Source organism: Leptodactylus fuscus, chromosome 8 (genome assembly GCF_031893055.1).
Source record: "Leptodactylus fuscus isolate aLepFus1 chromosome 8, aLepFus1.hap2, whole genome shotgun sequence".
In the NCBI taxonomy this organism is placed as follows: domain Eukaryota; kingdom Metazoa; phylum Chordata; class Amphibia; order Anura; family Leptodactylidae; genus Leptodactylus; species Leptodactylus fuscus.
The window spans coordinates 11785871-11930049 of NC_134272.1; the positions used below are offsets into that span (position 1 = coordinate 11785871).

General features: G+C 44.4%; 1 protein-coding gene across 2 annotated transcripts; it reads right to left on the reverse strand.

Annotated features, from left to right (window-relative positions):
• Window positions 1-7077: 7077 nt before the first annotated feature.
• Window positions 7078-115740, reverse strand: PRKCB (protein kinase C beta). Of its 2 annotated transcripts, none has more exons than XM_075284087.1 (17): window positions 115483-115740; window positions 108105-108136; window positions 64866-64948; window positions 47634-47745; window positions 44707-44835; window positions 43131-43287; window positions 42914-43048; window positions 39227-39323; window positions 33531-33677; window positions 27829-28002; window positions 26248-26339; window positions 24545-24607; window positions 22101-22239; window positions 20487-20567; window positions 20303-20410; window positions 18439-18579; window positions 7078-7580 (listed from the first exon to the last, which is right to left on the reverse strand). In XM_075284087.1, the coding sequence occupies exons 1-17, from the start codon at window positions 115644-115646 to the stop codon at window positions 7428-7430; spliced, it is 2007 nt and encodes a 668-aa protein (XP_075140188.1). In that variant the 5' UTR covers window positions 115647-115740; the 3' UTR covers window positions 7078-7427. The 2 variants fall into 2 exon arrangements, with proteins under 2 accessions (XP_075140188.1, XP_075140187.1); XM_075284086.1 differs by lacking the exon at window positions 7078-7580 and adding an exon at window positions 12644-14245.
• Window positions 115741-144179: the final 28439 nt, after the last annotated feature.

Consider the following 144179-nt stretch of genomic DNA (forward strand, 5'->3'; position numbering starts at 1 on the left):
ATCTTCTGTAGCAAAGCTCACTCAGAAGCCACATGTGCCTCACACACAGGCTGCAACCTGCTACAACTGTGGAGGTCCTTATCCTCATCAGAAACCCTGCCCAGCAAAGGGAGTAACTTGTCATAACTGTGGGAAACAAAATCACTTTGCAAAAGTCTGCAGATCAAAATCACAATCTTCTCTCTCTGCTAAACAAGTGATGCCACAGAAAGTCCAGGCAGTGCAGTCAGTGTCCCCTGCTGATGAGCCCTGCAGCACCTACTTATTCTCAGTGACTGAGGGGTCTCACAATGTGCATGCAATGTCTAATCCCAAACAAGTCATCTTAATACATGGCAATCCGGTGGAGACACTGGTAGATACAGGGGCGTCTGTCAATGTTATTAGTCATGCCACTTATAGCCAGCTAAAGAACAAACCTGCTTTGCAATGTACTAACCTGCAGATATATCCTTATGGTTCAGCTACTGCATTACCCCTATGTGGCAAATTTCAGGCATTACTAACGGCTGAAGGGAAATCCATCACGGACACTTTCTATGTAGTGGAGTGTTCTGCAGACACTCTTCTCAGCTGCAATAGTGCGGTATCTCTGGGCCTAGTGAAACTGGCAAACAGCGTAACACACTCTTCTGTCCAAGCTATTATGCAGAAATATCCTCAACTCTTTCAAGGCATAGGAAAGCTGACAGACTTTCAAGTGAAATTACACATTGACCAGTCAGTCCAGCCGTCAGTTCAACCTCACAGGCGCATCCCATTCCATGTCCGCAAGCTAGTGGAGAAAGAGCTACAAGACCTGGAGACAGATGGTGTTATTGAACGTGTGGAGGGCCCAACTCCCTGGGTCTCACCAATTGTTGTTGCGCCTAAACCTAAGCAGCCTGGTAAAATCAGGTTATGTGTGGATATGCGACATGCCAATCGAGCCATTCAAAGAGAAAGGCACATTACGCCTACCATTGATGATATTCTCACAGATCTAAATGGTGCAAAAGTATTCTCAAAAATTGATCTAAAATCTGGTTATCATCAGCTTGAATTGCATCCAGACTCCAGATATATCACAACTTTTAGCACTCATGTCGGTCTAAGGAGGTTCAAGAGGCTGAATTTTGGCATTTCATCGGCTGCAGAAATCTTTCAGAATGTTATCAGGCAGGTTCTTTCAGGAATACCTGGAGTCCTCAATGTTAGTGATGACATCCTTATCTTTGGCACAACCCAAGAGGAACATGACAATCACCTAGAACAAGTTTTTCAGAGACTGCAAACCTGCAATTTAACTGTTAATCCATCAAAATGCGAGTTCAACAAGACGTCATTGAATTTTTTTGGCTACATTTTTTCTGAAAATGGTGTTTCTGCAGACCCTGAGAAAGTAGCTGCCATAACCTCTGCTAGCCAGCCACAAAATGTCTCAGATGTTCGAAGTTTTCTTGGTCTGGTCACATACTGTGGACGATTCATACCTGATCTGGCTACTGTTTCTGAACCCCTACGACAACTCACTAAAAAGGATACTCCTTGGTCATGGACAGTTGAACATCAATCAGCTTTTGATACACTTAAGTCCAGTCTTTCTAGTGACACGGTCATGGCCTATTTTGACCCACTAAAGTCTACTGAGCTCACTGTGGATGCCAGTCCTGTAGGCCTTGGTGCAATTTTAACTCAGGTGTCTAAAACTGGCAGTATCTCTACAGTCTCCTATGCAAGCAAGGCTTTAACAGAAACGGAACAGCGCTATTCTCAAACTGAGAGGGAAGCTCTCGCAGTTGTATGGGGATGCCTTCATTTTCATCTTTACCTCTTTGGTTGTCCATTCACAGTGGTCAGTGATCATAAACCACTCATTCCAATCTTCAATAAACATTCATTAAAGCCACCCCCACGACTTGAACGCTGGCTACTCCGCCTGCAGAACTATCGCTTTCACTTGAGATATGAGGCAGGAGCTGGGAACCCTGCAGACTATTTTTCAAGACACCCTTCACCACAGTCTACCAAAGATGACTTGCCTGCCACTGTCTTAGCTGAGGAGCATGTAAATTTCATTGTTACTCACTCTGTGCCAAGAGCAATGACCCTCGAAGAAATTAAACATGCGGTGGATTCTGATCCCCAACTTCAGTTGGTAATTGACACTGTTCGGTCTAAGAACTGGAACTCTTTTCTAGCTGAGACTCGTCTTCAACCGCAGGGCCAAACAGCATATTTGCAGGCCTTCTTTAATGCAAGACACTCTCTTTCTGTATCTGACTCAAACATACTACTACGTGACAACCGCCTGGTCATTCCTCAGAAACTTCAGAGTAGAGTGATCGATCTGGCCCATGAGGCCCATCAAGGTATAGTTAAAACAAAGCAATTACTTAGGGAGAAAGTATGGTTTCCTGGACTAGATAAACAAGTGGAAGCACTTATTGCCACATGTATACCTTGCCAAGCAACTACGGTGGACCATAGCCGAGCACCAGTACAAATGACACCTCTGCCAGACAATCCATGGACTGCTGTGAGTGTTGATTTCTGCACTTTGCCAGATCATTCCTATTTACTGGTTGTCATAGATGATTTTTCTAGGTTTCCAGTCATTGAACCCGTTTCCACCACCTCTGCAAGAGCTGTCATACCAAAACTGGACAAAATCTTTTCTGCATATGGCATACCTGAAACAGTGAAGACTGACAATGGGCCACCTTTCAATAGTGCAGATTTTCAGTCTTTTGCAACTTATCTTGGTTTTAACCACAGAAAAATAACTCCTTACTGGCCTCAAGCCAATGGTGAAGTGGAGCGCTTCATGCAATCAATCAACAAAACTCTTCGGATTGCTACCATGGAACACAAGGATTTGCAGCAAGAATTGTACAGATTCCTTAGACAGTACAGAGCCACCCCACACTCTACTACAGGAACTCCGCCAGCGACTGCGCTTTTCGGCAGGCCTTTGCGCATTAAGCTTCCAAACATCCCAGTAGTTCACGTCCAGACTCCATTGGTCCTCAATGATTCCCTTGCCAAAGGCAGGATGAAAAGATATGCAGATAAGAGAAGTTGTCGCTTCAAACAGCTGGATGTGGGAGACTGGGTCCTTGTTAAAAGGCCGAGACCCAGTGACAAGTTATCATCCCCTTATCATCCAGAACCCTTTCAAGTCACACATGTCAAAGGTACCATGGTTACTGCTCAACGCCAGGGTCATCAAGTGACACGAAATGTCTCCCATTTTAAAAAGCTTCGTGACTACAATCCAGGAGCAAGTACAGAGGAGACAGATGATGAGGAAGTTTCACCAGGTACAACTGGTTCAGCAACACCAACAAGAGATACCGAAAATTCACAGACTGTTTCTGATAACGAGATGTCTCAACGCTACCCGACAAGGATAAATCGAAGGCCACCAACGCACCTCAGGGACTATGTTCTGCAGTAAAATTTTCTTTTCAGTTCGGACCTTTTTATTTATTGTCCATTCATAATGTTTGCATTTTATTTTATTTTTTTTTATAAGAAGGGGAGAGATGTGATGTTGTTATAAGTAAGTTCTGTATGTTCTGTTCTGCTTACTTATTCTGCTTTGTCTGCCTAGCAACAGTGAGGTAGAAAGGGAGGAGGAGCTGAGCTTAGGGGGAGGAGTGGTTATACAGGGAGCCATGATGGAGCATGGAATAAAGTGTTCTGATCTACAAGAGTAACCATCTCATAGTGGACTTATTCCAGAAGACCTGCATCCTCACTACAACACTACACCCAGTGTACGATGTGCCAGTCTTAGTAAATCCCCCCAGTGTGTTAGCGTTAAGTAAGCTGGGTATGATAGTGCGTCCGTCCATGAAGAATGGGACACACTAGGGGAATCACTTTGTAGTACTCGGCCTCCTGAACACAATGGTCGCCCTCTCCCTCTCCCTAAATGGCTGACAACAGAGAACATTGTCCCTTTAAACTTAGAGAAAAACCCCCAAACCCTTGCTGCAGAGAATTTCCAACTTTGCACACAGCAGGACTGAGATGTCGGATGTAAGTCACATCGCAGGAATCACTTAAAGCCTTGTAAAAGTAATGTCACGTTTCCAGCGAGTACGAGCGCCTGCACGGCCGGGCTGAGATTTCTACTTGCATAATTAATGGCGCGGTGCCAAGTAATATTCATCATTAATACCGGCCTGTAAAGTATTACTGAGGTGTTAAAGGCACAGAACACACAGAGCCCCCCCACCTATAACGTCCGGAGGACACCCCCAGCCCTAGGCAGGAGTCAGTCTGCAGAACAGAGTCATGATATTGCTTTGTATAAGACAGCAGGCAGCCAGGTATACAGGGAGGACATCACAGCCACAGCTGACATGTCTGGGGGTCAAAGCTATAGGGAGAAAGTGCGGGGTCCTTCAGCTACACCCCATCTATGATAGTAAAGCTGAGCTGCAATACCAGGCCCACGTTTCTGCAATGTGGGCCTCAGCCTAGAGGCATACCTCCCAACTTTCAAAGGACAGAAACGGGCAAATTGAGCTCTGCCCACTTCAACATTGACCCCACCCATTTTTCTTTGTACCCCCACACAGTATAATGCTCCTATAGCCACCCTAACATGACATGACTCCACAAAATAACGTTCCCCTCCAATTTCACCACAATATGAAGTCCCTCTCCTCGTGCCCCAGTTTAAACTAGGGGAAAATAAAAGGGAACATTAAACTGGGGGAAACTAGAGACAAACGTTCCTCTCCAGATACCCCCACAGTATAATGTCACCTCCATCTGCCCCTCAGTTTAATGCCTCCTCCAACTATTCCCAATTTAATGTCCCCCTTCATCTGACACCAGCGTAATGTTCCCCTTTATCTCTCCCAGTCTGAGCCCCCCCCCTCTCCAAAGCTCACTCACCTCTCCTTGCTCCTGTCTCTTCTCCTGGACTGTTCAGGGAGCTGCAGGCGTGAGTTGGAGCATAGGGAGGGGAACAGTGGTGAAGCAAGAGTTGTCCGTGGATGGCTCCTGCCTCACCATTGTATTCAACTCATCTGCATCCTCTCTGGACGCAGATGAGTTGAATCCGGGACATACCTCCCACCGACCAAGACTTACCCCCAATTTGTGATGGTCCCACAGAATCTGGGACCGTTGGGAGGTATGTTAGAGGGAGTGTCACCAAACCCCAGCATATCACCCCAGCCCTGCAGATAGATAGGTTACTGTCACCAGAACCAGCATATCACCCCAGCCCTGCAGATAGATAGGTTACTGTCACCAGAATCAGTATATCACCCCAGCCCTGCAGATAGATAGGTTACTGTCACCAGAACCAGCATATCACCCCAGCCCTGCAGATAGATAGGTTACTGTCACCAGACCCAGCATATCACCCCAGCCCTGCAGATAGGTTACTGTCACCAGAACCAGCATATCACCCCAGCCCTGCAGATAGATAGGTTACTGTCACCAGAACCAGCGTATCACCCCAGCCCTGCAGATAGATAGGTTACTGTCACCAGAACCAGCGTATCACCCCAGCCCTGCAGATAGATAGGTTACTGTCACCAGAACCAGCATATCACCCCAGTCCTGCAGATAGATAGGTTACTGTCACCAGAACCAGCGTATCACCCCAGCCCTGCAGATAGATAGGTTACTGTCACCAGAGCCAGCATATCACCCCAGTCCTGCAGATAGATAGGTTACTGTCACCAGAACCAGCATATCACCTCAGTCCTGCAGATATAGGTTACCGTCACCAGAACCAGCATATCACCCCAGTCCTGCAGATAGATAGGTTACTGTCACCGGAACCAGCATATCACCCCAGTCCTGCAGATAGATAGGTTACTGTCACCAGACCCAGCATATCACCCCAGCCCTGCAGATAGATAGGTTACTGTCACTAGAACCAGCATATCACCCCAGCCCTGCAGATAGATAGGTTACTGTCACCAGACCCAGCATATAACCCCAGCCCTGCAGATAGATAGGACATTGTGATTCCCCTTGTGCATCGCTGCCTCCGTTGCTGAGACATCGTTTTTTTTTGTCAATATGCTAATGGCTCTTTGAGCAATGAGGGTCTTGCTTCTTATGTCTTTACCTATCTGCAGGGCTGGACAAAACTTCCATAAAGTAAACATATACCACTTGGCTGAGCAGAGCATGCGTGTGTGTATATAGGACGTCGGGTGAGGTAGCCACTGACCAAATGAGATTTTGGCCATCAGTTATCTAATGTGTATGGTCACCTTAAAGCGGTTATCCAGTTTCTGATATCAATGGGTTGGTAGGTCATCAATATTCGATCTATGAGGGTTTGATGGCTGAGGCCTCCACAGATCAGCAGTTCGGGGACAGCGCCGTACAGCTCACTCACCGTGCGACTGGTAGTGGCGAGTTCTGGTACTACTACAGTGTCCCATAGACATTACTGGGACATGCCCTGTTCCCGAGTAGCAAGTCTACAGGGGGTTCTCAGCTGTCCAATTCTCGTAGATCTAATATTCGGTGACCACCATCAATATATATGCACAGGAGGAGTCTGAGGAGGTTGTAGACTGGCGCTAAATGTTATAGGTCCCATCCACCCGGCAACAAGTGATAAGACAATAGCCTCGGGGTACAAATATAAAACAAGGGGCAATAGGGGTACAGAGGGCAGGAAGACATTATACAGCAAACAGGTCAGACATTCTGTGCAGAGCTCTAAATCCCCTTCATAGATATGGTCTAATTCACATCTGTGCTCTGTTGTCCACTGCTCTGATCTGTTGTAAGACCAGAACAACGGACACAGACAGTTAAAACAGTGGATACCAATAGTGCCTGACAAACCCTATTGGCTAGAATGGGACCCGCCAGGTGTCCAAAGCATTGATCGCCCCCTCGGTCATGTGCATGTACTTATATAATGCTTCTGTCTGAAATCACCACTAGGGGGAGCTCACTGCATAATGTCTTATTATTGAGCTTTGTGTATAAGGAGTAGCTCCCCCTAGTGGTGGCAGATTTTTTTTTAAATTTACGTCCATGCAGAAGATTTGGAGCTCTGAACACGATTATATATATTGAAATGAATCTTAGTGTAGACGTTCCCGCAGTCCCATGTAAAACTGCAACATAACACACTCATTTTACAATGAGTAGTGCCGAACAAACTCAGCTCTGCTACATTCGTGTTTGGAATGATGAAGCGACTTTCATGACGGTACAGCTTTGGTTTTCAGGATCCGCAGTGTGTATACATATGTTTCGGACATCATAGCTGCCTGTTTTTTGGGGGGCTGGTCCAGGGCTACCTTAGTTGCATATAGAGTGATTACCGTTAGCCCAAGTAAATTCTTGAGGGCCCTGTACCACAACCCTACTGACGTCAAAGGTGAGGCCCTACCCACCAGATCAGAGCGGGGTCTGAAGTTTCCCGTCAGATGTTTCTCCTCCTGCTACACATTGATAACAAACTCCGGGTTTGTGTACGAAAATCCGGCAAACTCATTCTGATCCAGGTTCATGATAAAGAGTTTGTCCGTGGGGGTGAGCTCTACGGGCTGACGGGTGAACTCCTTGTCAAAGTTAGAGGTGTCCCTCTTGTCCTTCTGCAGAAGTAAGAAGTGAACAAACTCTTTGTTATCGGAGACATGGTGGGACAGAATAAAGATGGATGGCATGGCGAAATGTGGCCGTCTTGCAATAACCGTTTTTGGTTTATTGCAACTTTGACTCTGATTTTTTATTTTTTTTTCCAACCTTGCGGAAACTTTTTGATGTTTGTGAAGATGATGGGAACCGACCCACGCAGTCACACCGGCTTCCACCATCACGTCACACCCTCCACCACATCCACACACTTCTAATACCTCATACACAACAGACACGTTAAGCGCGGCTTTAGAGAGGGTCAGGAATCTTACCAAACAAAAATTCAAAAAGTTGATCTGAGAATTTAAATTTTATTTGAAAATTTCTCTTCTTTCCCTAAAAAGTTGTATAAAAAAAAAAAAGATTTTTTTTTCCTGATCTATGAGGGTTGCAATGTACTTTTGTGACAGAAAATAGGGTACCAAGGGACATCACCTGCAAACCATCACAGGCTCCGGCCTGGTCACAGATCATGGCAGAGATTAACATATGGAATCGATTTCCAAAAAGACAATCTAGAGGGGTGCCTGTACATATTGAAATGAGACAAACCTGATGATTTTGGGTTCTGGTGACTGCATTCTGCATTTTGGGACAGTGTAGGATTGGTCTAGTTGGATAGAACTGTGCCCTTCATTCTTAATGAAATAATCCACAGCCGGGGGTGCATGTCATTGGCTTATTCCCCCTCTTTCAAATATAAGCACATGCAAGCTCAGCCAAGCCAGGAGAAAGAGCTGTCGGCTGTCCCATGATCATGTCTTGTATGGCAGAAAACTTGTACAACCATGTAAAAAAAAAATTGAGAAAATTTCTGTGCAAAAATTGTGATCTTTGGAGTTCTGTGCATCACAAGCCACTTCCTACAGCGGGACATCACCCCAGTTTTTGGACATTAATGAGGCCAGGAATCTACCCCAGAATGACCTGATTAGATACAAGGACCCCGGAGGATGTGACTCACTTATGAAATGGTGTGAACATTGGCATATATTAGGTGCAAACTCACGAAGGGATTCGAAAAACCAGCATGGAAAACTCTGGTCGCGGGTAACCAGTCCCCGAGCGACATCATGGATAAACGCACCTATATATGGCCCAGAAACCCCCAACCTAGCTGATCATTAAAAAATAGTAGAAAAACATGGCTGAATTTTCCCAAAAACTGCATTTGGTCAATGAAGTGAACAGGGCTGAACTGCAGTACCGCACACAACCTGCATAGAAGTGTGGCGCTGTGTTTAAAAGAAAGCAGCCAAGTTCTACAAATCCCATACAACGCCTTTCAATCCTGGAAGGATCTGTCTGAGATCTTTGAGTAGCTTTTGGTAACCTCCAGGGTAAGATTCTGTCAGGGAGCCATTTTGAGGTCATTGCAATCTGAGCCCCGACACTGAGGTCCTGAGGGTCATTGTTGACCCCTTTTCCCGTCCTACCAGATCACCAGGTCTTTCTTCCCGCGGACTTGAGGAATATACGGAACATCTTCACGTTTATAAACCGCTCGTGTCTTATTACAAGCTCGTCTTGTATCCGAGCAGAAGGACGTCCCCCCCCCCCCCCCGCCATGAATCGCCTCCACGCGCACGAAGGGTTAAATCCCTGCAGCAAAAGCAGATCTTCACCCATCTCTCTGCAAGATGCCCAGAGCTCACGTGTTCTGACAGTTACCATGACAACCGTTCTGCCATGCTACACGGAGCACGCCGCACCAACGCAGGCCGCGCTCATCTCTTTCACGATATAAGGATGTCACAGAGCGGGCGCTCCTCTCGCTGCGCCCTCAGGGTTACTACTACAACTCCCGGCCAAGATGGCGGAGCTTATTGTAGGCTCTCCCCCGCCCAGCCCAACCCAACTCCATTAACTGGTCCGTCCTTCATGGAGACGACAAAGAACCCCAATGTGAGAAAATTCTGCCGCACGCCATGACGTTTATCCTGTCACGAAATCCCCCCCCCCCGCCCCACCTCCCCACAAGAAGAGATTATAATATTCTTACTATAACAATTCTTGGTTTCTCCCGGTATGACTAGGCCTCAGTAAAAATGGAGGGAAATATATCAAATTTGGAGCAGTTGCCCATAACAGCCAATCGGGTTGCAGCTTTCATTTTCAAAATGGCCTCTGAAGAATGAGAGCTGGCTTCTGATAGGGTTTCTAGGGTCGACGGCTCCATGTTATCTTTGATGTCTCTCCCACACCAGTAGAAGGCACGAATACGTCGCAAATTTTGGTTTCTGTTCAAAAATTGGTGACTTTTTCTGTTTTACTCCGCCTTTCCTGAAAGGGGCGTGGTGAGAGGAATGGCATGGGCGGAGCCCCCGATCCCTGAGAGCAGTAAAAACTGCCCCATTGTGTTCACAGTGACGTAACATCACATGACCACGTCACCCAATCGTGGCACTAGACCACTATGACTGTAATGTATTGTCTGACTCCATGGCGGGGATTCGCCTACCAGGTTATTACTCTCTGTCCCCCTTGCTTTACCCTGCAGCTCTGCTTGTTCGCATGGAGAGCTGGTTGTCACTGTAGTAAGAATCGCCAAATCGGATATTGCAATAGATACGTCCTGAGCACGGGAAACAAATTTCGGCATAAATTCAATTTTTATTAGTACGAAAAGTTAAACTGGCACAAGACATTTATACAGAGGATGAATACAGTCGCCCAACAGGATGTCCCAAAAAACATCATGTGCTGAAAATAGTCTGTACTAAAGAAATCAGATACAAAATAATGGTAAAAAAAAAAGGAGACGTCCCTTATACTGGAAGATCAGACCCCATGAGAAGATTCTTACTCTGCCATACTACTCACACACCAGTCACCGCAATCTCATGTACTAAATGAAGCATACCTGCAGCCACCACTAGAGGGAGCCCCCATGTACACCTATAGCCATTAAACTCAATGCTAACACAGTCAGCGCCCTCTAGTGGTGGCTGCGGGCACACAGATTTTTAGCATTTCTCTCTCTATGCAGGGGATTTGGAGTTCTGTATCAGGACTACACAACTCCAACCACCGTAAAGACGTAGTACAAAATTAATTTTGACCTCACAAATGACAGGATGATAAAAGTTCCACTTCTTAAGACACAATAGCAATTCCTTAGGAAACCATTATCCTGCAGGTTGTTATAAGGCAGTCTGGGGACAGATATAGGCTGCAATGAACACAACGGCTCCACAGCGCCCCCATGACTAGTCTGGCATTTTCTTAAGGAATTGCCACTTAAAGGGATTTTTTCAGCAGAACCCAACATACCAACCAACTCTGCAGATAGACAGATTTGTGTCACCGGACTCGGGCGCTGTTTTTCCCTTGCGAATAGCGCCCGCTGTTGCCAAGATATTGCTACTTTCTCAATATACAAATGAACTTTTTGGAGCAATGGCGGCGCCCTCGCACAAGGACAAAACGGCGATATCTCCGCAATGGAAGCACCGATTCATAAGGGGAAAACACTGTTGTATTCAGGTGACCCTAACCTATCTACCTGCAGGGCCGGGGTGACAGGCCAGGTTTGGTGAGAAATCCCTTTAAGTAATTGACCTTTCCATTTTAAAGTGGAATTTTTTCCTCCATGTCTTCAGCCATGTAAACATCAGGCAGTATGTGGTTGTTTTTTTTTGCTTTTCCTATATAGCCACTACCATGCATTGCTCCGACAACCTTACAAAGCATCCATCTCGTACAAACTTTCACTCTGCTGTGTCAGATCCTGTATAAAAACCAAACCCATCTACTGGGATAACCAGTGACAGGAGCTCGAATACAAGGAGGTGTCCAATAGCAGAGCACATGTCATGGCCACAGATAGTAATATGCACTGGGGGCCCCCGAGCATTGATGGCAGGGTCTGTGACTCCAAGGGGGGGGGGGGGGGGGGGGGAATGTAATTGTATATTATATACTATATAAAGGGGACCCTCCACAGATTCCATGTTTTTACATCCGCTTCACTGATACCGGAGCAGTTGGAATCTTTTCTCTAGCCCTTACCATTCCTGAGCAATTGGCGATGCTAATTTGAGCCCACAATATGCTAATTAGGTTCTCTACTATCATGTGGGCGGTCCTGAGTTGGAGCAGTATAGTCTAAGACCGCCTACTTAACAGGAGAGAGTCTCAATATCACATTGGGTGCTGAAACTAGCAATGCTGATTACTCAGAAATGGTGGGGGCTAGAGAAAGAATTCCAACTGTGATGGGATCAGTGATAGAGCAACTATTAAAGGGTGCAAAGAGTTAAGAGTTGGTGAGCCAGTAAAAGATTCCCTTTAAGACACTCTGACTTGTTACCAACAGCATTCTTACTGGACAAGTGACACCCTAGGGTATGGCCAGGGGCTAGAGGACTACTTTAAATGACCCCTATGACACCATTTTCAATGTCACATAACAGTTCCAGCATTAGGATGTCCCCGATTAAATGTTTTTTGGAAACAGCACCGCTCTTGTCCACAGTCTGTGCCTGGTATTGCAGCTAGTAAATGGTGCAATACCAGAACCACAGCCAGCTAAGCCTGAGCTTTACATGCACTCTACTAGGTGACCACTGATGGGGGCCATGACTGCAAATATAGAACATGTCACTATTGGAAATAATTATTGCTATGATTGACTTTCAGCACAAAAATACCGCAATCTGCATCTTCCTTATAAAAATAAATAGGATTGCTGCATTCTGTGACCCCCTAATAACCGCACTGGGGTGTAACCTGAAGAGCTAAAGTGACCTGTAACGTGGTCTGCAGCATGTGGCACTACAACTCCCAGCCCCGATGGCTGCACAAGGTGGGAGTTGTAGTTCTGCGACAGTTGGAGTGCCGCACAAGGCCGACCATTGCTGGGGAATACAGTGATACACAACAGACATGAGAGCAGCGCTCGGTGCTCCCCTCTTACAGAGATTCTGGAGGGTCTCTTATGGATTTGAGGGGCTTCAGCCGACACTCCGTCTATATGGAGGAGACCTCTGACGTGAAGCACCACAGGGTGGAGTCATTATTAGGCCTCTTGTGGTTCCAATAGGCTTCACCATGCTTAACATTTTAGAATAATCTGTTTCAAAATTGGATCTGTCACCTGACCTAGGGCAGAGTAAAGCAGGCCTCCGACCCCAGCAGCCACTTTTCGTTTCATCCCCCATGACTGCGACTCTCCAGACCTGTATTGCTCACGAGGAAGGTTGAACCCTCAAATATCTCCGGAGTTCCTATAATACTGATGTGTAGAGCAGAGCAGCGGGCGGGCAGTGCGGGGGCCCCCTGCTCTAGGACAGCAATGTGAGGAGGGTAAGGAGTTAATGGTTGGCTAAGGCTGCATGCCGACTGGCCAATTTGTAGAGGAGCCCGGGGCATTCGCTGTGCTAGTGCATTATCTTCTTCACTCATGCGGAAATGATGATGATGATGGGGGTCTCGCACACACAGGAACATCTGCTGAATTTTTGTCATCGATAGGCTTTGGCCCCTTTGGAAATATACCGTGTAACGCGGGCGCACGGCTCGGGAAAACATGGGGCTTAGGAGATAAGGGAAGAAACAAAAGACCACAAGAGATTTGGCAAAACCCAGGCCAGCGGGACTGAAGACCTCCGAGACTGGCCTGGGATATGGAAGATTAGAAACAAAAACTAAGGCTTTCCGATAGACTTGACCTCTCCAGCAATGACATAGTTAATGCAGCGGGGCCATGTCTACATCTAGGCCCTCCTCTAGGTTATTCAGGAGGGGCCTGGGTGACGTTCTTGAAAGCAAGAACATCACAGGCTACAGGAACTAGAATTTTTGGGCTAGGATGCCGATCCAGGGATTTAGTGCAATATTAGGAGTTGGGAAGGACGGGGCAAAGGTTTAGCCTTGTGAGGTTTTTGCCTTCCTCTGGATCAACTTGATGGACTTGTCTTTATCCAGTAAAACATGGCGACCTTCTCCCCAAAACAGCACAGGTGTTGTATGACAGTGCAGCCCCTTCAATGGAGCTGAGCTGCAATACCTGACAACCCTTGCACAAGTGTGGCGCTGTTCCTAAAAGAAAGCAGCCATGTTTTACTCCTCCTGGGTAAATTGGACCCTTATGTCCTGTATACTTGGAGCCGGACAAGAAAACCAGGGCCACGTGGATGTTATCAGATTCGGAGAGAGTCTACATAGTCCTCTTGTCCCACGGAGATATTTGGCTTATGTCTTCACGGTCTACCTAGCCAATGCGTCGTCTTGGTCACGTGACTTAACACATTGCCTCTTTCTTCACATCCTAAGGGGTACACAAGGAATCGACAACAGGGCTCTGTACACACAGCGAGGCTGTGCCAGACATACTCAGCAAGATGGCATGGTTATGAATACTCAACAATTCTGGGGCGAGCATGCCACCCCGGGACGGATTACACATGTACTGCCCCCTGCGGGTGACTCGGAGGGGGGAGGGGGGATAACTCAAACCGTTTTAGTCTTTCACCTCCTCTTTTTCATATTCAGAGTTAACAAAGGAAAATCCTTCAAATTCTGACTGGTCGAGGTTCCTGATGACCTCCTGGTCGGGTGGCGTTAGCACTGGTGGATGGCGGGTGAAAAATCGGTCGAAGTTCTCAGCGTTTCGGCCGCACTATGGGAGGAGGGGGGAGAAAAACAAACTATGGGAAATGTAAAAATAAAACCAAAGAAAAATGTCAACGTGAAGGAGAAAGGGACATTGTATCTGCAAGAAAGAAGTCTCAGGAGAAGGTAGAAAGAGGCAAGAACATCACAGTAATGGCTTCAGATAGGGCCCCGAGGGGTCAACATGGAAGCTTCACAGGTTGGGGGACAGTGATGCAAGTCAGCCATCAGACCACTCTTTGGTCTGCACTAGACCCCCAACAGTCCAGGCACAGCGCCACTATTGATCATAGGCCATACCTGGTACTGCAGCTCAGCTTTATTCTAGTAAATGAGACTCAACTGCAATACCAGACACAATCTGTAGACAAGGATGGCGCTGTTTCTCATCCAACAGTATATGCAGCTTTATTTCCCCCTGTCCTGACCATTTGGTGCAGTGTCAGGGTCTAAGGACAGGAAGAAGTTCTAAGCATTTGCAATATACAGTACCTTCCATGTACAGCAGACTTAAAGGGGGTTTCCAGGCTAAAACTATTGATGACCTATTATCAGGATTGGTCAGTAATATCAGATTGGTGGGGTCTGACGCCAGTGATCCCCATGAATCAGCAATTCTCTGCAGAGAATAGATCAGGAATCAGACAGCGCTGTACTTTGTGTAGTGGCCAGACCAGGTACTGCAGATCAGCCCCCTTTCCATTTCAATGGGAGTTAAACTGCAGTACCTCAGTTCTGCCACTACACAGAGATCGTCGCTGTCTGCTTCCTGCTCCATTCACTGCTGACTGGTGGGGGGTCCTGGTTTGTCAGAACCCCCATTGATCTGACAATGATGACCTACCCTAAGGATCAAGAATTTTATCCTAAAAAGCCCTTTAATAAATAATAATACGGGGCACCAAGCACAGAGAATACAGACAGATCTAAAGCCATTAAGACTTCTTTACACAGAAAGCAACACAGATACAAAATGGAGAGACAACACAAAAGCGACACATGGGAATTGGCAAAGGGTGCGATCGATCAGACTTGTCACAGGGGAGCAGGTACTTGTTCACTAACTGGGAAGGGGTAGACACAAAAATAATACAGGACTTTACTGTCAGGAAATCCGACCTGAGACAAACAATGTGCAAGTCTGAAGGCACGGAATATGCAGATAAAGGGCCACTCCGTCCTACACATATTTATATAGGCTGCGTACAGACCCCGCATATAAATATGGCACAGAGGGCACTTTAATAGAAATAAAAAATACAAGAAAAGGTGATAGAAGTTTCTAAATGACATTTTCACAGTCCTCAAGGCTCCTCGTGGGCGGGACTTCAATCTAGACTAGGACAATTTACTCTCTTTACTGCTGTGGGTGAAGGGATGTGACAGCCCCAAAGCTCACCCCATGGTAGTGGTCACATCTAGGCGACCCCTCTTAAGTCATTGCACCTAATTTATGGTCGGGGTTGCCCTTTAAGGTGATACGGTTAGTGTTACGGTCCAGGAAGTCGGCAATCTTCGCTAATGTCGCCTTGAAGAAAATGAACACTTCTGAGTTCTTGGAAAGAGGCAGCCGGTTCCCGAAACTTGCGATGTCGGCAATGCGCTACTTACTATTCTCGGGTTCTGCCAACCTTAATTGTTTGCCACGTTAAGACAATTAGATCTGAGATCATCTTCACACCAGAGGTGTAAACTGAAGCTCCTGGGGCCAAGCGCACAATCTGTAACGGGGTCCCTATGACCGACCTTGTGCCATTCAGAATACTGGTAGGTTTTATGTGACCTTTGGGGCCCGGGGGTGACTGTTACCTCTTTGCCCCCTATAGCGACACCCTCAGGTTCTAGAGGTTATAGGCTCTGACTATGGACTACAGTGACCTGTCTCCATACGTGAAGACCACCCACCTCGTTCTTACGTGTATTTCTATTGAGCGCACAGACCGCCATGTTTATGCCTCTTTTTTTTTTTTGGCCAAAATATGGATCATCATCGTTGTCCTCGGTGGGGGCCACAGCCATGAGCACGCCCGCCGTAGTCTAGAGGGGACCTGGAGGAGGTGACAATACCGTTTGGGTTTGTGCCAGTGAGGGTGTCGCACATGCAGAGACGTCTCCATTTAGCGGCCGCTCCTCCCCTCCCTCTTATTTACACTTTTACCTTCATGTTTGCCTGACTGTGACAACTGTCCCCGACACCCCGGGCGTACGAGAAGGTGTTAAATGGGACAAGATGAGATTTGCCATTAGATAACTTGTAATTAGAGCACAGGTGAGAGAGGGGAGGTGGGGCGACAACTCCAAGACGTATTCATCTAGAACATTGCCGCACCGTGCACATACAACTAACCTACAGAAGAAGGGATGATATTCATTGTATCATCACCAGACATTCAATATGCCTAAGACCCCCTGTCCCCCTCTCGTCTGAATGGAAGGACCTGACGTGTCCATGTATTACACAAGATTTCACTGGCCAGTGTGTAATACTTAATTTGCCCAGTGGTGGCGCTGCAGAGAAACTAAACCCTTTCTGCCAGGCTCGATCCCTCAGATCACAGCTGATCGTGGGGGGGTCCCTGCAGCAGGACGCCATGTGACCAGTATAATATGGGGATTGTTAGAGGACGGACATCTATAGTGGTCCCCGGCCAGGCCAGATATAGCAGTAGATGAGGCCGGGCCCATATTGTGCAGGGGCGCTCTAGAACAGGACGGAGCTGGTAATCTTGGCTTGTCAGGCTGTAAGCGTGGCGATTCTCTTACCGCAGTCATTTGTGTGATTATGGCGGTGGGTCGCATGCGGCGGTGTTATGTAATCGGCGCGCCGCATTATATACCTTTCAGAAAGAAGCAACAAAACAGATGGTACATTTTTAATAAATGTAACTGCAAACTACAAAGATTAAATTATTCAGACGCTGCTGTCTTGTAAACTGTCAGGAAGCCTCAGCTTCTTCTGCTCACGCTAAAATAGGTCACAGAAAGGCAAACAGGAGCCGGGGAGGGGAACGTCACATGACCCCATCACCGCCGCCTCCTCGCTCTCAGCTCACTGTCCCATGGCTGTCCATATAGATCATGCGGGTACACGTAACACGGGTGGGATGGGCTAGGAAAGGAGGCCACGGCTGTAGTAGAATAGAGAGTAAGCTCCCGTGTCGAGTGCAGAGCCTATAACCTCTAGACGGTCAGTCTGGCCCCGCTGCCGATAACATGGAGTCTCTGCATACACCAAAGGCACCTCATAGACACTACTGACTTACAATGGCGTCCATCGTGGCTCGCAGAGCTATTCTGATGCAAATGTGAACAGGGTCTACTGCATTCAGTCACAAGGAGCGGGTCATTTTCAGGTGGGGCCAAGAGGGTGGAAAGACATCCCAAAGAATGGGAGATGACTAGAAGATTATTGTATGGTGGTTATGTGGGGTTAACTATCCTTAATGGAGGTTTCCGGCAGTGCGATTTGGAGCTCTACTTCTCCTTCTTCTCAGTCCAGTGACATCAGATCCATTGGTCACATGGTCATGCTGAAATTTAGTCCCAATCAAATGAATGGGGTTGAGCTGCAATACCAAGCATAGCCACTATACAATGTATGGCGCTGTGCTAGGTAAGTAATAAAGAGGCTGCAACAATCAATGTCACAGTCACGGACAATCCCTTTAAGTGTCCCCAAAGCCTAAACACTTTGTTGATGGAACCAAATATGGAAATGCAAGTGGCTGAGTATCACGTAGGGAAGTGATGGCTCTGGGGCAAAATCTGTGACTGGTTTCCAAGAAAAGGATTGACCGAAATTCCTATCTACAAAATGGCAGTGGAGGAGTCCGCCATAAGACCTGGTCTTGGGTTCTGTCTTGGCTCCAGGATCACATAGGATTAGGTTTCTAGGCTATACAATTGCAACGATCCAAGTGGGGGGAAGAAAATTAGGAAGGTGTGAAGCTACTAAGGGCTTTCCCTTTACGTCGGCACCACGGCTCCAACACTAGACACCAAGCATGGCACAACGTAAACATACTGAGCACAGACATACACAAAACTGGTCACCAACACACACAGCGCGGTCGAGTGAAGAAACGCACACAAATGCGGAGTGTTGAAGAGACACGAAACGTACACGCGCACACACCCACAGTGTCCACAAAGGCACAAACGCACAAGACTCGGCACATGGACGCCCTGCGCACAACTTACCGCCTTTGGCTTATATGGAGGTTGCACCTCTTTTCTTTCCAGTTTCTCCCAATCTATGTATCGGAAGAAAGCGTGGTCTTTGATGTCTCGCTCGCCCTCCGGGCCACAGCCCAGCCGCTTCCCTGGGTGCTTGGTCATGAGCTGCAAAAATTGTTAAAAAGAGAAGAAAAAATGGTGAAGCTTTAGGACAAATGGAAAGATGATCAGATGGATCTCATCATGGCAGCCATGTAAGATCAGACAACGGAGAGGACACGGACAAGTCATCGCCACCAGCTTGGAAGATCTGTCACAGAGGGCGCTATTGTAAAAAGAGGAAGCCTGTCATGTGACCACAAGTGGGCCTTCATGGGTCACCGCTATGGCCAGGCCAATACATAGACCTACTGCAAGGTGTAACAAGAAGGTCCTGGGCCCTTAAGTAGCAGGGCCACCAATACATCACAGGTCTGGGAAGATAGGAATACCCCTTTAAGAGTAGCAACCTCCACTCCGATGGGGCAGAGGAAACTTTCGGGTCCTCCTTATGCTGGAGTGTAAGTGAATGGAGTCTAGTTTTGCTCCAGGTATACACTATATGAAGCTGTTGTCTATAGTAACACAATTGCCGCCCCTCGGGTACCTATAGGTATAAGTCACACTTTGCTAGGTGCCTGCCGTATATTTACTACACAAATTACAGTTTTCTGCCAATTTCGTTTTGCTTAGCAACCGATGCGGCGGCGGCATGGAAAGTATAAGGCTGGCATAGGAGGAGTGCGGGAGAGGAGCAGATGTGCGGCGGGCACAGGAACAGACGCCACTTTGTGCCACTGCAGAGACGGGAGATTACACAGCTGTGTGTCATTACAAGGAGCGGGCGCAGGTACCGAAACGTAAGACCGATCTGCAGCAAGCGCCTGTCAATATCCGATCATCACTTAAAGGGGCACAACAAGTTAAAAGCACCAGTCACAGACAAGGTGGGCGAGACAGATCTGCACCCGCAGCATAAACCAGAAGACATTACACTTGGCAGAAAGGGTATGAGTCAGTGCCCCGTGGCACCGCGCCGCTCACCAGCCCTACCCCTTCCTATTAGGTCTCTCTGAGCGTCGGAGGAGCAGATCGATTGTAATCAGCCTCCACGCGCCCTTCTGCTGGGAGCCCTTTTCAGCGCATTGATCCATGAGAGACTGTACACTGCCAGTATGTGCCAGCTCATGTGCGCCCAACATGTGTGCTGTGCTTTTTGGCTCCACACCCTTCACACGGAAGAGGTATAAAGCCTAAGGCAGAAGTCATGGCAGAATACAAGCACTATACACCACAAGCACCAGGATGGAGATGTAATCCAGGGTCTGTGTTTTGGCAGCGCAGGATGTCAGCGTTCTATCCATCACCTCCTCACCAATCCCAATGCCCCTCCTGCCAGGAGGCCGCCGAGCGCCAGCACAGGGACACCCCAAGCAGATGTCTGGATCCTCGTCACTTCACTTTACGCAGCATTAAGCAGACGTGACACACACATAAACCATTATAGACAAGGCCCGCGCTCCCCCCTCCTCCTCAGAGGGGCCCTGCGTGTGCGGAGGTGAGAGTCAGGTGTAAGATAAGGAGGGCACAACATGGTCTATAGAGAGATCATAGGAAATAGAACAGCGAGGTCTGGACTGTGCCCAGCTCGTAGGAAATACCCCCGAGAAGAGGAGTCTGGGATATGTAGTGCGCATCACTAGGCATGGCGGTAAGAGGAGGACAGCAAAGACTGTAGAGAAAAATAGATTGTATGTATATGGGGAGGGGGAGAGGAAGGGAGGAAAGAAGGAAGCAAGCATGCACTGTATATAGATGCACTGTATATAGATGGACTGCATATAGATACCCCTTTGCATATCGCCACAGCTTCCTTGGACATAGACTTGGGATAGGCTACATTGTGCTCCATGATGGACTGGAATAACTCATCCTCATCTTCACCTTCGAATGGAGCCTGCAATAGAGAGAGGGTTCAGGATCGGGACTACACTACGGGCAGGGCAGAGCGTAGACTATAAAGTAGTGCGGACCTGTCCGGCCAGCATCTCGTACAGCAGGATACCGAAGGCCCACCAGTCCACAGATTTCCCGTACGGTTGGTAAGCAATGATCTGTAACCCAAACACAAAAGCTGTGACAACCAATATCTCATGAGACAGAAAGATCGGCAGAGAACTATCAGGTTATTGAGGGATTACATATATGCGGCTGCTTTACTCCAGACGTATGGGGTTGAGCTGAATACCAGACACAGTTCATGGAGCGCCTTGTAAATCTGCACACATAAGGTCATGGTATACAGAGTGGGTTTGTATCTGGCACTTTCTCCATTAGCCGTGTCCATGTGCGCCTCTTATGCTGGAGGTCGCTATCACACTGTGATCCGGGTCAATAGACCTCTATCGATTCACCATGGATGGACTATTATGCATTTTGTTCCCTGCAGGGAAAATACACTTAAAACATGGCAGGGAGCGCTGCTGGTTTGCACGCGATGTCCTCCCCACCGAGAAAACTACAAGTGGCTGACACCTCTGAGTCACCTTCATGTAATTCTGTATGAAGAACAACAAAGTTGTCAATGGGTTCCTCGCTGCACAAACCTCTTCCCACCCCCATGAATTTAGTATGGGGACATAGGTAGAGACCACTAGATTATTTGTTACTGAATTAATCCTAACAAGGGTCTTCTGCATCAGATATTGAGGGCATATTTTAAAGGGAGTGTTCCCAGACCCCAGAATGTCACCCCAGCCCCTCAGGTGCAGGTTAGGGACACCAAAATCAAACAGGTTGGGAATTGGCCATTTGCACAAATCAGGCAGCCCTTTGTCCATGTGTCAAGATGCCATTTGTGTGTCTTAGGACGGGCCATTAATATCAGATTGGTGAGGGTCAGACAGAGAATGGATCAGGAAGAAGACAGCACTGTTCTCTGTGTAGTGGCCAGATCAGGTACTGCAGATCAGCTCTCATTCACTTGAATAGTATCTAAGCTGCAGTGACTCTGTTCAGCCACTACACAGAGAACAGCGCTGTCTGCTTCCTGCTCCATCCTCTGTGTATGTGCTGGGAACAGCTGATCGGTGAGGGTGCCTGTTGTTAGATCTCCTCTGATCTGAATTAGAAAAAAAAAACATCAATATTTTTCACCCAGAAAACAACCCCTTTAAGCTTCCCTTTATTCGCAGGGTATGCAAACTGAAAAACTCAACGGACCTGATCCACACAGTACCAACTACCAGTCCACATAACATATAAGTGCCCATAATACACCTCATTGTGGCCCTGCCCTACCCCAAGCTGTGTCCTTACCGGTCTGCACAGTGATATATCTATATACTTCACCATGGTGTATACGACTATATAACTACTGGGGAGAATGGAGAAATAAACGCCGCACTTTATTCTCCCACATCCAGCGATCTAAGCAAAAACATGCAGTGTGAGATCATGTGTGACAATTCAGTCACCAGGACCGGCCTCGGGGGACAGCGGGCTGGAACGTACTTCTTAAAGGTACAGAGGCCATTTTCCAGGAAGGCGTCTGATGGGGTCAATGTTAAGATGACACTTTTACATAAGGCTCAGCATCGTACTGTAGATAGAAGTATATATCTTTGGCCAGAATTTCCGGTATATACCTCTGGTGCGATGTAGTCCGGGGTGCCGCAGAAGGTCTTTGTTGTGACCCCATCCCATATATTCTCTTTACACATGCCAAAGTCTGCAATCTTGATGTGTCCTTCCGAGTCGAGCATGACATTGTCCAGCTTCAGGTCCCTGTAAAGAGAAGATATTATATGGCAGCACATCCTGGGGGGGAACGGAGGGGGCAACAAGGAGCGAACATTTCAGGATTGCCCCTCATGTCTGGATGTCTTGGCGGATGATGTAGATTTCCTTCCTCCTCTATGTGATCATCTATGGCAGCAAACAATCAGAACACATGCGCTTGTGTGTATACCTTTACAAAATCCAAGCCCCCTGCTGTTATGTACAGAGCTCCTATGCAAACCTGTACGTCTCCATGGTTCAGCCCCATGTGACCTTGACCTAAAATGACAGATGACCTGAAGAAACGTAACTCTTAATGGATTGCAGGCGGCCCAGAGAGCGAGCTAGTGTCACACATCCACCCACACCGCGTATCCCCACAACACTACGAGGTACCACGGGTGACTTGTAGGAATGGGTCAGATATAAACCCATCAGGCCACCATGTACTGAGCACAGGGATATCATGTGGGAAATCAAGTCCAATGCAACATTATGTAATCTCTCAAGTGACCAACTCAGCTCTGCTACATGTACAGGAGAACCCGTAGACAACACCATGTAATGTTTCATCAGATGTATGGATACTTGTCTGTCAGGCATTGTGAAGTAATGGATTGTGTGGGTGTGAGTGGGAGTGTAGTCTGCAGATATCTCATCCCCACCAACTCTCAACGCTGTGCAGATGGGACCCTGAAACACAGCAAGGCTGTATCACCGATTTATTAATGAGCTGGAGCAGACCTGGAAGTGCTGACATGACCTTATCTACAAGGAAACCTGCCTACATTTACTAGGGCATAAGGAGCCGAAGGTGGGGGGAGAATACTGGAGGAGCACAGACATAAAACGAAAATGACAATGGAGGTCCTGCAATGATGTATTAGAGAAAGACAACATACTCCAGAGCTGCGCCCACTATTCTGCTGGTGCAGTCACTGTGTACATACATTACATTACTTATCCTGTATTATACTCCAGAGCTGCGCTCGCTATTCTGCTGGTACAGTCACTGTGTACATACATTACATTACTTATCCTGTATTATACTCCAGAGCTGCACTCACTATTCTGCTGGTGCAGTCCCTGTGTACATACATTACATTACTTATCCTGTATTATACTCCAGAGCTGCGCCCACTATTCTGCTGGTGCAGTCACTGTGTACATACATTACATTACTTATCCTGTATTATACTCCAGAGCTGCGCTCACTATTCTGCTGGTACAGTCACTGTGTACATACATTACTTATCCTGTATTATACTCCAGAGCTGCGCTCACTATTCTGCTGGTACAGTCACTGTGTACATACATTACATTACTTATCCTGTATTATACTCCAGAGCTGCGCCCACTATTCTACTGGTACAGTCACTGTGTACATACATTACATTACTTATCCTGTATTATACTCCAGAGCTGCGCTCACTATTCTGCTGGTACAGTCACTGTGTACATACATACATTACTTATCCTGTATTATAATCCAGAGCTGCGCTCACTATTCTGCTGGTACAGTCACTGTGTACATACATACATTACTTATCCTGTATTATAATCCAGATCTGCGTTCACTATTCTGCTGGTACAGTCACTGTGTACATACATTACATTACTTATCCTGTATTATACTCCAGAGCTGCGCTCACTATTCTGCTGGTGCAGTCACTGTGTACATACATTACGTTACTTATCCTGTATTATACTCCAGAGCTGCGCTCACTATTCTGCTGGTACAGTCACTGTGTACATACATTACATTACTTATCCTGTATTATACTCCAGAGCTGCGCTCACTATTCTGCTGGTGCAGTCACTGTGTACATACATTACGTTACTTATCCTGTATTATACTCCAGAGCTGCGCTCACTATTCTGCTGGTACAGTCACTGTGTACATACATTACATTACTTATCCTGTATTATACTCCAGAGCTGCGCTCACTATTCTGCTGGTGCAGTCACTGTGTACATACATTACATTACTTATCCTGTATTATACTCCAGAGCTGCACTCACTATTCTGCTGGTACAGTCACTGTGTACATACATTACATTACTTATCCTGAGTTACATCCTGTATTATACTTCAGAGCTGCGCTCACTATTCTGCTGGTGTAGTCACTGTGTACATACATTACATTACTTATCCTGTATTATACTCCAGAGCTGCGCTCACTATTCTGCTGGTACAGTCACTGTGTACATACATTACATTACTTATCCTGAGTTACATCCTGTATTATACTTCAGAGCTGCGCTCACTATTCTGCTGGCGCAGTCAGACCAGGGATAATACCGTACATACCTGTATACAATGCCTTTAGTGTGCAGAAACAGTAGCCCGACGGCAATCTCTGCTGCATAGAATCTGGGAGAAGGAAAACAGAGTCACACATTGCAACCAAAGCCCCCCAAATACATCTCGATGTCAGTTACCCAAGAAGTATTAAAAAATGTTGTTAGATTTCTTTGTGGGAAAGCTGGATGAGAAGAAGAGTCGTCCACCATAGATGTCGCCTACCAGCCCCGTCCTCCCTATAACGACCCTGCCCGGCTATACTATCCTATAGAGCAGGGGGTGTACTATGGTATAGCTAAGGAGGTAGCCCCTGTGTCTTGCCCCGCCCCTCAGACCCTGCACAATTCCTTTAAGACGACGCATTTCTTTATAAGCTGCTCCAGCGATACATCTATAACATGAAAAATAAAAAACGAGACAAAATCGCAGTAGAATGTCGGTAACGCGCGGCGGCCGCACAATCCGTAAATCAGCATAAAATATTCCAGACTTAAAAAGAAAACCCTTCCATATATCTTACAAGTTTCCCAATGACTTCTGTATTCTCAATTCCCACGTCTCGCTTCCCCCTTATAGCAATTACTTCGCCTTTCTTCTTCTTGCGCATATTCCCTGGTGGGATCCTCAGCCCTTCACTAGAGCGAGGCGGAGAGGAGTCTAATTTTTAAGAACAGTCTTAAAGTCTTTAGTCGACAAATCTGATTAAAGTCGTCTCTGCTTACAGCTCAGACAATAGATCTGGATGGGATCAGCAGACTTAAAGGGGTTGGACAGGATTGGAAACAGCACCACCACACTCCATGGTTGGGTCTGGTATTGCAGCCTGGCTCCATTAATGTGAGTGGCGTTAACTGCAATACCAGACACAACCTGAGGGCTATTTTGGAAGAAAGTGGCCATATTGTTTTCATCTTGTACAAAACCTAAGGCGACGTTCACATCTACACAAGTGTCCGCCCTGCGCAGAGTCTGTCCAATATCTGGCAGAAAACAATGGATACCCAACAGGCCTCATTACAGCTAATGGGGTCCCTCGGGATCAGTTGTTGTCAGTCTTTAAGACGGGTTCTCTGGTCCTAAGACAGACCAGAAGAGCGGAAAAAAGGATGCAGATGTAAACAGACCCTTACAGGGGTTTTACGTAAACTTAGCTCCATCTTACCAATCAAGTGCCACTCCTGTCCATGGGTTGTGTCTGGTATCACAACTCTGTCCCATTCAATCCAACAAAACTGAGCTGCACTACCAGGCACAGCCCATGGACAAGTGTGGCGCTGTGGAATTGCAATACCTAGCACAGCCCATGGACAAGTGTGGCGCTGTGGAATTGCAATACCTGGCACAGCCCATGGACAGGAGTGGCGCTGTGGAATTGCAATACCTGGCACAGCCCATGGACAGGAGTGGCGCTGTTGGGCTGATGAAAGTGTAATTGTGGGGCTGAGCTTTAACACCAGACTAGGCACATGGACAAGAATAGCACCACAGAACTGAGCTGCAGTACTAAACACTGCCTTAGCACAAGAGGGGCACTGTGGAGCTGAACTGCTCATGGGCAAAGGTGACACAATGGGCTGAGCGTTAATGCCAGGCACAAACCAAGGACACAAGGGGCATTACAGGGCGGCCTTGCCAAACCAGACCCAGCCCATGGATGTGACACAGCCTCCTCCATATCCTCAATTGGACCCCAGAACATCAATACTTACACTGCGTGTGGTTCCTTAAATCTCCCAACCTGCTGGATCTGGTACATGAGGTCGCCTCCATTGACATATTCCATCACAAAATAGAGGCGGTCCTGCAAAAAGTCACAGAAATAGTAAAAAAAATACAGGCAAAGTAGTGGAGGACGAGAACCTCCAGAGCTGAACTCATAGTCAATATACAGTGACATGTGGCATCAGTGGGGCCCGTGAGGCGTCAAATATTCTGGATTATTGGAGTCCGGATAAAAGGAAGGTCACTTTATGTGCAAAGTTATTTCATTACAAAGCTGAGGTAAGACGGAATGATTTAGTCACTGACCAAACGTCATACATTTATAATACTAAAGAAATATTGAACAGGCGGTGAGCCCTCCTACTGAAGAGCCTTCTTAAAGTCATGGAGACCCTTGAATGAGACTGAGCTGCAGGACCAGACATGGCCACATGGGCGGCGACATGTTGAGGGACTGTAGTGAAGGGCCTATAGCAAACACTATGACAACTTTATTCAGCCAATTGGTGGGAAGGTCAGACCTTCACCAATCACATACTGACAAGTCATCAAGGCCATATCATAGAAAAATCCTCTAAATATTTCAACACTAAGGTAGGTAGAGAGGTAGCTCATGTAGGCACCAAGGGCCCAACGTAGAGGGAACACCCCAAGGTCTAATTTGCCAAATGGAAATAGGACACTCCAAGGTCTTGTTTGCCCAGTAAACAGGTGCCATCCCAAGGTTGTTCTTCCAATGGAGAGAACACCAAGGTCTAGTCTGCCCAATGAGGTAGAGACATCCCAAGATCTACTCTGCCCAATGAGGTGGAGACATCCCAAGGTCTAGTCTGTCCAATGACGTAGCGACATCCCAAGGTCTAGTCTGCCCAATGAGGTGGAGACATCCCAAGGTCTTGTCTGCCCAATGAGGTGGAGACATCCCAAGTTCTAGTCTGCCCAATGAGGTAGAGACATCTCAAGGTCTAGTCTGCCCAATGAGGTGGAGACATCCCAAGGTCTAGTCTGCCCAATGAGGTGGAGACATCCCAAGGTCTAGTCTGCCCAACAATGTAGAGACATCCCAAGGTCTAGTCTGCCCAACGAGGTGGAGACATCCCAAGGTCTAGTCTGCCCAATGAGTTAGAGACATCCCAAGGACTAGTCTGCCCAAAGAGGTGGAGACATCCCAAGGTCTAGTCTGCCCAATGAGGTGGAGACATTCCAAGGTCTAGGCTGCCCACTGGGGAGGGGACATCTCACAGACAGACTAGTTTTCCCAGTGGTGAGAAGACATTGAAAGGTCTAGTTTGTTTAATGTAGATTGGAAACCTCAAGGTCTAGTTTGCCCAGTGGACAGATGCCAACCCAAGGTTGTTCCTCCAATGGAGAGATGACACCAAGGTCTAGTTAGCCCCATTCTCCTTAGCCAATGGTCAATGTACACATGAGCAGGTTCATCTCCGCATACTCTTCAATGTTGAGTACAAGTACTGGCCTATCAGTTTTACAAGGACTCCTCTCGGCCCTGATGTTACCATACCCATCAGTCTCCTGTCAGAGGTCGGCACCAGCCATTCATCTCTTACCATTGTCTGGAAGCACGAGTGCAGCTGTGTGAGGAACGGAGGCTTCCCGGGGAGGGCCAACACTCTCTTCTCCACCATTGTGCATTCCACATCATCATCCTGAATCACCACATCTTTCTTCAGGATCTTTATTGCATACAGCTCGTCGGTCCCCTTCCTTTCTGCCAATATCACCTGTGATTGGAGATGGAGACGCTATCAGCACAGAGACTTCATTTCAGGTATAAACACAGTTGGTTTTGCATCTGTGTGCGGGAAGGTGACGGTAAAGCTGTTAGAAATGCATTGAGCTTTTATAGGATCATTAAACCAGAAAATTGAAATGTTTTGATAGGAGTCCGGGAGTTGCGATACATTGTTCATCTCATCATTCCGAGAACAGCACCATAACAGACAGAAAAACGGAAGCTACAAATACAAGAAGGCTAAAAACCTGAAAGCAGCCACTGACTTTAAAGAGTACCCCACTTTATGATCTAACTAGCTCCTCAGGGGTGTGACCACTGAAACAGAGGGGGTGGGGCTATGCAGCTCCTGCTATGTGAGCACGGTAGAAAGAAGTGTTTGAACAATAGGGGAGAAATCTGATAGATTAGAAAGAACCTGCAAGTGGAATTTAGGCCTCCAAACCACCGCTGTTATCCGGGAGGGTGAGGGGTTTACAATGAGGATCCACCATGTGGCAGAGAAAAAGGAGTAAGCGGTGGTGGTGATGAAGTTGTTCCTATGGCCATATCTGTCATCACAAGCCGTGGCCAGTGGTATCTAGCACATTGTCGTTGGATTAAGGTGCACCAGCTCCGGCTTCACCTGGGCACTCCACCAGCTCCACTGCTTTACATACTTAAATATGTTCCACTGATTCTGGCTCATTTGGAATTCTTTTCTCTAGAACTCACCGTTCCTGAACAATCAATGAAGTTACTTTCATCCCCCAATATGCTAAATTAGGCCTCTGCTGTCAGGTGGGCATCCCCTAGTGGAAGCAAGTTAACAAGGACTGCCCATTTGACAGTAGAGAGACTAATTACCATATTGGGTATAGAAAATAAAAGCATTGATTGCTCAGGAATAGTAGGGGCTAGAGAAAAAAATATTGCAACAGTGCTGGAATCAGTGGAGCGGAGGCTATTAAGAGGTTCTAAAAGTTGAGAGATGGTGGAGGTCCTCCTTAAAGGGGTTGCCCAGGATACAGTTTTTTGCAAGAAGGCAGAGTCGATGAAAATAAAAACACATTAACCAGTCCACGGTGCTCCAGAGTCCCCTGCCGCTCCCGTGCTTTTTCTGGTGTTGGTTCTCATCACACGTGACCGCTAATGCCAAACAGTGGCCTAAGGCAAGGAAGCGGGACGTCACCTGTGACCTAAGTGATCAGGTGCAGCAAGGACTTCTGCTGGAGCAAGTCCCCCGGAGCAGCAGGACCAAACCCTGGAGGGAGACCCCGAAGCAGCAGGACCAAACCCTGGAGGGAGACCCTGAAGCAGAAGGACCAAACCCTGGAGAGAGACCCCGAAGCAGCAGGACCAGACCCTGGAGACACTGGAGCAGCAGGACCAAACCCTGGAGGGAGACGTCGGACCAGCAGGACCAAACCCTGGAGGGAGACGTCGGAGCAGCAGGACCAAACCCTGGAGGGAGACACCGAAGCAGCAGGACCAAACCCTGGAGGGAGACACCGAAGCAGCAGGACCAAACCCTGGAGGGAGACCCCGGAGCAGCAGAGACAGAAGAGCATAGGTTTTTGTTTTTCCTTTCTTGCAAAAAACTGTATTTCCTGGACAACCCCTTTGATGTCATACATTAAATACATCACACAAAAAAAAAAACCCTCAAGGAGAACCTGGAGACAAATATAACAGGGAAAATTTCACTTTCAAAATGACAAATTTACTACAGAAAATCTCTGGCCAACAAAAAAATTGCATCGGATGTGTAGAACGCGACGTGCGCTATTGGTGATCAAGGTCATCTGAGAATAAGAGGGGGATAATAGAGCGTCTGCCAGCGCGCTACCTGCTCGCTCTCATATAACAAGACAATGAGCCCATCTTGTGCAGGTGAGAAGCAGCAGCTAATCGCGCCTCGCAGCCCGTATCCCTCCAAACGCTCATTAGCATATTTATAATGTTCTGTCACCCGCTCCTCGCGCATCAGACGAGCTTTTTAATAATGTTTTCCTTTATGTTTGCTCAATTAAAGAAGAGAATCTGGGAAAGTGTCGCCATTCTTCCCCCAGCTGCCGCTCGCCTCCCCCAGGCTGGCAGATTAGGTGCTCGCCGGCTGCAATAAACAGGACAAGCTCCGCTGATGAATGCCATCGCCCGCTTTGTTTTCCACATTAAAGTGCTCCAATTCCAGAAACCAGCCCGCAGCGGATCCTTTATGGTCTCTTTAACCCTTTGCAGATGGGAATCGTCAGTCTGGTTGATGTACCATGGCTGAGGGAAGGAGGAAGGTGTGTGTGTGGGGGGGAGGGGCGACGGGGGACGGTGTCATTTTTCCATTTTTTTTTTTAAATAAAAATTTTCATTGGACCTGAAATCGTTGTTCCAAAATGAACAGATGTGGGTTCATCGGAGAACACAATTAACATATGTAAATGTATACACCTCATTAGAGAAACTTTTTTTTCCCATACATCAAGAGGGAACGTGACAATAAAAATGAGGATTTTCTTCAAAAAACAGGTGGAGTGGACTCAATAAGTGGAGAACAAACTGTACTGTTATTTGTTTGGTATGTGCCTGGTAGGGGCGTCTATGACCACAGTTGTTGAGGTCTACTGTTTCCACGATCACATCTCAGTATATAAAGACCAGCAAAACCTCTGTAGATAGAAGCAGCTGTGGTCAAAAGTCAAAGCTTGACATGAGGGACAGAAGAGCACTGCATCATATTTTAGCCAAAGAACACAGAACTACAACCTCTCAAATTGCTGCAGAGATGAATTTATAGGCACCAATACCAAAGAAAAAATTCACTACACAAAGAGGATATGGAGGATGGTGCTGCAATGGCCAATCCAAAGTCAAGCTTTGATTTTCGACCACAGCTGTATCCGTCGGCAGATATTTTACTGGTTTTTGCATATGGAGATGTGATCATGGAAGTAGTAGACCCCAACATACCCATCAACTTGGGTCACAGCAGCTTCTACCAGGTACATACCAACAGTCGGGGACTGTCAGGTCTGACATATCACATATAGGCAGGTTTTTTTTTTGTTTTTATTTTTAGAACAGTGTGAATAATAAAGTTTATCAACAGGGATATAAGATACGTGAGTGTGGGGGATGGTGGCAAGGGCAGGTGTGATGGGAAGAGATCCACATGTCTAACAAATAACAGTGGGTGTCTGTGATATTTTGGCCAGCCCCTGTAGATACTCAGTAAAACCATTATACAAATCTCCACCGCCCACGAGACACCGTCATGGGGGACTCCTCTATAGTCAGGCCATTTTCTGGTGACACCTTCCCATTCACAGCATCTATTCCAGTAGTCACTCAGCTTTCCAGAAGAGTTTATTAGGATTTAAGGGGTTACATTCTCCACCTAGGACACGGCTGACTATAGGGGCTTGTCCCGACAATCTGGCAGGGGATTCTGGATTAGCAGGGCTGTACTGTAGGAGTATAGCCCCCATCCTCCGGACCCCCGTGTACTTGTGTTAGTCAGGCAGCCGCACACAAAGCTTTCCTTCACTGATTTGTTTCCATACAATAGACGCAGGAGCCGCGCTGGAAACCATTTAGATTCATCACCTCGGAGGATTTCTATGGATTGTGTTTCCAGGCCCCGTGTGTGTTCAGGGCTCATGTGAGCAGCAAAATCTAAAGAGAGTATTGATATTTATTTCCTGAGCTGTCGCCCCCTTCCCCTCTCACAGGACTGGCGCTGAGAAACGCTTTCAGATAGGAAGACGCCAAAGATATTAAATATATTTACTGGAGCTGCCGACAGACACGGGGGAAGAATGGCCGCAAAGTATGGGAAGAGACAGAAGATCAGAGACGACAGGAGAGGGAAGAATGGCCGCAATATATGGGAAGAGACAGAAGATCAGAGACTACAGGAGAGGGAAGAATGGCCGCAATATATGGGAAGAGACAGAAGAGCAGAGACTACAGGAGAGGGAAGAATGGCCGCAATATATGGGAAGAGACAGAAGACCAGAGACTACAGGAGAGGGAAGAATGGCTGCAATATATGGGAAGAGACAGAAGATCAGAGACTACAGGAGAGGGCAGACGAGAGGGAAGAATGGCCGCAAAGTATGGGAAGAGACAGAAGATCAGAGACAGCAGGAGAGGGAAGACAAGAGGGAAGAATGGCTGCAAAATATGGGAAGAGACAGAAGACCAGAGACGACAGGAGAGGGAAGAAGAGAGGGAAGAACAGCCATAATATATAAGAAGAGACAGAAGATCAGAGACTATAGGAGAGGGAAGTATGGCCGCAAAGTATGGGAAGAGACAGAAGACCAGAGACGGCAGGAGAGGGAAGAATGGCCGCAATAAACAAGAAGAGACAGAAGAGCAGAGATTACAGGAGAGGGAAGACGAGAAGGTAAAATGGCTGAAATATATAGGAAGAGACAGAAGACCAGAGACTAAAGGAAAAGGAAGAGGAGAGGGAAGAATGGCCACAATATATACAGGAGGAGGAGAAGATCAGAGACTACAGGAGAGGGAAGACCAGAAGAAAGGATGGCTGCAATATACAGTATAGGAGGAGAGGAAGAGACAGAAAACCGGAGACTACAGGAGATGGAAGAACGGCCAAAATATACTCAAAGAGACAGAAGACTAGAGACTGCAGGAGAGGGAAGAAGAGATGGAAGAATGGCTGCAAGATATAAGAATGGACAGAAGACCAGAGACTACAGGAAAGGAAGAGACAGAAGGAAGATGGGAGGAAGAGAAGACAAGCACAAGGACGATAGCAAGAAAGAACGCAAGAGAGAAAGTGAGAGAAAGCAAGAGCGAGAGCAAGAAAGCAAGTGTGAGTGAGAGCAAAAATGAAAGAGAGTGAGCTGCAACAGGATACAGCAAAGCATGAGAGACCCCATGACTGGAGGGGAAAAAAAAAAAAAAAGAGCGCACATGCTCAGAGACAGGGATGGGAGGGAGAGCACCTGCTCAGAGGTGGACGAGAGAGCGCACAATCATAGAAGACCGTGACCGCGCACGCTCTGAAAAGAAATAGGCAATGGAGCGGATTTACTAACACTGTGCAAACTTACACTGGAGCCTTATACTGCAGCAGATATATGGACGTGTCTGATACAGTTTGATGGATCTGCTATAACTTTACACCGCTTATTAGTGGGTTTAGATTAGGACAAAAAAAATGCACAAAAATTTTGGCACATTTTCCGGCGCACGCTGTCACTTTCTCATAATCCGCACTTGTTTGCTGCACAAGCCGTAAATGTGCGTAAAACACTTAATCAATGTGCAAATTACACCTGAAATCTGGTTTTACTTGGTAAATCTCCCCTGGTGCTTTCAGATTAGAGAGACAGAGAGTGAGAATGTGTCAAGGAGAGAGCGGAGAAGATGTAAGAGAAAGTGCGAGAATGCTCGGGGAGGAGAGAGCGAGGACGTTAGACAGCCAGAGCTCAGCGGAGAGGGGAGGGGGAGCACGGACACAGACATCTCTTAAATGAACGGAGAAGAATTCTGTCACATGTCACTCACCTTCCCGAAGCTTCCTTTGCCCAGCACCTTCAGGAAGTTGAAGTCAGACACTTTCACTCGGTCTCGGTTTCCATTGCTGTCAATCTTGGCCACTGGATTTAACACTTTCTCTTCCGCTGCTTTGTTGCTGGGACCGATTTTGGCTCTCTACAAGAAACAACACACGTGTGTGACTATCGTAGAACAGACACGGGAACCTTCTGAGATTTTTTTCATCCTACCTTGAGAAACTCTCCTTCTGGTTTCTGTATACAGCTCTTAGAACAAACTATGTGTCTCCATGTACTAGAAGTACACGGATAGTCACTATTCCAGGTACCTGCACAGTCCGCCATCGACTATATTGTCACAACTACAAACGTCTCCATATCTGTTGCTTCCCATGTCATCCCCTTCGGGCTGGAAAGCCGTCCAGGCATGCTGGGAGTTGTAGTTGTGCAACAGCCGGCTGCAGGAAGATCCTCCGAGCGAGGAGATGACATTTCTCCGGCTCCACGTGCAGATCACTGTCCCGTTACAAAGTTGCGGAGCCCCTGCTGTGCCTCTCTAATTGCCTCTATGGCGCTGTAATTGGCAGGCCCGGGCTTTTGGACATGGCGCGCTCCTGCTTATTTCTCTTTTAATTTCTGGAGAAGCTGCCATATTGAGACGGCAGCAGAGAGTTCAGTCTGCCATGAAATTCCATTAGCCTGATTCCGAGCTCTTCAATTTGTCTGTTGCTCACAGCTCCCGCAGATAACAGGCTCCTGAGCAATCTCTCAGTCACAGCCCCAGCTAATTTGTTATGGCAAGGCTGTTTGCACCCCTCTCAAGGTCACCTGCAGACTCGGCTTCAGGCCACGGCGCCATTACACAGCACGCAAACAATATCCCGCGCCTAATTCCCCAAAAAATAGATAAATAAAGGAAGGTTTAGATGGAGGAGACAATTCCACTTCCCTTCTCATCCTGCACGGGCAGCCATATCCTACAGGAGACGCCCTCGCTTGCTTGCTTATTCCTATTTGTCCAGCGGTAGGCGCCCTCCGTCAGTTTATAGTCAGAACGTCTATTCATTGATCTATAATCTCCTAGTATACAGCTCTACAGAACTATGTGTCTCCATACAAACCCCATATAGTCTGATCTTGAAGTCTCTCTCTTCCATAGTAGCCATTAGGGCCGGGCGATTACGACCTAAATCAAAATCGCAATAAATCGAGCATTTTACCTCAATTACGTTTCATGGCGATTACTTAGGCCACGCCCCTTTTACTGTATGACTAAATGTTGGGCGGAACTTGCGAAATTCATTTCACGAGGTTCGCCTGGTGGTTTCGTTCAGACCAAACATGGCCGAACCGAAACTGTGAATATAGTCAGGGGTCAGAAGAGTCTCCCCAATATAATGAACGGAGACCAGGAGAGTTGAGGAAACATAATAAAGAGCGTCCTGGGTTCCGGCGCTTCTGACTGATGGGATTGGACCTTGGCATCACATGGCGCCTTGTCACATAGTGGTCATGCAGCGTCACTACACTTGAATCTGAGGCCCAATCATAGGCCTCAGCAGTCCCTGACAACAGGCAAAAGTGACCAAGAGAACGGGGAGCCGCGCCGGACCCCATGAAAAGATTCTGCCTGTACTCACCACTAGGGGGAGATTATCACATACTGGTTTATTAGATGAACCGTATGCAGAATACCCATAGGCTCCCTCTAGTGGTGGCCCCAGGTAGGCACAATTTTATTTTGCTATGAAGGAGATTTGAAGCTCTGAGCTCCAATCACTATAAAGATACAATAAGAAATTAATTTTTGACTTAATTAATTTTTCAATAAAACAAGGTGTCCAAGGCTTGGTATTAGTGGGAGGTTCTTCACACAAGGCATTGGTGACAAAGTAATCAACAGGGGGCGCATTGTAGTGTTCATAGCAATGAGCACTACAGTCAGCCCCTCCAAGGTGAAGCGGCTGATAACAGGGAGATAATGCATTACTTGAAATTTCCCCAATGTGGGACTATTAAAGGATTATCTTATCTTATCTACATGTGGCCACATGTGGCCTGATCACTTGGAACTTGCACCCACTGACCGGGTCAGGTCTTTTTTCAGTGCTGCTCTATACAACTATTTTTGTTGATAACAGGGAGCCCTAGATGACAGCCATCAGTAAAGACTTAATAGCCCCCCTTTATCATCGTCGCATCCAATGTCCCACATAGCTACAAGAAAGCCGCTCCGTCCTCATCTGCCGAATATCAAAAGCGGGAAACTTTCACGTCTCATAAAATGCTCCAGTATCCTAGTTCCCTTTTTTCATGTAAGTTTGGGGTGGAAGCGATCCCCGGCCCCGTCCTCTTTGATATCTGCTATCAAAAGACACATCTAGCTTTTATAGCAAGCGAGTAATAAGCCGCCGCACGGTTTTATCAAGACAAATTGCTTCGGATGCCCGGAATGTGCCGGCGAGCCCTTCAACACCGGCCGCCTCTGGATCTGCTTAACAAGGGTTCGGGGAAGGGGGGTTCACTTTTTTTTTTTTTTTTTTATATTATTTATCAAGACCAGAGCAAGAACTTCAAACACCCATCGCCTGCCGCTGCCGGGAGCGGCGGCTGCTTAAATAATGTTCCTGGGGATTAGAGACAGAGGAAAAACCGAGAACTGAGCCTGATCTGACAAGCTGCAGAGCGGAGTCCCTAGCTGCACTTTCCCCACAATGAAATATTCATCTGTGATGACTTCTGACAGCCAGTCGGAAACCCGCAACAAAAATACCCGCCGCTGTGGAAGGTCGGAGATTCCAGGGTTCCCACTCTACAACCGGGAGGCAATGGTGCCCATAAGAATGCCATCTAGCCGGCTGTGCACAATACGATTAGGAATGGCTTGAACAGATGTAGCAGAGCTGGATTTGGGTTTCAGATCTTTTGTACCTTGGACATTAAATAGGCTGTTCCAGTTTTTCTTAAATAAAGCTAGAAATTAAAAAAAAAATAAAAATAAAAATCACTTTTGCATTTGCATTAACAGCGCCACTCTTGTGGCTAAGTCAGGTATTGCAATGGAATGAGCTAAAATACCAGGCTCAGCCCCTTTTCTACTCGTCTCATGCAATGAAGCTTCTTGTGGTCAATGGCCGAAAATCGTTGCAAGGCGAACAGGTTCTCGAGGGGGGTTTCAGTACTTGGGTTCTATTATAGACAGACCAAGGATTTCCGGGCCGGTTCTGGGTCTTGTGACTAGAAGCAGAACCCGGCCCCGGAGTTGCACCACCCGAGCTGAATACATCATTACAATAGTAAGGGCAGTGACTGTTGGGGTTGGTTCTGATCATATAACCCGGGTCAGAACTAACCCAGAAAACCATGGGTTTGTTCACAATAGAACCCAACTGCAGCACGGACTGGACGAGAATCCCTTTAAGGGTTTTTAAAGGCCTAATATAAGCCATCCAGAGATCTGTGCTGTGGATATTTAGCTCACGCGGGCCGTCACGGACCCAGACACAAAGTGCGCTCATGGGCGTGCAGCCTTAGAGTCAGGAGTGTCTGCAAAGAGCCTCTCTTACTCTGGAGGACCCAATAAGTCCATTTGTTGCACAGAAAACCAATTGCCATTGGTGTAATTCTTCATTTCTCCTGTGGCGGCGCTGCAGGAGAACTACACACTTGTTGCCAAGCCCCTTGCAGATTACCACAGACGGCATTATCATAGGGGGACCCCCAAACAATGGGATGAAATATTTCTTCCATGTTCAAGCCCCGATTTTTGTGAACGTAAAGGTAAAAAAAAAAAAAAAAGTTACCGCGGGAAGATTTCTATGGTATTTCCATTTTCTGAATGGCGCAGCGAATGCCAGCCGTGTACGAAAATAGCCCTTTGATCGCGGAATACGAGCCGCTTGGCCCGCCACGCTCTCTACTAACAATGGGCGACGCACAATACTTTGTGTAAAATTTCCAAAGCATCTGGTTACCATGGAAACGCCTCACAATTTCCTAAAACGCGCTCCGATGCTTCAGAATAAAAACTTCGCCGTTCAGGCTGAACTTATTAAACATTCCTGTGCCCTCAAACGACTTCTCCGGCGAATACGCGGCCGCCATATTGCCGCCGCTCTTGCAAAACTACAAATTCGATCATGCTGGGGGTCGTAGTTATACCACAGCGGGCAGGCCAGGGGTCGTCCCGTTAGTCACACGGTTGTCGATTTACTGTTTCAGCTGCGATACTCTCTTCTTAAAGTCAAGCAGTCGACTTAAAGGGCATCTCCGTCCATAACAAAACGGACATGGGGAAGGGTTAAAATAAAATAATCCCGAATGACCAAATCCTTTAGTCATGTTACGTTACTAAACTATATAATAGTTGTTGTTTAGAAGACCAATGAGGGTCATCCCTATTATCAAAGGAAATTTCAGGCCTTAACCAGTACGCTAGGCCTCAAAACTCAGTGATGCCATCTGTTGCCCACAGCAACCAATTAGAGCTCAGCTTTCATTTTTCCAAAGCAGTTTATGAAATGTAAGCTGAGTTCTGATTGGCTGCTATCAGCAACAAAGATGGCCTTCCTATTAGAGAAAGCAATCACCTTGGTCATTATGGTGAGTCAATCACAAAAAAATGCACAATGACCTGGTGAACCCTATTTGTGTCACCAATGCCAATAGGAGGCAGATTCAGGCGGGGTTTTGGAGATAATTTTGAGGCGCCTCAAATTCTACAGCTGTGCACCCTTGTGTCCATCACATGACCATACATTAGACATGTGGCAAGTGTGAAGTCTCCTGAATAACGTCACAGCTACCTGTTTATAGTATCAGGCCTCACAATAGGTTCTCTCTAATGGGAATGATGCCTTTAGGATGTTGCTTCCAATCAGAATAGCCATACCATATGATACATGTATAGTGCCACGTGCACAGTACCCTGACCAGATAATGAACTTTGGTTCCTATTATTTCACACCATGTGCAGAGATGGTGACATGTTGCAGATCCGCAGAGCAGGTCAAGTTATCCTGCAGATTTGCAGCCAATGAAATGTTGGCTCCATAGACAATGCACAGTCCCTGCACACAAGGGTAACATTATCTACAGAGGAGATCGTGGTGGTCCGGTCAGTGTCAGACCCTCGCTCGGGTGGGTGAGCGGCTGCCTGGTCACGGTGGACACAGCTGGGAGACTCGGCCCGTCTGATGAGCAGGTCCCGGCAGCAGCAGATGATAAATGAATGGAAAATGAACTCATCAAGGAGAGGAGATTGACGGCTACCTCCAGCTGCACCCCGGCTACCGGCCTGTGACCTCTAGGAGAGGAGGCCGAGAGAGAGGCGAGCTGTAATCAAATATTAATGTCAATCCAGCGCCGTTCCGCTCGTTGCGAGCAGGCGCTACCGATAAGGCGATGCATGGTTATATATATGTAAATGCACCGACATGGGGCTGAGTGATCACTCCAACATGCACCAAGGCTAGTGAGTGGCGGCAATAATCGCCCCTGCACAGGGAAGACTCATTTTTAACAAGATGGAGTTGATATGTATTCCTCTATTCACATCCAGAGCTGCATTTACAATCATACTGGCTCCCAGACTGCAGCTTATCATGTTCCATGCTGGGAGTTGTAGTTCTGCTCAGGTTGGAGACCATTACAATGCAGAATTTATAGCATTTTAGGGTCCCGGAAGGTTCTGATAATTCCACACACCTCAAACTTCTGCCGAAGCTCCTCATTTCCTTCCTCTCCCTCGGGTGGCACAGGCACATTGAAATACTCGCCCTCTTCTTGGCTGAGCAGCTTGAACCTGGGAAGAGAAGAAACCGATAAGGAACTTTTTGGACTCTCGGAGGGAACTGCAAAGGGAAGGCCTGAAGAAACTCTCTGCAGATACTGACCTAACCAGTACACGTGGCCATAGGAGATAGCGCCATCTAGAAAGATCTCTAGTACCCAGCGCTGTGCCTACAGCCACCACTAGAGGGAGCTTTCCATATATGCTCTGTGCTCCCACTAGTGGTGAGTGCAGGTAGACATCATTTTATGTCTTCACGTCTTCTTCCAGCGGTGGCTTCAAACTTCTAGGCCTCGGGCAGCCGACTGCGCATGCTCGCCAGCCACAAGAAAATGGCCGCTTACAATACTGTGTGGCCGGCGGGCATGCACAGTCGGCTTTGCCCTAAGCTCGAGGCCTAGAAGTTTGAAGAAGCCGTGAAGAAGACCCGTTCCTGAAGAAGATGGAGGTGGCGCTGGAGAGTTCTCTCGCAGCATTGGGGACGCCCCCAGTGCTGTTTGAGCGCTGCGGCCTGCCCACATTGCTGCGAGAGAACTCATTTGCATACCAACATAAACTGGGATTTCTACGGAACGGCAGCGTGGAGAAGACATCTAAAAGGCAGGAGAAGAATAGACTTTCTTAAAGCTATACCTATGTGTTAGGGACAAAAAAAATTGAGTTTTAATGATAGGATCCCTTTAAAGGGGCTTTCCAGGATTTCAATATTGATGACTGATATTTATGAGATTTCAAGGTCTAATATCCAACACCACCACTGATCAGCAGATAGTAGGAGCCGAGGAAAGCAATATACGGAGCAAGAAGTACACAGTATACGGAGCTGGAAGTACACAGTATACGGAGCTGGAAGTACACAGTATACGGAGCTGGAAGTACACAGTATACGGAGCTGGAAGTACACAGTATACGGAGCTGGAAGTACACAGTATACTGAGCTAGAAGTACACAGTATACGGAGCTAGAAGTAAACAGTATACAGAGCTAGAAGTACACAGTATACAGAGCTAGAAGTACACAGTATACAGAGCTGGAAGTACACAGTATACGGAGCTGGAAGTACACAGTATACTGAGCTAGAAGTACACAGTATACTGAGCTAGAAGTACACAGTATACAGAGCTAGAAGTAAACAGTATACAGAGCTAGAAGTAAACAGTATACAGAGCTAGAAGTAAACAGTATACAGAGCTAGAAGTACACAGTATACAGAGCTGGAAGTACACAGTATACGGAGCTGGAAGTACACAGTATACGGAGCTGGAAGTACACAGTATACGGAGCTGGAAGTACACAGTATACGGAGCTGGAAGTACACAGTATACGGAGCTGGAAGTACACAGTATACGGAGCTGGAAGTACACAGTATACGGAGCTGGAAGTACACAGTATACGGAGCTGGAAGTACACAGTATACGGAGCTGGAAGTACACAGTATACGGAACTGGAAGTACACAGTATACGGAACTGGAAGTACACAGTATACAGAGCTGGAAGTACACAGTATACAGAGTTGGAAATACACGGTATAAAGAGTTGGAAATACACAGTATACAGAGCTGGAAGCACACAGCTCCATACACTGTGTAGTGGTCAAGTTGGGTTACTGCAGCTAGGCTCCAACTAAGTCCTATTGAAGGGAGTCAGGATAGGTCATCCATTGAAGATCTGTGTGGGTCCTACACCTGCGACCCCCACAAAACAGCAATTTGAAGATGCAACACTGCTTCCCGAGTGCCGTTTCTTCTTCACTTCATGTGAAATCACATTCATTGATCAAATGGTCCATTCACAGCTCAGTCTCATTCAAGTTATTGGGCTGAGCTACAATACCAAGCACAGCCACTAGAGAATGTACGACGCTGTGCTTGGTAAGTACTGAAGAGACTGCAGAGCGCACCTGAACACTGCGGCCTCTTCAGCTGGGTGCTGGGTCCCTGATGATCTTGATCCTTAATTGACAACTTAGTCTTAGGATAGGTCATCAATTACTAAGCCTGGCAAACCCCTTTAACTCTATGTCTGTGTGAAGGTGAGCAGGGGACTTGGAGCTCTGTGTCAGTGAAGTGTTAACCCCTAGAAAGATCTAACATGGGTGAGCGCAGATTTTGGACCTATAGTGACATATTAACCCTTTTTATGGGATGTAACCATTAACCCCTTTAATGCTCGAGACCACCACACTAGCCGTATACTCTGCAGGCACGTGAAGGGCTTTGACCACGGATGGCTACCAGCCAGAACAAAAACAACTTATCCTAAACTGAACCCCCCGGCGCCTCTCCCCAGCGATAATGTGCGGCAGGCGGCAGATCGGAGTCCATCACCTCCACATTATGAAGGCGTTCGCTCTTCTCATTGTCTGCCCATTCTATATTGTCATTTGTGTACGGTGATGATGATGATGATGGCTGCCTGCGCCGATTAGACTGTGGTAGTAATAATGATAGGAGTCGGGCAGAGAGATGCCAGGTACGTGCACCCCCTCCCCCGCAGCAACGCGGTTACGGCGAATAGCAGAGAACAGACTGAACTTCTCGTACGATGTAAGTCAGGAGGACAATGGAGTAAAAATGATTTCCTGGAGATGAGGAGAGATAAGCGTCTTCATGCTCCGCCGAACCCGAGAGGAAATGAGAATTTAGAGGACGGAGCCGGGGGAAGATTAATGGAGGAAGGCAAAGAACCTACAGGGCCGAGACTCCAGCTGTTAAAGGGGGGTTCCAAAATGCACAATGTATTGTATGAATCACATCCTGCAACTCTATCACATACTTTGTGCTTCAGTCCTATTGGATGGCAGGCTAGGATTGACCCACCCCCGAGGAGCTCAAGGTTATGTCCTGGTGGGTCCATGACCCATTACTGGGCCAGCAGTGACCACAGCTACAAATAACTATCACACCGAATACTTTTATGCTTTACATAGGTCATATGATGTCACGTATATTGGTCACATGCCCTGATCGTAGCTCAGTCCCATTCAAGTGAATGAGACTGAGCTGCAATACCAAGCACAGCCACTATACAATGTACAGCGCTCTGCTTGGTATTCTGTGAAGAGGCCGCAGTGTTCACGCAAACGTTGCAACCTCTTCAAACAGCTGAACGGCCAGAGGCCTCAGAAGTGGGACCCCTGCCTAAGGATAGGTCATCAATTACTAACTCCTGGAAAACCCGGGAGTCTGATTACATTTAGGGGGATGGATCTGGGGTCCCATTGGTGGGACATAGACAACCCTGCATACCTATATATTTTCTTACAGAACACAGGTGTAGGTTTCGTTACAGTGTATCAGAGCAGTGCCGGATACGGTTATTTTACATGTCACTCAATCACTATTTCCAGGATTGGCACTTGCTGTCAGTGAATGGAAACTACATAAAGCTGAAGGATTTTGTATAAGGACTGAAGGAATATTCCAGGCAAAACCTACAAAACCCAGCGGCCGCTCCTCACTGCTCCCCCTTGTTCTACACCCCAGGCCATGCTAGTAGTCATATATGGTGCTCTGGGGTGTCGGGTCCACTTGCACACCTCTTGTCCTGTTGTCTATACATACATACATACATACATACATGACACACAATGGTGACCCTACCAGCCGTCCACACTGGCCTTCTGCAGCTCTGAAATGCCAAATGACAGCGAGCCCATGAAGTCGTTCCTGCTGGTGAGGTCCCAGTCCCAAATCTCCACCGATAACCTGCGGTCCTTGTCCGACTCCTTCAAGTTACTATCAAAGAAAAAAAAAAGACAGGGGCAGGTCAGACAGAGCGGGGGCCACAGACAAGAGATACCACCAGGGGGCCACTCACAATTTAAAGGTCTCGTTGAATGTGGGGTTGAGGGAACATTTGATGGTTTTGGTCTTCTGCTTGCTTTCTCCCTTGGGGTCGGGGATGAGCTTCAATTTCACATATGGATCAGAGAGTCCATTAGGGTCCATAGGAACCAGATTTTTTGCTTCTCCCACTAGAGGCGACATGAAGAAAACAAGAGGAGGATTTGTACAGAGGAGGGGAAAGAGGTTTATAATGGGGTATCGTATAATGGGACAATCCCTGTCCAAATGTCCTATTACCACACATGGATGTCATAGCAGGGGATCCTCTGCTCAGAGGCGCCCCCTATTAGTCAAGGTGAACATCTGATACAAAGAGCAACCATGCAGAACAGTATGTATGTATATACCTGCACTATATATACACATGTGCAACATACATGTATGTGCAATATTATTGTATGTATGACCAATATGTATGTATGTGTAATATTTATCTATGCAAGACTAATATGTATGTATGCACGTGCAATATGTACGAATGTGCAATATATACATATATGGAATATGTATGTATGTACACTATATATGAAGGTATGCATGTGCAATATATATGTATGTATGTATGTATGTATGTATAAGCAATATGTATGTATGTATGCACACACACACTCCAAATACATACTGATAGGGAATGTAGATTGTGAGCCCTATATGGGACAGTGACTGACATTGTACAGCGCTGCGGAATATGATGGCGCTATATAAGTAAGCAAAATAATAATACAATATACATAGGTATGTATGCATTTATGTATGTACGCATGTGTGATATCTATCTATATAGTAATAGTGAGGGTCATCAGCAATGTAAGCATTTTTAGCATCTTTCCCTGACTATCGCACTGATCATAGAGGGAGCCACTGAGCAGCCCTTCGATCCTACAAGACAATTCACCAGAATATGACTTACCATCCCCCACCTTGATAAAGACACTAAGCCCCCTACCGATTTAGGACTGGTAGATGGTGGGATGTCACCATGTAAGCAGGCAATGTGCAATGGTGAACATCTGACAACCTTCACCTTCTTCACTTACAGACGCAGCAGAGCTGACTTTGACATTTGGCACCACTCACTATAATACTAACATAAGCTACATCAGATCTTACATGGGACTGCAAGGACGCTCATGCAATGTTTTGTGTCACTATTGTACAGGTGAATACAGGATTCTCCGTGACTACAGATGTGCAGTCACAACTGAACACCCAGACAGCAATCTGCACCGACATGACGGCTTACTCAGCCATGCCGAGCGTGAAATCCTGCAGCACACACAGAGCGGACATCAGCGCTTGCTGCCAAGATCATGGCTGGGAATGTGCGACTTATAGACAGTAGTATAGCACCATCTAGTGGAGAAGTGCAGGTAGTGCAGATGAGAGAGCTCACACTGACTGCAGCATTGACCTGTGAGACTGTATGCGTGCTGATCTCATGTTAGCCAGGAGGGGTTGGAGACCCTACATATGGATATGATCAAGGGGTTCACATACTTTGCCCATATGCAGCATATTTCCCATAATCCTTCAGTTATCTGACTCACCCACAACCGTCAGCACGTCCTGACTGATCTCGGCTTTGATGTGTATCCTGCCGCGGCGTTCGGTGTGGTCGGTGCCGCAGAGGCTGGGAACGTTCATTACACAGCGCTTGTGTACGTTCATCATACATGCTGGAAACATAGAAGCACACGGATTATAGTCAGTAGGGGGCGGTACAAGCGTAGTCAGGGTGGGAAAGGGGTCTTTAATTGGGGACGCCACTAAATTTTTGGCTAGTCTTAAAGGGGATGTGATACAAAAGAAACTTCGCAGAGGCAAGTCCAGTGATCATTGACCTTGTAATACAGGGACCCCTGACTCCATGATGGATAAGTGCAGAGATGATCCAAAGGATCAGAAATCTTTAATAAAACTTAAAAGGGGCTACAAATATTGAAACCCTATACTAATTTAGGCCATCAGTACCAAATGAGTGGGGGGTCCGACACCTGTTCTCTATGTAGTGATCATACTGCGGATCAGCTCCTAGCCATATGAATAGAGGCTAAGCTGCAGTGACTCAGTTCCACCACTACATCGAGAAGGGCGCCGTCTGCTTCATTGCAGAGTGATTGAGCCTTATGGACAGAAGGCTGGAAAGTTTATTTAAGGTCACCTGACCTAATTAAGAATTACGCTTGTGCCGTTCCTCTGTTACTCCTCTTGGAAATTTCTGAATAAATTGACAACCAGGTATTACCAGTTGGGAGCAAGGTGACCGTGTCCTATCAGACTGTGCAGGGGCGGCCCCCAAAATAGTAATAGCTCATTGTTAATGTATTCAGAAATATCCAGGAGGAATAACAGAGGAACAACACTGGGCAGAATTTTCAGAAAAGACGCTCCAGATTTGTTAGGGGGATTCACTAAAACAGGTATCAGCAGAGGGAGGTGACGGATGCTTTTTAACATGTCATTCCAGTTGTATCCAGCAGAGGGCTCCACAGACTAACATATACAGAAGAGTTGCAGCTCGCCAAGGTCATGACCAGCGTATTGCACATTGGATGTCAGACACAGATTTGTCTATCTGTGAATTTCATAGTCACAAAAGGGGGGGGGGAATGTGCAAAAACAGAATGGTGGACAAGTGAAAGGGGAAGAAGATTTGTAAATGTTGGGTAAAGTTCCATGAGAACCTCTAACACTGCGGTAACTGGAGACGGCGCCCCTGGCTGGACAGTCATGTGAAGGGAAGAAAATAGACCACAGTGTTGGAGGAATAGACAAGTGACCTCTCTCATTGTAATTTTCTGTGATCTTCCTATCATTGTGTGGCCGTAGAGTCTGTGCAGCTCCTGCACATAGCTGGCTGCACTGCCGAGTCTAATACAGATTAGAAGGTTGCGCCTCCTCGTCCAGAATAAGGGCCCTTACACATAATTGTGCGGTCCGAGGTATTTTTAGCATTGACCAATAGACACTTAGAAAATAATCAATGCAAGTTTTATTTAGCACAGCATTCAGACAGAAAAATCTTTACTGTGAAAAGGCCCTTAGGGATAGCAACAGGGGGTGGGAAGAGGATGTACATGGTAGACCACAGGGAGGAGGGAAGGGAAAGAAGCCAAGTTATCGGCTAGGGCAGATCACACAGGTGGAAGATAGGGAAGAAAGCACAGACTGTGCGATCTGCGGGGAAGAGAGAAATCACACAGGCTGTGTATGGGCGTAGAGAGAAAGTAGAGCACATGCAGGAGACTATGCAGGAGGAGGGACGGGGAATCACACAGGCTGTGTATGGGTGTAGGGAGAAAGGAGAGCACACAGACTCTGCAGAGAGAGCAAGGGGGAATCACATAGGCTGTGTATGGACATAGAGAGAAAGGAGAGCACATGCAGGAGACTATGCAGGGGAGGGAGGGGGAAATCACACAGGCTGTGTATGGACATAGAGAGAAAGGAGAGCACATGCAGGAGACTATGCAGGGGAGGGAGGGGGAAATCACACAGGCTGTGTATGGACATAGAGAGAAAGGAGAGCACATGCAGGAGACTATGCAGGGGAGGGAGGGGGAAATCACACAGGCTGTGTATGGGCATAGAGATAAAGGAGAACACACAGAGCAGAATCTACTTAGGTAGGGAGTTGGAAACACACAGGCTGTGTATGGGTGTAGAGATAAAGGAGAGCATACATGGCAGCCTCTGCAGAGAGAATCACATAGGCTGTGTATGGGCGTACAGATAAAGGAGAGCACACACAGACTCTGCAGAGAGAGGAAGGGGGAATCACATAGGCTGTGTATGGGCACAGAGATGAAGGAGAACACACACAGACTCTGCAGAGAGAGGAAGGGGAATCACATAGGCTGTGTATGAGTGTAAAGCAAAAGGAGGGCACATACAGTAGGCTATGCAAGGGGAGGGAAGGGGAAATCACACAGGCTGTGTATATGTGCAGAGCGAAAGGAGAGCACACAGACTCTGCAGAGAGAAAAAGGGGGAATCACATAGGCTGTGTATGGGCACAGAGATGAAGGAGAACACACAGAGCAGAATCCACTGGGGTAGGGAGGAGGAATCACACAGGCTGTGTATGGGCGTAGAGATATAGGAGAGCACACAGAGCAGACTTTACAGAGAGAATCACACAGGCTATGTATGGGTGTAGGGAGAAAGGAGAGAACACACAGACTCTACAGAGAGAGGAAGGGGAAAATCACACAGGCTGTGTAGGGCATAGAGAGAAAAGAGAGCACACACAGTCTCTGTAGAGGGAGACAAGGGAAATCCACACTGCTCGGTACAGAGAATGTGTCTTGTTGTAACATGGGCCACTATTTAGTCATCACATAACACACACGTGTTCACTCTCTTATGACAGACGGGACGACACAGGAGAAGCCACAGGGACAGCGCAGTACACGAGACGGCTGACATCACAAGGACAGCGACACATGGCTGACTTTACTAGAAGTCGTCTTACTTTCACACTTCATCCCCTGGTGAATGAGGCCGTACAGCAGCGAGCCGCAGTGGTCGCAGAACGTCGGGCTGGAATACGTGTGGATTTTGAACTTGTGCTTACTTCTGGGGTCCTGGATATAAAAGAGAGGACATCATCATTGCAGGAGATATAACGGTCACTATTAGTCACTATTATTCCACTGTCATGGAGAACTTCCCCTTTAAGTCAACCTGTAATGTGTAGTCTGCCATCTCCCAAAACAGTTGGGTGATGATCAATATGGCTGCCATCGGGGGGAAGAGAGTTGGTCACCTAGCTTTGCCAGGCTACTGAATGGCTGGGAACCATGTACAGTTTCTTCCACTTACTTTTCAGGAGTCTAGAAAAGCGAACTGACAACTCTACAAGCAACCATATGGATTCTCACCCAGCTTTTCAAGAATGTGATATAATGGAATAGAGGATGGATCAAAAACCGGAGACATTTTAGGGTTAAACGCCCTTTGGCGTTGTTCCGCTCACTGAAGGCTCCTCCATCTGTACTTGAAGAGGTAAATGTGATCATTGACAAAGTCACTTTGGGATCAGACCTCAACCGCATCCGTCACAAAGCAGCTGGCAGGAAGAGCGGCGACAGCATCTGCCAGGAGCCGGGCACCACTACACGGGCACTTAACGTATCGGATTCTCAATTACACGGGAGAGGCTTCACAAAAAGCCGGGTCCTGGCAATCTCCCAGCCCCCTGCACATCCCTCCATGGCGGCCAGCACTTCATTAAAAACTCTTTCATGGCTTTAATTGGAAGATATTTCAATTTCATTCTCATCTGGCGGAGGAGCGGAGGTGAGGGCCGGGGAGAGATGGCGGTGGTGTGACAACCGGCGCTCTGAATATCATATCCGCCTCTTATCTTACAGCACAGATGCTAGCCACAAAGACAGCCTTCAAATAACTTCACTTTCTATGCCAGGCTCAGGCAGCTTTTGACTTGCTGGGGAACTACAAGTCCCATAGTGGCCTACTAGACGGCTGACTAAATCCTGGAGTGCCCTAGATAACGGGCCGTTCATGCTATAACACTGTCATAGCAGCTACCTGCATCCACCACCAGATGGCGCTCAGTGCATACAGATTTATACAGCTCCATTGGCAGTAAATGAATGAGCTCCCTCTAGTGGAGACTGCAGGTAGTCCCAATTATAATCAGAACCCCCTATACCGATATATCATGGGACAGGGCAGAATTTTGGACCTGGACATTAACTTTAATTAAGTAACATAGTGGTACATCAGGCAGAGCACCAAATGGAACCCCCCCAGTATGTACCCCAAGATTGACATCTATGGAAGCCACACAGGACCTGGCGACAGACATGGGGGGGCAGTGGTCAGGGAGAACATCCCAAAAATATCTTACCAGAAACTGTACTATGCTATAGAAATGTAGGTACAAATAATACCGCCACCCTCATAGCATCCTAATAGGATGTCACTCAGCTTTCCTAGGGTCCTGAATGGTAAAGAAGGCAGATGTCTAAATGGGAACCCACCATGTACCCCTAAGATTGACATCTATGGAAGTCATGTAGGAGCCAGCTGGGATTAGAGGGGGCAGTTTCCAGCACACTGCCCAAAATATAGCATAGTACATGTTCAGATGAGATGTTTTTGGGGTATACACAATATGGCCAACTGTATAGCATCCTAATTTGCTGTCACCCAGCTTTCCGAGAGTGCTGACCAGTAAAATTGAAGATCAAGGCGATGCATCATCGCACAGTTTAGGTAAAATGGTGACTGAAAAGTCTGGGAAAGTTGGATGACAACCGACAAGGCAATTGTATAGACACCCATATTAAGTGTCACTCAGCTTTCCCTGAGCCAGACATGGCAGACTTTACGTAGTGCACTGTAAGCGGCTGCTGCTGGTCAATCCTGCAGTAACGTCGTGGTCCACCAGGGGTCATCAATCTCCGTTCGCCATTTATAAGGCCATAAAGCGTCCACTGCTGAAGTTCCCCCGATCCATCACCTGGTTAAAGATCCCACTGGGCCCACAAGACGCTGTATACAGACAGGGATAGGAGCGGGTATACGGGGAGATTAACAGCCTCGGAGCGACCACTAGGAGCGCAACACCGGGGCTATAAACCACAACTCACCGCCACGGTCACTGCTACATAGAGCAATGGATCGAAAGCAGCTTCTTATGGCATAAAAAGCAGGTTTGTCATTCAGAGCTCTGGGGAAGCTGTGTTTAACATGTTGTCACCCAGCTTTCCCCGTAACAGATAAGCCACGCAGCTCTATTTCTAATAGAAGGGGACAGCCATTTTTCCCCCCAGTGTGAATATCAACCTAAACCTCATTAAAAGGTGAAATTATGAGATAAAGATCCTCGCGCTCCGATCACCCCCCAAGTAAATCCGCAGCTTTGGATTCCACGACTGTCCAAGATTATACCAAAGCCACAGGAACCAGAGAAGAAAGCAGAGATGGGGCAGAGTGAGCGGCAGGTATCAACGGGGCGTCTGCGGCACAAAGGACTCACGGGCAGTATCAGAAGTCGGTATCGCACAACGAGAAAATTAAATTATTTCACCCGGAATAGAAAACAAAGCCTTGATAGGGAAGCGAATGGAGAATCAATACGGCTGGTAATGAGATGCTGGAGCGCAGAGGCGAAGGCCGGGAGACGGATGATTACATTCCAGCACAGGCAGACTGGAAAGAAACGGCTGTATAACCAATATACAGTGAGGAGGCGCCTGACAATCCCTTTAAGGAGGCCAGCAACATGTACATAGCATAATACACCCTTTAACATAGATTACAAATATGAAAACGGCAGGTTAATATCTTACTCCTAGCCTGAGATATGATCTCTTGAAGTTACAGGCCCAAAACCTGAGGCTGCACTACTGATGTACTGAGCTATCATGGAGACCAAAGTCATCCAACACAATATGAACGTGAATGGTGACTATTACGTGAATAAATGTAAGGACGTGGACGTATTTAGACAAGACAGCAACTGGCAGTGACATGTTGGCGGAGTTTCTTTTAGTAGTGCAGCCTCAGGTTAAGGGCCTGTAACTTCAAAGGATCATATCTCTGCATAGGAATAAGATATTTGCGAACGGTTTTCACATTCTTAACACACAGAGTGTGGACAAGTGCTACGTTTGTGTAAATAATGAGGCACTGTGGCCCCTTCCTTGTGCTACCTGGTGGGGGCCATAGCTCAGATGAAACCTTCATGGCCTATCCTAAGCAGTTCCTAAATTACAGGGCAGTATCTAAAATAGGATTTGTTTTAAGGAATTCCATATATAAGCACAGCTCAGGACAGAGAGAATAGAGAGATACCGAGCACACTTATAGTGTAGATGGTCTATTATAAATATATAGATGAATTATCTGGTGTTTATGAAAAGAACTCAGGACCTGGTGGCCTCTCACCTGATCGGGTTGTGACTCCGTTCACAACTCCGTTTTCAGCAATATTAGGCTTCGTCAGAGTGAGAGTGGCAGCACGTCTCTATAACACTGGTCAAAAACCAGGAGGATGCACCAATGGAAGAACAAAAGGACGGCGCTCTCAGGTCCAAAGGAATTTATTCAAAAAGAAGAGTGCAATCTTCTTTTTGAATAAATTCCTTTGGACCTGAGAGCGCCGTCCTTTTGTTCTTCCATCAGCTCAGGACAGAGGCATTTCAGCTCCAACAGAAGACACCACCCAGCTTTCTCAGACTCCTGAACAGCATATGCACCTAGTTATACAGTAAGCCCTAAGCTAGCAGATCTATTGATCATGACACTGGCTAGGATGGGGATATTGGTTGCCACCCAGCTTTCCAAGACACAGACATAACCAGAATGAAAAAAATTGAATGACATCACTAATCTGCTGACATCATCATAGTATCACTTCCAGCTGGAGATATAACCGGACACCGTGTCGTACAGAGCCAGCGCAGCGCCGTCAGTTTGTCAGCGACACGTGTCTGCAGTGTGTGGCTGTCATCATGTGTCACCCAGGGCTGTCTGCACTACACAAGGCCTGGATCAGGCTGCTGTCCATGGTGCTGCCTGCCGGGCACAGTCACAAGTGAGCGGCAATGAATTCAGACAAGCTGGAAAGGACTCGCACTTCTCCTCGCCAATGGGGTGTGTATGAAAACAAGCACCCACGGGCCCGGTCCATGACAATCCATCACTTTGTAACCTTCATTATCACAGTGAAGGGGTTGTAGAGACATTTTAATTTCAGAAATAGTGCCACACTTGTCTACAGGCGGTGTCTGGTATTACAGCTCATCCTCCAAGTCAATACTGTAATAACAGTCCAAGGACTCGGGTGACGCTAACCTCATACAGCACCGGCAAATAGTCTACATTACATTCAGCTACAATAGGGGGGCTCAGCTGTGACCCTACTAAACCCGCCGCATCCCAAATGGGGGTTCAGATGCTATTTAACCAGGATAAAAGCTGTAACTGCTCCTGACTAAAAGTAGTCATTTCATATGGATAACCTTGTCCATATGGAAGGTTTACAGACATCATAGTAAGTACATGACCTTACAAGCGCTGTACTTGGGGGGGCCAAAGCTTTGGGGGGTTCCCAAAAAACACTATGTAAATGAATAGAATGGATGAGGATACAAACTGTAATCTATCTTATCAGAGGAAAATGCTTCTTTCTCCTCTTCTCTGGCTTTTCCCTACTTCACTTTCTTTGCTAAACTGACTTTCACTCTGAAAATTCAGCTCTGGACATGTAAATGGATGGACTGCCGGTCACAGGATTCAGATGAGAATGAACTGAGGAAGAGAGACGGCAGCAAAAAAAACACAGCTTTAATGTAATGCTGGAGCTAAACAGGAGCTTTATATCCCAACCAAAGTGCTTAAAGGAGTTGTCTGACCCCCAAATCAAATGTTTCATACTGATGGCAGGCGAGGTCACTACTGCTATCTGTCAGGGACCCCGCACCAGACACTGGAGGCCACTAGTGTTCAGGGTGCTCCAATACAAGAACCACCACTATGCAGTGTATGGAGCTGCTGTGCCCTCTACATACGTAGTACTGCTCACTATACACACTATGAGACGACTCCTAATTTTTTTTAAGGTATCTGGTATAAAAGAAGTGACTCTAAAGACCAAGACTGCACCAAACACGCACCTAGGTCAGTCAGAAGTGACCCCAATAGACAAAGACTGATCCTACAAATAAACTGACTTGGGTAATCTACTGTAAGTTGCTGTTAAACATGTGGCCACCAGATGTCGCTGTTCTACAAGTGACTGTGAGGGACGCTTCAGTCCTACCTGCACAATCGGGAGGCGGCCATTAATGGACGGAAATCCTGCCAGGTCTCACCTGGTTCGCTATTAGACATATTAAAGTCCACAAAGCCAATTTTATCACCGATTTACATTTCTTTGAATAATAATAATAAAAAATAATAATAATAATAATAATAATAATAATAATAATAATAAATAATAATAGTAAATAATAAATAAAACAAACAATAATAATAATAATAATAATAATAATAATAGTAAATAAAAAAATATAATAATAATAATAATAATAATAATAATAATAATAATTCACCTATCTTTTTTTCTGCCATATGAATTATAGATCTGGCCATTATAAAACCTGAGCTGTGAGAACTACAATGTGCAATAAGTGGAACGGACACGGATTCCATGACAAAATACAAAACGAAATCCTCGTCATGTGAATATACACTAAGGTGATGAAAGGGTGTTCTGCTACAGTACCTCTGCTGTAACCTAAAGTGTCTCCTACAGCGCCACCAGAGGTGAAGTGAAGCATTACACGGTTCTCAATTACATCAATGGGCTGTCTGTGTAATGGATGGACATGCTGGGTCCTCCACAGTAGGTGGCGCTCTTTTGTAGCTGCTCTCTGATTTGGTTAAGTGTCCTAAATAGGGAACCCTGCCCAATAATAAATGAATAATAAAGACAGTACAATATGGAGCACGCCTTTGAAACTGAAATGTTTATCATGTTTAACCTCTTTAATCCCATTAAACTCATCCCTGGCAGAGATCAGTGATGTCCGGGCAGAGATGAGCCGCCTTTATCCCTCCTTACAAGGCACAAGGGTCAACAAGCGAGGAGTCACCGCTGCAAAGCTTCATTAGAGACTCTCCTAAAGCCGTTGTCGTCTGGCACTGAGCTTGGCAACTCCAGACTGGTATCATGGTAATGGGTAGAGCAACAAGAGGTGCAATAAGAGGGATGTGATAAGAAGGTCCTGCTCATAGGAGGAGGAGAAAGTATAGGGTTAACAAGAAGGATATAAGGTGGTCTGAGAGGTATAAGGATGGGATGATGGGTTAGGATGAAGGGAAGAGCATTCCAGAAGGCAGGTGCAGCACAAGAGAAGTCCTATAGTCAAAGACTTGGTAGAGCCCTAGATGACTCAACTAGGGTCAAATATACACATACTGTACAAAGTAAGAACCTGGAAGGATTCTGCAGCAGACCAGGATATCACAGAACCCCAGCAGGTCAGGTCATACAAGTCTTTGGCACAGATTTTCTGGCCAGGACGAAATAAGTCCTGGGGTGTCAGGGTAATTCGCAGGGCAGAAATCTTCGAGGTTTTCCAGTTCTTCCATAACCACAGGCTTTCAGGGCATACTGGGATTTGTAGTCTTGAAAGAGCTAGAGAGGGACAGCATCGAAAATCCCCGTCTTAGGGTGTGAATCTGTACACTAAAGTCATTCCTGCCCCCTCCTGAAATACTCTGTGCTGCTCACTTCAGGCCACTTTGAACTGAGGGCAGGAAAAGGCTTCCGATATTGAAAAGCTGCTTGAAAATTTAAGGTTCTTGAAAACTTTAAGCCTCCAAACAGAAGGAATTTGGATAAAATAAAAAAAGAGAACTGGATTTTCTTCACTTCTTCAAAACGCGTTTCCCATGCTGAGAAGAGAAAATCGTCAGTGATTGTAACCGAGCAGAAATTTTTCTTCTTTTCCTCAAGATATTATTTCTGCATACATTTACAGGAATCTAAAAATACACCTAGCACAATGAAATATTTGCCACGAGCGCGTTACATCTGCTGGTATCAACAGCGCGCCGGAGCATATGATAGGATAGTAACAAAATAGGGAGCTCCAAATCCCCTGCATAGACCGGGTTAGCCGATAACATTCAGGCCGCCTGACACCACCACTAGGGGGAGCTCAGGAGTTTACAACTTCTATCATTGGACGGGGAACCCCTACTGATCTCTAATGCAAGGGTAGCAGGCCCCCATTTGAAGCAGTGGTCAGGTATGGAACCTGTCGCCGAGTGCAGTCCCTTTGACATCCAATGAAGTGGCAGGACGCATGTGTGACCATCTCCGCTCTATTCAACAGGGGCGGTGGAGCCTCGATTTCAGTGGTGGGTGGGGGTCCCAGCAATCCTATTAATCATGTTTATCATGGGAACCTTCCTTCAATATGCCATACCTCAGCATGTAGACAGGAGCTGTCATGGCTGACAGGAAGTACATAGACAGCTACTTCCTGTGGAGCCATCACTAAGTGACATCATCGCAGCTGGTGCAGTGACATCACTAGTTGCAGGATCTCTGTGTATTTGGGCAGAGAGACATGAGCAGGCAGCAGATGGGTTAAACAGACTATAAGACAAGGTGCAGGGTTTGCGGTCGGCCGTGGCGCAGGACGTCTTATCAACTTTAACGGTTGCGTTGAGAAATTAATCTCAGGAAATTAAGTCACAAGTGCAATGAGATTTGCACAAGCAGCAGCGCGAACCCTGGAGATGTCACAATCCAGAGAGGACCTAGAGGTTCAGGAAGACGTCCCAATCACCTTAACCCTTTTATTACTGAATATAAGGCATATAACTTACTAAACAAAAGTCCAGTAGCTAAAATGGCTGAAGACAGGGATGACGCAGAGGTTTACAAGATGGCGAACGGAAAATGGCTCCCTCTAGGGGTCCTAGGGTATAAGCGCAGAGGGCCAGGCCTGGGCTTACACAACTAGACTCCCTAATGTCAAGTAAGTGGTGTCAGGCAGGAGTAGGCAAGGGGGTGGAGCTGACCTCTGACACTAGGCGCCTCTGATTGGACCTTTGTGTTACGCCTCCTTGCCTAACACCACCCACTTGACATTAGGGAGTCTAGTTAACCTATCAGGCACCAAAACTTACAGCACTGATTGCTCAGGAATGGTGGGGGCTACAAGAAAAAGTCCAAAAGTGTTGGGATCATATTAATCACCACAATTCGCCTGCAATTAACCAGGTGGGGCGTCCTCACATGGTGACCTACTGCCAGGCAGAACGGGAAGCGTATAGGGTCAGACTTCTAGAGGACAGATTTAGTCCTACGACAATGAACGACGACTATCACATCCTCTGACTTTTTGCGTTTCACGTATCAATGTCCAACACGCCAACAAACTAACCCCCCTTTTCATCATCAACACGCCGTAACACAGAATACAGACAGGAGCTGTCATGGCTGACAGGAAGTAGATAACAGACAGCTACTTCCTGTGGAGCCATAACTAATCTTACAAGACGACTCCTACATGACTAGAACTTTCCTATAGTCCGTCTATTGCAGACAACGGGACTTTGCTCACTATTTTCTAAAATTGGGAACAGAGCTGCGGTCTCTGGTGTGACGCCCCGGTCGCCCTGAGAAATCCGTCCGCCCTGCCTTCTCTCCTCTGCTTAATCCAAATTCTTCCACATCTTCAGCGGTTCGCCGTGTTCTTCGGAGGGATGATCCGCAGCTGTTCCCGCTCCCTTCTCATCTGCCGTCTTTGCGCTTTGTACAATTAATTACTCTCTTTGGTCGGGGGAACAAATTACAAGAGACAGCGCCGCCGCCCGCAGCTTGTGCCTCCCCCGATAAGAGCCCGTCTCCATGTCCCCATCCAACCCCCCTAAAACAAATAGACAAGCGACACTGTTATCACCAAAACACAGGAGAGGACCCGGCACAATTCTCATTAGATTTGACTCAATTGAAAGCCCCCAGCCCCGCAGCCGCCGGATCTCCATAATCCCAGACTCCAAAGCTGCTATTTTTATTCCCGAATAGCCTGCTGGTAATTACAATGTGCGGCGAGGAAACCCCCCTCCAAGACCCCCGCGACCCCACTGACCCCTGAGGATCGCTCATCAATTCATGTAGATTAGAATGGCTCCTTCAGAGATTGCAATAGAAGCAGCTATTTAATCAGACCCCAACCCAAAAAGCTACAAGTATAGAAAATCCGGTGACCCCACTGAACCCCTCCGTACCGAAAAACACTCATCAATTCATATGTTTTATAATTGCTCCAGCCGCAAAGATCTTAATGTAGGCCCCTATTTAAAAAGCCCCCTCCCCAAATCAAAGTCACATGTAAATCTAGTACTGTACCCTAGGCAGCCTGGGCACCTGGGATTCGTCATTTCCACACTATTCTATTACCCTATGTATAGGACAGTTTTATGACCGCTATACATTGGTATTATGTGAGCACTATAGGACGGCATTTATTTGTGCGATATCTTGTAGGATACTGACAAAGTGTACAAAATACTGAAAACACTCATGAGGAAGACATTAGCAGATATAAAAGACCGGTCCAGGAATTACATACTGGGGATCTATACTTAGGATTGGCCATTGGGGTCTGACACTTAGGGCCCGCACAGATCAGCTGGTTAAAAAGGCTGCAGTGTGGAGTGTTGTGGCCTCTTTACTGAATACCAAGCCCAGTACTGTATATTGTATAGTGGTTGTGCTTGGTATTAGAGCTCAGTCCCATTCACGTCTACAGTATAGGCCCACGCCGTATATCTGTATACCTGAGGCAGCACAAGGGTTCCTCTCATACAGACCATCGCCATACTGGGCAGCCATATTAACTCAACAGTATAGGCCGACCCCGTACATCTGTATACCCGAGGCAGGCTGAGGGATCCTCTCATACAAACCATCGCCATATTGGGCAGCCATATTACATCTATGGTATTGGTTCGCCCCATACTTCTGTATACATGAGGCAGGCTGAGGGATCCTCTCATACAAACCATCACCATACTGGGCAGCCATATTACATCTATGGTATAGGCCCACAATATACATCCGTATACCTGAGGCACGCAGACTGTTTCTCTCATAGAGACCATCACCATACTGGGCAGCCATATTACATCTACAGTATAGGCCCACACTGTACATCTGTATACCCGAGGCAGGCCGAGGGATCCTCTCATACAGAACATCGCCATATCGGGAAGCCATATTACATCCACAGTATATGCCCACACCGTACATCCATATACTTGAGGCAGGCCAACGGTTTCTCTCATACAGACCATCGCCATACTGGGCAGCCAGCTTAATTCTACAGTACAGGCCCCACATTGCACATCTGTATACCCGAGGCAGGCCGAGGGATCCTCTCATACAGACCATCGCCATACTGGGCAGCCATATTACATGCACAGTATACGCCCACACCGTACACCTATATACCCGAGGCAGGCCGAGGGATCCTCTCATACAGACCATCGCCATATTGGGCAGCCATTTTGAATGCTACAGTATAGGCCCACCCCATGCATCCATATACCTGGGGCAAGCCGAGGGATCCTCTCATACATGAAACATGCCGTGTCTAGTCACACGCCGTACTGCGGAGGTATTCTTTACCACTGGAGGAGAACGCAGGATCTACAGGCCGCCTAAGGCGCCATAATCCTGGCAAATATAGAAAATCACCTATCTACATCTTCATCTGACAGTCATAAAAAGCTCATGTTAAACATTTACACAGACGGTTTGGGCTCAGGGGAATCCATGATAATATCTGGAGACGTCTGGGAGGGCTGACCATGAAATCCTCCTGCAGCCGTTTACATACCTGTCACGTCATATAACATAACACACCATAATAATAGAACTGGATTACAGCAGGAGCCGGGTTGTACAGGATTAGAGGAGTGCAGAAACAGTTCCATTAATGTAAATGGACTTGAGGTGCAATACCAGATGCAACCTGCAGACATGTGTGGTGCTGTGTTGTACAGAAAGCAGCCATGAATTTCTAATAATCATTCACTATGCAACGTTAGAACAGCAATTGGTCACGTTGTCTATACACTATCATGGCAGTCGTGAAATGCTATATGGGGGCGTCATGACTTTTGCAATTGTCTTCCTGGAGGATGCATGGCACGGAGTAGGCACAGCTGGCAGAGAGGGATGCGATAGAAGGGTTAATGCAATAGGATGTCAGAATCCAGCGACTCGAGAGCTGCGTATACTCCGCTGTGCCGCAGCCTTCAAAGCTCCTTAGCGCTTAAACTCCTTTAAGAGGCTTCCGAGCTCACAGAGCACATTAAGTATGAATGGCACCAGATTGCACCAGAGTGAGCGGGACAGCGGCAGACAGGACTAGGCTGCACTGCATCAGACTCCTCTGCATGGCGGCGCCACCGAGGGATACCATGATGGGCTGACATCAGGAGAGTGTACAGAGAGAGGTCATTGCACATGTGGAATCTATAACAATGGGTTTTGTGGTGTAGCCAGGGGAATAATAGACAGGGGCTGATGCCTTTGCTCATGTTTATTCCCCTTTTAGGGCCATCATAAAGGGACTATAGGAGGACTCAGGGGCCCATCAACTAAGTCGTGCATGCCATCCGAGCACCAAATCTCTTGCCACTAAAGCGGTCTCAAAGTGCAGCAATATTAACTCAAAATGGCCATTTCCGGGATGTTTTGTGGCCATTCCTGGATCAGTCGCCCACCAGTATATTACCAGAACGGTAATTTCATATTTATAAATGGTTATTCCAGTAAATATTTTGCAAGCAGCTCATAGGGGTTGTCCAGGACTGTAATATGGAGATTCACTTCCTCTCCGTGACATCACATCCATCAGTCACGTGTTCAGGCTGCTCTCAGTCCCATTCACATTAATAGGGCTGACCTGCAATACCAAGCGCAGCCACTATACAATATATGGCGCTGTGGTTGGTAAGCAGTGAAGAGACTGCAGTGCTTGTCTGAACGCTTCACAAAGTTGATCTGTTGGGGTCCCGGGGGAAGGGGGTCAGACGCCACCGATCTGATACTGCTGACCTATCCTAAGGACAGGCCTCCAAGAACTGCAAAAACCTCCTCGCCCTTGTGCCCTCCACAATGGGGATAGTAAACAAAGGGCCCTGTCTGTAGATTGTAAAGGGCCCAGACAGGACAGACTGCAGCCAGCTCTTTAACTTTCTATGATAAAGACTTCCTAAAATACAGCAGGCCCCTCTTACACTAGTAAAGTCCCCCCGTCACTCGCCCTCTGCCGCTCTATGTGAAGTGCTGAGATTACTCCTCCAGTTACACCCGATTTGCCCTCGCACTGTAATCCAAGTGGTGTTTGGTGGAAGAGCTGCGATCGCGTTACGTCTTCAGCGCTCCCCTGTGTCAGACAATGCTCACCACAGGTCTCCATTAAATAAATGACCTTGCAGCAGAGATTAAGATGACAATCCGCGTGACTATAGACATGTCTGAACACCGCCATGACAAAACAAAACAAAAAAAAAAAACCTCATTGCAAGCTATAGAAGGTTTACAACAAAGAAACTGACATAGGCAGGTAAATATTCCAGCTGTGATTGTAAACAACTATGTGCTCAGTGACAGCAAGTAGAGATCTAGAAAAGATCTAATGATGTAATATAGCAAAATAAGAGTTACATTCTGTATTATACTCCAGAGCTGCGCTCACTATTCTGCTGGTACAGTCACTGTGTACATACATTACATTACTTATCCTGTATTATACTCCAGAGCTGCGCTCACTATTCTGCTGGTGCAGAATATGGTGCGTCTCCATCTTGCAGCACTGCCTCACCAGCATACAGACTGTAGTACCCGATTCCTACCTACAGAGGGCAGCATTTAAAGGCACAAGACATGGCTTTAGCTCTGTATAGTGGAGAAGATGGGGAGGATTTTACACAATTTTGTGGCTTAAATCATAGATGTTCAGCTGCGTCTTAATATTGTTGGGGCCTGAGGTCACAACCATCTACAAGACTCAATTAAGATGCTACTCTATCTGTACGATGTAGTCCCGGCCGTTTCATTAAGTCAATAGCTAGACACAGACATAGAACATCTGTAGAATCGCTACCGGCTGCCAATCCAAAAATAAAAGAAGCAGCGATGTGAAAATATAAGCCGACACGTGCTGGCCGCGTATAATCTGCAACATCGCAGCTTACCAGACGCCCCCCACTGCAACAACCAAAGCCAAAAAATGAATAGTCCTAGACTGCAAAGCATCAGAATACACAGGGCCAAATCTACACTGACCCCCTATCGATGCATAGGGTGCACAAACTTTTTTGAAAGCAAAATTTCATTATAAGAATGAACTCGGCAGTGGGATTAAAGCATTCCTGTTATCAATGACCTCAGATCCTCTGCATGCAGTCCATGCATTTGGTAAATGTGTTGGTTGTAATGTGTGGTTCATGCGTTGTTCGGTTGATCTTATATAATGTAGGCCTAGTGAAATGTACAATTGACAGCAGTACTTAAAAGGGGTTAATAAATAAAAAAAATAAAATAAAAAAATGCTTCCCAAAACAGCGCCACATTTGTTTACAGGCTGTGTGTGGTACTGCAGGTTAGCCCAGTTCAGTACCAGACACACTCAATGGATAAGTGCGGAACTGTTTGGGGAAGGCTGACATTTTCTTCTAATCACATACAATTCCTTTAAAAGAGGACCTGTCACCAAATCTGGAAAGCCCAACGACCGCCCTCATCTGATCGGCGCTGTAATTCTGAGCATTTTGGTGTTTTGTTTATCAAAATTCTTTCAGCCGTTCCAAAGATATAAGCGCTTTTAGCTAAGTGGGCGGTGACACTGTGGTTCCTCTGGGGCGGGGTCTCTGATGTCGTAGGTCATGCAGCGTTACTGCCCACCAAGCTAGTAGACCCAAATTTACATTAACACTAACAGGGCTTATATCTTTGGAACAGCTGAACGGATCTGGATAAACAAAACACCAAAATTCTCAGGGTGACAGCGCCGATCAGATGATGGATGTCACTGGGTCTTTAAGGCCTGGTGACATCCTGTCTTTGAGTAATATTTCATCCATAGATGTAAGGGAACAGGCGCCTTTAAATTAGGCCACAGATAAGATGCCCTATACGTTGGTGGGTGCCCTGGCCCTCTGCACAACCCATTGAAATATTTTCCTGGTTGTCAAGAAAATTTGGTGGTTTAATGATCGCCACATTTGGATGATTTCCTGTCAAAGAATCATCTTTTTTTAGAAGGACCTCCCAATAAAAAAGCTGCTCACGGGGTGCCTCCCCACTGGGACCTCCATCGATCAGTTCTAATCTGCTTGTGAACTACATAGCAAGTGTTTACGGTCTCTATAGCACTACCACAGGTGACATGAGGTATTACACAATGTCCACTGAAATCAAAGGAGGTCTATGTAATACAGTAGTGACATCATTGGTCCTCCATGGAGGCAGATAATGATCCTGAGACTAAAGGGGCTACACTGCCGATCCCTACTGATCATAAAGTGATGGGATTCTTAGCTTCAAAAAAGTCTTAGCCCACCCGCCATAACTCACTGCCCAAGAGGGTCCCCCAAGCGGATACATCAGGGTAATTATTCCAAAAAAAATCTTATTAGGGCAACTTAACCATGGCCAAATTTAATAGGGACTTACCTATTGAAAAATTTGCTTTAATTACCAAAAAGGAAGGCCATCACATGACAACACACCAAAATCAGGGTAGTCCACACCCCAATTCACTAAAGTCTAGAATTAGTCACCGGTAACCCTGGGATGACAACGTCCATGATCATGATCAACATTCCGGATGCCAAGGAAAGCCATCCAGGCAATTAAAGCAACACTCCAAGCCGAACTGGTGCACTGTGTTAAGCCTAGTACAAGGCCTGAAGGGTCAGAGCAGTTCTAGCAAAACTGACACCATCTAATGCCTAGAGCTGGCACTCAGGGGCGGAGCATGTAAAGAAGCACCCAGGGTCATGCTCCGCCCCCGAGGTTCTGCTCTAGACATAATACAGTTGTTTTAGCTTTGGTAGGACTGCAGCATTAAGAGTCACTTCTCGGTTATGTACAGTAGCTGTAAACTGGTGCAAATATTGCATGGCTTGATGGCTAGTGTTGGAGGCCTACTACAAGGCGCCCAGTGTGACGATGCAGAAATGTACCATGCATCTGAAAGAACCATCATTGTACAGTCATGCAGCAGCAGAGAAATCTCACGTGTCCATCGCTCCACTGACCTTGCAAGCCTAATAAGAATGAGCGACACCAGTGGGTAAGTAATGTATATATAATATATCACAATGGTAAAATATGCAAAGTACAAGGTGATCATTTGCCGTCCGCTGTAAGTATCGCGCTGACTGCACGTTAATCCCATTACCACAATAGGCATATACAGATTTTTTCCTTGAGAATGTCTTACCTCGGCGTCTATAATCCACTGCATTGCTGCTGAGTATAATTCAGTCATTTCAATAACCTTCTATACAAGGCGTGCAATTACGCTGCTCAAGCATAGCCTGCATGTGACTTATCCCAGGGTTCACCATGAGGCAGCATATGATATAAAGGTCTGTCCGCACTTCATACACAATACAGATTTCATGCATCTCATTCATTTTAACTTTCGACACCTTCTTCTATAGGTCCTTTATGGAAACCCTAGAGGTGTTCTCCATTGAGGACCTTCCTCTAAGCCGAAGATGCAAAAGGTATACACAGAGTGGTACTTGCTTTGAGGGAGCCAATCCACATATGTATTACATGGTCGTGTATTACATGGTCATCTCAATGTGTGCCATGTAATACTACATTCCGCCTGTAGTGGCCGCTGCAGGGGAAATGCTTGGTTAGATAGGATGATCACCTGCAATCACTACTGATCAATGGAAGTTAGAGAAGCCAAAACCAAGCCTGGCTTGCAACTACTCAAAAAAGAGGTAATCTCCTGACTTTAATGCTTAAAAAAAAAAAAAGAAAAAAAAAAAAGTTGGTTTTCCACATCTCAATCAGTTTTAAGCCATTCAAGTTTAATCAATATGCAAATATTTCCAGAATTTTCTATACACCTTGCATTTTTGCTGCAGCACACTTGTAGGCATTGCTGCAAAGCCATGGGTGAAGACTGCAGAGATAATAGATATGCGGTGGGCTTAATCCCACAGTGCAGGTCAATTTGTGCTCCAGAATTAAGTCACAGCATTAAAGAGAACCTTTCACCACCTCCAACAGCTCGACCGTTTTTCATCCTGTCATAGCTTCCCAATCGCTGATCCAAGAACAGTTGGAATTTTATTTCTAGCCCTCACCATTCCTGAGAAATCAGTGTTGCCTGATAACCTAACTAGACTCCCCAATATCAAGCGGGTGGTGTTAGGCAGGAGCAGGCAAGGGGAGCAGGAATCAGAGCTCTTACTCTGTCTGTTTCTGATTGGTGCTCTGAGTCACACCTCCTTGCCTGCTCCTGCCTAGCACCACCCACTTGATATTAGGGAGTCTAGTTGACATATCAGGCACCAAAACAAACTTCACTGATTGCTCGGGAACAGTGGGGGCTAGAGAAAAAATTCCAACTGCGCTGGAAACATTGCAGGGGCGCCTACTAAAGGATGAAAAGAGCTGGAGGAGTTAGAGGTGGTGAAAGGCCTCTTTAAGCTCAGAAATCCTGGTACTGTGAGTTTGGTCTATAGTATGAGAACTGTTGGGGGTCTAAGTAGATTTCATGCAAAATTTAATTTTCTTATGATCCAAAAAAAAAGCCCCTGCCACTGTTAAGCACCCTCACATCAATCATCCCCTGGCTGTAGTTGTGCAATATGCAATTTTCTGGCTTAATATAGAAATGTAATCATCACTGTGTAAGCATATGCTGGAGCGTCTGTCTATCAGGATGTTTTCCATCTCTCTGACTACTCGCAGTTTGGAATCGGTTCAATTTGGACTATTTTCATGCAATACATTTGAATACTATGATGATCCGTTTCAGAAACAATGGCCCTCAGAATGTAACATCCGATAATCCAGATAGTCTGATAATCCGGCCTTGGTTGCTACCGCCCGCTGCACCATTGTAGCAGTATGAGGGGTCCCTGTTATTAGTACGTTACTCACATCAGATGCAGGTCCCTTGTCGGCACCAGGGCAGGAGAACGTGACAAATTCATGGCAGCGTTTGTGTACCACGAAACAGCAGACTGTGGAAAGAGAAAGAAAATTCAGTTACCAAATTCTATCATTGTTTTAGTGACACAAAACATAAATTCTCTCTTATTCCTAACAAATGTATTAACAGTTTTCCCCTGTATAGCCTCTATCTCCGATTCGCAGTTTTCCCTGAGCTGCTTTCAGGTCTCCCATACACTGCACACAGAAAGTAGAGGAGACTCTGCTCCATAACTCTCACTCTTGGAAGCATCAGCAGAATAATACAAGACTTTTGGAGAAGCACTGACCCTTACTGATGTGAATAAAGCCCTTTATGGGACAGAAAACCTAATATTATCTGCTGCTGCAACACTCAGCTCCCGCTCATTTATCCCTCTCACCCATCTCCATAGACTTCTATAACCTCACTGAAATTGCTGGGTTTATCTGACATGTGTAATGTACAAGTATATGGCTTGATTTAGGCTGCCCCTTAGATCGTCATCACACGCATGCCCGGTCAGCCATCCCTCTTGACCCCTAACACCACACATACAATCTGAGGATGCAGGTGTTCTTAATGGGGTCCCATTGAGATCCTCACTTTTGGCCGACATGGATCTAAAGGTGCTTTCAGGTGGATCAGAAAGATCATTGTCCCTACTTAGGTGTGACCGGTCTCCGCCGATTCTCTTATAATGCGCCTGCACTTTTAGGATCACTTTAGTTTCCCCAATTTCAGTCACTGGTTTTATGGAGAGATCAAAACTGGAAATACATCCCAGCTCATCATGATAGCCAAGGCACGCTCAAATGGTCTGCCAGAGACCCCCCATAAACAGTGCCAGCCACAGACAAGGAGGGCGCCACCTGGCATTGAGCTCTATCAGAAAGGAGCCAAGAAAAGACTTACAAAGCACTTTGGTGCTGAACATGAAAAGCTGCAGAACTCCGCCATGTCACATACAAGAGGGAGGGAAGGAAGGGAAGAAGGAAGGACGGAAAGGAAGGAAAGAAAGGGAGGAAGGAAGGAAAGGAGGAAGGAAAAAAATAAGAAAAAAGGACAGAGGAAGGAAGGAAAGGAAAGGAAAGGCAGAAAATTATTGTCTGACTTTATTATCCATTGATTGAACTTTATTTGCGGAATCCAGAATACCCCTTTAAGAAGCAGCGGCCCCCAGATTACAATAGCCAGACACACACAATAGATGTCTGCCAGGCAGGTCACAGCAGGAAATGCCATCCCATTGTATGCCAAGTGCCCTGTGTAGCTGACCCTCCGTCGCCGCTCACCTGCGTCCTGAATTCATTACCATTTTGTCGATTTTTTCAGGCTGACTGGCACTGAAGGGACCTCTTAGAAGTCGCTGCCCCCCGCCACAGTCTTATGTTACACCCTTCCTTGCAACCCTTTGAGGTTCCATTTCAGACTTAATAATTGAAGACAACATTAAATATACATCTCCTTGTCACCTCCCAGCCTCTGCGGGCACCTGGCACAGTCCTCAGCCGCGCCGCCGCATCCCCAGCCGCATGGGGAGATTAATAATTGCATGCTTACAGGAGACTCCAGCTTTATCACATGCCGCTGGCACTGGCAGCCTGCAGCGGTGAAAAACCTCATCAGGGATTTTGGGATGTGCGGCACTAAACAGCCGTCTGCCAATGCCAAACATTAGCCCAATGACTTAGATTTATCTACAAGCAAGCAAAGAATATGTATCTAGGTCCCGGGAAAGCTGGGTGACTACCAATTTGGCCATAAACACTTGTGATCTTATATTGCTGCAGGGAGATGGCCAAGTGCCGTACTTCGCATATCTCCAGCGCTCCCTGATCTGTGATCAGTTTTAAGGTGGAGAACAAGAAAGGTTCTTCTCACTTCACTTCGTGGGACAACCTATACTGATGACCTATTACATCAATAAGAGTCCAACATTGCAACTGCAAGCGCCGGCACTGCACAATAGGCAGAAACAGAAGCAAGTAGCGCCATCTAGTCTTATAGTGCTCCTAAAAAATGAAAGGTACACTGTGATTGGTTGTGATGGGCAACAAGAACTCTATCATCCCAATAAAAGAGGTTGTATAAAATGGTGCCAGTTTTGAGAAGAGCGCTTACATTCAATCACCTGTGATCATCCATATATAAGCCAGTATACGACATATGGACCTGACTGGACATATGGACCAAAATTTAGAGAAAAACCCCACAAGTGCGATTGCTTGTGATACACAAGAATGGTAGCGCCCCTTTAAAATATTCAGCACTATACCCTGTATTCTAGGAGCGGGGGCTCTCTAGGGGCCTCATCTATATTTAAAGACATCTGCGAACGAAATAATGGAAAGTAAAGAGAAGATGTCAGACACAAGGGCAGTCATACAGACATGACGGAGATCCCTTCAGGGTATAATACAAGTCAGCAAGTGCAAAGCACAGATGAATGCCAGTGCCAGGCCATGCCGTGAGGGGCCCGACGTCCTCGCCGCCTTACAGGGCATTTGTATTCCTCCAGCACAGATGTTCGCCAGAGTAACATTTGTCTGACTATTACCATTCCAGTCACAGCGCCGTCCCCATTCCCAGAATTTTTCTTTTCTGAAACACTGAATCTCTCTAAAGTGATGTTATCAGTGAAGTTGCAGGTATAGAATAGAAACAGCGATCTCCGCAGCTTTACAACTTTTCGGAAAACAAGAATTTATTGGCGTGGTGTGCTGGCACGTATACGGGCAATGCAGTCGTATAACATGTATAAGGGATGCCTTGGCGCGGATCTACACCTTGGTATAGTCACATGGTATAGCCCAGTCTGGTGCCAGGCCCATAGCAAAATGCTGTATACCGGTGATGGCGAACCTTTTAGAGACTGAGTGCCCAAACTGTAACCCAAAACCCACTATCACAAAGTGCCAACACGGAAATTTAACCTTAATAATCTGCGGATCCACAATTACAGACCTGCAAAACATCGTCATACGAATGGGGCTCTATAGAGCTTTCTGCTCCACTGTGACCCCCCACACAGTATAATCTGCTGCACAGTGGCCCCCACACAGTACAATCTGCTGCACAGTGGCCCCACACAGTATAATCTGCTACATAGTGGCCCCCACACACTATAATCTGCTGCACAGTGGCCCCCACGCAGTATAATCTGCTGCACAGTGGCCCCCACACACTATAATCTGCTGCACAGTGGCCCCCACGCAGTATAATCTGCTGCACAGTAGCCCCCACACAGTACAATCTGCTACACAGTGGTCCCCACACAGTATAATCTGTTCCACGGTAGGGTGCCCAAAGAGAGGGCTCTGAGTGCCACCTCTAGCACCCGTGCCACAGGTTCGCCATCACGGCTCTATACATATCAAGCCAAAGTTAAAGAGGTAGAAGGAGCCCAGGATGGCATTTACCAGAATCCAGCCCAGAATATACATACATCTACAGCCCATGCCAAGGTTCTTATGATGTGGCCCATCCTTTTCATCCTATTGAATTAAACATGAACGACCTGCCAATCTGAGCATGCACATTTTTAGGAGAGGTAAAAGCTGGGGCATAGCTAGAAGTTGGTTCCGTGCCCTCTACAATATAGTACATGGTAAGTGGGGGGACCATTATCAATTTTGTTTTGGGGCTCGGGAGCTTCAAGTTACGCCTCTGGATGGATGCAAGTGAAAAGTTGGCCTAGCTCAACAATTTCAGAACATATGGGCAAAGCTATAGAGGTAGGAGCCTTTACCAGGCCCTGGACTCTGGCGGCGCCCTAAAAATCCCTACTATTCTAAATGAATCAAGGTAAATATACACCCCATTAAAAATTTTGCATTGAGGTCCAGGTCGGTAGGCCTCTATATGTTCATGGGGCCTACCAACTCTTCTCTGACAGATGGAATTGGGGGAAGGAAGGATCAGACATGTGGAACTGCAATGCCCAATCGTCATGTCTCTTCCAATGGCTTCCTCACCCCTGCCCATGGATAACATTGAAAGTCGATGGACAAATGGGAACCATAACACAGATTGGGGTTAGCAGGAGAATTTCGGCAACTTTATCTAATGAAGTAAGTGTTCCGGGAAGGAGGAGGGGGGGGGGTCACAAACATTTATGTGCTTTACACCTTCCCTGCAGTCCTAATGGAAATGACAGTGCAGAAGTCAGTCTGTTACAAAGCAATCCTCCCCACATAATTGGAACGAGAGAGTCAGTCCCGGCACGTGAAGAATTCTCCGCTCCCTTAGTATACCGCAGCCCTGGAACGAACCTGATCGAAATTCTAGAGGCAGCCTTGAACTCTGCGTAATGCGGAGACATTGGGGACGTGTAAAAAGCGACGCTTCCAATTATAAGCGGAGACGCCGGGCCCCACCGCTGCAGATTTTGTTGCCCAATTAGACGGTTAATTTGTAATTCCTATTATTATTTGGATAATAAACTTATCAGACACACGAGGGGGGGGTGCGGGCAGCCAGGCACCCACAGGAGACGATGACGGCAGGGCACAAGAGGCCTGTTATTTACAAGAAACACGAGAAATGGCCACCTGGCACGTCGAGCAGATTGGCTAATTGGATTAAGTGGGCATCAACTGCCAAGACGACGATAAGAGACGTGATGCGAGGTCTTCAAGACGTCTCACCGGGGACCGAGCTACGAAATTATCATTTAATAAAGCAGACTGCTCCTCGAGGCCAATATGGAAATCAGAGAGTCGCTCTATTTCTTCAAGCTGTAGAAAGATATAATTGGACGCTATTCAGAGGTTATCTGTATCGGAGAAAGCTGGGTGACAACCAATAGGGCCACCATTACAAAAATTTGTTGAATCGTGGCGATTTTTGTCTGTGTTACCTGGAGGGAGCAAGGATTACGCGCCATGGGTTTGATCAACTGTGGCAAGCAGATTTCAGTGCAGGTTCTGTTGCACAATTTGCAAATTCCACATCAAATTTGCACCGGCCAGGCTATACTTTTCCGCCTACCATTCATATAATGGGAGTTTCCTAGCAGAATCCGCCTGAAGATGGAGTATGCAGAGTTCTTTGCCTTTCCATTGAAATGGAGGACGATTTCAGACGGAATCTACCTCAAAATCAGCTCCAAATTCCTCTTTGAGAATGAACCTTAAGAATCTGATCTATCTTACCACTGACCGTCGATATTAAATTTTCATGCGAAATTTAAAAAATTAGATTTGTCACATTTCCTTTCTTCTTCTGAGAACAAGCTACTGGGCGTTTTGGTGCAGGGATCCTCAATGATCAAAAGTGTGAGAACAAAGCACCTTCTCCGACTCCTCGAGTTGTCCATAGTCAGACACGTGCTCTGCAGCCCTACTAGTGATCAGATGTAACTCGTCTACGAGTGTTCAATTTTCCTACAGTGCCTCCTCAGGCGAGTTCAAGCATTACACATTTCTCATAGACTATCCATGTAGAGCACAGAAAACTAGGTCCACCAGACCAAGAGACACTCTTTGTATAGTCCCCAATCTGACTAATAGATCCCCGAACGAGGACCCCTCTATCCCCAAATAGAGGGGAGGGAGGGTCATGAGTAAGCTGTAGTAGCCTAGCAGGTAAATACCAGATCCTTAATGGGTTAACAGCGACATAATCTGCTCTTATCCCGTCACTACCCACACAATAAACCTCATCCACCTCCACCTTATAGCAGCGCTAGATCTAATGTCAGCAGCGCTATAACATGAGGTGTGATATCAGTCACACCTACTAATGGATATATTTATCATCCCATAGTTCACATTGCCTCTTCCTGGCCTGAAATGGCAGATAACAGGGAGCGATAGACTGCACGTGACCAGAAAGTAAAGAGAGTGAAGAATTTGGGTATCATACTGGAAGGAAGACTGGGGTGGCCCTCTTTTCAGGAATGTCTTCAGCCCATATTTAGTTACCATTGGGTTGTGTTCACACTGTGATTTTTGTACACCTATAAAGCTCCTGACATACAGTACATGCTAAATGAGTTTACACGGGTTCCATTAGCCAGGGCACAATATGGACGTCCATCTAATGCCAAGAGTGGGCTGTAGTGGAGTAAAGAACATCGCCGTCCGGCTCTGGGGGGCTGGGAACTCTTGAAAGGTTTCATCTCTTCCAATATATAGTGGGTCCAATATGGCAACTATCCATATACTATAACGTAATGACATCACTAGTGGGTGTCGGACCACCAGTAGGACTAAAATAACAGACTACACAAGAGTTGTCACCCTATTATGGCTGAATATAGGCACCCAATATGGCAACCATCCACATACTACCACCACTAGGAGTACAATGACAACCTACGCAAGAGTGGTCACCCTGCTACAGTCTAGTATATGGAACCAATATGGCAACCATCCATATGCCATAAGGCAATGACATCACTAGTGGGTGGCGGAACACCACTAGGACTACTACAGTCTCGTATGTGGATCCAATATGGCAACCATTCATATGCCATAAGGCAATGACATCACTAGTGGGTGGCGGACCACCACTAGGACTACTACAGTCCAGTATATGGATCCAATATGGCAACCATCCATATGCCATAAGGCAATGACATCACTAGTGGGTGGCGGAACACCACTAGGACTACTACAGTCTAGTATGTGGATCCAATATGGCAACCATTCATATGCCATAAGGCAATGACATCACTAGTGGGTGGCGGACCACCACTAGGACTACTACAGTCCAGTATATGGATCCAATATGGCAACCATCCATATGCCATAAGGCAATGACATCACTAGTGGGCGGCGGACCACCACTAGGACTACTACAGTCTAGTATATGGAACCAATATGGCAACCATCCATCACTGGTGGGTGGTAGGACTACAATCACAACTTACATAAGAGTCGTCACCCAAGTGCAGTTGAGTATAAAGATCCAATATGGCACCCGCCCATCTAACAGAAAGTAGTGACATCACAGGTGTGCACGGTAACTCGTCAGGTGCACTTTAAGAGGGCCATCCATTTTTGGTTCCTTGCTTTCCACTTGATCTGTGAAGACTTTGCCCACAATTTCCCTTCTCGTTTCGGGCCTGGTTAACACATAATGCGGTATGACAGCAGGTAAGGAGGCGCAGATGACACGGGTAATGGACAGCTCGGATTTGACGCGGGAGCACTTGAGAGGTTTTCTCCCCGCACAGACTTGTGCCGTGTCATCTCTAAGTGCTTCTGTCAGAGAATAATCTGCTTGTCTCCTGCTTTATTCGAGTAAAATAACCAAACCATTATTACAAGGCGCTGCGTTTACTGGTAGGTGGTGAATAAAGAACATGTCTTTACGCACCATCTCATTCAACACTGTGTGGGACGCATTTAAGAATAAAGAAAGTGTCACTTTCTGTTTCTTAAAATATCTGCGGAGAAGACATTCTGCTTATTCTCTGCGGGTTTTACTTGAGTTGCATCTACGGCTTCCATCACAAAATTATAGGATGAAGACTTGAAGGGGGGGATCCCGTCATAATGATCTCCTGATGAGGTCACAAATACGTGCAAGAGGATCACATTGGATCTGTGACCACCACCAGGGCTCTATAGGAGGATTAAACCCCTTTGATATCACTTACTAAAAATATGCCAATATTCAAGGGGTACTCCGGGTTTATTGTGATGCAAAAAACACTACGAATTTTATGGTTTTGCTGCATTCTGAGGAACGGGCCTGGCACATAGGTCTCATAGAGGGGTCCAATGGAATAGCAGCAAGAAATTGAACCCCGCAATCTTCTAATGTACAGGGCACCCTAAGATGATGCATAACGGCTTTCCCGTGTGGTCGATTGGATATGGTTAGTTTATTCTGTGTACAATCCCTGAGATGTGATCAGATCACTGGGTTCAGACATGTCATCTTATCCATTTATCCAGGGTCTCATACCCAGGACCAGCTACTAGGGTGTCTGCCTCCTACTTGTGCCACTGAGAACATTGAAGCCTGTGGCTCAGCTACTAGGGCAGTGATGGCAAACCTTTTAGAGACAGAGTGCCCAAACTTCAACCCAAAACCCTCTAATTTATCACAAAGTGTCAACACGGCAATTTAACCTTAACAATGTGCGGATCCACAATTGCACCACAATTACAGACCTGCAAAATATGGTCATACGAATACGGCTTTATAGAGCTTTCTGCTCCACAGTGGTCCCCACACAGTATAATCTGCAGCACAGTGGTCCCCACACAGTATAATCTACTCCACAGTGGTCCCCACACAGTACAATCTGCTCCACAGTGGTCCCCACACAGTACAATCTGCTCCATGTGGCCCCCCACACAGTACAATCTGCTGCACAGTGGTCCCCACACAGTATAGTCTGCTGCACAGTGGTCCCCACACAGTACAATTTGCTCCACGGTGGCCCCCACACAGTATAATGTGTTTCATGGATTGGTGCCCAAAGACAGGGCGCTGAGTGCCACCTCTGGCACCTGTGCCATAGGTTTGCCATCATGGTACTAGGGTGTTTGCCTCCTACCTGTGCCATTGAGAACATTTATGTCTGTGGCTCAGCTACAACAGTGTCAGCCTCCTACCTGTGTCATTGAGGTCTGTGGCTCAGCTTACAAGGGTGTCAGCCTCAAGCTTGTGCCATAGAGAACAATGAGGGCTGTGGCTCAGCTCCTAGGGTCTCAACCCCAAGCTTGTGACAGTGAGAACATTGAGGCCTGTGGCTCAGCTACAAGGGTGTCAGCCCCAAGCTTGTGCCATGGAGAACATTGAGGCCTGTGGCTCAGTTACTAGGGTCTCAGCCTCCTCCTTGTGCCATTGAGAACATTTAGTCCTGTGGCTCAGCTACAAGCGTGTCAACCTTATCCTTGTGCCATTGAGAACATTTAGGCCTGTAGCTCAGTTACTAGGGTGTCTGCCTCCATAACTGCAGGTCATGGGTTTGACACGTGGGAAAGAGTTAGGAAAAAAAAATGGAACAAAAAAAAATTTGCCAAATTTTACACCGCTTACTCTACTTTTAAAAAGTGGGTGGAGAATTGAGCGTGGACAGTCTCAAGCTGATGGGCATCACATACTGTATATCAAGTGCTACTTTTTTTAAAAGTCACAAAAATTGTTGCACTCTTACTGCGTTAAGGGGGCGAGATAGGAAGTGGGCCAATATTGCCAGACAGAAGCTTTCAAACTAAATCTCTTAAAAACTGATCAACGGCTGATAAAATTGGGGTAACACAGAGCGACTATAAAACTTCCCCTCAGGATAAATCCCACAGATTTCCCGACAGGGCTGCCGTCACGTAAGTGCGGAGTCATTAATTTTGATGGCCCTTTGCTTAGAATATTATGTCAGCTTTCCTGTACTTAATGTCTACAAGTGCTGCCTTTACTCTAAGTCTAATGGACTCTCTAATGGATACGCTGGCCATCCACGGCAGCCTAATGTGAACGAGCGCTGGTAGACCCTGGCAGGCCTACAAGGTTTAGAGACACTATGAGGGGGTATTTGGGTTTTTTTTTGAAAATGCGACACACTTGTCCATTGGTTCGGTCCAGTATTGCAGCCTCATTCAAATGAGAACTGCAATACCAGTCACGGCCTACAGACAAGAGTGGCGCCGTTTGCGAGAAAGCAATGCTTTTACCTCCTTTCCAACAAATTTACTTAAAAACATGTCGAGAACGGGCCTGTAAACAAGCTATTTCTTATATTCCCTGTCATTTTTTTTCCAATCACTCCAGCAATCTACTGTTCCACGATACCCGCAGTGTCTGAACGTCTCGTGTTCCATTCAGTGGCCTCCAACCTGGCGCGGTCTCAGCGTCTTGCAGATGGGCTCTGGTAAAACCTGTAGGTAGATAAACGGCATCGCAGCGGGATTTGGAGTCTAAACTTGGCGGGGACTACAAGTCCCAGCGATCTCTTTCACACGTTTAAAGAAAAGCAGCTCAGAAAAAAACAAAAAAAAGTGTCGGAATAGCGGGAGATTTTCATGACTCACAAGTAGATTATAGGTAATTACAGAGGTATCTGCCTTTGTTCCCAAAATGTATCTACACTTAGAACACTTATGTATGACTGCGAGCGCTGAATGTGCCAACGAAGCCGCCATTTACCCTCAATTCTCGTGTGTGCAGCGTGACGTAAAGCGAGTCATTGTGAAAAACTATAAACTTACACGTCTATGAAACTTTTCACTATGGTATTTTCTCTAACAACATGAGGCTCGTCTTTAGCTGTAAGGCGTCTGTCTGGAGCAGGAGCCCTCCTCCAATGTTCTCCGGGATGAGAGATTAGGGGAAACCTGCCAATAACGCCTTGTAGGAATCATTTAGTATCCGAATAACCCCCTACGGATTATGAGTAGGAAGTTGAAGTGCCCACCATGGCTTGTTCTGGTGCCAAAATGGGTTTTAAAATCCTATAATTTTACGTATTGCCATTAGAAATCTGACTAAGGGCCCCTTCACACGGCGTAAGCGCGCCACTCATTTAGACCCGTACACGCGAGCGCTTCAAAACACATCCCATTCACTTCAATGAGAGCGCACGTAAAGCTGGCTTCACGCGTGCTCCCATTGAAGTGAATGGAATGTGTTTTGAAGCGCAGGCGTGTACGGGCCTAAATGAGTGGCGCACTTACGCTGTGTGAAGGGGCCCTTAGACATAACTGTCAATGTCAAAACTGGATGAGCAGCCAAAAATGACCCAACAGGTTCTCTATGTATAAATGATCCTGTAGGCAATGCCACAATCGGGATCGACCATTGGGTCCCCCAAAATGGCCAACAGCTGCACCATATACAGGGCCTTGCTCATGTTTCTTCAATATCCGTGGTGGCGGCTTATCTCCTGTAGACATGTTAAATTTCCCTCATCTCTTGTTGGAGAATCGGGACACCACTGTCCATATTAAACACTAGCCCCGTCCTACCCACTTTCATCTGATGTATATGGCCATCTTTGAGTTAAATATACAAGTTGCATAGCACCAATGTTGGAAAAAAGTCTATGGGGCCTCTCCTCTCAGGATCGGTGGAGGTCCTGTAGGTCACAATAGGCCTATACCAGAGTGAATAACCTTGTAAAAAATGGGGCAAGACGGTGGCTCAGTGGCTAGCATAGCAGCCTTGCAGCACTGAAGTCCTGGGTTCAAATCCTGCCAGGAACAACATCTGCAAAGAGTTTGTATGTTCTCTCTGTGTTTGCGTGGATTTCCTCCCACTCTACAAAAACATACTTAAAATAAAAAATGGAAAAAAAAAAAAAAAAACATTGTGATCCCTATATGGGGCTCAAAACCTACATTAAAAAAAAAAATTAAGTTCCGTTTGCATATATTACTTTGACTTCTGGGAGGTGACCCACTATATGAGAGGTGGGAGCCATTACACGGGAGGTGGGAGCCACTACATGACCCGTTCAATTCCTTTTTCGCCATAAGACGTCTCCAGCAGCCATGCCCAAAAAGAACCTGGAACGTTAATCCCCTCTTGATCTTTTATGGGGAAGAGAAAATGACACAAACCGTGTACTCACAAAGATGAACCTCTATAAACATTACAGCACAAATTCCGGGAACAGGGTCATATACGTAACCAGCAAAACCGCATTCACCGAGGAAAGTGTTAATAGAATTGGTAGGCGGTAAGGAGGTAATGTGACACTTGCTTAACTTCTCCACACAACACATCCTGCAAATTGCAGCTGACAAAGTGACACCTTTAAATTGCCAGACTAAGCCTCCATTTCACTGCGGCCGCAACGGAGGAGACTGGAGGCAGATCCCATTTCTACATATGAATAAGTCTTCCATGAGCCTGTAACGCTGCCATGTTATTGAAAGCAAGAGGCTGATCTATCGACTGGAACCCACAAGGCCTGTCCTTCCTTGTAGTCGAGTCAGAAGGAAAAAGCTCAAAGACACTCTTAAAGGGAGTGTGTCACCAGACCCCAGCATATCAATGCAGCCTGCAGATAGACAGGTCAGGGTCACCTGAATCATATGGCGTTTTCCCCTCGTGAATCGGTGCCTCTATTGCTGAGATATTGTGGCTTTTGTTAACATGCAAATGAGCTCTCTGGAAGACAAGGAAGGGCGCCGCCATCCCTCCAAAGAGCTCGCTTCCAAAATGACAAAAACAGCGATATCTCGGGAACAGAGTAAGTGATTCACAAGGGAAGGACATCGATTGATTCAGGTGACCCTAACCTATCTATCTGTGGGGCTGGGGCGATATGTTGAGGCCTGTGAAAGACTCCCTTTAAATCCAACATGCCTGATACTTCTTAACCTCAACATTTGCAATACACATTAGAAGGTCGGCTGGTCTCACAGAAATCATCAGGCTGAGGTCACCCTTTAACAGAAGTCACCGTTTTTATCCAAAATTTTAGCAAAAACAGCAGCAACACTATCACGACAAAACACTGACGTGTGAATAGACCCCAAGCAGTTTACTTCCGGCTGCCTTTCGTTGTCTTAGCTCCATATAATCCCGATTCTAGGAATTTTCCAGTAAATCGGTCACGTGTCCGTATTCAGGCCTTGCATAATAAAAGTTATTATTCCCCTTTAAAGAGGAAATAGACGGCAATGGATTCTGCCGAGCTGAGCATTTTAAGAATTCATCCGCAGAATACAGAGAAAGCAAATACTATTTATAAGTGAGAATTAGTTTTCCCGTATGTGGGTAGGAAAACATATGGACACCATTTACTGTATGCAGAGACGCTTCCTTATGTGTAATGGAGCAAAAAAAATTAAGTATATTGTATATGTACTTTATCATTATTTTCCTATGGATCTTCCCACGCTTTACTCCCCACTGAGACGTCGTAAATCACTATTTGCCAGAAAAACCGCCAATACGAGTTCGCTATCTCTATGCGATTACGAAGGAACCCCCAGACCTCGGCCTTATCTGTGCACTGGGTTATAATGGTATCGCACAGATTACACATGGATACGGGCAGCCGCAGGCATACAACACCATAAACGGTCACATAATATAGTAAGATTTACCCATATAAATTGGTTCCTAAAATTAGAGGTGGCTTACACGATATAATGGCCGCCCTATGCAAATTAAAGTGACAGACGATTGCACCGAAGTCAGCAGGTTACACCTCGGTTTGATACCACCATTCGCACCGGTATCCTTAGGAAGCTTGAAGACGCCCGGTGTACTCAGAGAAGAGTCTGCCAAGGGACTCGTAGGCCGCGGCGAGTGCCCCCAAAGTGCAGTGCTCAATTCAATACTCAAATCCATGGAGAGGAGCCCATTAGAAGTCATGTTGGTGGAAATGGTGTAAAATCCTCTGTAGCTGCCCCAACCCGAATGGACGCTAAAATAAAAAAATTTACAATACATTTCCCCCATCTTCTAACATAGTCATCTAGCCTGAATTCAGACTGGGTGTTCCGATTTCTAATTTCCAAAGCAGTCTTAATTCAGTTTTAAAAGGGTTGTAGTACATTAAAAAAAATTTAGCTGCTTTCTTCCAAAAACAGTGCCACTCTTGTCCGTAGGCTGTGTCTGGTATTGCAGCTCAGCCAAGACCAAACGAACAGGAGTGGCGCCGTTTCCGGAAGAAAGCAGCCGCCTTGTTCTAATCTCACAAATCCCCTTTAAAGGGCAGCGACGTAAATGCCAAACGCCTCGACTATAAACCCTTATTGTGATGGAGACGCTGCAGGCCGGGAATTTCATCACATTGCAGGAGAACAAGGTGTTAACCCTTTGGACCGATCGTCATTACACAGCAAATAATGACCTTAATGGAGCTAATTAAATCTGCAAAATAGAGGCGAAACCACGCGGCTCTCCTGGCGATGGCGAGCACGTGTCGCGGTACAGAACGCACCACTTCTTGGGACGGCTCAAGAATTAATTAGTTCTGGATTAAGTTGGCAGGCCATGCGTGAAATTAGAAGGGGAAAAAAAAAAAAAAAAAAAAGCGATTGAGTCACCTGAGACACAGATCTAATGAGCGGCCGGTATACAATAGCAGACAAATGCAGCGCGCTGCACGCCGCTCGCTGGTGACTGCGCCCTAGTGTCACCGCGGCTTCCATTACACCCGGCCTCAATTAAGGAGCAGCGGATTAAGAGGGATTAGCACAACTGCTGGGGAAGTGATACAACAACGCCAGCGGGGCTAATGGTAGCCGTCACCTGAGGACACACATCAGTAGCATCACATAGAGGCCTATATAGAAACCTACAGCCATACTCTAGGTTACTTAGAAACCAGCAGACTCCTCTCTCGGTGACTACCACTTAGTACATATAGGTAGAAGTATTAAAGGAAAAATCCTTAAGTTTTATCTGACAGACTGCCCCTACAAGCTACACCGGATTGATTTTGGTCTCTCCAAATGCACAATAAGAGGGGCCGGGGACACCAAAGTAGAGGTTAAAGGGGCTAAAGAGAAAAATATGGATCCTCTTTTATCATAAACAGAGTCACACCAGTGCAAATGGAGTCAAAAACAAGAGTATACGGGGTATCTATTATTGTCTAAGAGATTTGGAAGCAGCTGAGCATCCGTCATGTCCATATCTTTCTGGCATTCTGTTCATGGAACAGGCGGATCGGGATGAACAGATCTATTGGATCAGGAACAGAGAATAACCCAATGTAAACTGTCAGATTGTAATGTCACCATGCCAGATAGATTCCTACTGGTCCCGCTCTACACAAAAATGGTGGAGCCATGTAGTCGTGTCACTAGAAGTACAAATACTGGAGGCTGACGGGGTTAAGACTTTTAACAGAAGGCACTTGGATGACACTTGGATAAGATCCAAGTCTCTTCCGTTTTATTTTGCTTTCAGTGGGTGGTTCCCCTTCGTTCCGCTTCGTTTCCATGGATGTTGATAGGACATGCTCCAAAATCCTTGCAATGGAAAACCCCCATCAGACTGCACTTGGTGCAGGAAGCCTAAAGTCACTCATCATAGGAAACCAGATCCCGTAGAAGTTTCCAAAAGGAGGCGTCACTCTAGTTCCCACAAGCTACACTCCCTTCCAGGACCCAAAGTCTAGGCCTCCGGGTCCTTGTGATAAGATAGCGGCTTCCTCAGACAAGACAGCGGCTTCCTCAGACAAGACAACCACAAAGTCTTAAAAGATGTGAGCCCATACCCAATATAACGAAAGAGTCACGCCACAACCAATATGGCGTCCTAACAGAGGACGTGCCGAAGTGACTCCTCCCACTGTACAACACCGAGGCGCAACTACAGTTGCAATCACTGAAAGTAGGTCAACAACGGAAAGTTAATGCTCAACATTTTGGACGTGCCCCAAGGAAAACCAATAAACCACTTTTTGGGACAGTAGTAGCATTTTTGATACAGGCCAAATAGACTCAAAAAGAATCAAGCCATTGGCTCATCTCTATTATTACGCTTCCGCCATAAGTTCTTGCGGATCTCCGCTCATCAGACCGCCGTTACTCGGATCCCTCAAGGACAATCTATTTCACTTCCATCAGGTTCATTCTCTGCACCTTGTCAGACCAAAGATATGGATTACAAATCACTGCAAGAAGAAATATGTCCGACATAGAAAGCTCCGGAAGGAAATTCAGCGACGTGGACGAGATTGATGGAGTTTCTCTTTATACTTTTATCAAGAGATTTGCAACTTGTCAATTCCAGCCATATCCTGAAGCCATTAAAAGTCGCCATGATCAGCCGTATCCACCCACCGAGCGTCCAGTATTGTGCAGGACTCTGGCGCTAATGTACCAAAGAGGTGGGGCTTGTGCAAATCTACATAAAAAAGGTGCAAATCTCAAATACTTAGGATAGGTCAACTATATGTGATTGGTGGGTAGTTAAACACCCAGGACCTCCACAGATAAGTTATTTGAAGAGGCCTTGCGGCTATTTCCCTGTACAAGACATCATGGTGCAACAGGAGTTCAGTCCCATTCAAGTGAGTAAGGATGAGCTGCAATACTGAGCACCCTTGGTCTCTGATCACAAGTAGCAGTATTCTTCAAGGCCTTCTCAGCTCGCAGTACAACCTCTAACCATAAAGTAGCCTTGAACCCCTTGCATGGCTCCAGGGATGCCTCTGGTTAAAGGGGCTTCCTCAGACAGCCTCAAACAAGCAGGTAAAGACAAACATGGTGGCAGTTGACCACCTCAACACAGAATCAAGCGCTCTTTCTCAAATTCACTTTCACAGACCAGGTTGTGGCATATTTAACCCTTGCCAAAGTTGTCTTGCCGGGAACACATGCACAGCTATAATCCTGCACCCCAATAGACAGAAGCATGCAATGTATTTAATGTTCCACGTCATGATTTTTAGCATTCGGTTCCAGATAGTGAAGGACTTCTCAAGAATGAGAGTTAGCTCACTGATCCTATCTCAGCCAGGCCAGGAAGGAACTGGGCATGCTCAATTTACCTTGTAAGCATCTATCATTACGTCTCGGAAACTAATTGCTTCCATTTTACAAGCTGTTAGGATCAGCAGGTCAGCCAGATGCAGATCAATGAAGACCCCCCCTCCCCCTACACAGGGTCTCGCTAATAATGCCTGTGCACCGTAATGGAATCCACTAATTTATTACCACCTGCTATAGCGACAACCTTGGAGTATGGGGGGTGTCCTTGGGTTTTATGGCCATCTGCCCAAAATGTGACATGACACTTTAATTACACTTTTTATAGCGATATTATCGCCATCCTTACGACTGGTGGGGAGCATTGGAAGCAGAATTTGCATAAATGGTGGAGAGATATTTATGAAGATGGTTCAAAATTGTAAAAAAAAAAATTAAAAAAAACAAAACGCGGATACATGCATCAGAATAACCATGCACTTGTATGAACAGCACATGGTATACAACATGGATCCATTCACCGACTGCAAAACATAAGTTATCTATCTCCTGCTACAACCCTTGGGATCCTTAGATATACGGACTACCTGCCCTGGTGCCCCAGTGGACAATCCATTCACTGTTATAGAGCCCATATCCCCATTCCACTAAACAAACCAATGTATGAAGTCACTGCGTAGTGGCCAAATCTATGTACGGAAGGTGTTCTTAGCCATACTGGCCCCACCCAGCTTTACAGACTCCTGCATTACAAATCTAACCGATGCATATTTATCCATACTTAAAGCACCACCTCCACCAACTCCATCTCTCTGCACCATTTAATAGCCCATGATCCACCGATACTGGCACAGTTGAAATTTTTTCTCTAGCCCCCACCATTCCTGAACAATCACTGCTGTTAACCTCAGCACTCCCTATGCTGATAAGGCTCCCTACTGTTAGGTGGGCGGTCTCAGACTACCTACTGCAGCACAGGACCGCCCACCCAACACAGAGCCTAACTGGGTTCTGAAACTAACAGAAACTATTGTTACGGAATGGTGGGGGCTAGAGAAAAAATTTCAACTGTTCCAAAATCAGTGGAGCGGGGGCTATTGAAGGATGTTAAAACAAGGGAGTTGGTGGATATGGTGAAAGGTTCTCTTTAAATGGGTAGAGTTGCCATTCAGGACCTTAGGAAAGTCCTAAAAGTTCTCGTCACCTTCCGTATGTGGGCAGATACCAAGAGGATTTCATACTGGAGTATGCAAACCCAGAACAAAGGCTTCATTCATTGCTCAGGTGAATTTGCAACACACAAGAAGGTGGAAACAAGTCGGCCGGCAGCAATGAAACCTTCCCGTTGCGTATGTACCGGTACGGCCTCTTCTATTTGCAGCATTTTCTTCAGTTCCTATTTAATCCTCCTACTATACAAGAGGAAGCGGTGCGTGGGGGGGGGGGATACGCAACCTGATGGTGACAAGATAAACCTTGACGGAGGAGCAGTTACGCCTAGAGTTATTCTTAGTCAGGTGTGACATGCCGCTCCGTCCCCGGAGAACAATTCATAACACAGATAGCATGAATGAAATAACCTACCCAAACAACCTACAGATCAATATTGGGGGGAGGGGGTCTTAAATTTATGAGCGGCAAAGAAAATTGAACATCCCTGACTCACAGAAATTAGCTTCTTCTCATTCAATACTATTGGATTCCCAAGAATAAATGGGGTCATTGATCCTGTAGAGTTCAGGTAGGATGAATGGCGAGGTCGGAGGGTGGACGCCGTAAATCTGGGATTTCCACTAGTTGTTCAAAACTTCCGCCTTCCATGTGTGAAGGAAATACTACTCTAATCCTGCAGTTAGGCTCCATGTACATAGCATGCAAGTCTCCCATCAGAGGGATACGCCATTCGGCATACAATGGTCTATAGGATCCCCAGTACAAAGAATATGGCACGGTTTTATTTGCAGTGATACAACACATAACCACTGTACAACACACATCACCATAAAGAGTTAATTTGCATCTAGACAAAAACAGTGATATATCTACAACAGAGTCAGAAAAGACTGTATGATTCAGGTGTCACTAACCTATGTATCTGCAGGGCTGGGGTGATATGCTGGGTCTGGTGACAGTAACCTATCTATCTGCAGGGCTGGGGTGATATACTGGGGTCTGGTGACAGTAACCTATCTATCTGTAGAGCTGGGGTGATATACTGGGGTCTGGTGACAGTAACCTATCTATCTGCAGGGCTGGGGTGATATACTGGTTCTGGTGACAGTAACCCATCTATCTGCAGGACTGGGATGATATGCTGGTTCTGGTGACAGTAACCTATCTATCTGCAGGGCTGGGGTGATATACTGGTTCTGGTGACAGTAACCCATCTATCTGCAGGACTGGGGTGATATGCTGGGTCTGGTGACAGTAACCTATCTATCTGCAGGGTTGGGGTGATATGCTGGGTCTGGTGACAGTAACCTATCTATCTGCAGGGTTGGGGTGATATGCTGGGTCTGGTGACAGTAACCTATCTATCTGCAGGGCTGGGGTGATATGCTGGGTCTGGTGACACTAAACTATCTATCTGCAGGGCTGGGGTGATATACTGGGTTTGGTGACACTAACCTATCTATCTGCAGGGCTTAGTTAATGGAACCCCACCTCCCCGAGCATATTCAACTGCCGCCACCATGTTACAGAGCACATTACATACAGGGGTCAAGTCCTGCAGCACTACTGCATTGTGGAGGACGGGCTGTGTGTGAATACAACCCAAATCTTTTCTGTACTGAGTGGAATGTAGACTCCATACTGTAACAGAACGTACAGAGGGCACAAAGTCGCATTTTCCTTTAAGACGATGCTGCCCCCATTTAAAGCAAGTTTCAAGCTTCCCCCTTGAAAACAGGAAGAAAGAACAGGTGCAGACTTTGCCCTCGTGAGATGAATTTGGTATTTTTCTGTTCTCAGACAAAAGAACCCCCTTAACACTGAAAGGAGAAGAAAAACAAAAAGCTCGAGCACGTTGACGGTACTTCACGACGTGGCTGAGCTCAGAAGCTCCGCAGGGATGCCACAGCCAAACACAGCAACATGGAAAATCCAGATTAAAAATGAAGAGAATTTTTGCATATCAGCCAACAAGGAGAAATAGGTTTTGTGACAACCTGTTGCAAGGGCCGAAAGATCGGACATGTGATGCCCCCAACCCTAAAGAAAGACATAGCCTATGTCAGTCATGGGGGCCACCAAAGAGATACAATATATAGGGCACCTAGTAATGAAGCTAGAATGGAGCGGTTAAAATTAGGTTCCAGTAGGGGGCGCCGTCTCCTCACCAGCTGTGCAGTGTGGCAGATAACGCGCCCACATCCTTGGCATTTGTTGTTGCAGCGTGGTCCAAGTTAAGTGGTCCAAGGCACCTATTGAATAACCTAGATCTATACTAGGCCAGGGAGAACTTTATTCAGACCCTTCCAGGAGGAACAATAGGGGAACCGCACAATGCAAAGTTCTTAGAAACAGAGGTCCCTAATTACTCCATGGGGAATGGAAGCGTTCAATAATAGACATGTCAGGAGAGCGGATAGGATCGCTTTCATACAGGGCACGTCCCCACTGAATCACGACAGGCTTTCTGCTGGAAATGTTACAGTATTGGTATCTACAGTCGTTTTTTTTGCTGCGAATTTCATTGTAGAAATGCTTTAGATAAAAGTATAAAATTATCTGCAATATGTGAACATACCCCAAGGAGGGATTTTCCAGCCCACTAGAAACAGGCTAGCAAATACTACAATGAATGACAAGCAGAGTCGCCATGTGGCCACCCCATGCCGCCATATAGATCTAGACTTAAAAGCGGGTCTCCATTCCTAATATTTATTCCCTATCCCCAGGTAAAGGGGTCACTGAGGGTCCCGGGGTCAGAGCCGCAGCCACTATGAAAATGAACAGCTCTGAATTCCCATTGCGAGCGGAGCAGTAGTGCATATGCAGACTACAGAGGACTCAGTTACCCCATTTTTTATTTTTATTTTTATTTTTTTTATTTTTTTTGGGGGGGGGGTATGTAGATTGTGAGCCACATATAGGGATCATAATGTACATTATTTTTTCCTATCAATATGTCTTTGTAGTAAACATGGGGAGAGCATACAAACTCCTTGCAGATGTTATTCCTGGCGGGATTCGAACCCAGGACTCTGGCGCTGCAGGGCTGCAGTGCTAACCACTGAGCCACCGTGTTGCCCCCCAAGTTACCCCTGTTTTTGTTCGTGCTGAAGGTCCGACAACTGGAAATGGCAGCAATAATGGAAATAGGGGTGACAAACGCATTTATCGAGCCAGAAACCAGCCAGCAAGTAGTAGTTTTCGGTATGGGTGCAGGCCCGGCTGGAAGAGGGGCCTTCATAATAATAACGTACCGGAGCGGGCGGGGATTATCAAGACCAACATGGAAACCGCCCGTCTGGATAAATTTCCCCCTTTAAGTCTTAGGCCTCAAAACTGGCCTCGTTCCCACAGCAACCAGAGCTCGGCCTAGATCTGGAAAACGAAAGCTGCGATGTGATTGGTTGCTGAGGGCACCAAGTTTAATTTTGATATTAATAAGAGTGTGCCCCCCCCACCACCACCGAAAAATGGTGGGACTCGACTTTATTATCAGAACAAAATGGCCGCCTATATTGTAGGAAGTGAAGTCGGCTTCTAAATGAAGCGCACGAGGCGGAATATCTCAGGCCCACGTTCCATTCTTAAGCGTATCGCAGCAGATGACAGCCCCAATTCTCCGCAAGCAGCTTTCCTACCATAAAGTGCCACCTTGCTGACAGCTCGGCTGCTTGCAGACATGCCCATTATTCACAATGTCAGACTCCCTGGTAAACACTCCACAATAATTAACCCATCTCGCCGCAGGGAGTCCGCACGAAAGCCTCACGAGTTTATCATTTCCAGATCAGATCCCCTCTCCTTAGGGGGGCGATAAATATTTGCTCGCTGGGGTAGGAGGGCGCTCGGTTACTTAAATGCATTATTTATCCTGCGCCCGCCCTCCTCCGTCTTACTTTAATGGACTTTCCTTGCGACCGCAATATCCACTTGGTTAGTTAAGAAAAAAAAACAAAAAAAAACTCTCCATTATCGAGACATTTATTCAGAGAAACTCCATTTACAACATGTGCAAATTTATTCTGGAGCCATTGTGTGAAATGACGTCAACACCGGAGCAATTTACTCACGGGGCGGGGGCGGATAGTACAGCATTGAAGAAGGTGACCGTGTGTCGGGGGTTAGCGACATCAAAAAGGTTGCCCAAAAATAGCTTCGTAGATGTAGGTCATCGGGTCATTGGGGTTGGACGCGGCCCAAATATAAGGGGTATAGTATGGGGATGCACAAGGCACCCATTGGCCAAATAAAGGGGTAAGACCCAACGGTCACCGTGACCTCCCCCCATTCAAAGAGGCGTAAAATTAGCCATCAACAATAGTGCCCCCTCCTGTGGGGTGTACACAGCATTGCAATTTTATATTCACTGTCTCAGGATGGGGGGGGGGGTACTGTTTCTCCTTATGGAGATGCCAGCAATGCTTCCTGGGAAGGTATGCAAATGAGCTGTACTCCAGAAGGAAGGTTTTCTCTCTACCGCCACCTACAGGTACCTGCAGATACTGACACAGAAGAGCAGGTTCATCAGCTACAGTAGACCACAGCACTCCCAAATTTGCCAAAATTGGAAGAGTCTATTACACATCTTGAGTGGACAAAGTGAAACAACGCCCCCCTTTTGGTCTGGGTCCCTTGGTAGTTGCCCTGGCAGCGTAAATAACAGGTACGCCGGTGCCCGTGTCTACACTTAACCTTGCAGCCTAATAAAACACATATTGTCTATGGAACGAACAACGCAGCGAGAGTGCAGAAACAATGTAGGATTGTAAAAATAAAATATTCATCATTCCAGAGAATCCCAGGACGGGGTGGGGGTGGGGGTGATGGGAGCGGGGTTCCCATGACACCTTAAACCCCACCTCTCCCTATTTCTACAAGGTTCGCACAGCCCCACATAATGTCAGTGTTCGGGTGACCTCCTTAGAAAAGGATTTATTCTCCAGCGAGATGACGGCACAGCCTGGTGTGCCCACTGAGCCGTGATTAAGGGACCTGCTAAAGGTTTGGCATGACAGGCAATGCAATGCTCGGGCTGTCAAAAGACATTAAGCACAGCTCGTGGACTGGTGAATTAACAAATAAGGGAGAGAATCCTACACAGAATCCGGGCACGGGCGCTGGAAATATGGATCTCGTGTTTATTCCCATTACGTCAAACCGCCAAATGGCTATAGATATAATGATGCTACTAGATCAGCGAGGATCGGGCGAGTAGGGCCCGATAGATACACATCGCAAGGTAAAAAGAATAGTGGATCCTACAGGCCGGCAGTCTGACCCGACCCAAGTCATACCCTTGTAATATTAAACTATAGTACTCAAACAGAACCTCATGGGCTGGACATTAGTTTGCTACAAATGCCCTCCCCTGCTTTAAATCCTCTTAGCCAATCAGATGAGACAGTCACATGACATTTCTCCTGCATCAAATGATCTACGCTAGTCCACACGGATCGCTTTGTCAAGGGCACCTTGAGGGGTAATTATAAAATGAGGGCTTTGACTCAGGTTTGGTAAGGCATCATAAGAGTTCCCCTTTAAATTTAGCTTATCCCCTGGCACTGAATCACTACATCAAGTAATCTGCTTGTAAGTCACGCAGAGCGGCCGATTATAAAAGTAGTGTTCTGGGCAAGAGCCAGGGAAGGGCACACCGCCGTAAGGGAACCCAGACCTCTACGATAATGACCTTGATCAGGAATGTGCGGAGTACAGTAAAGCGGGAGTGAAAACTAGGATATGGCCATGATGATATTAGAAGAAATTAAAGGGCTGCCAAGGACTAGGATATTAATTTCTTCAGTTCTTCACTACTTATCCAGTGCAGCTCCATACGCTGACAAGTGGCTGTGAATGGTACTGCAGCTCAACGAAAGTCATTCCAAATCCATCCCCCACTTTTACACAGTTTGGCAACCCAACACTGCCATGAGAGGGAGCATCCAAGTTTAAAGGAAGCCTATCATCAGAATCCAGAACCCCACAGCTAGATAGGTTGGGTTCACCTGAATCATACAGTGCTTTCCCCTTGTGAATCGCTGCCTCCATTGCCGAGTTATCACCGTTTTTATCAATATGGAATAAACAAGGGCGGTGCCATTGCTCAAAGAGCTCATTTGCATATTGACAAAGCGGCAATATCTCAGGAACGGAGGCAGCGATTCCCAAAGGGAAAACACCATAGGATTCAGGTGACCCTAACCTATGTAGCTGCAAGGGAGGGGATGATATGTTGGTTTCAGGTGACATAAGCTCCCCCTAGAGGTGGCTCAGGCAGATAAAATTTAATCCTTTAATTTTAGGGAACAGGAAATCAAATTCAACTTATCAAACCCCCAATATCTGCCCCAAACATGGGAAATCCAACACTATAATAGCTAAGAGCAGAAAGAATTTAAAGGTTTCATACGCGTGGGTACAATGGCCGCCAGAAAACGACAAATACGAATACGCCTGGCATTATATTAATAAACCTGAGGTCTCCGAGTATAACGTGCGGGCAGGACTCCAGAATCATCTGCCTTTCTAAACAGCCAGCAGGCACAGGAGATACATTATTTCAATTGTCTTCTAAGCCAGCCCTCATGCATGCGTGCCATAATCCTCTGTGGGCATAGCTACTGGTCTGCTGTACAAACATGGCAACTCACAGACAATTCTATAAAATGTTCCATGTATACTTTGTGCAGAACGCAGCGTCACCATAGAGAAAAGAATAGGTGGTACACAGCAACACAATAGGGTTTGTAAAGCGGCACAACTGGGCGTGCTTCTTAAAGGGCAACTCCATTCTATTTTTTCCTGATCAGGGCTTTGCTTACATGGTCATTCCGTAAACCCAGAGATAAAAACTACTGCAATATGGAGTAGCCCTTTAAGCATCCCTTCCATACAAAGTATAGGGCAGCCTTCTATTTGTAACTGAAGTGAAACAGGACGCAGTGCAAAGATTTATGAATATTACACAATTCTAGTCATAGACTGTATACTCGATTATGTGTCACCATCAACGATCAATTCTTAAAGCGGATCTCTAACACCTCCTCCAACTCCAACCCTTTGTATCCCTCTGTTCCACTGATTCTGGAACAGCTGGAATTTTTTCTGTAGCCCCCACTGTTCCCGAGCAATCATCTCTTAAAGTTTCCGCACAATTATGCTTCCTACCGTTAGGTGGGCGGTCTCAGACTCTTTACTGTTGGGTGGGCGGGGCCAAACTGGAACAAAGAGTCCACTTAGTATATTGGGTGCTGAAAATAACAGCACCAGTTACTCAGGAATGGTAGGGGCTAGAGAAAAAATTCCAACTGCGTCGGAATCAGTGGATCGGCACCTATTGAGAAATGCCGAGAGTTGGTGTTGGTAGAGGTGGTGAAATTTCCCCCTTAAAAGGAGAACTAAACCTACAGCACTCAACAGCTCAGCACTAGAGTATCCTCTACATCGGGTATAGAGGACTTTGACTTTAGTATTCTAGAGATTACATTGATCTAAACCCATACACTGGTTAAATAATCGATCGCTGCCCCTAGTGGCTACGTTGTGATATGCAAATCGGTAATTTTTTTTGCCGCTGGCAGCGAATCCCTCACCACTCAGCCTTAATTCACTACATTGTCGAGCTTTAAAATAATCAATGTTTCAGACGATCGTCCATTACAGGAGGCCATATTGTTTTATGCCCTGCTGACAGTTTCCATAGTCTGAGAACTGTTTCGGCGATGACTCTCTATTAGACAATGGCCCATTTATTTAATTCCCCGGCTCAGCATTCCTACCCCGGATGCGGCCGCTCTCTAGGACGCCTTTCATTAGCGAAATGCTTTCTTCTCCCCGGTTCAGCCCCGTGTAAATCAGGTTATCCTATAAAAATACATCTGACCTCCTCGAAAATAGCAGCGCAAGGTAGGAAGAAACCTCCAGACATTCGCCGTCCCATTTCATTTCATCAGGATGCGAAATACCTAGATAATAAACCAATTATAACTAATGATTTCATTCCATTACCCGTAATCTGCATCTCCCCTCCCCCCCTCCGAAAAAAAAAAATAAAAGTAGTCAAAGTCCTTGACACAGATGAGGATCGTGCCTGTAAATGACAGCATTGTTCCCCCGCTCTGCCGTGGACGCCCACCCCCTTACCGAACCGCAGCAATTAAATAATTAATGTGTCAAGGGATCATCCGCGGCAAATTAAATGGAAAAGTATCTGCCATTTAATTCAGCGAAATGACAAAAAAAAAAAAAAAAAAATCATACGGCGCTGCGTACACAAGCGAGATTCTTAACCTCGTCTCCAACAGATAGAAAAAAAAAAATTGAATAAATTTCTAATTTTTTTTTGGGCATCAGTTTGTGCTCCAGAGCTGCACTCCATAGAATAACTAGTTGAAGGAGCTGGAGCTGCAAACACACAACGATGGGAACAATAAAAAGCAATGTCCACCGATGCAAAGGTGGGCGTTGCCTTTAACTTTTGGTATTCCTACCAGTCCACGGGCTGTAACGCGTTATCAGTTTCTTATAGACATTGCGAATAGAATGCTAGAACTACATGTAGACTGACACACCGGTAACTAGATCATTTTTTTACTTTTTAATTTTTTTATGAATCTATAAACCCCCTCCCCAATCCGACCACACTGGATAATTCCTTCCTTAGGAAATAATTTTGCTGTAATTAGCTCCGGTATGCGATTTCCACACTCAACCCCTTTTCATTTTCGCCAGAATCCTTAAATGTCATAATTTACAACAAACTGGAATGTTCTACCCCCGGGCTGAGATTATAGTCCTGCCATAGTTGCTGGAAACTACTAGAAGAAACCCTCTGAGCCGGAGATATCCAGATTACTCCGCTTTGTCCACGTTCATTTTGTACGGCCGCACTGGATAGGGTCACCTGGAAATGGCGCACAGACTACAGACAGCTATAAACTGGCCAGCACAGCTTTCTTCCAAAAATAGCGCCACCCCTGTGCACAGGTTGTATGTGGTACTGCAGCTTATTCCTAATCATTTCAATGCAGCTGAGTTGCAATACCGGAAACGGCCAATGCACAGGTGTGGCACTGTTTTTAGAATTTTGTACCATACCGTTGAAGGAGGAAATAATACATTGCAGAATTGCTTTAATATTTTTAATTAAGGTATAGTAACATAGTCCAGATAAAAATTAAAGTTATTTTACAGTATGTGTAGAAAAAAAATAGCATGTTGGAATTTCTAAACCATGGATTAACCCAAAAACTCGCCGGAGCAAAAACTAGACAAGTATTGTGCTTGCTCTGGGGTTGTCCTGGCAACATAACATTTATTATTTAAAAGTATTCCAAATCTACCCATTTCTGAGGGACCAACCAATCCACTAACGTGTATTAGGAGGCAATGTAGATAAGCCGCTACAAGATAACCATGTTGATGGCACCATGGCAACCCCAGAGCAAGCACAACAGTCACAACAACACTGGGAAAAAAATAAAAAATAAAATGTACATTATTTTTGGTGATCGAAACCCGATATGACTTATTGGCCGTCTTGACTAGACCCAATGTTATGTATTGGAAAATTTTTCCCCCATTTTTGATCTTCAGTTGAGGTCCTAGTAGGTGTCCTTCTACAGGTGTGAGCTGACTGTACAGAGTCATGTGACTGATAACTAAGCCCCACCCCAAGATGGACAGATCAGATGGCATGAAGCATTATGGGGGCGAGCTAAACTAATAGAAAGAACAGGCGGCCAACTTCTGGGTCTACAATCCTGAGGTCTCCGAGTCCTTGTCCACCTGCAGGAGTCTCATCTACGCCAAGCGCTGCCATGACAGGCGTCGTGCTTTCCGCTCATTTAAATATTCAAAAAATATTCATATTCAGTAACAGTGAGGGATGAAAAAGATGATTTGCCCAATGTGGGGCGCGGGCCGGGGGATAATTACATGGAGCAGATCCTTCAAAATCAGTGAACATCATTACCGGAGACATGGAGAAGACAGGCAGAGGGTAACGCCGAGATTGCCCATACATCTTCCAATTAGAAGAGTGACAGGATGCAAAATTATCAAGCGGCCCTCGCAGCTGTGCTCAGGAACACCGTGGGGAGGCACCCGGCGCTTAACCCTACAGGGGCCACGGCACCGACCGTGCAGGGGAAAGTCCTCTAATGTGAGACTACGGTACGTCATAGGTCTGCTGCTCAATAATCTGGAGTCTTACAAGACATTACACATATGGAAAAGTCAGGTGAACAGCAACTATACATGGACTTTTGGTTGTATATTACTGTATGTGCTGCCATATGGTGGTACAATGGCATGTGGAATCCTCATGGTTACATATTATTGTATGGTGCTTTGGTATTGCTACCTACAACCCATCATGTATATGGCAAAGCCATAGGCCAGGAGGCTGAGCATTGGCATATGGAGTGCCTATGGTTGTATGTTATGGAGTGTGCCGCCATATGGTACTTTGAAACCACACTCTATCATGCATAAGGCAAAGTCCACAGCCGCATAGAGTACCTATAGTTCCATATTATGGAATTTGTGTCGCCATATGGTGCTTTAGTATTACTACTTACAAGCCATCATTATTATGGGAAGGCGCCTGTCCACAGGTATCTGGAGTCCTTATGCTTTCATATTATTGCCTGTACCGCCATATTGAGCTTTGGTACTACTTACAAACTATCATGCAATTGGTACAGCCATGGGAATAGAGCCCGTCTGTCCACAGGCCAAGGGAAACCCTATGGTTACACATTACAAAAAGTGCCGCCATATTGTGCTATGGCACTGCTACTTACAAGCTGTCCTATAAATAGCAAAACCATAGACAAAGAGTCTGTCCACAGGTACAAGAGTAACATATTATGGCCAAAATGGACTCATAATATGGCCACCAGACCCCAGAATATTAATCTAGCCTGCAGATAGATAGGTTACAGTCACCTGAATCCAGCAGTATTTCAGATTCAGCTGACTGTAACCTATCTATCTGAGGAGCTGGATTGATCTGCGGGATTCCGTTGATCGTATCCTATCTATCTGTAGGGTTGGATTGATATTTTGGGTTCCGGTGACCATAACCTTTCTATCTGCACGAGGAAATCCAAAATAGAAGTTGATTCCAGCCAGGTTTCGTGGAAAATTGAAAAATTCTTCTTTATTATTTAAAATAACATAACATGTATGACAGCACACATCTCAACAGGAGCATGGGCAGCCCTCTATCTGCACGGCTGGGGTGATATGCTGGTTTCAGGTGAGTGTAACCTATCTATCTGTAGGACTGGATTCAACAAGGTTGTCACTGCCTTGTCTTGCAGCAGTGAATCTGTTCTAGCCTGGACAGAGGACCCTCCCACAATAAGGCTGGCCCCGGCTTTTCAACAGCAACAAAAAATGAAACTTGGCGTGAGTATATAAATAACTGCACCAAGGTTAGACTAAGGTGCTGATGCCGACTCCATCGATGTATAAATATCATAAAGATGAGGAATCCCTTTAAGCAGGTATGTATGGCTGACACCACAGACTGTACCGCTCAGCAGTTTTCATGGAGCCTGCACGGAGAAACAATGGACCCAGCAGGAATAATAAGTTATAAATAGGTGGCTGCCGTATAGCGGCGTCCTAGCACAGATAGATTATTCGCGGCAGACAATATTCAGCCGTCTTCTCGTAAGATGTACAGGAATCCAATTTATATAGAAAGTCGCCTTGTGCCCTATGATTTATAATGTGGCAGAAATGCGCAACCCGGGAGCCGGACAGATCATCCTCACGCCGGAATTCTGATGTGAATTGTTCAATAAATGAGGACAAAAGCTTCTCCATTAGGTTAATTGGAGCCATTATATGAATTCCAACTTGCAAAAAAAAAAAAAAAAAAATTCTATTTAACCCATTTGTTTGCCCAACGCCACATAAATACCTACAATATAGTAACCAGGTAGACTTGGCATAATATAGAACGTAACAAAAACAACAAAAGGGTTGATGGGTTCCTCTTTAAGGGCAGGTCCACATGTATCACCTTTCTGCCTTATTTGAAAGGTGCCGTTCCACTGATTTTGGCACAGTTGGAATTTTTTCTCTAGCCCTCACCGTTCCCGAGCAATCAGCGATGCTATATTCAGCACTCAATATGCTAATTAGGCTGCTGTCAGGTGGGCAGTCTTAGACTACCTGCTCCAGGACTGCCCACCTGATCGTGATGAATCTAACAGCAATGATTGCTCAGGAACAGTGAGGGCTAGAGAAAAAATTCCAACTGCGCCAGAATCAGTGGAACAGTGGCTATTAAAGAGTTGGAGTTGGTGAAAGCAATGAAAGACCCCTTTAAGAAGAACCCGTCAGCTCTACTGACTAATCATGGGGAATCTGTTCAAGCTATTTTTCCTGGGAACAAAACATAAAATCCATATTGGGGGTGGACATTATGCTATAGGGGACCCCTTCTGGGATTATTTAACAACACATTTGGATTGTATATACTGTATAATTTGGAAGGCATGTGGCTCACTACCTTTATATTTCTTGTGTGCGTTTGGGACCTCTATTATAGGTGTTCATCTTACTGGGGTCAATGCCCAGTAATTAATTTTCTGACATTCCAGGAAGAACAATAGAGGTAAGTCACAGCTCTCAGAAAAAAAAAAATCCTCCCAAACTTTGCATTAGAGCACATGCAATCCCCACGAAATAAGAAAGCTCAAGAAAGCAGACCACTCTTTTATACAGAGGTTAGATAAATACATTTGCCTTGTTCCAGAAACAGCGCCACATCTGTATACAGGTGGTAGTTGGTATTGCAGGTCAGCCCCATTCACTTTAACGGAGTCAAGATGTAATATCAGACACAACCAACGGAGAGGTGTGGCGCTGTTTTTGAAATCATGTACAATCCCAATAAGGGGTGCAGTGTTCAATGACCTCTCTCCATAGAAGCCATTGAATGTATTGATGAAGTCAAGTGGCTCAATAATCCGGAGCTGCAATACCAGGCACAACCCATGGGCAGGGGTGGAGCAGTTTCTGAAAGAGCAGCCACAATTTTTTAAACTTTGTCCAGAGGAGTTTTCTGGGTACCAATATAAGATCGGTGAGGGTCCGACATCCAACACCCCCACCAATCAGCTGATCCTTGGAGCCACTGATACAATGGACCGAGCCAGACACAGATACTGTGCTAGGTTACGATGGCTTGGTGCCCATTCACTAGGCCCCTGTATACCACGAAGCTGGGGGTCTGGCCTCCTAAACTGTGACATCAGCCGTAGTTTAGCATTATAGTATCCATTGGGTGCGGTCCGATGCCAACTGGATCCACTTCACACTTCGTACTGTATACAACATCTATAATACAACCGTACATCAGCTTTCCTGCCATCAGGCCACACACCTAGCACCAGATTTGTATGCAGACCCATCACCGCTCGGCTCAGGAGATCCCTCTAGGAATACAGGATTTTGCATACCCTGGAAAATACCAGCGGAAAGCGTCGCACAAGACGCGTAACCCCAAAGCATGACTAATTATACCGCCTGGTGCCCTATAAATACTGTATGAACACGTTGTAATACACAGTGCCGGGTTACTACACCGTATACATGTTTACTGCAGATGACGGCAGGAATCATATTCCACCAACACCTGTCTGCATAGACCAGGCTCACGGGTGCCCAGTAATAGGGGTAATGACAAACCACAGGTGAGCGTCTAGTGGCGAGGACAAGGATGAGACGGAAGGGCCATATAGATGGCCGCCAATATGCTAATGCTGTGGAAATATAATGGTGCCATACTGTGCCCATATAACTATATATAGGAAAACTCCTTTAGATAATACTAGCATGAAGACAGCCAAATGACAGTGCCATGCAGTGAGCATATACCACCATATAGTGTTTAAATAAAAGCGCTATACTATACAGAGCTTAAATATTAGGTAACGTTACCATATAGTGCCCATATACCCCCATACAGCGCTCAGAAGAAAATTCTATACAAGTGCCCAAATGACAATATAATATACCGCCATACAGTGCTCCAATACAAACATTATACAGAGCCAAAATAATACTGCCATAAGGATGCTTATGTAGTATCCAGAAACCACCAAACTGCACCCAAACCAAAGTGCTGTACACCACTTAAATATTACCGTCAGAAAGATGCCTAAATATCAGTACCACATAGTGACCATCTACCGCTATACAGTGCTTAACTAAAAATGCTATACAGGGCTGACATGGAATTGCCCTAAAGAGGTCTGTATATCAGTGCAATACAGAGCTTATAGATAGTACAGTAATGGGGATAATAGTGGTGCCATACAGTGTCCACATGATACCGCCATGCTGTGCAATACTAAGCAATACAATGCACATACGAGGTGTAACTCAGCAATGGCAGCCGGCACTTTTCAGCTTTCACTTCCTTCTATGACAACATAACAGGTTTGTCTTCGGCTGCAGCCAAATTAGCAGGGGAAAAAAAGTGACTATAGAGCTCCCGGCCCGACCGCCTGAACAGTCTGCACATTGTCACCGTGCAGGAAAGAGGAAGGGGCATGTAAAGGAGAACACGAAGTATAACCATAACCCCCAGCAAATCTAGTCATGAAGGCAATGCTGCAAAACTAGACTGCCGAGGTTACACGTAGCACACTGGCCTCTTATCAACAACCTAGCGCACGCACACACAAACACCTCGTCTGCATCATGTAATGTACAGGTGCAGGGCTTGTGACAATGTATCAGAGCAGTCACTTGCAGCTGTGTGAGCAGGACACAATAAGGATAGGTTTTCAACCGCTGGTCACCTTCCAAAAACAGCGCCATACCTATCCACAGGGCACATGTGGTACTGCAAATCAGCCCTATTCGCTTCAATGGACGGGAGCTACAATACACAACACAAGGGACAGACTTGTCATTTCAGTGGCCCCAGAACAAAATCATATCTAGGGACCCAAAATCCGACTTTATAGGCCACCCCACTGTATAATGTCCCCTTTACTTTTCCCTACAGTATATTGCCCCCCCAAAAGGTATCAACCCTCCTCACACAGAATATTGTCTCTTTTTTGGACCCCACATACAGTTTATTGAATCCTTTTTTTTTGGACCCCATGCACAATATATTGCACCCTTTTTTTGGACCCCATGCAGTAAATTGCCCCCTTTTTGCTTTCCACACAATATATTGTCCCTTTTCTATTGTCCCTTTTCTGAACCCCACACAGTATATTGCCTCCTTTTTGGTTCCATGCAGTATATTGCCCCCTTTATTGCCTCCCTGCACAATATATTGCCCCCTTTTTTGGACCACATGCAGTACATTGCCCCCTTTTTGGTTCCATGCAGTATATTGCCTCCTTTTTTGCCTCCCCGCACAATATATTGTCCTTTTTTGGAACCCACACAGTACATTGCCCCCTTTTTTTGGTTCCATACAGTATATTGCCCCTTTTTTGCTTCCCACACAATATATTGTCCCTTTTTTTGGACCCCACACAGTACACTGCCCCCTTTTTTTGGTTCCATACAGTATATTGCACCTTTTTCCCTCCCCACACAATATATTGTCCCCCTTTTTTGGACCACATACAGTATATTGCCTCTTTTTTGGTTCCATACAGTATATTGCCCCTCACACAGTACAATGCCCCCTTTTTTTTGGTTCCATACAATATATTGCCTCCTTTTTGGTTCCATGCAGTATATTGTCCCCTTTTTCCCTCCCCACACAATATATTGTCCCCTTTATTTGGACCCCACACAGTATATTGCCCCCTTTTTGGCTCCATACAGTATATTGCCCCTCACACAGTACACTGTCCCATTATTTTGGTCCCCTCACAGTCACACATTACACTGCTACCTATTGGATTATTCCAGCAGATTATGGCCCATATGTACTCACCGATACCCTACAACCCGAACAGAGGCGGACCTGGACAAGAGCAGGGATCCCCTATAGTAAATATCAGCTGCTACCTGATGGAATATTCCAATAGGTCGCAGCCGATTGCGGCACTGTTTCTAAAAAAAAAGCAGCCATCTGCTACGTGTGAACATACCCTAATAACCTGGAAGTGAGATTAGCAGATTCAGCTTCATGATCAATACTGGCAGCTGTGTGCACAAGGCCAGGAGGAGGGAGAAAAGCTGCAATATTATTGACGCTGCCCCATGATAGATGGTCTGGATTGACTCTTCTCACAACCGTGTCCTCTATGCTAAGCCGCACATGTGAGACACAGGGGGCAAGGCTTTGATTTTATGTCATACACATCATGCGGGCACTAGCGAGATTCTTCGATTGCTCCTCTAATGGAATGTATGCTTCAGGATCTAACCTTGTTGACTTAGGGAGTGGGCCGTGGAGCCGGCCGGGTAATTACTTTTATTAAGGATTTACGTTATGTACCTAATGGAGGTAACGTCATTCATTGCCAGGTTCTCTACACCTAAAAGCAACAATCTCCAACTTGTGCCCGCTGCAAACTACGACCCAGGTAACCAGGACATGCCGAGCCCTGTAGACTGGAGACCTACAGGTCGGAGACCATTGGGGTTGGGTCAGTTTCACACAGTAAACCCTGGTTGGATTTACTGGGCAGTGTTTTTGACTCAAGGTAACTTCATCTCCAATCCCTTCAATGGAGTCGAGTTGTAATACCAGACACAACCTGTGGATAGGGGTGGCACTGTTTCAGGAAGCGACAGCCATGTTTTAGCATTCAGACTAGTTGTAATACCAGACACAACCTGTGGATAGGGGTGGCACTGTTTCAGGAAGCGACAGCCATGTTTTAGCATTCAGACTTCAGATTTCTAGAATATTTTAGTTCTAGTAAAAACGCCATTCTGAGTTATCGAGAAAAGAAAAAAAAACCTTCACACCCCGAAGGCGTACGACGGCCGCTTACACCTCCTACCATAGGCATGTAGTGACAAATTCAGAAATGTCACAAAAGGTATAATATTTCAAAGGCAATTTTCGGAAGGTATTCAGAGCCATCTTTAGTCAAAAACATTGAAGAAATCACTGGTGAGAAAGGAACGTCAGTGGGCAAGGGTCCAAGTCATGCCAATATGGCAACCGACATGCCGCACCATCACTAGTTATTATGGCCATAAACATACGCCTCACGATTGGATAATACCGTATACAGTGGCTACATGAGATACCAATCTGACAACCTCCATGCCCCACCAGAACCGGCTAATATGGACATAACTATACCCCTCATAGTTGAGGTAATATCCTGTATGGTGGCTACATGACGTACCAATCTGACAACCTCCATGCCACACTAACTAATATAGACATAACCATACACCTCATGGTTGGGGCAATACCGTGTATGGTGACTTCATGACGTACCAATCTGACAACCTCTCAGCTGCACCACCACTGACTAACAGGGTCATGACTATAGGCCTCATACATAGGGTAAGACCACTTACATTTCGACGTGAGCTACCTATGGCTCCGGAAGGTTCTGGGCCCCAATACAAAAATAGGTCCTCCACGTAACATGTAAAATAAATCTTAAGTAGCCAAAAATCATTGGGCCTTCCCCGTCACGACTCCTTGGCCCATGGCGGTACACCCTGGGCACCTATAAGTGCCATATTACACATGGGCATGTGTCATAGGGGATAGGTAGGTATTGGGAGACACCAACCTTTGTCACCAGTGACGTATAGGCCACCTATGGCTGAGCCTGAACATAAGGCCTCACTATACAGGAACGGACACGAGCAAGATGGAGCATAAAACAGGAACAGGGTGAAAAATGAGCCGCGGGCTGCCAAGAAAGCCGTAATATGTCCCAGAGATGAAAAGCGCAGTCACTGACTACCACATTAAGACTCATTACACCGGAGGAGTCATCTCGAGAAGGCTCTTGACACGACTAACTTACTACATAAGGAGCGGCAAGGTGTATTTATACAGAGGCCGTGGGCCCGGCAGATCAAAGGCCTCCCCCGGCATGATGGATTCCTATATAATAACAAATCAAAAGCCAGATCTGTCCTGCAGATATTCCTTCAGCAGCCATTCATTCCTTCAGTCGCGATTCCAACAGCTTATACAAAGAATAATCTCCGGAGGAAAACTTGCAGTAGGAGCGTAACCGGCCCGAGAGCTATTGATTTTCCTCCTAGCATCACACACGTAGTTAAGTAATTACACCGCAAGTTAATCCCCCTTTTAATAAGCGGACCAATAACACAGTGATTAGCGGCAGCGGCTCCTCCGCACAGCGGCGCCTGCTTCTCAGCAGCACAGGCACAATTAAAGGGGTTTCCCGGTTTAATGTAAACAAAGCTTAAAGGGGTTGTCTGGTTTAGAAAGGAATTATTGCCTATTCAGGGTCCTCATCGATTAAAGGGGTACTCCAGGACTTAAATATTGATGAAATCCTTAGGACTGGTCATGAATATGTGACTAGTGGGGGGTATGACTGAAGAGGCCACAGCGTTCAGGCCTGTTCACTGAATACATGGTATAGTGTCTGTGCTTGGTAATATAGCTCAGCCCCATTCACATGAGTGGGACTGAGATGCAACATGGCCGTGTGACCCATGTACATGACATCATCATCACAGGGAAGAAGTCACAGTGCTCATGATGCCGCTGTCTCGTCATTCAGCTGACGGGTGGGGGTCCCAATTATATATATTGTTAAAGAGGTCGAACAGGTCCTGGTCCGGGGACCTGGGGTATCCACCAACGTCACGACCCCAGGTCATGCGATTCAAAGCGTCGTAGAAGCCCCCAAGTCGCTCTGCCCCCTACTGACCCGACCTCACTATAGTACAGGACTGGGGCTTCAGAACGCTGCTTAAGATCACATGACCCAGGAGTCGTGACATGGACAGAACACTGGGCTCCATTATCAGCGATCCCTGGACCAGGTATGTAAATTATTACTGGACAACCCCTTTAAGCTTTGCCTCACCGGCTCCACTAGGCACAAGACCAAGGAAATTCCCAAAATGCAAGTTAAAAAAAAAAAAAAAAAGACTGAAAAAAAATCATACCCAGACTTTTTGCCCAAACTAAATAGACAAATGTGGGCAGGTATAAATCTGTCAGGACATGTTGGGAGTTGTAGTCTGAGAAGAGATGGAGGGGCGCAGGATCCTGAGCCCTCTACTACAGGAATGTGAAGGCTCGGCATAGCCATATATTGGGGCAGTGGGGTTACCCGGATTACCGGACAGGGTGTAACAGAAGATAGAGCCATATGAGGCTGTAGTCAGAGCAAGGACCGTCCATGGGAAGCATGCGACTGCAATCTAATCAATTCCTTTAAGACCCCTTCCTGTATATCTACAGACCAGCAATGATCTTATACACGTCACATCAGACTTGCATTCCTGGCACTACGCATTTAGGGCTTATTCACATGGCCGCATTCTGCAGATGCGTGACGTCCATGATACACACACATTGATATTAATGGGCCCTTGCAGAGGTCCATTCTTTTCCCCCAGATCCTTGGTTCATGCACTATGTTGGTCCTTTATTCGAACCAGCGGATTCACCATGGACATCACATGATCCAAAAATAAGCACAATCTGAATAGGCCTTCACAACAGGATACGGACCTAGGCCGCACGATCTATCCCAAAGCTTCAGCGCTTTAAAGAACAGAAAAAAAAAAATGAAGTTATTGTTTTTCTTTTTGTTATTTGGTCCAATTTATCCGCAAGCAGAGAGAGGCGCGCGTGGCAGCCCGAGCGGGCGAGTACCTTGCGGTTCACTCATGTGTGCAGCCAATTACCACCTTGGGCAAATTGCTTTCCTTGTCTACCTGATTTAGCCTGCTGAATGCAGACCTCCGCAGACACGCCGGCCGCCGTGCATTCTATTACTGAACATACAGGAACATTTGTCACCGTTTTGTCCATGGAAGCTAGACATGTCCTGTGATACTGGCTTTCAACCCTTAGCCTTTACCAGGTACTTAAAGGGAACCAGTCTCGAAACAGACCCCTTTAAAAAGGACCGATCCGCTCTCCTGACACGTCCGTTTTAGTAAATATTAATTCTGGAGCATCCTTTCTTAGAACGTTGCATTATTCTGTTCCTCTGTTGCTCCTCCTGGAAATGTATGACTTACGGACAGACCGCTACCATTCCCATTGTCAATATGGCATATCCCTACATAGTTCCAATACAATAATAACACACCACATTGACAAGGGAGATAATAAAAGTTGCTTTTGATTTTTATATTTCCCAGAGGTATAACAGAGGAACAACACACAGTTCTAAGAGAAGATAATCCAGAATTGGCATTTACTATAGCAGACATGTCCGGATCCAATGCTCTAGGACAGGCGTCCGCAACCTTCGGCGCTCCAGCTGCCGTGACACTACAACTCCCAGCATGCTCCATTCACTTCCATGGGTGTTCTAAGTACAGCAGAGCACATATGCATGCTGGGAGTTGTAGTGTCACAACAGCTGCAGTGCTGAAGGAGGTGCGGGCGCTCCTAAATCCTCAAGGCATCCATTTGGGGTAGCGCATAGCTGACCAATGGCAGTCCTGGATATTGAAGCTTCAATATTTCAGTTCTGGGAAACGCCTTTAATTGACATAAAGGTCGCCCGATTTTTGGCCATCCTGAACACAAAGAGGAGACGAAGTCACAAATTTGGGATGCTGACAAACATCACTGCCCCACCAACACATAGCAACCAATCACTGCGCAGCTTTCATTTTCCAAGAGCGCAAAACAAAATGAAAGTCATGTCGTGGCAACAAAGACCGTTCTATGAATCTCCCTATGTGGCCTACAAGATGGCCGCCTCCATTGTGTTCGGTAATTTCAGTTCCGTCTCAATCTCATAGGTTTTTACTATAGTTTTCGAAGGGGGGCTACACCCAACTAAGCAAGGCTGGGGGTCTTAGAGAGGACACATCTACCCACCCGCAGGACCCCGATGTGGAGGAGGGGTACAGGAAACTTCCCTTTTTTTTACGAGGAAGAGGAAGGATTTGCACAAGGCTTACGACATGTAAATGTAGAAAAGGCTCTTCAAGAAGAAACAAATTGACGACTGATGGACAAGGAAGATAACGGAGGAGCAGGATCTCTCGTAACAGCGCGGCGTGATCACCGCGTCTACGTTACATGACCTTTATAAAATTTTAACACACTTTAAGTCGCTTATCTTCTTCACTTCCGTTTGGAGGACAGCCCGGGGAAGGAAATGGGCGAGTTCCCATACAGATACCTCACCGAATAATTCATCTCATTATCATCAATGGTCAGAGCGGTCGTGTTTTCCAATGACTGGTTTAATCCATTGGACGGGAATATATATATATATATATATATATATATATATATATATAGTGTGTATCACAAGTGTGTAATGGAAGGTCCTTCCTACTGAAAGAGAACTCCAAGTATCCCTGAAGGCATTGCCTGGCCTAGAAAATCCATATTTTTGAAGGTTGTATGAGAATCGGAATCCTAAATTTGGTATTTTCATCAAATAGTCGGGGTGGAAAGAGTGTCTCTCACCACGGAGGACCCAACAGGACCGTGGACGAGATGGGCAGTCCATTGATTTCACTGGACCAAACGTAATTCATAACTTGTCCTGAGGTGGCACTGCAGGGAAACTCAATACCGGGGTCATATCACCCTCAGGACCCCCCGAAGCAAATATTTTTTTGTTTTTTAATGTAGATTGTGAGCCCCCTATAGGGATCACAATGTACTTTTTTTCCTATCAGTATGTCTTTTTAGTATGGGAGGAAATCCAAGCAAACACGGAGAGAACATACAAACTCTTTGCAAATGTTGTTCCTGGCGGGATTCAAACCCAGGACTCCAGCGCTGCAAGGCTGCTGTAGTAACCACTGAGTCACCATGTTGCGGAGTCCGTGTCAAAATCAATTAAATCAATGGGAGCTGGTCATTTCCTTTTTCCGTGAGCGGTTTGTTCCCACTCACGGAAAAAAGAAGCGAGCTGCCCTTTCTTCAAGCGGATTCCGCAGATGATTCAGCCACGGCATCCGCTTCGCAACACCACCCTCCGGACTAGGCCCATTCATTTGGCTCCTATAGACATGAATGGGGGATATTTTTTGAGGCCTGCAAAAATACTCTGTGTGAACTTGCCCTAATAGGACAATCTCATGCACATCACAGGTTTATGGCAGAGCTACAGGAAGACATATCGGGAGATAAAAACAGAATAACTTGCCAGTGACAGTTGCACAACTTTTTGGGGGATGTGACTGCTTCTCGCAAGTCAGTCTCGTGAAATTTACAATGAAGTCTATGGCGAAAAAGTTGCATGCGTTTTGCAAGCAATAGCCAACAGTGTTTTGCAGTGATCATAACCATTATATGTGCTATATTATCCTCTAGTCACTTCCAAAGCTGCACTCAAGGTCTCAGATTGCATGACCCATCTCATGGTATCACAATATTGGACTTTTTTTTTGGAATACTATAACTTTCTCCTTTCCTCCAGCAGTCAGATACAAAATCTCCTTGAAGTTGACGTCACAGTCTCCCCTTGTCTAGGAAACTTCTCTCCTATGGCATCATTCACACTTGTTTCCACTTCAGTGCTTTCCCACCATGTTACACTCCTATCAGTCACAAGTACATTCACTTCCCCTGTCTTCAGTCGAGTAGACGCCAGGAGAATGCCACCCAATTGTCCGTGGGCTGGATAAGGAAGGATTGCTCGACACAATGGGGATAAGAGAGACCAAGATACCGCGCAGTATGACGGCCTCATACATTTATGCCAGAGACACAGGCAACCATGGCGGGTTTTATAGAAAACTGGATACCGGGCAACAAGCAAACTGGGTACATGATGTCTGAGAAAATCAGCCCAATTAATACTGCCATAATATTACCATAAACAGCCCACATAAACCCGCCATATAATATCACAATAAAAAGGTCATATAATACATCCATATTACACCATAATAACGCGGTCATGTACAGCTCACATACTGCTGACAACCTGATAGCAGTATTATGTTATATTAAATACAGTCCACATAACACTGTCATATACAGCACACACAATACCACCAAGATATTACCGTCTTATACAACCTACATAATGCAGCCATATAGTGTCAAGATGAAACTTATGTACAAAGCACAAAATCTAGCTAGGTAATGCTAAGATAGTACTATCCTATACACAGCCCACATAATACCACCATATAGAATCTAAATAATACTGCCATGTACAGCCCACATGATGTCACTATAAAATGCCAAAGTATTACCACCAAGATAATGCTGCCATATACAAGCCAGAGCGTCAAAACACCACCATACTGTATACAGTCCACATAATACACCATATAGAATCAAAATAATACTGCCATGTACAGCCCACACGATGTCACTATAAAGTGCCAAAGTAATCTCGCTACATATAGCCCAAATATTACCACCAAGATAACGCTGCCATATACAGGCCACAGCGTCAAAACACCACCATACTGTATACAGTCCACATAATACACCATATAGTGTCAAGATAACACTGCCATATACAGCCCAATTAATGCCACCAAGATAATACAGTCATATGCAGGTCATATAATACCGCCATGTAGTGCCAAGATAATAGTACCATGAACATACCACATAGCTATATAGTGGCAAGATAGTACTGCCTTATACAGCACACATAATAATACTGTCAAATACATCCTACATAATACTGCCATATAGTGTCATGAAAATTCTGTCATACAGCGCCCAAATTACATCAACAAGATAATACTGCCATATAAAGGACACAAAATAACCACCATTTACTGCAAAGATACTATAATAGCGCCACATTAAACGACAGCAAGCAGACATCTTGACAATAGAGAAGAATATTAGAAAGTTACAGAATTCGGACAATTCCTGTTTAGGGTCACGACATCTGAACTACGACCCCCTGCGATCACTCGGGTGCGGCCTCAGGCCCAGCTACTTCTGTAAAGTTTTTTCGCCGCATCTTATGACAAGTCGGTCACTTCCTTTTAAAACGAATATCTGTGGTATGTTAGAAACATCTGACAATCTGTGACCATAAAAAGCTGCAGTTATCTGCCCCGTCTTATCTTGATGGCCCCTGGAAGTGTACAGCACACACAGCGGAGGATGGCGAGGTGGCGGCCATCTGTACGCCACATGACATGTGCTGGAACCATTACACAACCTCAACGTTTCCCTATCAAGGAGGGGAAAGTCAAAGGCACTCACAAGAATTCTGACCACTGATATTATAAGTCGTATATCCATCACACCCATAGAACCGCTGATACACATAACAGAACCTCTGGCTATCCTCAGTGTATGGAGGCCGCTCATCTCTCCTTCAAGACATAAGAGGTCAGGAAAAGTAAGGATCTAAACCAAGCCTGTATGGCTTCAGATCACAGCTCCATCCCCTGCATGCACCCCCCTCCCTATACCTACATTTCATGAGCGAACCTGGTTCCCAAAATAAATCTAACACGAGGAACATATGTTCTCCAAATAGACGGCAACACTTCAGGGCATCTGTCTTATACAAGCAGGGGTTAAACAAGGCAAGATTCCTCAAGGAGCCTCATAAGGAGCAGGAATGCGGCACAGTCAGGTCTCACGGCATGAACATTGCTTTCCGGTCCCATATCCTAAACAGTCTAGGATCATGTCTATTACAGGTAGATGAGCGATAAGACAAGGAGGTGACTTCAGGTACCCGGAAGATGTCAAAATAAGACACGGTCGTGTATTTGGGATCATGAGGCCAGGTTAAGATCATTTTCATGAAACTTTGCCGATAGATAGGCTAGGTTCACCTGCAGCAAACAGTGTTTTCCCCTTGTGAATAACGGCCTCCGTTTTCGAGATATCCCCATTTTTCTCAGTGGGTTTGTAGCGAGAAGGGCGCCGCCATTGCTCCACGAGCTCATTAGCATATTACCAAAACAGCGATATCTCAGCAAAGCAGCCACAGATTTACAAGGGAAAACAGTGTTTGATTCAGGTGACCCTAACCTATCTATCTGCAGGCTGGGTTGATATGCCAGTATCTGGTGACACACTCCCTTTAAGGCCAGTAAGAGTTGCCTTAAAGACTTTTGGTTTTGTTTTTTCACACTATAGGATCAGAGATAAGCGTTATCTAGATAGCTGCAGCAACGCTCTTCTCTCCAGAGGAAGTTCACCTGATCCAACCCCGACTTTTCCTGATGGCAGATGTTACCCAGGATTGTTAGGGGCATCCCTGGCAGGCAGCGACCACCAGCTGTGATACAAGATCATGCCAGGTATGGAGTCCAGGAACAGATGAATACGCCTGGAAGTGCCATTCAACCTGGTTGAACATCTAGATCACTCAAATTGCACACCGCCAATATCTGTCATTCCTGTGCAGTATACGGCGCGGCGGCGGAGTATACACCGACTCCGAGAGGCTTCTTAACATCATTATCTCTTACATAATTATAAACAGCAGGAGATTCCTCTGCAAAGGAGCCGCCGCCGCTCTGCACAACCACGGGAGCACGTGAATAAATCATAGCATGGCAGCCCTGCAGAAGCTTCTCCTGGCCTCCTACTACAAGTCCCAGCAAGGCGGATGGAGGGGGAGCACTAACCTTGACACTGGAATCCCTGTTTGCCGAAACCCCTGCAAGACAAGAACAAACAGAGAGCGTATTACATAACCGCGCAGCATTCACAGTCAATTCTGCAGCAAAAAAAACATAAAAACTGGCTACACACAGAGCTGCACACAAAAAACGACAGCGATACATAAACAGTAGGGGGGCGGAACGTGACAAAGGGGTCTCCCGGCTCCATGTAAATGATTATTCGGTAATTATACTTCGTGTTTCAGTTCCTCTGCATTTACTAGATCTCCAAGTGCTGATGGTGAAGGAGAACTTCTGGTTTTATGCAAGAAAAAAAAAAAAAAATCTAAAACTTCTCACAGCTGAGGATTTGCTACATTAATATACAATCTGCACAATTGCTGAAATGTATTAAAGGGGTTGTCTGGGATTAAAGGGGTTATCAGTTTCTATGATTGATGGCCTTTCCTTAGATAGAGCAAGTGTAGGAAATGTAGTGCTGCTCCATAGACTTCCATGTAGTGCTGCTCCATAGACTTCAATGTAGTGCTGCCTCGGTGCCGGTGATCTACTGGGGGCCCTGGATGATGGACCCTGCAGATCGATTATTGATCATCAATTATAGAAACTGGATAACCCCTTTAAACTATTTATGGCCAATCCTCATATTCGATGCGTTTAACCCCTTGGTGTTCAGCCAATTACGCCCATTCCTATGCCTTGGAGATATTCGATCGCTCAACACTACCAATAAGCTCCGTCCCCTATATGTTGTCTGGGCGCCGTCACTGCAACTCAGCGCTCATTGAAGACAGTTGGAGTTGAGCTGAAGTGACGGAGCCCGAACGCTATATAGAGGACAAAGCTTTCTGCGTTCCGGCCCTATATTGGGTATCGAACAGGCACCAGAAGTGATCCTTCGTCCCATTGATCAGGTATTTTGTGGCGTATGCTGAGGATAATCCATGAACAGCTCAAGTCTGGACAACCCCTTTAAGACAGGCATTATACAGTCCTATGAAAAAGTTTGGGCACCCCTATTAATCTTAATCATTTTTAGTTCTAAATATTTTGGTGTTTGCAACAGCCATTTCAGTTTGATATATCTAATAACTGATGGACACAGTAATATTTCAGGATTGAAATGAGGTTTATTGTACTAACAGAAAATGCGCAATATGCATTAAACCAAAATTTGACCGGTGCAAAAATATGGGCACCTCAACAGAAAAGTGACATTAATATTTAGTAGATCCTCCTTTTGCAGAGATAACAGCCTCTAGTCGCTTCCTGTAGCTTTTAATCAGTTCCTGGATCCTGGATAAAGGTATTTTGGACCATTTCTTTCTACAAAACAATTCAAGTTCAGTTAAGTTTGATGGTCGCCGAACATGGACAGCCCGCTCTCAAATGATCTGAAAACAAAGATTGTTCAACATAGTTGTTCAGGGGAAGGATACAAAACGTTGTCTCAGAGATTTAACCTGTCAGTTTCCACTGTGAGGAACATAGTAAGGAAATGGAAGACCACAGGGACAGTTCTTGTTAAGTCCAGAAGTGGCAGGCCAAGAAAAATATCAGAAAGGCAGAGAAGGAGAATGGTGAGAACAGTCAAGGACAATCTACAGACCACCTCCAAAGAGCTGCAGCATCATCTTGCTGCAGATGGTGTCACTGTGCATCGGTCAACTATACAGCGCACTTTGCACAAGGAGAAGCTGTATGGGAGAGTGATGAGAAAGAAGCTGTTTCTGCACATACGCCACAAATAGAGTTGCCTGAGGTATGCAAAAGCACATTTGGAGAAGCCAACTTCATTTTGGAAACAAAGATTGAGTTGTTTGGTTATAAAAAAAAGGCGTTATGCATGGCGTCCAAAAAGAAACAGCATTCCAATAAAAACACTTGCTACCCACTGTAAAATTTGGTGGAGGTTCCATCATGCTTTGGGGCTGTGTGGCCAATGCCGGCACCGGGAATCTTGTTAAAGTTGAGGGTCGCATGGATTCCACTCAGTATCAGCAGATTCTTGAGAATAATGTTCAAGAATCAGTGACGAAGTTGAAGTTACGCCGGGGATGGATATTTCAGCAAGACAATGATCCAAAACACTGCTCCAAATCAACTCAGGCATTCATGCAGAGGAACAATTACAATGTTCTGGAATGGCCATCCCAGTCCCCAGACCTGAATATCATTGAACATCTGTGGGATGATTTGAAGCGGGCTGTCCATGCTCGGCCACCATCAAACTTAACTGAACTTGAATTGTTTGTCCAAAATACCTTCATCCAGGATCCAGGAACTGATTAAAAGCTACAGAAAGCGACTAGAGGCTGTTATCTTTGCAAAAGGAGGATCTACTAAATATTAATGTCACTTTTCTGTTGAGGTGCCCATACTTTTGCACCGGTCAAATTTTGGTTTAATGCATATTGCACATTTTCTGTTAGTACAATAAACCTCATTTCAATCCTGAAATATTACTGTGTCCATCAGTTATTAGATATATCAAACTGAAATGGCTGTTGCAAATACCAAAATATTTAGAACTAAAAATGATTAAGATTAATAGGGGTGCCCAAACTTTTTCATAGGACTGTATATGACAGTCTTAAAGGGGTTGGCCAGGACTTTTAAACTGATGACATCCTTAAGACAGGTCATCCATGGAAGATCCTTAGGGGTCCAACACCAAGGTATCAGGCCCCTGCCAATCTTGAAATGATGACAGATTCTATACGCCAGCTTCTCAGCATAGGTTACAATAAATAAGTCAGGCGAGGACGTCCCCACCCAGCTCTCTACTATACCCACTGGGCACAGCTGTGCCAAAATCTCAGCTCTCAGGCTCTGTTCACACAACGGTGTTTAGTGCATGCATGCAGATTTGATGCTATTTTAGGACCAGCGTTTGATGTGAAGAGTCTTTAAAAAGGGTCTTCCAGGACTATGATATTGATGGTATTGGATTGGTGGGTATCTAATCCTGGCAACCTGCTGCAGCCTCTTCAATGGCTACCAAGTACAGTGCCATACACAGAGCAGTGGCTGTGTCTGGTATTGCACATCAATTCCAAATAATTGAATGGTTCAGGGCTGCAGAAAAGCCATCAACATCACATCACGTGCCCAAAGAAAAGGCCACAGCAGTCACCCAAGTGCTGCAGACTCTTCAAACAGAAGACTGGTGGGGGCGCTGCTACTTCCTTTCATGGCGGTCTTTTCTTCTTCTTCTACTTACATATTGATAGGATCAATGGGGGTCCAAAATCAGACACCCCACCAACTAACGGTTTGAAGAGGTTGCAACATTCACAAACACGGAGCCCTCTTTCCTGTTCTGATGCCATCACATTCATTGGTCACATGGTACAGTGGCAGATCAGTCCTATTCATGGGTATGGGGCTGAGCTGCAATACCATGCACAGCGCTGTGTGGTATTCTGTGAAGAGGCCACAGCACTCGCCCGACCGCCTGATCTGTGGGGGTCCTGGTGGTGTCATTGATCAGATACTGATGACCGATCTTGTGAATAGGACATCAGTATCCTTCATACCTGGGTCTCAGACAACCCCCTTTAAATGGGACAAAGCTTTGGAAAGACCATGTGACGTCATAGGTCCAAAGACAACGGCGCAGCTGATCAGTGGGCATCCGAGGTTTCGTACCCCCACCAGTCAGATACAGATGACCTGTTATAAGTCCTGGAAAATCCCATTTGGCTAAAACACCATGAAGCCTGCCAAAGCATAAAAGCGCTACGGGAAAAACAACAGCGACAGCGTATTGCGGTTTTTCCTGTGGTACTTTTCACAGAAAGTCCATAGAGATTTCCTCTTCTTCCATTATACCTATAGGGAAACCGCCGGTGTTTCCGTAGGTATAATTGACAGGCTGCAATTTCCAAAAACTGGGAGCGTTTTGGAAATCGCAGTGTGTCCGCGCCGCCGGCCTTAAAGTCATTGATAGTAAATCCACTGGATATTCAGCGTGTCAGCACACCAATATCCTAGAGAATGACCCCCAATCCTCTGCCTCCGGATATACCACACTCGAGCCGACCTTAAGGCTTTCCGAACACTCGACTCGGGTGGTCTCAAAGGGGTTAATAGAAAGCGAAGTAAACAATAGCGCTCTACGCTAATCCTATGAAGAGGTCAGGGGGCGACGTACAGATCTATACGCATCTGTAATAACAATACAAGCTGAGCGAGGAGCCTACTGGCATCGATCCCCGCTAGTAAACAAAGCACACATCAGTCCCAGGACAACCCATTGCCGCAACGGGCGCACGCCGTCTCCATCCCAGGCAAACCAGCGTCGGCCCGACGCTCCTTGCCAACCCATCATCGGCCACTTATCTTAATGGCCATTTATACAAGCCCTGGCCGGAGCCGCCGAATATTAATAGGGTGCCCAGTAAGAATACAGAAGAAGCACTGCAGACAGGCAGGAGAATGTGCATTGTGACAGTGGAAGTAAGGAAGCACACCGACTACACGCTGCAGCAAAGCAAGCAGGGCAGGAAGCGAGGGAGCAGATACGGGCTATGGTTTCCCCCCAAATCTACTAAGGGGGTGCTTAACACAAAAAATAACTCCTAATGCCCCTAGAGAGGATGCCAGTATCTGAAGATCAGGCTGTGGTTAGACAGCAACGACTTCCTTACATTGCACTGACTGCAATACAAAAGGAAATTGCACAAATATAATATATATATATATATATACACACACACACATACACACACCCTACTATAGGAACCACGTAGGATTATACCGCACTGCTCTTTTAGGGTGGCCTGTGTGCAAGATAAAGTATTTGGTGCCTACAATCATGGAACTGTCCCTCTATTATTCCTCCTGGAAATGTAGGAATGAACTGGCAATCAGCACGCACATTCTGACGGAGCGTCACATTTCCATACTGTCCAATCACCGCATAGGAATAACACTATTGGTTAACACAGACAAGGCATATACTTCCAGGAGGAATAACAGAGGGACGACACCATGCCGAAGATGACCAGTACTGCTATATTAAAACTTATAATACAACCATTGTATCCATGTCACAGGAACTAGAGTATTGTGTCGCCTCTTAACATCATTGCACGTGGTCAGATGGGACAAATCGTCATCACGCGACTACGACTACAGCGCAGGAATTATAGGGACGTCACATACGGTCCGTACTTACATGCGGTCAGTGATCAGATGGGACACATAGTTATCAATACAAAATGACGCACGGGAATTACAGGTCCGTAGTTGTATGGGGTCAGTGATCAGATGGGACCAGTCATCATTGTGCGACTATGACTACAAAACATACTACTGGCAGCGCAGGAACAATACGGACTCCATATACCGCCAACTACACATACTCCCGATATCAGAATAAGAAGATGCACAAAAACAGGCACCGAGAGAACCTCTAATACTGTGCAATGTAGGGCAATAAGATGTAAAGCCGCCATACAGATGACATCTCCGTCCTGTCATTTTCAGCAGGATCCCATAATCATATATCGGTGGGGGAGGGGAGCAGCCCGACAACCTAGGCCTAAACCAGCGCTGTCTTCTACGGATTAAGACGCCACTCCTGCCCCTGCTAAAGAGGTCCTCAGAACCTATATAATTAACCCTTTACAGTTCAGCAACTTTCTAATACACCCCAATGGGCCAGAGGCTCAAATCCTATCATGACCTAGTCCTGCTCATACAGGTGCACGGCTCGCAACTCAACCCTCAGTTTCTATATATTTAAAGGGGCGTCCATTCATTATAAGTCATCGCTCCCATAAACCCCAGCCAGTGATGCAACCGCCTCCATAGACCCATTCATTCCTATCAACAGAGCTGTCAACTGCACTGCAGCTTCCCCGACCCTACAGGAGGGAGCAGAGGGGCCGATGTGATCCCGCACCCTGGCTGGTACCCCGGCCAGGGATAGAATCTATAGAAATACAATGTAATCTGCACCAGGGAAAGCGCCATTCTCATTAGCGTCGTCCCTGTCCGCAGGATTCCTCGCTCGTCTCTGCTGTGCGCGGACGTATAACCCCACAGCACAATGTGACTGCAGTGCACTTAAGTCCCCGCAGCGCCAGCAAGCACACGTAATTACACGCCGATAAATAAGCACTTGGCCTGTATCACTTCACTGGGCAACAATGGTCATCCAGGAAAGGAAGAGCGCGCCGGTGTAGCAGAGCTGAAAGTGTCGTTTAAGGGTGTATTGTGATCAGGCAAGCGGATTGCAAGATAACAAACACCCCAAACTCAGCTCTGCTGCATCTAATACATTATACACGTACCTATAGGAGATTACAGATTGCATTGGGACCCATATTTGGCGCCCCTACTAACAGCGGCGGATACAGAACGCTGGATCATGTGACCTGTTGTGGAACAAGTTGTGCAAAACAACACACTAATTGTCAAAAGTAGCCAAACTTACCACGCCATCCCCTCATTTGCGGTCTCTGATGCCCCTCTTAACCCCAAAAGTCAACTATTTTCCCCTGCCCCCATTATCGAAACGCTGGACCGCAGATATCCTATTAAGAAAAAGCTCGGACCAACACTACGATTGACGGAATCGGGATTCATATCACAAAAATTGACGTCACAATATAACCACGGATTTTGGGCGCCCGCTAAAAGCCATATTGGTGGTATAGGACCGTATACATCATATATAGGTCTAGGGATACCCCCCGATATTGCAATAGGATGTCCCGTAAATCGTCGTGATCTGGATTACCGGAAAACCAGATGTGTTAACTACTTAACCACAGATCACGAGGGCCCGTTGGAGGCCATATTGGCTGTAAACATGCGATATTGGATTATGGAAGCCCCCTACCCCCTAATATCTCAATGAGGTGGCTGTCGGTTGCCGTGAACGGGATTAAAAGCACAAAAATTGACATATACCCGAAAAACGGACACGACCAATAGGAAACTGTGGATTATGGGAGCCGTATACATTAGAGGCCATAGTGGCGGTATGTGGCCATATAGATTTGGTAACGGTCTATGGACACCCCCGATACCCCCATGACATGCACCGTCGGTCTGATCCCCTATGTCTCCGGATGGTAACTGGTTTAACCCCTTGTGCCCCCAGGAGATAACCAGTATTTAATGGTCACTTAACCCCCTCCATCCCACCAGGACGACCCCAATGAGCACGTTTATGGGGCGATCTGTGGCTGCAAACAGGTTGCACCAATAATTTTGGTGCAAATAAGAAATGGGAGGCGAGGGGTTAATAAAGGCACACAAATGTCAGACTCACAAGCAGCCAGTCACTCAGATGGGGCAGCAATAGACACACAGATCAGGATACACAAGACACATCGCTCGGGGTCGGCAACCCCTCCCCCCTCACCAGATGAAGTCGGTGCAGTGGCTGCAGAAGGTCGGCTGCTTGAAGAAGCGCGCAGTGAACTTGTGGTCCTTCACCTCATGGACGTTCTTCTGGCGGAGGGCGCCCTTCCTGGCGAACCTGGTGGTGGTGTCCTCGCATTCGCCACCGACTGCAGGGTCAGCCATGCCGCTCCGGTGCTCGCTGTGTGCTGGGCTCTGCTGCTGCTGCTGCTGCTGCTGTTGCTGCTGCTGCTGGAGGCTGCGCGCTATCTCCGCTCTCCCCGGGCGCACTGCGCTCTCACTGCTACTCTGCACACAGCTGCTTACCAGCGTCACCTGAGACACGCCCCCTCATCTGCATAACTGCGCCCATTCTACAGCACAGACACGCCCACAAACAAAGCCGCCGAAATAGTCCTGTCAGAAATGTCATCACAGGGTGGAATGAGGGGTGAGGAGACGGGGGGCAATGGAGGAGACAGGGGGTGAAGAGACGGGGGGCAAGAAGAGGGGGTAAGGGGTGAGGAGGGGGCAAGGAAGGGGGCAAGGGGTGAGGAGACGGGGGGCAAGGGGTGAGGAGACAGGGGGCAAGGGGTGAGGAGACGGGGGGCAAGGAAGGGGGCAAGGGGTGAGGAGACGGGGGGCAAGGGGTGAGGAGACAGGGGGCAAGAGGTGAGGAGACGGGGGGCAAGGGGTGAGGAGACAGGGGGCGAGGAGTGAGGTGACGGGGTGAGGGGTGAGGAGACAGGGGGCAAGGGGTGAGGAGGGGGAGAGAAGAGGGGCAGGAGACGGGGTGAGGAGACAGGGGGCGAGGGGTGAGGAGACGGGGGCAAGGGGTGAGGAGGGGGAGAGAAGAGGGGCAGGAGACGGGGTGAGGAGACAGGGGCCGAGGGGTGAGGAGACGGGGGCAAGGGAGGAAACAGGGGGTGAGGAGACGGGGGCAGGGGGTGAGGACACAGGGGGGTGAGGAGGCAAGGGGTGAGGAGACGGGGGCAAGGGGGGAGGAAACAGGGGGTAAGGGGTGAGGAGACGGGGGCAAGGGGGGAGGAGACAGGGGGTAAGGGGTGAGGAGACAGGGGGTGAGGAGACGGGGGCAAGGGAGGAGACAGGGGGTGAGGAGGCAGGGGGCAAGGGGTGAGGAGACAGGGGGCGAGGGGTGAGGAGACAGGGGGCGAGGGGTGAGGAGACGGGGGCAAGGGAGGAGACAGGGGGTGAGGAGACGGGGGGCAAGGGGTGAGGAGACAGGGGGTGAGGAGACAGAGGGCAAGGGGTGAGGAGACAGGGGGCAAGAGGTGAGGAGACAGGGGGCAAGGGGTGAGGAGACAGAGGGCAAGGGGTGAGGAGACAGGGGGCAAGAGGTGAGGGGGCAAGGGGTGAGGAGGGGAAGAGAAGAGGGGGCAAGGGGTGAGGAGGGGGAGAGAAGAGGGGGCAAGGGGAGAGAAGAGGAGGGGGAGAGAAGAGGAGGGGGAGAGAAGAGGGGGCAAGGGGTGAGGAGGGGGAGAGAAGAGGGGGCAAGGGGTGAGGAGGGGGAGAGAAGAGGGGGTGAGGAGGGGGAGAGAAGAGGGGGCAAGGGGTGAGGAGGGGGAGAGAAGAGGGGCAAGGGGTGAGGAGGGGGAGAGAAGAGGGGGCAAGGGGTGAGGAAGGGGACCAGGGTAGGTGGAGAGAGGAGTTGAGCCAGGGCAAGGAGTATTAAGGGGTGAGGAGTGACATTATAATAAACTCATATGAATAGGCAGAATGATCAGCTAGATATTGGAAGAGGTATATAGTATACACACACAGTGATGTCACAGTACAGGGATAATACATACAGTGATGTCACAGTACAGGATAATACACACAGTGATGTCACAGTACAGGGATAATACACACAGTGATGTCACAGTACAGGGATAATACATACAGTGATGTCACAGTACAGGATAATACACACAGTGATGTCACAGTACAGAGATAATACACACAGTGATGTCACAGTACAGGGATAATACACACAGTGATGTCACAGTACAGAGATAATACACACAGTGATGTCACAGTACAGAGATAATACACACAGTGATGTCACAGTACAGAGATAATACACACAGTTATGTCACAGTACAGGATAATACACACAGTGATGTCACAGTACAGAGATAATACACACAGTGATGTCACAGTACAGAGATAATACACACAGTGATGTCACAGTACAGGGATAATACACACAGTGATGTCACAGTACAGAGATAATACACACAGTGATGTCACAGTACAGAGATAATACACACAGTGATGTCACAGTACAGAGATAATACACACAGTGATGTCACAGTACAGGATAATACACACAGTGATGTCACAGTACAGGGATAATACACACAGTGATGTCACAGTATAGGGATAATACATACAGTGATGTCACAGTACAGGGATAATACACACAGTGATGTCACAGTACAGAGATAATACACACAGTGATGTCACAGTACAGGGATAATACACACAGTGATGTCACAGTACAGAGATAATACACACAGTGATGTCACAGTACAGGATAATACGCACAGTGATGTCACAGTACAGAGATAATACACACAGTGATGTCACAGTACAGGATAATACACACAGTGATGTCACAGTACAGGATAATACACACAGTGATGTCACAGTACAGAGATAATACACAGAGTGATGTCACAGTACAGGATAATACACACAGTGATGTCACAGTACAGAGATAATACATACAGTGATGTCACAGTACAGGGATAATACACCCAGTGATGTCACAGTACAGGATAATACACACAGTGATGTCACAGTACAGAGATAATACACACAGTGATGTCACAGTACAGAGATAATACACACAGTGATGTCACAGTACAGGGGTAATACACACAGTGATGTCACAGTACAGAGATAATACACACAGTGATGTCACAGTACAGGATAATACACACAGTGATGTCACAGTACAGAGATAATACACACAGTGATGTCACAGTACAAGATAATACACACAGTGATGTCACAGTACAGAGATAATACACACAGTGATGTCACAGTACAGAGATAATACACACAGTGATGTCACAGTACAGGGATAATACACACAGTGATGTCACAGTACAGGATAATACACACAGTGATGTCACAGTACAGGATAATACACACAGTGATGTCACAGTACAGGATAATACACACAGTGATGTCACAGTACAGGGATAATACACACAGTAATGTCACAGTACAGGATAATACACACAGTGATGTCACAGTACAGGATAATACACACAGTGATGTCACAGTACAGGATAATACACACAGTGATGTCACAGTACAGGGATAGTACACACAGTGATGTCACAGTACAGGGGTAATACACACAGTGATGTCACAGTACAGAGATAATACACACAGTGATGTCACAGTACAGGATAATACACACAGTGATGTCACAGTACAGAGATAATACACACAGTGATGTCACAGTACAAGATAATACACACAGTGATGTCACAGTACAGAGATAATACACACAGTGATGTCACAGTACAGAGATAATACACACAGTGATGTCACAGTACAGGGATAATACACACAGTGATGTCACAGTACAGGATAATACACACAGTGATGTCACAGTACAGGATAATACACACAGTGATGTCACAGTACAGGATAATACACACAGTGATGTCACAGTACAGGGATAATACACACAGTAATGTCACAGTACAGGATAATACACACAGTGATGTCACAGTACAGGATAATACACACAGTGATGTCACAGTACAGGATAATACACACAGTGATGTCACAGTACAGGGATAACACACACAGTGATGTCACAGTACAGGGATAATACACACAGTGATGTCATAGTACAGGATAATACACACAGTGATGTCATCTGTGCCCAGTTCACTATTGTATGGATCACTATGTATATATGTACTGGGCTCAGCTGTTACCTGTTGCTTATAGAGTTGCAGTGATCAGGGCCGTTGCCCCCTCCCCATATTCTCTGTTCCCTATTATTGGGATCTGTGGGAGTTCCTCTCATCACAAATGTTATCTGAAGAGGTTTGCTATCACTATGAGAAGTGTCTGATCGCTCTTGCGGGGTTGTCACTAGTTCTCCCGATCCATAATGAGTTTGAGGGTCCTGTGCCCTATTATTATCTGAGTGGTGGTCTCTTTGGAATGATAGCAATGGCAGGGTATAGCAATTGACTATATTCGTCAATCCTATAGATTTTCCATGGAGCAGACTTGCATGTGTATGACCACCAGTCAATTCAAGCTGTGGACGTGGGGCCCCTTTTTCATGATCTGTTTGGGGTTTGAGCTGTGGGACCCCCAGCATCAGACACTTGTCACCTATCCTGTCCCCTGACACCCTCTTGCTGTGTAATGTATTAAAGCTGTGATATTGTGGATGATTTGCGGGGTTATTCTTTGTGTAGCAGTCCCTTTGTGGTGTTGCGGATCACTGCTCTATTGTTCGGTGTGCGCTGTGTGTACCTGGACCTGTTATCAGTCTCTTCCCGGCTCCTCGTCCTGCCTGGCTCTCTATGGTAACCCCTCTGCACTTTGATCCCCATTTTCATAGCGGAGGGAGTACTGGGTAGTATATTGTCCCTGTGTCTGTGCTGCTCTCAGAGGATTTCTGGAGTATACGTCCACCTGTATACACAACCTTGTAGTATACGCCCTGTAATATATACAATCTTGTAGTGTATACCACCCTGTACTATACCCAACCTTGTAGTATACACCGCCCTGTAGTATATACAACCTTGTAGTATACACCACCCTGTACTATACACAACCTTGTAGTATACACCACCCTGTACTATACACATCCTTGTAGTATACACCACTCTGTATTATACACAACCTTGTAGTATACACAACCTTGTAGTATACACCTCCCTGTAGTATATACAACCTTGTAGTATACACCACCCTGTACTATACACATCCTTGTAGTATACACCGCCCTGTAGTATATACAACCTTGTAGTATACACCGCCCTGTAGTATATACAACCTTGTAGTATACACCACCCTGTACTATACCCAACCTTGTAGTATACACCACCCTATAGTATATACAACCTTGTAGTATACACCACCCTGTACTATACACATCCTTGTAGTATACACCACCCTGTACTATACACATCCTTGTAGTATACACCACCCTGTACTATACACATCCTTGTAGTATACACCACCCTGTACTATACACAACCTTGTAGTATACACCACCCTGTACTATACACACCCTTGTAGTATACACCACCCTGTACTATACACATCCTTGTAGTATACACCACTCTGTATTATACACAACCTTGTAGTATACACCACCCTGTAGTACAAATATTCCTGTAGTGTACACCTCTCTGTGATATATACAACCTTGTAGTGTACAGCACTCTTTAGTATACATATTCATGTAGTATACACACTCTCTCATATACAGTATACAACCTTGTAATATATACAGTACAGGGACATAGGAGAGTACAGGAGTAGCAATCACTGCCAGGTCCTGGAGCCCCCGAGGATCAAAAGGCTCCCCTATAAGGCTCTCTACAATATCAGAAAACACCAGTATTATAGCACATGGGAAGTGGGGCCCAACTATAAATTCTACATTGGGACCCAGGGGCTTCAAGTTACACCTCTGGATATGCGGCTCCCTTTATTATATATACAACCTTGTAATATTACACTGCCCTGTAGTACACCTATTTTTTTATTCCTGTACTATACACCTCCCTGCAGTATACACATCCTCATAGTATATACATTCCTGTAGTAGACACATGCTTGCACAACTTAGCTCCCTGTAGTCTATACAACTCTTCATCACGTATCTCCCTGTAGTATACATATCACTGTAATGATTGCATGGCTATTTCTTGTACATAATATTGCTAAGAGGAAAGATAGATAGTAGATAGATAGATAGATAGATAGATAGATAGATAGATAGATACTAGATAGATAGATAGATAGATCGATCAATAGATAGATAGATCGATAGATAGGATATAGATAGATCGATAGATAGATAGATAGATAGATAGATAGATAGATAGATAGATAGATAGGAGATAGATATGGGATAGATAGATAGATAGATAATTAGATAGATAGATAGATAGATAGATAGATAGATAGATAGATAGATATGGGATAGATAGATAGATAGATAGATAGATAGATAGATAGGAGATAGATATGGGATAGATAGATAGATAGATAGATAGATAGATAGATAGATAGGAGATAGATAGATAGATAGATAGATAGATAGATAGATAGGAGATAGATAGATAGATAGATAGATAGATAGATAGATAGATATGGGATAGATAGATAGATAGATAGATAGATAGATAGATAGGAGATAGATATGGGATAGATAGATAGATAGATAGATAGATAGATAGATAGATAGATAGATAGATAGGAGATAGATAGATAGATAGATAGATAGATAGATAGATAGATAGGAGATAGATAGATAGATAGATAGATATGGGATAGATAGATAGATAGATAGATAGATAGATAGATAGGAGATAGATAGATAGATAGACTTCCTGTAGTTAATAATGCTAGATATATTACTGGTCAACCATAAAATGCCAAATAATCCGGTGAGTGTTTCGATATGACAGTATTCAGACAGTATTCAGAACACATTCCTCCTGCAGAACATTCTGTGGCCATATGGTAATATATCTCCATTTTTACAATTGTAAGATCTCTACATGTAAAATTTATTTCAAGCAGTTTTTATATTCATGGCTCGGAAGGTGAAGCATCTGCAGTTTCTAAATACGCAATGTGATGTTTGAGATAAGTTTCTACAGAAAACGGCCTGGCGTTGAAATAATAAAAATTCCATCAATGTGACCTTTCTATAGCCTTACAGTAAGACGGCTCTTCCATCAGCTGCAGAGAAAGTATCAGTTGTATTTATAGCCTGGAGCAAAATTTACCAAGAATCAGCGTGGATGACGTCATCAGATACCAAACCATTGGAACTACCCTGGTTCCGGGTGACATTGACTCTACTGCAGTCACTATGACTGTCTATAGCAACATTGACCACTCTTACTGGTATCCTCTGCTTGCTGCACTGTGGGCTCCAGTCCTTGTGTCTAGGATGTGCTAGCCCTTTAAAAACCTGCAAACTTGCTGTTTGTTTATGACCTCGTGATCTTACTCTGATTCTACTCTGCCAGCCCTGACCTTGACTTGTTATCTGACTCTGATCCAACTCTGCCAGCCCTGACATTGGCTTATTATCTGACTCTGATCCTACTCTGCCAGCCCTGACATTGGCTTATTGTCTGACTCTGATCCTGCTCTGCCAGCCCTGACCTTGACTTGTTATCTGACTCTGATCCAACTCTGCCAGCCCTGACATTGGCTTATTGTCTGACTCTGATCCTGCTCTGCCAGCCCTGACCTTGGCTTGTTATCTGACTCTGATCCAACTCTGCCAGCCCTGACCTTGGCTTGTTATCTGACTCTGATCCAACTCTGCCAGCCCTAACCTTGGCTTGTTATCTGACTCTGATCCAACTCTGCCAGCCCTGACCTTGGTTTGTTATCTGACTCTGATCCTACTCTGCCAGCCCTGACCTTGGCTTATTATCTGACTCTATTCCTACTCTGCCAGCCCTGACCTTGGCCTGTTATCTGACTCTGATCCTACTCTGCCAGCCCTGACCTTGGCTTGGTATCTGACTCTGATCCTACTCTGCCAGCCCTGACCTTGGACTGTTATCTGACTCTGATCCTACTCTGCCAGCCCTGACCTTGGCTTGGTATCTGACTCTGATCCTACTCTGCCAGCCCTGACCTTGGCTTATTATCTGACTCTATTCCTACTCTGCCAGCCCTGACCTTGGCTTGTTATCTGACTCTGATCCTACTCTGCTAGCCCTGACCTTGGCCTGTTATCTGACTCTGATCCTACTCTGCCAGCCCTGACCTTGGCTTGTTATCTGACTCTATTCCTACTCTGCCAGCCCTGACTGCTTGTTTCCTGACCACATCTCTGTCTGATCCAAAGATATTGTGTATCCTGCAATTTCGATTGGGTTCATGCTATCCATCTGCCCATATTTTTCATGTGCTTGGATCCCAACTGAACCTGTTCCACCTGCCCTGACCTCTGCCTGTATACTCCAATGATTTTAAATCCTACCTGTTGCTGATCTTAACTCTTACCTGTCCTTTCAGTGTAACATACAAGTGTCTCTTGACCCATAGTATCTGTCACATTCACCGGGACCTGGTGTAAAACAGAAATATATACAGTGCATGAAAAGTTCAGTCACTGTAAGTACTATACTTAGCTGCATTCACAATTCTGCATGCCTCAGAGCTGCAATCTCCCTGCATTTACAAAGATAATCTAAACTGAAAACAATTGCAATTGTATGATGTCATTGCAACCATTATGTAAATTAAATTTACGAGATTAAATTCAATCAGGTCTGCAGTTAGTGAGAGGAACATCCCATAGACAAGAGCGTCGCTGCTTGGAATAAACCCACACTTTTTCTAAATGTTGGAGTGCTGCCATTTTTTCCACTTCTTATCTATTTATCTATCCATCTATCTCCTATCTATCTATTTATCTATCTATCTATCTATCTATCTATCTATCTATCTATCTATCTCCTATCTATTTATCTATCTATCTATCTCCTATCTATCTATTTATCTATCTATCTCCTATCTATCTATCATCTATCTATCTCCTATCTATCTATCTATCTATCTATCTATCTATCTATCTATCTATCTATCTATCTCCTATCTATCTATCTATCTATCTATCTCCTATCTATCTATCTCCTATCTATCTATCTATCTATCTATCTATCTATCTATCTATCTACTATCTATCTATCTCCTATCTATCTATCTATCTGTCTCCTATCTATCTATCTATCTATCTATCTATCTATCTATCTAACTCCTATCTATCTATCTATCTATCTATCTATCTATCTATCTTCTATCTATCTATCTATCTATCTATCTATCTATCATCTACCTATGTATGTATGTATGTATGTATCCATCTATCTATCTATCTATCTATCTCCTATCTATCTATCTATCTATCTATCTATCTATCTCCTATCTATCTATCTATCTATCTATCTATCTATCTATCTATCTATCTCCTATCTATCTATTTATCTATCTCCTATCTATCTATCTATCTATCTATCTATCTATCTATCTATCTCCTATCTATCTATCTCCTATCTATCTATCTCCTATCTATCTATCTATCTATCTATCTATCTATCTATCTATCTATCTTTCTTTCTTTTTTTCTATCTATCTGATATGTGTCCATTTAGCTCTTTCATCTGGTTCTTATTTTCTGAAAGCTATCATGTACTAGGCAGATGTCCTGCAGATATTTCAGTAATAATATGACGACCAGTTACAACCTGCGTAAGCCTGAAGCTAGTGACATGTTTCTTGAGGGCCCCATGGGGTCCTGAGTAAGTCGCTCATCACAGCAGGTCTTGTTGTACAGTGTTTAAGATTTGCCATCTACAGAACGTCTGGTTCCTTGAGAAAGGAGAAGCAACACAGCAAGGATTTCCGGATAATAAGCAGCAAAACGTGTTGCAGTATGGTGGACTAAGTGATGGATGGCTTTCCAGCAGGGAGGACAGGGAATTAGTGAGATGTGTGATGGAACTCATCCAAGTCATATTAACATTTTTCCGGAAGTTGTCTTGAGACCAGCGCAGTCCTATTGTTTCCGTCTTCATAGGATATGATGTAATAATGTCATATATTGTGGCTATATTACTGCAGGCTCTAGTTTATGGAGCTAACCAATGTCTTGGTTGTCACCTGAGATAATGTGAGAATATTCTAGAAGCTCTACAACGCTTCTATCAGAAAGGTCACTACTATCATCATTTATTACTATTGACCCCGACTGGCTGTCACTTACAGGAAGGTTGGTGGATGTGGAACCATCACAAATAACATGTGATGTTAGGTTCACACCTGTATCAGAGAGTTCGAAGGAGGACTAGAACAATGGACAAACAGATAGATAGATAGATCGATAGATAGATAGATAGATAGATAGATAGATAGATAGATAGATAGGAGATAGATAGATAGGAGATAGATAGATAGATAGATAGATAGATAGATAGGAGATAGATAGATAGATAGATAGATAGATAGATAGATAGATAGATAGGAGATAGATAGATAGGAGATAGATAGATAGATAGATAGATAGATAGATAGATAGATAGATAGATAGGAGAGATAGATAGATAGATAGGAGATAGATAGATAGATAGATAGATAGATAGATAGATAGATAGGAGATAGATAGATAGATAGGAGATAGATAGATAGGAGATAGATAGATAGATAGATAGATAGATAGATAGATAGATAGATAGATAGATAGATAGGAGAGATAGATAGATAGATAGGAGATAGATAGATAGATAGATAGATAGGAGATAGATAGATAGATAGGAGATAGATAGATAGATAGATAGATAGGAGATAGATAGATAGATAGATAGGAGATAGATAGATAGGAGATAGATAGATAGATAGATAGATAGATAGACATAGTAATTGGGAGGGGCTGATATCAGCTGGAAATGTGTCAACTGCATATGTTGTAGTAATGACTGCTACTTAATCTTGGCAGTGAAAGCGACCATAACCGTAAGCGGCAGCAGCACTAAGCTGTCATTATTATTTATCAGAGCCGGTGCCGTGGTCGCATCGTACAGAGTCTACCCTTTCACTTCCTCTTTGTGAGCAGGAAGCTCAGGACATGTGTATGAGGATCTAACAGTACAGCTACAGGATGTGGTCATGTCAACCACAAACAGCTGTATGTAACTCACAACCACTATACTGGTACAGTACATCATCTGCTGGGCCTGCAGTAATCCTACACACGGGCGCATTATAACATGGGGAAGGTGTACTTACTAATTCACTGTATGGCACTATATGTACAGTAAGTACTCTATGGCATGTAAGAATATAACTACTATAATACTGCTCCTATGTACAAGAATATAACTACTATAATACTACACCTATGTACAAGAATATAACTACTATAATACTGCTCCTATGTACAAGAATATAACTACTATAATACTGCTCCTATGTACAAGAATATAACTACTATAATACTGCTCCTATGTACAAGAATATAACTACTATAATACTGCTCCTATGTACAAGAATATAACTACTATAATACTGCTCCAATGTACAAGAATATAATTACTATAATACTGCTCCTATGTACAAGAATATAACTACTATAATACTGCTCCTATGTACAAGAATATAACTACTATAATACTGCTCCTATGTACAAGAATATAACTACTATAATACTGCTCCAATGTACAAGAATATAATTACTATAATACTGCTCCTATGTACAAGAATATAACTACTATAATACTGCTCCTATGTACAAGAATATATCTACTATAATACTGCCTCCTATGTACAAGAATATAACTACTATAATACTGCTCCTATGTACAAGAATATAACTACTATAATACTACACCTATGTACAAGAATATAACTACTATAATACTGCTCCTATGTACAAGAATATAATACTATAATACTGCCTCCTATGTACAAGAATATAACTACTATAATACTGCTCCTATGTACAAGAATATAACTACTATAATACTACACCTATGTACAAGAATATAACTACTATAATACTGCTCCTATGTACAAGAATATAACTACTATAATACTACTACTATGTACAAGAATATAACTACTATAATACTACTCCTATGTACAAGAACATAACTACAAGCATACTGCCCCTATGTACAAGAATATTCCTATTAATATTATAAATGTGAAAGTTTGTGTGTTTGGATGTTTGTTAGTCAATCACGCAAAACCCGCTCGACCAAATTGGCTGCAAGTTTCCACAAACATAGTTAATACACCCAATTAAACAATAGGCTACTTTTCGTCACAATAGCGCACATACGTTTGTGCCAGGACCCCCACAAAACCCAAACTCACACCACCATCTCTGCAATCTCACACACTTTGGACCATAGCAAGCCACAAAATTCATATTGCCCTCTACAGCCTCGCCCCTAACCCCACACAATCTCATATACAGATACTTTACCACTTTGCCCCTCACCTTACCGATACTCCAGGAGGCGCTCTTTAACACTCCGGAGCAGCCATGTTTGCCGACCCCCACCGCTCTGACAATCCGCAACACCGCCCACCCATGTCAATACCCCTAGGCAGTCTAATAAATGCAAAAACAAAAGTAAAAAAAAAAGTAAAAAAAAATATAAAAACAAATAAAAAGGATTAAAAATTCAAATCACCCCCCTTTCCCTAGAACACATATGAAAGTAGTTAAAAACTGTGAAACACATACATGTTAGGTATCCCCGCGTCCGAAATCGCCCGCTCTACAAAGCTATACAAATATTTTTCCTGTTCGGTAAACGCCGTAGCGGGAAAAATGGTCAAAAGTTCCAAACCGCCGTTTTTTCACTGTTTTGATTCTGATAAAAATTTGAATAAAAAGTGATCAAAGCAATAACATTTCCCGAAAATGGTAGAACTAAAAAGTACACCCGACCCCGCAAAAAAAGACGCCCTATACATCCCCGTACACGGACGTATAAAAAAGTTACGGCTGTCGAAATATGACGACTTTTCAAAAAAAAAATTTTAACACAGTTTTGGATTTTTTTAAGGGGTCAAAATGTAAATAAAACCATATAAATTTGGTATCCCCAGCATCGTAACGAAACACAGAATACAGGGGACATGTCATTTTCGTTGCACAGTGAACGCTGTAAAACCAAAGCCCGTAAGAAAGTTGCAGAAATGCATTTTTTTGTCAATTCCACCCCATTCAGAATTTTTTCCCTGCTTCCCACTACATTATATAGAATAAATAATGGTGGCATCATGAAGAAAAATTTGTCCCAGGAAAAATTAATACCTCATATGGCTCTGGGAGCGGAGAAATAAAAAAGTTATGGGGTTTAGAAGGAGGGGAGTCAAAACCGAAAATCAAAAAATGCCATCGACGGGAAAGGGTTAACTTCAAATACCTCTGTCCCAAAGTCACTATGTAAAGTTTCTCACAACACCGTATATATAGCAGCTCAAATACAAAATAACTACTGCCCCTATATACAAGAATATAACTACTATAATACTACCTCCTATGTACAAGAATATAACTACTATAATACTACCTCCTATGTACAAGAATATAACTACTATAATACTACTCCTATATACAAGAATATAACTACTATAATACTGCCCCTATGTACAAGAATATAACTACTATAATACTACCTCCTATGTACAACAATAAAACTACTATAATACTACTCCTATGTACAAGAATATAACTACTATAATACTACCTCCTATGCACAAGAATATAACTACTATAATACTACTCCTATATACAAGAATATAACTACTATAATACTGCCCCTATGTATAAGAATATAACTACTATAATACTACCTCCTATGTACAAGAATATAACTACTATAATACTACCTCCTATGCAGGGGTGAACCTGCCCCTTTCGCCGCCCGAAGCGAATGACAGAAAGCCGCCCCCCCCTCCCCCCGGGAGGAGGGGGTGTGGCGGAGCAGAGGGGGTTTAGCGAAGGGGGCGGGGCTTAGCCCCGTTCGCAGACAGAGGGCAGGCACGGAGAAGACCTGCTCTCTGCCTGAGCGTGAGGGGAGGCTGCTGGAGCTCCGTGCTAAGCCAGTTCAGGACAGCTTGTCCTGGACTGGCTTAGGTAAGAAAAAATGCCGCCCTCCCTGGGGCCCTGCCATAGCGCCGCCTGAAGCGCTCACTTCAGTTCGCCTCATGGACGTGCGGCGCTGCTCCTATGTACAAGAATATAACTACTATAATACTACTTCTATGTACAAGAATATAACTACTATAATACTGCTCCTATGTACAAGAATATAACTACTATAATACTACTCCTATGTACAAGAATATAACTACTATAATACTGCCTCCTATGTACAAGAAAATAACTACTATAATACTGCTCCTATGTACAAGAATATAACTAGTATAATACTGCCCCCTATGTACAAGAATATAACTACTATAATACTGCCCCTATGTACAAGAATATAACTACTATAATACTACCTCCTATGTACAAGAATATAACTACTATAATACTACTCCTATGTACAAGAATATAACTACTATAATACTACCTCCTATGTACAAGAATATAACTACTATAATACTACTCCTATGTACAAGAATATAACTACTATAATACTACCTCCTATGTACAAGAATATAACTACTATAATACTGCCCCTATGTACAAGAATATAACTACTATAATACTACCTCCTATGTACAAGAATATAACTACTATAATACTACTCCTATGTACAAGAATATAACTACTATAATACTGCCCCTATGTACAAGAATATAACTACTATAATACTACTCCTATGTACAAGAATATAACTACTATAATACTGCTCCTATGTACAAGAATATAACTACTATAATACTACCTCCTATGTACAAGAATATAACTACTATAATACTACTCCTATGTACAAGAATATAACTACTATAATACTACCTCCTATGTACAAGAATATAACTACTATAATACTGCTCCTATGTACAAGAATATAACTACTATAATACTACCTCCTATGTACAAGAATATAACTACTATAATACTACTCCTATGTACAAGAATATAACTACTATAATACTGCCTCCTATGTACAAGAATATAACTACTATAATACTACCTCCTATGTACAAGAATATAACTACTATAATACTACACCTATGTACAAGAATATAACTACTATAATACTACTCCTATGTACAAGAATATAACTACTATAATACTGCTCCTATGTACAATAATATAACTACTATAATACTACACCTATGTACAAGAATATAACTACTATAATACTGCTCCTATGTACAAGAATATAACTACTATAATACTACACCTATGTACAAGAATATAACTACTATAATACTACTCCTATGTACAAGAATATAACTACTATAATACTGCCTCCTATGTACAAGAATATAACTACTATAATACTACTCCTATGTACAAGAATATAACTACTATAATACTACCTCCTATGTACAAGAATATAACTACTATAATACTGCTCCTATGTACAAGAATATAACTACTATAATACTACCTCCTATGTACAAGAATATAACTACTATAATACTACTCCTATGTACAAGAATATAACTACTATAATACTGCCTCCTATGTACAAGAATATAACTACTATAATACTACCTCCTATGTACAAGAATATAACTACTATAATACTACACCTATGTACAAGAATATAACTACTATAATACTACTCCTATGTACAAGAATATAACTACTATAATACTGCTCCTATGTACAATAATATAACTACTATAATACTGCTCCTATGTACAAGAATATAACTACTATAATACTACTCCTATGTACAAGAATATAACTACTATAATACTACTCCTATGTACAAGAATATAACTACTATAATACTGCTCCTATGTACAATAATATAACTACTATAATACTACTCCTATGTATAAGAATATAACTACTATAATACTACTCCTATGTACAAGAATATAACTACTATAATACTGCTCCTATGTACAAGAATATAACTACTATAATACTGCTCCTATGTACAAGAATATAACTACTATAATACTACTCCTATGTACAAGAATATAACTACTATAATACTGCTCCTATGTACAAGAATATAACTACTATAACACTACTCCTATGTACAAGAATATAACTACTATAATACTACTCCTATGTACAAGAATATAACTACTATAATATTGCTCCTATGTACAAGAATATAACTACTATAACACTACTCCTATGTACAAGAATATAACTACTATAATACTGCTCCTATGTACAATAATATAACTACTATAATACTACTCCTATGTATAAGAATATAACTACTATAATACTACTCCTATGTACAAGAATATAACTACTATAATACTGCTCCTATGTACAAGAATATAACTACTATAATACTGCTCCTATGTACAAGAATATAACTACTATAATACTACTCCTATGTACAAGAATATAACTACTATAATACTGCTCCTATGTACAAGAATATAACTACTATAACACTACTCCTATGTACAAGAATATAACTACTATAATACTACTCCTATGTACAAGAATATAACTACTATAATACTACTCCTATGTACAAGAATATAACTACTATAATACTACCTCCTATGTACAAGAATATAACTACTATAATACTACTCCTATGTACAAGAATATAACTACTATAATACTACCTCCTATGTACAAGAATATAACTACTATAATACTGCTCCTATGTACAAGAATATAACTACTATAATACTACCTCCTATGTACAAGAATATAACTACTATAATACTACTCCTATGTACAAGAATATAACTACTATAATACTGCCTCCTATGTACAAGAATATAACTACTATAATACTACCTCCTATGTACAAGAATATAACTACTATAATACTACACCTATGTACAAGAATATAACTACTATAATACTACTCCTATGTACAAGAATATAACTACTATAATACTGCTCCTATGTACAATAATATAACTACTATAATACTGCTCCTATGTACAAGAATATAACTACTATAATACTACTCCTATGTACAAGAATATAACTACTATAATACTACCTCCTATGTACAAGAATATAACTACTATAATACTGCCCCTATGTACAAGAATATAACTACTATAATACTGCTCCTATGTACAAGAATATAACTACTATAATACTACTCCTATGTACAAGAATATAACTACTATAATACTGCCCCTATGTACAAGAATATAACTACTATAATACTACTCCTATGTACAAGAATATAACTACTATAATACTGCTCCTATGTACAAGAATATAACTACTATAATACTACCTCCTATGTACAAGAATATAACTACTATAATACTGCTCCAATGTACAAGAATATAATTACTATAATACTGCTCCTATGTACAAGAATATAACTACTATAATACTGCTCCTATGTACAAGAATATAACTACTATAATACTGCTCCTATGTACAAGAATATAACTACTATAATACTGCTCCAATGTACAAGAATATAATTACTATAATACTGCTCCTATGTACAAGAATATAACTACTATAATACTGCTCCTATGTACAAGAATATATCTACTATAATACTGCCTCCTATGTACAAGAATATAACTACTATAATACTGCTCCTATGTACAAGAATATAATACTATAATACTGCCTCCTATGTACAAGAATATAACTACTATAATACTGCTCCTATGTACAAGAATATAACTACTATAATACTACACCTATGTACAAGAATATAACTACTATAATACTGCTCCTATGTACAAGAATATAACTACTATAATACTACTACTATGTACAAGAATATAACTACTATAATACTACTCCTATGTACAAGAACATAACTACTATAATACTACTCCTATGTACAAGAATATAACTACTATAATACTGCCCCTATATACAAGAATATTCCTATTAATATTATAAATGTGAAAGTTTGTGTGTTTGGATGTTTGTTAGTCAATCACGCAAAACCCGCTCGACCAAATTGGCTGCAAGTTTCCACAAACATAGTTAATACACCCAATTAAACAATAGGCTACTTTTCGTCACAATAGCGCACATACGTTTGTGCCAGGACCCCCACAAAACCCAAACTCACACCACCATCTCTGCAATCTCACACACTTTGGACCATAGCAAGCCACAAAATTCATATTGCCCTCTACAGCCTCGCCCCTAACCCCACACAATCTCATATACAGATACTTTACCACTTTGCCCCTCACCTTACCGATACTCCAGGAGGCGCTCTTTAACACTCCGGAGCAGCCATGTTTGCCGACCCCCACCGCTCTGACAATCCGCAACACCGCCCACCCATGTCAATACCCCTAGGCAGTCTAATAAATGCAAAAACAAAAGTAAAAAAAAAAAGTAAAAAAAATATAAAAACAAATAAAAAGGATTAAAAATTCAAATCACCCCCCTTTCCCTAGAACACATATGAAAGTAGTTAAAAACTGTGAAACACATACATGTTAGGTATCGCCGCGTCCGAAATCGCCCGCTCTACAAAGCTATACAAATATTTTTCCTGTTCGGTAAACGCCGTAGCGGGAAAAATGGTCAAAAGTTCCAAACCGCCGTTTTTTCACTGTTTTGATTCTGATAAAAATTTGAATAAAAAGTGATCAAAGCAATAACATTTCCCGAAAATGGTAGAACTAAAAAGTACACCCGACCCCGCAAAAAAAGACGCCCTATACATCCCCGTACACGGACGTATAAAAAAGTTACGGCTGTCGAAATATGACGACTTTTCAAAAAAAATTTTTTAACACAGTTTTGGATTTTTTTAAGGGGTCAAAATGTAAATAAAACCATATAAATTTGGTATCCCCAGCATCGTAACGAAACACAGAATACAGGGGACATGTCATTTTCGTTGCACAGTGAACGCTGTAAAACCAAAGCCCGTAAGAAAGTCGCAGAAATGCATTTTTTTGTCAATTCCACCCCATTCAGAATTTTTTCCCTGCTTCCCACTACATTATATAGAATAAATAATGGTGGCATCATGAAGAAAAATTTGTCCCAGGAAAAATTAATACCTCATATGGCTCTGGGAGCGGAGAAATAAAAAAGTTATGGGGTTTAGAAGGAGGGGAGTCAAAACCGAAAATCAAAAAATGCCATCGACGGGAAAGGGTTAACTTCAAATACCTCTGTCCCAAAGTCACTATGTAAAGTTTCTCACAACACCGTATATATAGCAGCTCAAATACAAAATAACTACTGCCCCTATATACAAGAATATAACTACTATAATACTACCTCCTATGTACAAGAATATAACTACTATAATACTACCTCCTATGTACAAGAATATAACTACTATAATACTACTCCTATATACAAGAATATAACTACTATAATACTGCCCCTATGTACAAGAATATAACTACTATAATACTACCTCCTATGTACAACAATAAAACTACTATAATACTACTCCTATGTACAAGAATATAACTACTATAATACTACCTCCTATGCACAAGAATATAACTACTATAATACTACTCCTATATACAAGAATATAACTACTATAATACTGCCCCTATGTATAAGAATATAACTACTATAATACTACCTCCTATGTACAAGAATATAACTACTATAATACTACCTCCTATGCAGGGGTGAACCTGCCCCTTTCGCCGCCCGAAGCGAATGACAGAAAGCCGCCCCCCCCCCTCCCCCGGGAGGAGGGGGTGTGGCGGAGCAGAGGGGGTTTAGCGAAGGGGGCGGGGCTTAGCCCCGTTCGCAGACAGAGGGCAGGCACGGAGAAGACCTGCTCTCTGCCTGAGCGTGAGGGGAGGCTGCTGGAGCTCCGTGCTAAGCCAGTTCAGGACAGCTTGTCCTGGACTGGCTTAGGTAAGAAAAAATGCCGCCCTCCCTGGGGCCCTGCCATAGCGCCGCCTGAAGCGCTCACTTCAGTTCGCCTCATGGACGTGCGGCGCTGCTCCTATGTACAAGAATATAACTACTATAATACTACTTCTATGTACAAGAATATAACTACTATAATACTGCTCCTATGTACAAGAATATAACTACTATAATACTACTCCTATGTACAAGAATATAACTACTATAATACTACTCCTATGTACAAGAATATAACTACTATAATACTGCCTCCTATGTACAAGAAAATAACTACTATAATACTGCTCCTATGTACAAGAATATAACTAGTATAATACTGCCCCCTATGTACAAGAATATAACTACTATAATACTGCCCCTATGTACAAGAATATAACTACTATAATACTACCTCCTATGTACAAGAATATAACTACTATAATACTACTCCTATGTACAAGAATATAACTACTATAATACTACCTCCTATGTACAAGAATATAACTACTATAATACTACTCCTATGTACAAGAATATAACTACTATAATACTACCTCCTATGTACAAGAATATAACTACTATAATACTGCCCCTATGTACAAGAATATAACTACTATAATACTACCTCCTATGTACAAGAATATAACTACTATAATACTACTCCTATGTACAAGAATATAACTACTATAATACTGCCCCTATGTACAAGAATATAACTACTATAATACTACTCCTATGTACAAGAATATAACTACTATAATACTGCTCCTATGTACAAGAATATAACTACTATAATACTACCTCCTATGTACAAGAATATAACTACTATAATACTACTCCTATGTACAAGAATATAACTACTATAATACTACCTCCTATGTACAAGAATATAACTACTATAATACTGCTCCTATGTACAAGAATATAACTACTATAATACTACCTCCTATGTACAAGAATATAACTACTATAATACTACTCCTATGTACAAGAATATAACTACTATAATACTGCCTCCTATGTACAAGAATATAACTACTATAATACTACCTCCTATGTACAAGAATATAACTACTATAATACTACACCTATGTACAAGAATATAACTACTATAATACTACTCCTATGTACAAGAATATAACTACTATAATACTGCTCCTATGTACAATAATATAACTACTATAATACTACACCTATGTACAAGAATATAACTACTATAATACTGCTCCTATGTACAAGAATATAACTACTATAATACTACACCTATGTACAAGAATATAACTACTATAATACTACTTCTATGTACAAGAATATAACTACTATAATACTGCTCCTATGTACAAGAATATAACTACTATAATACTACTCCTATGTACAAGAATATAACTACTATAATACTGCTCCTATGTACAAGAATATAACTACTATAATACTACCTCCTATGTACAAGAATATAACTACTATAATACTACACCTATGTACAAGAATATAACTACTATAATACTACTCCTATGTACAAGAATATAACTACTATAATACTGCTCCTATGTACAATAATATAACTACTATAATACTGCTCCTATGTACAAGAATATAACTACTATAATACTACTCCTATGTACAAGAATATAACTACTATAATACTACTCCTATGTACAAGAATATAACTACTATAATACTACCTCCTATGTACAATAATATAACTACTATAATACTACTCCTATGTACAAGAATATAACTACTATAATACTGCCTCCTATGTACAAGAATATAACTACTATAATACTACCTTCTATGTACAAGAATATAACTACTATAATACTACACCTATGTACAAGAATATAACTACTATAATACTACTCCTATGTACAAGAATATAACTACTATAATACTGCTCCTATGTACAATAATATAACTACTATAATACTACACCTATGTACAAGAATATAACTACTATAATACTGCTCCTATGTACAAGAATATAACTACTATAATACTACACCTATGTACAAGAATATAACTACTATAATACTACTTCTATGTACAAGAATATAACTACTATAATACTGCTCCTATGTACAAGAATATAACTACTATAATACTACTCCTATGTACAAGAATATAACTACTATAATACTGCTCCTATGTACAAGAATATAACTACTATAATACTACCTCCTATGTACAAGAATATAACTACTATAATACTACACCTATGTACAAGAATATAACTACTATAATACTACTCCTATGTACAAGAATATAACTACTATAATACTGCTCCTATGTACAATAATATAACTACTATAATACTGCTCCTATGTACAAGAATATAACTACTATAATACTACTCCTATGTACAAGAATATAACTACTATAATACTACTCCTATGTACAAGAATATAACTACTATAATACTACCTCCTATGTACAATAATATAACTACTATAATACTACTCCTATGTACAAGAATATAACTACTATAATACTGCCTCCTATGTACAAGAATATAACTACTATAATACTACCTTCTATGTACAAGAATATAACTACTATAATACTACACCTATGTACAAGAATATAACTACTATAATACTACTCCTATGTACAAGAATATAACTACTATAATACTGCTCCTATGTACAATAATATAACTACTATAATACTACACCTATGTACAAGAATATAACTACTATAATACTGCTCCTATGTACAAGAATATAACTACTATAATACTACACCTATGTACAAGAATATAACTACTATAATACTACTTCTATGTACAAGAATATAACTACTATAATACTGCTCCTATGTACAAGAATATAACTACTATAATACTACTCCTATGTACAAGAATATAACTACTATAATACTGCTCCTATGTACAAGAATATAACTACTATAATACTACCTCCTATGTACAAGAATATAACTACTATAATACTACACCTATGTACAAGAATATAACTACTATAATACTACTCCTATGTACAAGAATATAACTACTATAATACTGCTCCTATGTACAATAATATAACTACTATAATACTGCTCCTATGTACAAGAATATAACTACTATAATACTACTCCTATGTACAAGAATATAACTACTATAATACTACTCCTATGTACAAGAATATAACTACTATAATACTACCTCCTATGTACAATAATATAACTACTATAATACTACTCCTATGTACAAGAATATAACTACTATAATACTGCCTCCTATGTACAAGAATATAACTACTATAATACTACCTTCTATGTACAAGAATATAACTACTATAATACTACACCTATGTACAAGAATATAACTACTATAATACTACTCCTATGTACAAGAATATAACTACTATAATACTGCTCCTATGTACAATAATATAACTACTATAATACTACACCTATGTACAAGAATATAACTACTATAATACTGCTCCTATGTACAAGAATATAACTACTATAATACTACACCTATGTACAAGAATATAACTACTATAATACTACTTCTATGTACAAGAATATAACTACTATAATACTGCTCCTATGTACAAGAATATAACTACTATAATACTACTCCTATGTACAAGAATATAACTACTATAATACTGCTCCTATGTACAAGAATATAACTACTATAATACTACCTCCTATGTACAAGAATATAACTACTATAATACTACACCTATGTACAAGAATATAACTACTATAATACTACTCCTATGTACAAGAATATAACTACTATAATACTGCTCCTATGTACAATAATATAACTACTATAATACTGCTCCTATGTACAAGAATATAACTACTATAATACTACTCCTATGTACAAGAATATAACTACTATAATACTACTCCTATGTACAAGAATATAACTACTATAATACTACCTCCTATGTACAATAATATAACTACTATAATACTACTCCTATGTACAAGAATATAACTACTATAATACTGCCTCCTATGTACAAGAATATAACTACTATAATACTACCTTCTATGTACAAGAATATAACTACTATAATACTACACCTATGTACAAGAATATAACTACTATAATACTACTCCTATGTACAAGAATATAACTACTATAATACTGCTCCTATGTACAATAATATAACTACTATAATACTACACCTATGTACAAGAATATAACTACTATAATACTGCTCCTATGTACAAGAATATAACTACTATAATACTACACCTATGTACAAGAATATAACTACTATAATACTACTTCTATGTACAAGAATATAACTACTATAATACTGCTCCTATGTACAAGAATATAACTACTATAATACTACTCCTATGTACAAGAATATAACTACTATAATACTGCTCCTATGTACAAGAATATAACTACTATAATACTACCTCCTATGTACAAGAATATAACTACTATAATACTACACCTATGTACAAGAATATAACTACTATAATACTACTCCTATGTACAAGAATATAACTACTATAATACTGCTCCTATGTACAATAATATAACTACTATAATACTGCTCCTATGTACAAGAATATAACTACTATAATACTACTCCTATGTACAAGAATATAACTACTATAATACTACTCCTATGTACAAGAATATAACTACTATAATACTACCTCCTATGTACAATAATATAACTACTATAATACTACTCCTATGTACAAGAATATAACTACTATAATACTGCCTCCTATGTACAAGAATATAACTACTATAATACTACCTTCTATGTACAAGAATATAACTACTATAATACTACACCTATGTACAAGAATATAACTACTATAATACTACTCCTATGTACAAGAATATAACTACTATAATACTGCTCCTATGTACAATAATATAACTACTATAATACTGCTCCTATGTACAAGAATATAACTACTATAATACTGCCTCCTATGTACAAGAATATAACTACTATAATACTACTCCTATGTACAAGAATATAACTACTATAATACTACCTCCTATGTACAAGAATATAACTACTATAATACTGCCTCCTATGTACAAGAATATAACTACTATAATACTGCTCCTATGTACAAGAATATAACTACTATAATACTACCTCCTATGTACAAGAATATAACTACTATAATACTGCTCCTATGTACAAGAATATAACTACTATAATACTGCTCCTATGTACAAGAATATAACTACTATAACACTACTCCTATGTACAAGAATATAACTACTATAATACTACTCCTATGTACAAGAATATAACTACTATAATACTGCTCCTATGTACAAGAATATAACTACTATAATACTACTCCTATGTACAAGAATATAACTACTATAATACTACTCCTATGTACAAGAATATAACTACTATAATACTGCTCCTATGTACAAGAATATAACTACTATAATACTGCTCCTATGTACAAGAATATAACTACTATAATACTACCTCCTATGTACAAGAATATAACTACTATAATACTGCTCCTATGTACAAGAATATAACTACTATAATACTGCTCCTATGTACAAGAATATAACTACTATAACACTACTCCTATGTACAAGAATATAACTACTATAATACTACTCCTATGTACAAGAATATAACTACTATAATACTGCTCCTATGTACAAGAATATAACTACTATAATACTACTCCTATGTACAAGAATATAACTACTATAATACTACTCCTATGTACAAGAATATAACTACTATAATACTGCTCCTATGTACAAGAATATAACTACTATAATACTGCTCCTATGTACAAGAATATAACTACTATAATACTACTCCTATGTACAATAATATAACTACTATAATACTACTCCTATGTATAAGAATATAACTACTATAATACTACTCCTATGTACAAGAATATAACTATATGGACTAGTATAACAATGGGTGGGGACAGATGACATGACGTGGTGGCGAGACAGTAAACTGACTGTATCAATAAGAAATTAAGCAAATGATAATAACGGAGACATCTATCTGGATGTATGCAAACACGGAGTAGTGTATGGGGCTGGTGCGCTGGCTGCTGGCATTGTGGGTTACTTTGGCTGGGAGCTGCAGAGTTTACTTCTGATGCTATTTTTGGCGGTGTGCCAGGCAGCGTTCCTCTGGTAATTGGCCGGGTTTGGCATGGTGTCTTGCATTGTTTCCACAGCGCTGCTCAAGCTTTGAGCTCTTAATTCCCAGTGTTGGGTTATCAGAGCCGCTGGTTGCAGATGCTGCGCTTCCTAGGAAAGCTCACATCAGTGCAAATCTCACAAGATATATTTCTTCAGTGGCTCAGGACGGCCATCATCCTCAGCGCCAAGATCCTGAATTATCAGAGGATGTCGTAGCTGGTTTCAACCTCAGCTGTCTAAAGCTTAAAAGTAGGTAAATAATGCTCCATGACTCCTATTATGAGGGGAGAATTTCTTAAAGGGAGTGAGTTACCAGACTCCAGCAGATCACCTCAGCCCCGCAGATAGATAGGTTACAGTCAGCAGATCCCAATATATCACCCCAGCCCCACAAATAGATAGGTTACAGTCAGCAGTGCCAGCATATCAACCCTGCAGATAGAGAGGTTAGTGTCACTAGAACACCAGTGTTTTGGAGCAACAAAAGTGTCATAATTGCTCTAAGAATCTCATTTGCATATTGACAAATAAAGTGATATCTCAGCGATTCACAAAGGAAAAACACCATTTGATTAAGGTAGCCCTAACCTATCTATCCGCGGGCTGGGATGATTTACTGGTTCTGGTGACACTAACCTATTTATCTGTGGGCTGGGGTGATATACTGGTTCTGGTGACTATAACCTATCTATCTCCAGGGCTGGGGTGATATACTGGTTCTGGTGACCCTAACCTATCTATCTGCAGGACTAGGGTGATATGCTGGTTCTGGTGACAGTAACCTATCTATCTGCAGGGCTGGGGTGATATACTGGTTCTGGTGACACTAACCTATTTATCTGTGGGCTGGGGTGATATACTGGTTCTGGTGACTATAACCTATCTATCTGCAGGGCTGGGGTGATATACTGGTTCTGGTGACTATAACCTATCTATCTGCAGGGCTGGGGTGATATACTGGTTCTGGTGACCCTAACCTATCTATCTGCAGGACTAGGGTGATATGCTGGTTCTGGTGACAGTAACCTATCTATCTGCAGGGCTGGGGTGATATGCTGGGGTCTGGTGACAGTAACCTATCTATCTGCAGGACTGGGGTGATATGCTGGTTCTGGTGACTATAACCTATCTATTTGCAGGGCTGGGGTGATATACTGGTTCTGGTGACACTAGCCTATTTATCTGTGGGCTGGGGTGATATACTGGTTCTGGTGACTATAACCTATCTATCTGCAGGGCTGGGGTGATATACTGGTTCTGGTGACTATAACCTATCTATCTGCAGGGCTGGGGTGATATGCTGGTTCTGGTGACACTAACCTATCTATCTGCAGGGCTGGGGTGATATACTGGTTCTGGTGACTATAACCTATCTATCTGCAGGGCTGGGGTGATACGCTTGTTTTGGTGATAGTAACCTATCTATCTGCAGGGCTGGGGTGATATACTGGTTCTGGTGACCCTAACCTATCTATCTGCAGGACTAGGGTGATATGCTGGTTCTGGTGACAGTAACCTATCTATCTGCAGGGCTGGGGTGATATGCTGGTTCTGGTGACTATAACCTATCTATCTGCAGGGCTGGGGTGATATGCTGGTTCTGGTGACTATAACCTATCTATCTGCAGGGCTGGGGTGATATACTGGTTCTGGTGACACTAACCTATTTATCTGTGGGCTGGGGTGATATACTGGTTCTGGTGACTATAACCTATCTATCTGCAGGGCTGGGGTGATATACTGGTTCTGGTGACTATAACCTATCTATCTGCAGGGCTGGGGTGATACGCTTGTTTTGGTGATAGTAACCTATCTATCTGCAGGGCTGGGGTGATATGCTGGGTCTGGTGACAGTAACCTATCTATCTGCAGGGCTGGGGTGATATGCTGGTTCTGGTGACAGTAACCTATCTATCTATCTATCTATCTATCTATCTATCTATCTATCTATCTCCTATCTATCTATCTATCTATCTATCTATCTATTGCAAATAATTTTTACCAAAACACTCAAAAAACTGCACTTTTGATGTGGTTTTTAGCAGAGTTTTTGAATTTGCAGCTGAAACTTGAGAAACAAATTGGTTTCACTTATGAAATTAGAAAACCTCAGCAAAAGCCACATCAATACTGCATTTTTTCCCCCAGTTTTAACTGCACCACAACTGCACTGTGTGAATGCATCCTCCAAGAAACACCCTCCTGTACTTGTCTCCCAGTGGCACGCACCCTGTATAATGTCCATAATACAATTCTATCATATCAGACACAGGTATTAGATTTTGTGCCGTTAACCATTAATACACTGGATTCTACACTTATACGATTCTTCCATCCACTCCTAATAGATGATTTCTACTTGTGGACTCCGCAGATCTCAGAATAGCCCCATCTGGCAGATCTATAAATCCCCCGTGTCTGTCAGGATGTCAGTACTCCGACTATAGAGCTGGATTCTGACTCTTCCCACTCACAGAAGCCGTCACATATCTGAGACCTGCCATACAGCGGAGTCTCCGAGCAGCAGGTGTGTCAGGCAGTGCCCTACATATACCAAATGGCACATTGCTAGCAAATCTTACCGTCGTCTTATACAGGCCAAGGATACATTGCACTAATAGCATGCCTGTATAATAATACATACCCACATGACGGCTGCATTAAGTGAGTTCTGCACCGGAGCGTTACCCTGGTATATGTTATAATACAGCTGACGGTAAAAACTATATTTACTAGCCCAAAATCTAAGCCCATGTTTAGCTGCAAGCCATAAGCAGTGGGGTGAACCAGTTAGACCACTAGAGTAGGGGTCCAGTACTAGTTTTGGTCTGTGGTCTAAGGGTCTGCGCTGAACATCAACAGT

Coding starts and splice junctions, on each gene's coding strand:
- PRKCB (XM_075284086.1), bottom strand. CDS start 115,646: ATGGCTGACCCTGCAGTCGGTGGCGAATGCGAGGACACCACCACCAGG. Junction 108,137..115,482: donor CACTGCACCGACTTCATCTG/GTGAGGGGGGAG, acceptor CTTGTCTTGCAG/GGGTTTCGGCAAACAGGGAT. Junction 24,608..26,247: donor TTTAAGGAACCACACGCAGT/GTAAGTATTGAT, acceptor TCCTTCTCCCAG/ATTCTATGCAGCAGAGATTG.